The 144,179-nt window shown below is 41.6% G+C and overlaps 2 protein-coding genes and 1 non-coding gene across 4 annotated transcripts; 1 reads left to right on the top strand and 2 right to left on the bottom strand.

The window, feature by feature from the left end:
* Nucleotides 1-50,584: 50,584 nt before the first annotated feature.
* exoc5 (exocyst complex component 5) lies at nt 50,585-101,384 on the bottom strand. The gene is made up of 18 exons (XM_078406636.1): nt 101,164-101,384; nt 94,606-94,700; nt 94,018-94,165; nt 85,681-85,875; nt 82,747-82,811; nt 82,336-82,364; nt 81,424-81,533; nt 79,214-79,258; nt 78,770-78,910; nt 74,331-74,413; nt 66,278-66,487; nt 62,086-62,233; nt 61,772-61,880; nt 59,457-59,577; nt 57,852-57,938; nt 56,401-56,509; nt 54,061-54,276; nt 50,585-51,960 (listed from the first exon to the last, which is right to left on the bottom strand). Exons 1-18 carry the CDS (start codon nt 101,188-101,190, stop codon nt 51,772-51,774), a joined length of 2,127 nt encoding a protein of 708 aa, XP_078262762.1. The 5' UTR covers nt 101,191-101,384; the 3' UTR covers nt 50,585-51,771.
* Nucleotides 90,841-91,147, bottom strand: LOC144597742 (small nucleolar RNA U85). Its single transcript, XR_013547787.1, has one exon. It is a non-coding gene; the product is annotated as a small nucleolar RNA U85 (small nucleolar RNA).
* Nucleotides 101,385-101,508: 124 nt separating the features above from the next.
* On the top strand, nt 101,509-123,116 carry ap5m1 (adaptor related protein complex 5 subunit mu 1). Of its 2 annotated transcripts, none has more exons than XM_078407176.1 (8): nt 101,509-101,678; nt 107,526-108,189; nt 109,342-109,569; nt 110,778-110,914; nt 115,572-115,657; nt 116,778-116,905; nt 120,038-120,134; nt 122,835-123,116. In XM_078407176.1, the coding sequence occupies exons 1-8, from the start codon at nt 101,611-101,613 to the stop codon at nt 122,915-122,917; spliced, it is 1,491 nt and encodes a 496-aa protein (XP_078263302.1). In that variant the 5' UTR covers nt 101,509-101,610; the 3' UTR covers nt 122,918-123,116. The 2 variants fall into 2 exon arrangements, with proteins under 2 accessions (XP_078263302.1, XP_078263303.1); XM_078407177.1 differs by lacking the exon at nt 122,835-123,116 and adding an exon at nt 119,660-119,777 and having other exon boundaries at nt 120,038-120,139.
* The last annotated feature ends 21,063 nt before the right edge of the window (nt 123,117-144,179 follow it).

Below are 144,179 nucleotides of genomic sequence, written 5' to 3'. Positions count from 1 at the left end.
AATGTTTATCCCGAATGACCCATGACCTGGGCATGTGCAGTTGTAATACCGAACTTGCTTTATAGGGTGACCAGATTGCATGCAATACCCCAAATGTGGCCTAACCAAAGTCGTCTTTAGCTGCATCATGACCATTTGTTACTAATATGATTTAATACTAATAGTGGCACTCTTTAGTATGCAAAACATATCTTGTACCTAGCAGATACTCTCCATTGATACTTGCCACTCAAATATTGCCACTCAAATATTCCCTGAACCCATGGTGTAGTGTGCTCTTGGCATTGCTGACTTGCATTCATTCTCCTGGCTTCTTGTAATAACTAGCCCGATCCCCATCCAGCCTTCACTTCACACCCCTAAATCCCAAACCTCATGTTTCACTAAGATGCCTCCATTTCCTCAGTCCATGAGTAAAAGCAGGGAAGATATTCCTCATTTATTTTTAGACCAGAGATGAGTCGAGTGTATAATCCGCTGTGTCCATGTAGCTAGGCTGATAGACACGATAGTGAATTTTGCACATCTGTCAGTCTGAAAAACAAAAGGAAGCAGTAGGTGGGCACAAACACGGAGCTGTCAGCAGCTGAAGCAAAATGGACGGTTCGATGACGTGAATGAAACAGTACAAGACATAACTTTGAGGGGTGTTTAATGGAATCTTTACCTAGTTGCACAAATGAAATATTAAAGTGAGGCAGCAAAACCATGGAGACCGCTGAAACAATCTTTAATGAAATCTTTTCCCCACTTCACTCAGTCCTCTCTGATTATACGCACATTCAATTCTACACGCACAAATAGAAGATTCTCAGCTATGCAGAGAACAGCACCAAAGCAAATTTTGGCGGATGTTTGTGTCATCCTGGAGGTAGTGTAATTATTCAGAATTGTACCAAAGTAAAAGGATTAGAAGGGCAGAGTAAATTGACCATGTCCCTAGGTTACGGGGAAGACTGCAGATTCTGGGGGCAAAGAATACGATTGTTTTATTCCTTCACTGAGCCACTGATAGGAATTTTTCTTCCTCAGATACAAACACCATATGCATCACAGCCAGATCAATGGCAAGAGCATCACATTGCGTCATGTTGTATGTCATTCCACAGTCCCTCCCTGCAACATACTGCTCACGCCATCCCAAACACTCAAAGTGCAAATAAAACTGTGCAAATATTACTCAGCAAAATTACACTGCCTGAACTTTACTTCAAATATCAGAGAAAACGCAGCACCCCACAAATCCAAGCACTATTTGTGAACAATTAACTTAGAAGTCGCCTTACCCCAGACCAGAAGAGAGAAGACTTTGAAAGTTCAGTCTAGAGGCCTTTACATTCGGTTGTTTGTGTGGTGTAGAAGCCTGCTTTTGTTATATTTGCTGCATGCATCAAATTGCTTTTTAACAACTGCTAGCAGGAGATGCAGTTAGGTGAAAAAGTGCTACACAAAACAAAAATCAATCACTACCGAAAGGGAGACTATTCTCCTTTAAGAGTAAGTTAGTGGAATCGTTGAAGACCGTTGTCTTTATCTCCAGGAAGATTAATAAAAGGTAAAATCAACTGCTCTGCATTGCTGCTGCCAGGATCTGCAGCACAAGCATTGTGGGCTGAAAGGCCTGTTCCTATGCTGTACTGTTCTACATTGTTAAATGTTCCACAAGATGGACAATCTGATAATTATATCTGCTAATTCATTCCAAAGAAGGGTTCTGACCCAAAACGTCGCCTGTCTCTGTCTTTCAGTGATGCTGCCTGACCAGCTGAGTTACTGGACTTGAGAAACATCAAATTAGATCAAAATAAGTGAAGGATGTCATTAAGTTGGAAGGTTCATCAGGATGTTGACACAAGCCACTGCAGATGCTGGAATCTTCATCTTCAATCTGAAGAAAGGACCCGACCCGAAACATAACTGACCCATGTCCTCCAGAGATGCTGCCTGACCCACTGAGATATTCCAGCACTTTGCGTTTTTGTATTGTTTCTGATAATTAAATAAATCAGTAATAACTAAAATGCTTTGTTTGTGTACAAAAACTGGTGTACTCTTATTATCACTGGATCGAGTGCAGCCCTGCAGTGCTGCTGCAAGTTGGTGCCCAGATGCTGTCACCGTGGATGATGGCAGCAATGAAAGATGCCTGTGCTCTTTGCCCAGGTGATTTTGAAGCAGGCAAATAAATTGAGACATGTGCAACGTGGCTTCCATGGGAGGAGTTGTCAGTGCTGCATTCAGGAATGTGCACCCCTCTACACTCATCCCAGTGGGGGATGAGAAATATTGGATTTTATTTTCTGCCCTGCCCCAAATAAAAATTAGGAAGACAGAAAGCTGGAACGAGGCCCTCGTTTAGTCCCGGTGACTCACACAGAGTCAGCGGCACAAGTGTTTGGAACTGCCGTCTCTCTGCATTGGCTGCCATTCACTTCTGTGGGAAAAGGACCGCTTAATGCCACGATTGTTTCTGCTCAAATTAACAGGACATGAATAACAACAAAACAACGAATGCCCCGCTACGTGTTTGAACTCTTAGCTGGTCGCTAATACAGCAGTCACCTCTGAGTCTTTCGCTGTCTGGAGAGAAGGGGGAGAGGGGGGGGGGGGGGAGGGGGGGGGAGGGGGAGCGAGAGAGAGAGCGAGAGAGAGAGCGAGAGCGAGAGCGAGAGCAAGAGCGAGAGCGAGAGAGAGAGAGAGAGAGAGAGAGAGAGAGAGAGAGAGAGAGAGAGAGAGAGAGAGAGAGAGAGAGAGATGTAGCATGCCATCGTTTGTTCAACGTATCCCTCAGCGGCTTAGGTCTGAGCCTTACATCTGTTTGTGTAAACATGGGGTTGGCGCTCTGGTGACAGCTGATGGCAGGATCTCTCGCTGGCCTTTACGTGATTCAGACTCCAAAGAAGATTAATGAAATAGACACTGATCGGCATCCTGGTTGAATATTCATCCCCCCCCCCCTCCATCCCCCCTCCCTCCACCTAAAAAGTGTCAACTCCATCAAGTTAACTAAAATGAATAAATGCCGCAAAAGCACATTCTTTCCTCGTAGGTTTGGGCACAACCTTCTCAAGCACTTCTTTCAGAACACTTCTTTCTCTGCGTTTACAATTATTTTTGGATTGCTATTGTGCTCTGCAGAAGGAGATGGGCAAACATGGGCCAATTAGATGAACTTAACAGGGGTATCTTGGTCGGCATGCACAGATTGGGCCGAGTGGTCCATTTCCATGCAATACCGCTCTGGGACTATGACTCTATTCCAATTGATTGACTAATTGGAAGATACAGCATGGAACCAGGCCTTACATCCCACTGATAGATACAAAACGCTGGAGTAACTCAGCAGGACAGGCAGCATCTCTGGAGAGAAGGAATGGGTGACGTTTCGGGTCGAGACCCTTCTTCAGACTGAAAGTCACAGGAATGGGAAACGAGAGATATAGACGATGATGTGGAAAGATATGCAAAAAAGTAACAATGATAAAGGAAACAGGCCATTGTTAGCTGGTGAGAATGAAAGCTGGTGTGATGGACTCAGCCCACACGGCCCACACCGGCCATTGACCACCTGTTCACACTAATTCTGTTATCTACTCTCTATACATGGGGAGCAATTTACAGGAGCCAATTAAACTGTACAAACCTGTTTGTCTTTGGGATGTGTGTGGAAACCGGATCATCTGGAGGAAACCCACGTGGTCACAGGGAGAATGTGTAAACTCCACTCAGACAGCACCTAGAGGAAACTCTTGCAGTCACAGGGAGAACATACAAACTCTGTCATCTTAAAGAAAATAACATTAAATCTAGGTATTTCAGGCTCCTGTACCTTTCCCCGATGGTAGTGAGATGAGAGTGTGGCCCGGGTGGTGTGGGTCTTTGATGATATTAGCTGCCTTTTTGAGGCTGCTCCTCGTGTTGATCCTCTGGATGGTAGGGAACTCAGTGCCTGCGATGGACCAGGCAACATCTAACTCCTTCCACACTGCAAGGATGGCTTAGTAGTCTATTGGTTAGTGCTGCTGCCCCGCAACTCTAGAGACCCGAGTTCAATCCTGACTTGAGTGCTCTCTATGTGGAGTTTTCTTCCTACAATCACCTAGTGCTTTGATTTCTTCCCACATCTTAAATGTGTGCCTGTAAGGTAAATGGTTCAATGGTTCATTGGTGCTTTTATTGTCACGTGTACGAAGTGCAAACGCACAGTGAAATTCTTTTCTCACAAACAGTCAAGCAGAGTATTGCCAAACCTAAGCACATTTCCGATTAGCAAGTGTACAGAAATAGTACGCTGCGGATTACTTCAATGTAGGTGAATGGTGTCTCATGTATTTTGATACAGTGAAAATGTTATGTTTTGCATGCTATCCAGTCATTTCATGTCAAACAGTACAATCAAGCCATACACAAGTACAAAATGTAGTGCAAAGACAGAAATACCAGAGTGAATATAGGCTTAGAGCATTTAGCGTTACACTTACAGAGAAAAAGTGCAAGGTTGTATTGAAGTAGGTTGGAGGATCAGAAGTCTGATAATGGAGGGGAAGAAGCTGTCCCCATGTCTGGTGGAAAAGCACATTTTCAAGCTTTTGTATCTTCCGCCTGATGGAAGCAGGGACAAGAGGAAATGACCTGGGTGAAAAAGGTCCTTGATTGGGCTGTGTGCTTTTCCAAGTCAGCGTGAAGTGTCGATGGAGTTGATGGTGGGGAAGCTGGCCGGAAGCATTAAAGATCATGGTATATAAATGATCAGACTGAGTAGAAACTCAGCCTCTGTTTGTAGATACAGATACTGTCTCTCTTTCTTCCTCTTCTGCTGCCCAAACTCTGCTCTCTGAGGATGCTACTCATACCAGTCTTTGTCTCAGCAGCCTGGCTTCCATCCTGTCCTCGGGTGCTGTCCACATGGAGTTTTCACGTTCTCCTTGTGGCCATGTGGGTTTGGTCTGGATGCTCCAGTTTCCTTCCATATTCCATTTGTGGTGTTGGCGGATGCAGCCGCGGGAGGCCCTACATCAGCTGGGTAAGCGAGAGCTTCGAGTGTAGTCTGTGGCAGCTGGAAGGAGCGGCGGTGGAAGGAGTTGATGGCATATCACTGGGACTGGATGACCTTTACTTCAGATCCGTCAGGACACCTGACCTTAAAGTGAAAAAAAAGGAATTGCATATCTCCTGTGGCCAAGCAGAGATTTGGAAGTTGCAAGATGGCGCGGGTGTGCACAATAACCTTCAATGAGGCGGGTCTCCGCATTGCTGTTCCAGAAGAGAATCTATTGCACTCATATATAGCATGTTTGGACCGGACAGCATGCAGAACAAGCACAGGTAACCCTTAAATACAAAAGCAAATTAAAATCCATTTGATTAGCATTTGTTTAAAGGGCTCGCAAAAATGAATGAACAACATTCTTCAATCAATGTAAGAATGTACATAAACCCCAAAAGGCAAACCCCAAAAGTTTCTAGTTGTTTATACATCGTTGGCCACTTCAGCAGAAAATATTGTGTGGAAGTTCTCAAACATCTTGCAATGAATAGTAAAGTTACTGCATGCAAAAAAACAAAATGTTGTATTTCACTGTTTCTCTGCACACATGACAATAAATGAACAAATTAACTAGGATATGGGATTGGTAGGGTGTTGATGGGAACAAGGAGTGTATAAAATAGTGCAAACGAGTGCTCATGATCACTCAGTGTCGATGGGCCAAAGGGCCTGTTCCCGTGCTGTTTGACTATTGCTCCATCCTGATGTGATTTGGAAGCCGTCCATATTCAGACTGATTGCAAACGAGCTGTCTGCCACCCACAGGTAAGCAGATAGCTGTACATACACCAAGGATTTGCTGCAATGTTTCTGCGAGACTGAATCAACACTGACTCTCCCCAATCACCACTTGTATTCTCATTTTGTTTACAACCATTTCCTGAAGGTTAAGAAATGGCCTTTTAAATATGAAAGAAAATTAAAATCCATTTGAAAAATCAGCATTTGTTAAATGGGCTAGGAAAAATAAATGCACAATAACCTTCAATCCGACCTCCAGTTTAAATTCCATTTGGAATATTTTGGAGAACCAAGAACCATGTAAGGATGTACAAAACCCTCAGGGGCGGCACAGTGGTACGAGTGGTAGAGCTACTACCTCACAGCCAGAGACCCAGGTTTGATACTGACCTTGGGTGCTGTCTGTGTGTGGAGTTTGCAAGTTCCCCCTGTGACCCATGTGGGTTTCCTCCGGATGCTCTGGTTTCCTGATACATCCCAAAGATATCCGTGTTTGTGGGTAAACTGGGCTCTGTAAATTGCCCCTAATGTGCAGGGTGGATGAGAAAGTGGGATAACATAGAACTAGTATGAAAGGTCTATGGTCAGTATGGACTTGGTGGGCTGAAGGGCCTGTTTCCATGCTGCATCTTTAAACTAATTTTCCTGTTATTGTGCTATACCCTCAACTATGTCAATGATAAGTGAATACCAAAATCAATTAAATGAAGCATACTTAGGCTGATTAATCCATTATCCAAGAGCAAAATTAAACATCTTATATAGTGAGAGAATCCTGCCAGGAATAGTGAAATGGAAATGGAGCCACATTTATATATTAAAGCTCATCATCGTTATAATTAGGATTCCGTGTCTTAAATTATGTGCTAATTATTTTTAATTGTAAAATATCATGGGAGGATTATGTGCAACCACCTCTAACCTTGGACACTGCAATGTCAGACAATATGTAACATCTGTGACTCCTCCCTTAATGAGTTTGAACTGTTTCATGCAGCTTCTGCTGGAGACAGGCTCCACCAGTCAAAATAACCCATAATCGAGCAAAATAATACTGAACAAAAATAGCTCTGAACTGGACAGAAATGGGAGTTGTGATTGTTTGGCTATTTTCCTCTAATACATCTTGTATTCCTATGATGCTCTAATGGGTGGAATAGTCCTATTTGTACAGTAGAAGCACGGCAGTCTTTGTTGGTTAATCGTACTTGCACGTGCATCAACTTATGTTCGTATCAACCTTCCTTCAAATTCCCCAGCCTCCCAAGGTGGTCGGTGCCATGAGAAAGAAGAGGTTGGACAAACTTGAATTGTTTTCTCTGGAGCGTCAGAGGCTAAGTATCAGCTCAGCGCAAGATGTACTTGATCAGATTTTCAGCAGTATTTTACAAAATTGTCCTTTACATGGTTTTCATGCTGGCTGAACGTAGGAATAAATAAAATTTGGCATCTCTCACACCTCTTCTGCTTTTGACAATAAATAATATAGCTTACAATTATGTAAGTGCATTCTGAAGAAGGGTCTCGGCCCAAAACGTCACCCATTCCTTCTCTCCAGAGATGCTGCCTATCCTGATGAGTTACTCCAGCTTTTTGTGTCTATCTTCGGTTTAAACCAACATCTGCAATTCCTTCCTACAAGTATTTCTACTGTTCATTATGTGATTTGATCTTGATTTTATATTTAATGCCTAACTCAAATCTTGGGCCAGGTCTTCCTCCACTCCAAGTTCATAGACTGTTTGCCCTCGTCTGGAATGGATAGACGACATTTCGGGTCGGGATCCTTCTTCGCACACTCCTGTCATCCACCTGGAAGAAACCCACAGTCACAGTGAGAACATGCAAACTCCGCACAGACAGCACCCGAGGTCAGGATCGAAGCTGTTCCTCTGGCGCTGTGAGGCAGCAGCTCTGCCAGCTGCGCCACTGTTCTTATTGTATAGATTGGAAACAGAGTGCAATATTCCACAATGACGTTGCAACCAAGGTATGTACAACTGATGTCCACACCCCCAAACCCCTTCAGTTAAAAACAAAAATTCCAACCCATTTGAAATATTGCTCAAACTTCCATTATCTTTTGAAACATTCAGTGCAAATTTACAGGTACAAAATTGAAGGTGCACCGAAATTGAAGTCTTTCTAAACTTCTCAGTCTCCTATCTTTAAGAATATATGATTTTATTTTCGTGATCCAAAGCAAATGTCCCTATGTTTCTCCACTGCATTGAGTCTGATACTTCATTTGGAGTAGGTGACTGGAGTGGGATCAATATTCTGCTTGTTGATCCATTCAACAAAGAAGGAAAAACTCAGCTGCTGCAGCTCAAAAGATATCCTGGTGATCCCCAATTATTTCCTTGTAACTTTAATGCATGTTTTTATGGTCAGTGTAACATTCTGCCAACCTACAAACAATTCCTATCTTGACCATCCATTTCCCCAACAGAAAGGCTTATACAACACATGTTTGAAAAATAGATGGTTTAAAATTTCATTTGTTGCCAATCGCAGCAAATGTTTGCAAGCCATTCACACTTTACTTCTGAGCAAGGCTCATGACCCCATCTGTCCATTCCCTCCAAAGATGCTGACTGACTCGCCGAGTTCCTCCACAACTTTGTGTTTTGTTTAAGATTCCAGCATTTGAAGTCTCTTGCGTTTCCAAACTTTACGTGTAGGAAAGAACTGCAGATGCTGGTTTAAATCGAAGATAGACACTAAATGCTGGAGCAACTCAGCGGGACTCCAGCATTTTGTGTCTATCTCCAAACTTTATTTCTGGTTATTGATCCTTTTTAATGAACGGAGTTGGGCAGCAGTGAAGTTTGATGCCTTTCACTATATTGGATGTGTGACTTTTTTTGCATTCACCTGGCTAAATCCTCACTTTTGACGGAGCACTGATTGCAGGGGCGATAGGTTAAGCCCACCCCATTGAAAGTGACTCTGGTTTTCCAACGATTAAAATGAGAATGAGTGGGAAATGGGAAAAGTCAGTAACTGCACACAGTGGAATCAAGGGATACAACTAGTGGAATCAAAGGATATGGGGAGAAGGCAGGCACGGGTTACTGATTGTGGATGATCAGCCATGATCACAATGAATGGCGGTGTTGGCTTGAAGGGCCGAATGACCTCCTCCTGCACCTATTTTATATGTTTCTATGTTTCACATTATCTCCTTTTTATGCAGTTGTTTCAAGTGATGCACTGATGCTTTTCAAAATTTCACCCGCCACTCAATGGATATTTCAGTTGGGGTCTGTCCACAAGAATGAGAAACAACAATATTGATGGACCTCAGTAGGGAGTGGTAATCTGGAACAGGAATTAAAGCAGTGAACTGCCAACGAGAGCTCGACTTCCCATCTGATCATGCTTAATCTGACCTGCTCTACCTGACACTGGGTGTCGAAAGGGATTCTAAGTGCTCTTTAAATCAGTTTCCAACTGTTTTGCTGTACATCACATCAGTATTAAGCAGTTATCCTTAAACGCAATGAAAAGGCATGCAATTTAGATATGTTTTATCCAGCGAGCCTTATCCATGACTCAGATTACCATATTACCTTTACTAAGTGGGATGCCAAACAATATGCAAATAAAACCATACAGGGGTTTGCAAGATTAGAAAGGGATTGTGTACACTCTAAGTCATGATTGTCAATCAGTGGCCAGCATTAAGGAATACAATTATAAGTCTTAAAAGCGACACTTCCCTCTAGCTCTCACTGATTAAGGTTTAGAATATTTACCCAAAACAAACCCAAGACTGCCTCCAGCCTGCTGTTGTGTGCAACTACACGTGTAATCAAATGCAGTCCTTATGAATGCAAAACGGGTACAACCATACAACACACCACAACACAGCCCAGAAAAAAAGCCCTTCGGCCCACAATGTTCGTGCCGATCACGATGCCAAGTTAACTAATCTTCTCTGCCTACACGTGATCAATATCCCTCCATTCCCTGCAATAACCACGTGCCTATCCGAAAGCCTCTTAAATGCCATATCTGCCTCGTATGTGCCTTCACTACCAACCCTGGCAGCGCCTTCCAGGCCCACCACTCTCTATATTTAAAAAAAAACCTTTAAACTTTGCCCTCCATTCCCTACATATCCATGTACTTAATATTTTGCTCAGTTGTTTTGCTACTGTGCTGCTGACTCTACATAGACAGTTCTTGGGATGGTGGAGAAGTTTCCTACATACTTGTAGCATAGGGGTGGGATATGAATAACTCGGGGCTTCATTAAGTCTTGTTACATTGAATTCCATCGTCATCCTTCCATTTGTCCAAGGCGAAATGGTCAAAGTAGCTTAAGCAGAAACAATTTTTCTGTAGAGTTCTTTCATAGTCATTTCATAAAGTTGATTTGCTCCTATTGTTCCTGTACCCAAAAAGACAAGGATCACTAGTCTTAATGACTAGAGGCCTGTCGCACTTACCTCTGTAGTCATGAAGACCGTTGAAAGATGTGCTGGTCCAGCTGAAAAACATCACAAACCCCCTGCTGGACCCTCTGCAGTTTGCATATGGGGCGAATAGATCGGTGGACGACGCAGTCAATCTAGGCCTGCACTTCATCCTCCAGCACCTAGACTGCAAGAGGACCTATGCCAGGATTCTGCTTGTGGACTTTAACTCTGCTTTTAACACCATTGTGCCAGAGCTACTACACCACAGACTCTCCCAGCTGACTGTGCCTGTACCCCTCTGTCAGTGGATCATCAACTTCCTGACGGACATGAAGCAGCATGTGAGGCTGCGAAAGCACATCTCGGACCGCAGACCCTCAGCATAGAAGCTCTGCAAGACTGCGTACTCTCCCCTCTCCTTTACTCTCTCTACACCAACGACTGCACCTCCACAGACGCCTCTGTCAAGCTCCTCAAGTTTGCGGATGACACTACCCTGATTGGACTGATCCAGGATGGGGAGGAATCTGCCTACAGAGGGGAAGTGACAGAGCTGGCGTCCTGGTGCCATCACAACAACCTGGAGCTCAATGCTCTCAAGACTAATTGTAGACTTTCGAAGAGATCCCCCTCCCCTCCCCCCACTCACCATCAACAACACCATAGTCACATCTGTGGAGTCATTTACGTTCCTTGGAACCATCATCTCCAGGGACCTTAAATGGGGGGCCACCATCATATAACCATATAACCATATAACAACTACAGCACGGAAACAGGCCCGTTCGGCCCTTCCAGTCCACGCCGACCACACTCCACAGTCAAAAAGGCCCAACAGAGGATGTACTTCCTGCCACAGGCAATGATGGTCCAATTCTAGACTGCTATCATTGAGTCCGTCCTCACCTTCTCCATCATGGTCTGGTTTGGCTCAGCCACCAAGCACGACATCCGAAGGCTGCAACGGATCGTTCGCACAGTTGAGAAGGTTGTTGGTTGTATTGACGAACTGTACACTGCAAGGGCCAGGAAGCGAGTGGGCAAGATAATTTCTGGCCCATCTCACCCTGGCCACAAACTCTTCGAAGCACTTCCCTCTGGAAGGCGACTCCGGACTGTCAAAGTAGCCACAGCCAGACATAAAAACAGCTTTTTTCCACGAGTGATAGTTCTACTCAATAACCAAAGTCTGTAGTCTCTTTTTTGCTCTGGTTTATTTAGACCATAGTGTTGTATCCTTATTGTTTTTATGTGGTTATGCTTTATTCTTAATTGGTAACTGTGTGTTTGTGTTGTCATTTGTGAGCGGAGCACCAAGGCACATTCCTTGTATATGCATACTTGGCCAATAAACTTATTCATTCATTCATTCAAGTAATTGAGCTGAACAAAGAATTACTTTCTATCATTTCAAACTTTAGCAACAACAGGGTGGTTGCGAGAGAAAATCAAAATCAAAAAAATAATTGCCTGCTTTGAAAATCTGAAAACAAAACAGAAAATGCTGGAAACACTCAGCAGGTGAGGCAGCTTCAGAGAGAAGAGGAGCAAATTATTCACGTTTCAGATCCAAGAATGTGTAGGAAGGAACTGCAGGTGCTGGTTGTACACTGAAGATAGACACAGAATGCTGGAGCAACTCAGCAGGACAGGCAGACTGAAGAAGGGTCTCGACCTAAAACGTCACCCATTCCTTATTTCCAGAGATGCTGCCTGTCCCGCTGAGTTACTCCAACATTTTGTGTCTATCTTCAGATCCAAGAATGTTGGTCAGAATTGGAGTTAAAAACAAGTTAACTTTCACTGGGAGAGGACGATGTGGAGGGATGGGTGGGACACTGGTGATATCCCAAATAGGGTTTGATGGGTAAAGTTGCAAGAACATTAAGCATATTTGCTGTTAAATGAGTTGCCAATGTATCTGCAGGTCAGATGACACTCACTGTTCCTTGGTTTTGTCTTGTAGGAAGTGATGGCATTCAAGCCCTGACACAGCTACCAAATGTCTGTCTCATCCTCCAGTTTAGAGAATTGTCTCAACTGTCTTTAGACAGCATTGTCTAAAGATTGAATGATAGGTAGAGGCTTGCTTGTTTTTTAATTAAATGTTGGTAGATCCTGACAATTTTACATGCTGGCACATGTATGGGTATCCACATGTATGGGTAACAAAATTCACTAAGTTAAAACACTGCTAAATTTTAAATAAACCTCAGTGGTGGCTTCAGTGATACGAAGACAGAGGGTTACTTTCTTAAATAAGCATTGTGGAAATCATATGAATACTTATAATCATTGACTCATCTATACTTCACGCTGGCTCAGAAAAGCAGCCAATATAATCAAAGGCTTGCCCCACCCTGGTTATTCTTTCTTCTCCCTGTTCCTGTCAGGCAGAAGATACAGGAGCTTGAAAGTGTGCACCACCAGGCACATGAACAGCTCCTTCCCCTCTGTTATCAGGCTTCTGAACAGTCTTTCCATAAGCAAGGGTACAGTCCGAGTCACCTCTACACCATTGCGGACAATGGACTTTGTTTATGGAACTGGTGCACTACAATGGAAGGTAGACACAAAATGCTGGAGTAACTCAGCGGGTCAGGCAGCATCTCAGGAGAGAAGGAATGGGTAACGTTTCGGTCGACCCTTCTTCAGACTGATCTACACTACAATGGTGCACTACAATGCTGAGAACTATGTCCTGCATTCTGTAATGTCCCCTTCTCTCTACCTATTGGACTTGAGTTTAACTTGATTCTACTTATGTATAGTATAAACTGATCTGTTTGAATAGTATGCAAAGCAAAGCTTTTCGCCGTACCTCGGTACACGTAACAATAATAAAATTAAACCTAAACTACATATATTATTGATATCCCATCAACGTGCTTTATAAAGTTTTAACCAAATATGAGAGGCAGGCAAGAGTCCCTTCCAAAAATAAACATGTTGAGAACTAATCATCCGTGCCTTTCTAATGACTAACTTAATTACTTTGGACAAATAAAATAAATTAAATTAAAAAACAAATACACTGTAATGGATTACAAAAAATAAGAACCAGGTATTTCCATTAATCACATCATGGAGACAGACTTGCCCTGATTGTACATTGATTTAGCTTTAAAAAAATACCCAATTGGTGCATTGCAATTTATATAACATTTTATTTTAAGTATGGAAATTCAGAAGATAAGCGTTGATGATAAGTTTTTGAAAACCAGCCATCACCTTCCATTTAATTTTCTGTTTCATTGTGAAATGAAGTTTGACTTTGGGCAAAAAAATATTAATATTAATCAGAGAACCTCAAAGCCAAATTTTTCCATTTAGAGGGCAGTCCGCATCTGGAATGAGCTGCCAGAGGAAATTATAGAAGAGGATACAATTATGACTTTTAAAATAAATTTGGACTGATAAATGGATAGGAAGGGTTTAGAGGGATATTTGCCCAATACAGGCACATGGGGCATGGGCAAGGTGGGCCGAAGGGCCTATTTCCACACTGAATAACTGTATAACTCTATATTCTTTCCCCTCTTGCCTTAAGTCTATGCTCTCTAGTTTTTGAATACTCTACCCTGGGTAAAAGACTGAAACACAGGAACATTGTTAAGAAATATAATATCAAGCCACACAAGCAGACATTAGGCCAGAAGACAAAGGTTTGCTTTACCCCCAGAGATGTGTTGAGGGATGTCTAGCACGGACGGAGATTATTCAAGAGGTGTCTCCACACCATGGAATGTTGATATGGCAATGCTAATGTGGTTTTGTATATCAAATGTATACAAATAGTAAATGTAATCAACTGCCCTTCTATCCAGAACACCTGGAGATAAATAAGGCAAACAAGACAATCTTATCAAATGGTGGGCCTTACTTGTGGTTTAAAATAAATTGAATTTGAATGTAGAAATGCAGAATTTGGAGATATAATTAATCAGAATCAACAAAAAACAAAACATGCTGTCTGACCTGCTGAGTTCATCCTGCACTTTGTGTTTTGTTCAAGATTCCAGCATCTGCAGTTCCTGGTGTATCCGCAAGAAACCAGATGCACCATTCATTCATGTTCTCAAAGGTATTTTCAGTGGCTTCTTGCAATTGGAAAGCTGCAGTGATGTAACTGCGTAGTTTCACGGATGACTGCTTAATGCGGACCAGTACACAAGAAGTTCAAACCTCAGAAAAAATTATCACTTCAATTTGTTTCGTTAACAGAGACACGAGAGACTGCAGATGCTAGAACCTTGAGCAAAACACTAAGTGCTATAGAAACCTAATCGGGTCAGGTAGCATCTGTGGAGGCATCTGTACATTCCCTCTTCAGATGCTGCCAGAGTTTCTTTAGCTCTTTGTTTTTTTGTTCCTTTCCTGTTGTTGGATCAAGTTTAACCTGAATTCAATGTGACTGCCTAACAATGCAGTTCTTTGACCAAGGGCTCGAGTGGAGGACCATACATTTGTAAGAAAGAAAATATCCTCAGATTGCCTGTTGTAGAATTTTACTCTTATCAATTTCAAAATAGCAATCAATTTTGAACTGTCGCTGTTGGAGATAGGTTTGTAAAGAGCAAACAAAACTAAACTCTCAGATGAAAATTGAGCTCAGATTTAAAGTGGTGGGCGGGTGGTAGTTCTGATCCAAATAAACCCAATTGTATATAGTTGGGATAGGAAGCCTTGAATAGCATTCCCAAAGCATGAACAAAGTCTGATTAAAATGCAACGGGTTCCCCCTGTGATTCCAGGCGACTGCGGTAACACGGTCTTTGAGTAATTTTCGCCAAATACCTGCAAAAGGCCCATTTCCATTATATACATTTCACACTGCACAGAACGCACAAGGTATGCTGAGAATGTTAATTTGCAAAATTTTGAAAATACCAAACTAATGAGAAGATTACAGCGGGATTCTTTGTTACATTAAAAAGACATTTAGCATTCCAGAAAGCTCCATAAGAATAAATGAACGCTGACCCATACAGCAGGTTCTCAATGCTTGCAGCTTAAAATTCAATAGCCACTTTGTTGAGGCATCCAAAATTTAAAGTTAATTAATAAGCTTGCTTCTGGTTTCCATAGATTCCTTTCAAATGCAAGAGCCGTAATAGACGAACAGTAACTTATGCAAAGTTCTCATTAAGCAACCCCTTTACTAGTGACAGCGTCTGAAAAGGTCGACAAAACGCAAATGCTGCGACTACCATTTATATTATCCTTTTGCCAATTTTATTATGGCCTTTCAATTTCTAGACCTGTAATAATTGTTCGACTGCAAGAGAGATAATGAGTTCTAGGCTCTAAGGCTTAGGTTTAGGTTTATTATTGTCACGTGTATCAAGGTACATTGAAAGGTTTTGTTTTGCATGCTACTCAATCAATACTATGCATAAATACAATCAAGGCAAACACAATTCAATAGGTAGAGCAAAAAGAGAGATAAAGAGTGCAAAATATATTTCTCAGCCTTGTAGTGGCAACTGCTCCAAAGACAAAGTCTAATGTCCACAATGTGGTATAGGAGCATTGGGCAGTATCCTAGCTTGTGAATGGACTATCAGAGGATAGTCCATTCAGAGGGGTAGAAACTGTTCCCGAGTCTGGTGGTACAAGCTTTCAAGCTTCTGCCCAACAGGGGCAGGAAGAGGAAGGACTGACTGGATTGAGAAAGGTCTTTGATTATGTTGACTGTTTTTCCGAGATAGCATGAAATATAGTTAGAGTCAATGGTGGGGGGCTCAGTTTGTGTGATGGACTGGGATACATGTACAACTCTCTACAAAGCTAAGTAATGATAAAGTAAGATATACAGGTACATTATAGAAACATAGAAAATAGGTGTAGGAGGAGGCCATTTGGCCCTTCAAGCCAGATTGTGATCATGGCTGATCATCCACAATCAGTAACCTGTGCCTGCCTTCTCCCCATATCCCTAGATTCCACTAGACCCTAGAGCTCTATCCAACTCACTTTTAAATTCATCCAGTGAATTAGCCTCCACTGCCTTCTGTGGCAGAGAATTCCACAAATTCACAAATCTCCGGGTGAAAAAGTTTCTCACCCCAGTTTTAAATGGCCTCCCCTTATTCTTAGACTGTCGCCCCTGGTTCTGGACTCCTCCAACATTGGGAACATTTTTCCTGCATCCAGCTTGTCCAGTCCTTTGATAATTTTATATGTCTCAGTATCTCAAGCCCAGTCTTTCCAATCTTTCCTCACATGACAGTCCCGGAATCCCTGGGATTTACCTCGTGAACCGACGCTGCATTGCCTCAATAGCAAGGATGTCATTCCTCAAATTAGGAGAGAAAAACTGCACACAATACTCCAGATGTCGTCTCACCAGGGCCCAATGGCACTGCAGAAGGACCTCTTTACTCCTCTACTCAAATCCTCTCATTATGAGGCCCAACACGCCATTAGCTTTCTTCACTGCCTGCTGTACCTACACACTTACTTTCAGTGACTAGTGTACAAGGACACTCAGGTCTCGTTGCACTTCCCCTTTACCTAATCTGGCACCATGGAGATAATAATCTGCCTCCTTGTTTTTGCCAACAAAGTGAATAACCTCACATTTATCTACATTATACTGCATCTGACATGCACCTGGCCACTCACTTAACCTGTCCAAATCACCCTGCAACCTCCTAACATCCTCTTCGCAGTTCACATTGCCACACAGCTTTGTCTCATCTGCAAACTTGCTAGTGTTACTTCTAATTCCATCATCTAAATCATTAATATATATTGTAAATAGTTGCGGCCCCAGCACCAAGCCTTGCGGCACTCCACGCGCCACTGCCTGCCATTCTGAAAACGACCCGTTTATTCCTACTCTTTGCTTCCTGTCTGTCAACCAATTCTCTAACGATGTCAATACCCTACCCCCAATACCCAGTGCTCTAATTTTGCCCACTAATCTCCTGTGTGGGACCTTATCAAAGGCTTTCTGAAAGTCCAAATACACTAAATCCACTGGCTCTCCTTCTTCCATTTTACTTGTCACATCCTCAAAAAATCCCAGAAGATTAGTCAAGCAGGATTTCCCCTTCATAAATCCATGTTGACTTGGACCAATCCTTTTACTGCTATCCAAATGCGCCGTTATTATCTCTTAAAAAATTGATTCCAGCCACTTCCCCACCACTGAAGGTCCAGCTAACTGGTCTATAATTCCCCGTTTTCTCTCTCGCTCCTTTCTTGAAAAGTGGGATAACATTAATTACCCTCTAATCAACAGGAACTGATCCTGAATCTATAGAATATAAGAAAATAACTGCAGATGCTGGTACAAATCGAAGCTATTTATTCACAAAATGCTGGAGTAACTCAGCAGGTCAGGTAGCATCTCAGGAGAGAAGGAATGGGTGACGTTTCGCATCGAGACCCTTCTTCAGACTGATGTCAGGGGGGTGGGACAAAGGAATCTTTGAATCTATAGAACATTTGAAAATGATCACCAATGCCAATGCGATTTCTAGAGCCACTTCCTTGAATACCTTGGGATGCAGACCATCAGGCCCTGGGGATTTATCAGCCTTCAGTCCCAACAGTCTACCCAATACTATTTCCCACCTAATGCAAATTTGTTTCAGTTCCTCGGTCTTCCTAGATCCTCCGTCGTCTAGTACATCTGGGAGATTGTTTGTGTCTTCCTTAGTGAAGACAGATCCGAAATACATGTTCAACTCTTCTGCCACTTCCTTGTTCCCCATAATAATTTCACCTGTTTCCGTCTTCAAGGGACCCACATTTGGCTTTACTAATCCCTTTTCTCTTAACATACCTAAAGAAGCTTTTACTATCCTTCTTTATATTCCTGGCCAGTTTACCCTCGTACTTCATCTTTTCAGCCCGTATTGCCCTTTTTGTTACCTTCTGTTGTCCTTTGAAAGTTACCCACTCCTCTGGCTTCCCGCTACTCTTTGCTATGTTATATATCTTTTCTTTTAGTTTTATTCCATCTCTAACTTCCCTTGTCAACCACGGTTGCCTCTTGCTCCCCTTAGAATCTTTCTTCCTCTTTGGAATGAAATGATCCTGCATCTTCTGGATTATGCCCAGAAATTCCTGCCATTGCTGTTCCACCATCATTCCTGCTAGGATCCTTTTCCAGTCGACCTTGGCCAGCTCCTTGCTCATGCCTTCATAGTCCCCTTTGTTCCACTGCAACACTGACACTTCTGATATAACCTTCTCCCTCTTAAATTGCAGATTAAAGCTAATCATATTATGGTCATTACCTCCTAACGGTTCCTTTACCAAAGCCAATACATTTTATAAGTAATAAATATATAGCCTTTTTAATATATACACCAAATGCACATAATAGAATATACAGAGTTTTGGCTGAATTTATGTAAAATGGAATTAAAGACTGTGTGCCTTTGTGCACCACTGATGATATAAGGTGTATAATATCAAAAACAATCAGGTAAAGAGGGAGAGGTTTTGATTGATTGAAAGATACAGCATGGAACCAGGGCCTTCGACCCACCAAGTCCACACCGACATCGATCACCCGTTCAAACTAGATCTACGCCATCCCACTTTGGCACCCATGCCCTACATTGTAGAGGCATTTAACCTACAAAACTAAAGAACGTTTGGGATGTGGGAGGAAGCTGAAGCATTGGGTGGAAACCCAGGCATCACAGGGAGAATGGGCAAATTTCACGCAGGCAGCACCGAGGTCAGGATCGAAACTGAGTCCCTGGCACTATGAAGCAGCAGCTCTACTCTGCCACCCAAATAATGCTCCTAATATCAAAGTTTTGTCTTCAACTTTGTATAGTAATAAATATTTTCACTGAAAAATATATTCGCAACCAAAAGTACACAAGAAGTAGGAAAACAATAATCTATCAAACCTTTTGATCTTGACCGGCCATTGATTAAGATCAAATGTGATCTTTTATCTCGGTGCCATTTTTCAGTAGTATCACGTCAACCCTTGGTTCTTTTAATTCCCAGCGGGTCAGGCAGCTTCTGTGGAGGGAATGGACAGATGGCATTTCGGGTTGGGATCCTTCTTCAGACTTTCAAGAATATCTCCGCCGTGCTGACGGGAATTTTGTGAGGCCCTCTCTCACTGCTCCCCCTCTGTGACCCCAACTGTCCATTCCCTCTACAGATGCTGCCTGACCTGTTGAGTTCCTCCAGTGCTTTATGCTTTGATCAAGTTTCCAGCAACTGCAACCTCTTGCGTCTCCGCCTTAATTAAAATGCTGTGAGGCAAATGTGAACCTGCGCAGTCAGGCCATAAATGACCAGACCCTTCAGCACTAGGCTATCTGAGGGCACAATTGTCACCTTGAGGTAAATCATTAACTTTGTGATGAAAAGAAAATTGCAGAAATATAGAGATAATGATAGAGTACTCATGGTCAATGAGCGTTCTAGATTAAACCAAGAATTATATGGCTTTTTGGAGATCACTACCCTAATTACTAACCCCAAGGTTAGCTCAACCAGTAACAAGAAACCTCAGACTTCCTCCCACATCCCATGAACTTATGGAGGTATAAAATTATGAGGGTAAAAGATAGTGTGAATGCACAGAGTCTTTGTCACCGGGTAGAGAACATATGTTTAACATATGTTTAAGTGAGAGGGGAAAAGAACCTGAAGGGCAACTTTATCATATGTATGGGTAGATGGAATGAGCTGCCAGAGTAGGTAGTTGAGGCAGGTGCTCTAACTGCATTTAAAAGACATTTAGACCGGTACCAAGAGGTTCCTCAGAACCACACAGGAACATCAGACACAACTATCACCCAACATTAATGTGACAGCAGCTTCTGAGTATCATATGATGATGGCAGTGAAATTGGATCAGCAAAAACTTGGAAATCAAGTCAGCAGGTCTGAAGAAGGGTCTCGACCCGAGACATCACCTATTCCGTTTTTTTCAGAGATGCGGCCTGACCTGTCGAGTTACTCCAGCATTTTGTGTCTATCTTCAGCTGATTGGACATTTTGACTCGAGTCCACCGTTACGTAGCTGCTCGGGATGAACCATGACAAGGACCCTGGTTTCATTCTCCTGTCCCTCTCTGCAAATCTACACCCTGCAAAGAGGTGGGCAACCATTTCCTCTCCATAGCACCTATCCCGAGGGCAGGGTGCATCAGTGGTAAGGCTCCAATGGTTGGGGAAGGATCTAACTCGGTGGGCCCCTCTCACCGCCAACCAAGCAGGTTCTTGGTGCTTGTTGGTGAGCTGCTAAGTTCTGGCGATGAGGCTTTTTGCCAGACAAACCGGGCAGTCTGCGTAAGGAACCATGCCACAGGATCCATTAAGTTCTTGTCCCACAGTGCCTGCAGAATGTGCCATGCTGACCACTGCCCAATGGACTTGTGGTCAAAGGTGTTCATCTGGAAGACTTTCCAAGTGGCGAGGCAATATCCAGTTGACTGGCACATTGCACAGTATCGATGCTGGGCCGATCCTTCACAACACCAGGTATGGGTAGAAGGTAATGACACTTGGTGTCCACTAATTTACAGGCTGTTCCGAGGGACACACTCAGAGACAGACATCAAGTGCTGCTGCTGGAAGACCATCTATTCAGTGAAAGATAATCCTTAGGCTGCTCAAAGATTGTTGGTCTCCCAGCACAGTGGGATATTCATCTAGGAATACTGCCGACCTGCCCATTCCACACTGCAGGAGTATGTGTTGAGGGTTGTACTAAAACCAGTCTAGGGTCCATCCATTGCTGGACATTAGAGGCAGAGTCCGGTGGGGACATCCCTCAAACAAACGAAGGAAAATCACCCCCTGGATGTCACATAAGTAGCAAGGATGCTCTGTGTAAAGAAAAAGGGTGGTGCTAACACTACTGGGTGTAACACCTGCAATATCGAATGTTGTGGTGTACTAAGAATGTATGAAGAGTTTTGCGTGGTTTTCTTTTGTATATATTTATAATTATTATTTTTATTAAATTTATTAAGCAGACTCATGGTCCATTAGAATACACATACAGTACACAGTATATACATATAAAATTAAATTAAATTAGAAAAGGCAAGAATACCAATGTTTCCACATAGGTGACAGGTATCTCACGGCACTGAAACCAGGATTTACCAGCAGCACAATGATGGAATTCTGAGAACCATTCAATCGGCATATAAATTTAAACATGAGATTCCTCAACAGGGCATGAAACGTATTGACTCCTGCACTACAAAACAGTTCACTTGCACTGCACCACCTTGGCTTTCTAAGCAATATGCGCATGCAGTCATTATAGGCAACCTTAAGTTTATGGATGCTTGACTTATTAAACTTTATCCACAAAGGAGCAGTGTAAAGAGGAGTACAGTATGCTCTAAACAGGTTTATCTTGGCATTTCCTGAGCACCAGTGGAATTTCAACCACATGTTAGCTTGTGCATACAACATGCGGCGCTGTCTATACATGTCCTCATCATCAGACATTTGATCTGTGATTACATGTCCCAGATACTTAGCTTTACAGCAGACAGATAGAACCTGCCCAGACAGGTAAAATGATGGGAAGACTAGATCTTTGTCCCCTTTTACTTTACAAATCATGACAACGCTCTTTTTAGCATTGTATTTCACGTCAAATTGGACACCATACTCAGAGCATATATTCAACATCTGCTGAAACCCAGCACTGCTAGGAGAAAAAACCGCCAGATCATCGGCATACATAAGATGGTTTACCAGGGTGTTACCAATCATACATCCTGTTTTACAGCCTCTAAGCTGTTCAGATAAATCATTCATGTACACATTAAAGAGGGCTGGTGAGAGTAGCCCCCCCCCTGGCGAACCCCATTACCAACACCAAATGTTACAGAGACTGCATTACCCCATTTGACCTGCATGCTCTGGTTGGCGTACCAATATGCCAGGACCCTAATTATACTGTTAGGCACTCCTCTTTGACTTATGATGGTTGACTCGATCAAAAGCTTTAGAGGCATCAATAAAACCAATTAACACAGAGGAATTCTGCCTTCTATACATTTCAACCATTTCCTTCAGGGCATAGATACATAAATCAGTACCATGCTTAGCCTTGAAGCCAAACTGGCTGTCTGTATAATCACAAATAAAGGTTGTTTTTGAAATATAAAAAGTCATTCTGACTTGAGCTTAATGGACAACAAATGTCCTGCGTTCATAACTACACAACTATCTCAACTCTCAATTTTGACAGGACAATGTAGAAATAGAATTTGGAAGGAACAGGACAGAATTTGTTGGGCAGCAAGAGTGGCGCAGCTGGTGGAGCCATTGTTTCACAGTGTCAGAGACCTGGGCTCGATCCTAACATCGGATGCTGCCGATGTGGAATTTGCACTCTCTCCCTACAGCGGTGCGAGTTTCCTCTGGGTGCTCCGTTTTACGCCTGTATCGCAAAGATGTGTGGGTTTGTAGGTTAATTTGTGTCTGTAAATTGCCCCTAGTGTGTATGGAGTCGATGCGAAAATTGGATAACTTCAAATAGTGCGATTGGATAATCGATGGTCGGTGTGGTCTCAGTGAGCTGAAGGCCCTGTATGCTGTATCTCTAAACTAAAATGAAGGACAAAAGACCACAAAGTGCTGGAGTAACTCAAAAGATCAGGCAGTACCATGGAGAACATGGATAGCTGACATTTCCAGTCGACAAGAAGAAAGCTCGAAGAGGGGAGAGGCAGGACAAAGTACAGTGTGTGTAGGGGTGGGGTGGGGGGGGGGGGGTGGGGGGAGCTGATAAGCAGATGGTTGGAACAAAGGCCATAGATAAAAGCAGAATGTGTGAGACGGCATTGAAGAGTTGCGAATTGTGAAGCCAGAGGAAGCAAAGTAGCAGGGGTGGGGGGAGAAATAGGGGAGAGTCCAGATGGGGCACAGAGGAGAAAGGGGAGGAGTGTGGGGGAGAAAGGGGGGAGAGTGTGGGGAGGGAGGGTGTTAGTATGAGGTCACATAAAATTGGAAAATCCAAGTCTGTCTAACCTCTCCTTGTAGCTAATACCCTCTAATCCAGGTGGTGTTCTGGCACTCTCTCTAAAGAATGGGAAAGTGCCAGAATGCTGGAACTCTCTCTGTAATGGGGTGACCAGAATTGCATGCAATACTCCAAATGTGGCCTAACCAAAGTCCTATAAAGATACAACATGACATCCCGACCTTTATACTTAATCTCCTGACCGATGAAGGCAAGCACACTCTACCCCCTTCTGTACCACTCTATATACTTATGTTGCCACTTTCAGGGAGTTATGGACTTGGAGCCAAAGATCCCACTGTAAATCAATGCTGTACCATCATGACACAATGCAATTTACTTCTTAGGATTTAACGACTGTGAATTTTCTTAATTTCTAGACTAAATAACATTCATGGACTAAATATAGAGTCCTGCATGAACAATGGGTTCTTTTGAAAAAGAAACAAATATTCCAAGTTTGATCAATGACCAATGACTGTTACAGAAAAACAATTCCTTTATAATTTTACTACATTAATTTTTGGGTTTTAGTAGAATCTAGTCACATTTCCCGCCTGCAACAGAATGTCAGAAGTCTAAGAAATCAATAAGTATCAACAACAGATATGTGCCTTGTTTACTCAAGCACATTATAATTCCACATTTGTCATTCCAAACACAAGTCATCACGATACTGGTTTCTTTACACAAAAACAGATTTCATTTTATGTACTTTACAGGCAAGGCTATCTGAGTAATATCCACCATCAAACTAAAAGCAAACCAACATAATTATCAAATGACACACAATCAATAGAGGAATCCACCCCAGTGACTACAGAATAGCTTGAAAATTGCTGTTTTCTGTTGTATAAAGAATGTCAACAGTCAAAGGCAAATAAGACAATTCCCCGCCATTTCCCATGAAGGACACACTGTATAGAGGATGAACTAAAGTGAAAAGTAAGCACAAGTTATATTGTGTTTACATTTAGGTCACACAGATAGGATTGTTTTTCCAAAATCAAAAGCGCAATAATTTCTTCTCGGTGTTCATGGAAATGCACAGCCGTGTTATCTACAATTACAGATGCCTTGTCTGAAAGCCCTGCGGAACCATAGTAATTATCTAATTATTTATAGAAATTACACTGGATATTGATATTTGAGGTCCCGATTTTGATTTTTTTTTTCCATAATGATTTTACTGACAAATGTTGCCAGGAGGTATTTGTATATCTTTGCTGATTCAGGAGGTGGGGGGAGGGGGTGGGGGAGGGGGTGGGGGGAAGGGAGAGATAGGAATTTTCTTGATGACCCCAAAGGACCTACATTCATAAATCTCAGCCCCATTTGTGTGCTGAGAACACAGATGCATTTCTCACTATGGTACCAAGGAGTACAGATACCCACACACCAATAGCCTCTACTGATGGGATGCCTGTCTCACCAGACCAACACAGAGCATCACAAAGTACTGGAGTAATTCAACGGGTCAGGTAGTATCTATGTGGGAAATGTACAGGCAATGTTTTGAGATGAGGCCCTTCTTCAGATTGACTACGTCATCTATCCATGACCTCCAGAGATGTAGCCTGACCTGGTGAGTTACTTCAGCACTTCGTGTTCTACATAAGATTTCAGCATCTCTAGATAGCATTGTATCCAGTTCATTGACACATATGTGCTACCTAAATTAAGTCCTCTCCACTCTACTCCTGTACATTTTACTCTTGCACACTCTATTCCCTGCACACTTACCAGAAAATTATTTCCACCTTTTCTTACTTCTGGGTAGCACACACAGTAACTAGGAAACATCATGTTGATGTAAAATAGCCATGAGTCTGGTCTGCCGTAGAAATTTGCACAAGACTCAAGAGTGTTTAATTGTCATATGAACCGACAATGGAACAATGCGCATTCTTACTCGCAGGAGCTCAACAGGTCCATTAATAGAATAACACATAAAGTAGTAGAGCTGCACTGTGCAGAACCAGGCCCTTTGGCCCACTTTACTGGGCTAATGTCATTTGCCGCCATTTTGCCCATAACCCTCTAAACTCTGTCCTGACCTTCCATCTAGCTCATTGGAGACGTTCAAACTATATTTAATTGGACTTTACTGGATTTTATCTTGCACTAAACGGTACACCTTTTATCTTGTATCTGTAACTGTGGCTGGCTTGATTGTAATCGTATATAGTCTATTCGCTAACTGGATAGCACGCAACATCAACAAATTTCACTGTACCGCGGTACACATGACAATAATAAACTCAACTAAACTACATCGATCACTAGAAACTATGGAGACTATGAAATCGCTCATCAGAGTCTGCAAATGACAGATTGAAAAAGATTTTTCCTTCAATTCTGTATAGCACAGGATAGCACAGGAAAGATTTTTCCTTCAATTCTGTATAGCACGGTACAGCACAGGAACAGGCCCTTCTGCCCACAATGATCAAGCTGAGCATAATGCCAGGAAAAACTCTCTCATCTGTCTTCACATGATCCATATCCCTCCATTTCTAGCATAGCCATGTTGTATCTGCCTCCACCACCACGCCTGGCAGCACATTCCAGACACCCACCATTCTTTGTGACTGATTGCATCATAGAGATCTAAAATACAATCTTAAAGGTGTGTCTTAACATTGCTCTCTGCACCGAATGTTCCCATGTAAATACAATACGGTGAATATAAATTGTTCCACTTGCTGAAGACTATTTGCAACTATTTCCTGTAAGTGATCTGTGGTCATTTATTATTACCCATCTTCAGCGATGATATGGACACTTGATGAAATTGCAAAATTGCCTACCGTATTTGGTATCAGTTAAGTTCAGAAAATTATATAGAGCCTGATTGTGAAGATCAGTTTGGCTGACTGGGAGGAACATTCGGCATTAAATGGCATTATCCTTCGCCCTTGATATTTTTCAAGTTAGTGGAGAATAACCATGCTGACATATCACACATGCATACTTGCATTCGTCTGGAATTAAACTGAAGACAGTGAAAAATGTCAGTTCTAGGATCGACCAGAATCCATTCCTGCTGAAATAGATCTTGACAATCTGCTCGAACTGAGAGTTTTCAACAGAAGTAGATGAGCTGCCTTTTAAAGATGATAGAAATCAAATGAAAAGTGGTCCCAGGAGTATTTTCCCATTGCCATCAAAGTACATTCTTGTCATTTATTTCAGTTTGAATTACTTCATTTTATAACTGTCCAGCTTTTCAATTGATTGGAATCAGCTGTCAGCCTGTATCGACAGTAAATAAATCAAATTCTCCACATAAAAATTCACGCAGTTCAAAAACACTAACTTTGATCCAAAATTCACTTTGCTGGAATGGCTCATTAGGGCAGGCAGCATTTGTGGAGGAAATGGACAGACAATGTTTTGGGTTTGGACCATTCTTCATATATGAGTGAAGAGTTCACAGCGTTCAATAGTTCACAGTTAACAGTGAATGCAGAGCCCTGAGGAATGTTGTTGAACAGAATGATGTAGGACTGCAGTACATAGTTCCTTGAAAGTGCCTTCACAGATAGATAGGGTGGTCAAGAAGGCTTTTGGTACATTTGCCTTCATTAGTCAGAATATTGAGTATAGAAATTGGGATGTTATGTTACAGTTGTACAAGATGTTGGTGAGACTGCATTTGGAGTGTTATGTTCAGTTTTGGTCACCCTGCTATAGGAAGAATGTTGGTAAGCTGGAAAGAGTGCAAAGAAGATTTATGAGGATGTTGCTAGAACATTAGGGCCTGAGCTGGAGGGAAAGGTTGGGCAGTCTAGGACTTTATTCCTTGGAATGCAGGAGGCTGAGGGATGATCTTATAGAGTTGGATAAGATCACGAGGGGAATAGATAGAGTGAATGCACAGTCTTTTTCCAAGGCTAGAGGAATCAAGAACCAGAGGACAAAGGTTTAGGGTGAGGGGAGAAAGATTTAATATGAACCTGAGGGGCAACTTTTTCATACAGAGGGTGGTGGGTCTATGGAATGAGTTGCCAGAGGAGGTAGTTGTGGCAAGTACTATAACAACATCTAAAAGACAATTGGACAAGTACATGGGGCCAAAATGGCGGCGCTGCCCTAGCAGCTGCGGCTCACCTGCGGTCCATTTGTCTTTGTGTTTTTGTTGTTTTTTTTGTCTTAATTGTAGTGGTGATGTCGTGTTTTTGTGTTTGTGTACTATGTGTGTATGTGGGGGGGAGGGGGGGAACTGTAACATTGTAAATATGTGTCCCTTCCGAATGGAGACCCGACCTTTGTTTTCTGGGTGGTGTCTCCGTTCCTGCTGCGGCCTACCATCGGCCCAACTCCTGGAGCTGTCGGCCTCCAGGGCTCTGGTTCGCAGAGCCCGCAGATCGGACTTACCATCACCGGAGCCGGCCGTCCTCGGAGGCTGTGGGAGCAGCTGCGACTCGCCTTAGGCTCGGGGCGGGTGGATGCCGACATCGGGAGCTCCGGCAGCGGCAGCGGGTTCGCCCGCCCCGGATCGCGGGGCTTGGGTCGAGGACATTTCACCGTCCGGCGCGGCCTAAGATATGCCGCGGGATATTTCTCTGCTGGGCGGGGGCTTCAATGTCGGGAGCCACGTCCGCCCCGACGTCCAGCAACAGCAGCAGCGTGTTCGCCCGCCTGGATCGGACTTATCATCGGCGGAGCCGGCCGTCTTCGGAGGCTGCGGGAGCGGCTGCGACTCGCCTTGGGCTTGGCCCGCTGTGGACCGTCCGGTGCGGCCTGCAACCACAACAACCTGACTGCGGGCGAGGACAGCAGGAGAAGGGAAAGACATTGTGGCCTTCCATCACAGTGAGGAGAGGACTGGAGGAGACTCACTGTGATGGATGTTTCTTTGATGGATGTTTCTTTTTTTGTGTGTTTTTGGGGTTGGGTAATTTGAATGCCTATTCAATGCTTTTATTGTTGGACTGTGTTTTTGGGGGTTTTGGGGTTGTGTAATTTGAATGCCTATTTAATGCTTTTATTGTTGGACTGTGTTTTGGGGTTGTGTAATTTGAATGCCTATTTAATGCTTTTATTGTTGGACTGTGTTTTGGGGTTTTTTTGGGGTTGTGTAATTTTAATGCTTATTTAATGCTTTTATTGTTGGACTGTGGGTGACTGAATTTCGTCCAATATTGGATGACAAATAAAGCTATCTTGAATCTTGAATCTTGAATCTTGATAGGAAAGGTTTAGAGGGATATGGGCCAAACATGGGAAGGTGGGACTAGAGTAGATGGGGCATCTTGGTCTTCATGGACAAATTGGACTGAAGGGCTGTTTCCATACTGTATGGCTCTATGACTCCATGAGTCCTGATCAGAAACATCACCTGGCCACTCCATCCACCGCTGCTGCATGAACAACTGACTTCCTCTAGCACTTTGATTTTTGCTCAAGATTATAGCATCTGCAGTTCATTGTCTCTCCATTAATTAAATTTTATGTTAGACGGTGTGAATTTCCCTTCAATGGAACTGATAGAAAGACATAGATCAGTCTAGCACATGAATGGTCATCCTATAATACCTGTGCCAAACATGATACCAAGACACACTAATTTCCTACACACTAATTTCATCTGCCTGAGCATGATCCCTACCTCTCCATTTCCCTAAATGTGCCTATCTGAAAGTCTCTGAAGCGCCACGGTCATATCCGCCTCCACCTCCACCCCTGGCTGTGTGTTCCAAGCCCCCACCAACCTCTGAGTAAGAAAACATGCCCCACATTTCTCCGTTACACTTTGTCCAGCTCACCTTAAAGCTATGCCCTCTGGTCTGACATTCCCACCAATGGGAAAATGTACCGACTGTCTATCCTATCCGACATGACATTCTGCAATTCCACATGGCATTTTCAATAGCAGTATTGCATTTGTAATTATTTGGGGGCAAGTTAAAACATATTTAAGTCAGAATTTAGGAAGAGAAGAAAGTATAAAATGGTCTACTGTGCTGCTTGAATATGAGATGACAAATGAGATTTTACTGTCAGTGAATCACTCTTCCACAAGATATTTTATATCACTCTTCGATGAGCAACTCAGTAAAGAAATAGTAAATTAACAAGTTTTCATGAACTATCGTAAAACAAATATTAAAAATGTGTTGAATCAGCTTACATAATAAACTAGAATTACAGATGAATAACATCCATGGCCTTCAAAAGTTTCCTTTATACATTTATTCCCTTGGAATTTTAATATCAAAAATCCATGGATTTATTTTGAATTTTAAAATTTGTTTGTGATAATTAACTTTGTCCTTAATCCATCTATGTGGTGGCTCCCGAGGGTCGGGCCATACCACTCACGACCCCTCGGCACGGGAATGTCAAAAGTTGTCTCCCCGTGTTTCAGCACTTTGAAAGGGCCCTCATAAGGTCTCCGCCGCGACGCCCATCGAGCACCGCTTCAGAGACCTTATGAGGGCCCTTTCAAAGTGCTGAAACACGGGGAGACATCTTTTGTGTTGGACATGGGGGGCCGACCGGAGGCCGTGTCAATTAATCGCCTTAAACCAGCGCACTTGGACATTGACCAGCCGGTGCGGATTGCACAGCCTCGGCCGCGCGGGCGCCCCCCTTTGCAAGTGCCTCCAACACCGCACCCGCCGATCCCCTCATCTCGACCAGTATTTGTACCCCCTTCTCCGCCCCCGTTTGTCCCTCCAGCTGTGCCCCCGCCAGACCCCCCGTCGGACGGGTACCGTACACGGTTCGGTCGACTAGTGCGACTGCCGGTGCGTTTCGTGCCTCTGGTTCTGGGGGGGGGGGTCCTGTGGCGGCTCCCGAGGGTCGGGCCATACCACTCACGACCCCTCGGCACGGGAATGGGTCGATCCAAGGAGGCGGACTTCGGCCGGGAGTATAAAGGTCAGGGACCGCATTACTCTCCTCCCCTTTTGTTCCTGCTAGCTACAGTAAACTCACTTTCTCTAGCACCTGACTACTTGTCATTATTTCGGCCTACTTGGCACACTACATCTATTTCATTCTCTGTGAAATGTTAAAAAAGTTAGCTAAAAATTAGTGGCAAATTTCCCCTTTAATTTCTGGAATACTTTAATTCGATTGGGTGCAGACAACCTCATAACACGATTATTGCCAGATGCCATGGACTCCCTGCAGCGAGCATCAAAGCACCAAAACTCAAAAACTGCTGTGACTCACCCTAATCCATTCTGAGGTTCCCACCTGCTTTGAGAAGATCATGAAATACAAGGGACCAACAAAAAACAAGGGAGTGTGCCTTAATGACTACCGTCCAGTGACACTAACATCACCATCTTGAAGTGCTACAGGAGACAGATCATGGCTTGCATTAACTCCAGCCGTCCAGATTGCAGTTTGCCTACCGTTGAAATAGGTCCAAAGCAGACACTATCTCTCTGGCCCTAAACTCATCTCTGGAAAACCTAAACAACAAGGACTCCGACATCAGACTCCTACTTATTGACTATAACTCCACCTTCGACATCCTATTCCCAACCAAACTCATCTCTAAACTCCTGGACCTTGGAATCACAACGCCTTGGCCACTGGATCCTTACTTTCTGACCCATAGACCATAACCAGAGAGTATAGGTGAAAAAACAAGCTCCGCAATAATTCTCAACACCAGTGTCCTGCAAGGATGATGCTTTCTCACCCTGTTACTATATGCACTCACAATAGCCTAATTCTGCAGCCAAATTCTACTCTAACTCCACTTTACAAGTTTGCAGATGACACCACCGTAGGGGGGCAGGTCTCAAATAATGATGAGATGGAGTACAAGAGGGAGATCAAAAGTTTAGTAACATGGTGTCAGGACAATGTTCCTCAATGTCAGCAAGACAAAGGAGCTAGTACTTGACTTCAGGAAGCATGTTGGTGTACATGACCCAGACTGCATCAATGATGTTGAAGTGGAAATGGCTGAGAGCTCCAATCATGATCCACTGAGGAGGTTTAGCCTGTCTCCAACAAATGTTATAACTTCTACAGATACACCATAGAAAGCATCCAATCATGATGCACCACAGTTTGGTTTTGGCAACAGCTCCGCTCAAAACTACAAAAAATTGCAGAGTTGTGGATGTAGCCCACTCCATCACACTGATCAGACTCCCCACCATCGACTTCATCTACACTTTACGCTGCCCAGGAACAGCAGCCAACAAGGACCTTTTCACCCAAGTAATTCCCTCTTCTTCCATTCCCCTTGGGCAGAAAATGCAGAAACATGAAAGCACATACCACCAGATTCAGGAACTGCTTCTTTCCTGGTGTTATCTGATTACAACGGTCCTTCCATAAACTAGGCTGTACTTCTGACCTTCCAACCTACCTCATTATGGACTTTTTCTCTGTAACTTTAACACTATAATGCTGTAAAACTATATTGTGCACTCTGGTATTTTTCTCTTTATTGTACTGTTGTATGGTTTGATTGTACTCATGTAGAGTATGATTTGACTGGACTGCCCACAAACAATAATAAACCAATCAATGCTCTGGGCTGACGTTCTTAAAGCTTACAGCATGTATTTTAGATGTGCAGCAGTTCATATGCATATTGTACCCAGACAAGTCATTAAGTATTTAATCACAGCAGACTTTTGTTTGATTTCACTGACCAAAGCCCTCTCCAATCAATGCTTCTATATATTCAGCACCTTACCTCGCTTTTCTTAAATCAACAGATTATCTTTTAATAGAAAATTTCAGCTGCATTGAGCCACATAATTAAACTGAAATTTCATAATTGTGTCATCATAAATTGTACTTTGGTGATTATCTTTCAAGTTAAACTGCAATTAAGACGACACTCAAATTGGGATCTAGAGCCCAAAGAGAAGAGTGTTCTTTTAGCCGTGTCAATGAGTTATGTATTGAAAAACAGAAAATGCTGGAAATATTCAGCTGATCAGACAACACGCGGCAAAGGAAACAGTGTTAACATTCTATGGTTGATGATCGTACATTTGGGACTAGAATAGTGGTTTAAATTGCGGAAAATGAGGTGTAGAAGTAATAGGAACCAAAAGGCAACTTTTTCGCATGGAGGTTTGTGGGTATATGGAATTAGCTGCCAGGGGAAAAAGTTCAACAACAATTAAAAGACATTTCAGCCCAATTCGTCCATTCTGACCAAGATGCCCCATCCAAATTAGTCCCATTCACTCATGTTTGGCCTGTACCCCTCTCCCTCTTTCCTAACTAAACATAGCACAAAAAGTAAGGAAATTTGTGTTTGGTAGATTATTTCTTTGTTGTAACAATGCTTCTTGGCAATAAATCTTATACGTTGGAAAGCCTGTTTATTTCCTTTTTAAATGGTGCCACATTTGTAAGGAACATGCATTTGTGGGATGAGCAGCAGAGCTGAGTATGTGGGTTGCGCCCATGAAAAATCTGCCAAATCTTCTCTGCCAATGCCAAGCAGCTTATTCTGCCATTGACTCTTGTTCGGTGATGTTTGGTGGATTGGATGATTGAAGTCTGAAGAAACAAGACATATTGGCAATTTAACAATTTATTCATTTAATAAACAGGAGCCTCAGTAGCGTGTGGAAGAACCATACACAGCCACAACAGCCTGGCACCTCCTCCTCATGCTGGTCACACACTGTTGTGGGATGGCATCCCATTCTTCAACCAGCATTTGTCGCAGGTCAGCCAACGTGGTTGTGTTGGTCACTCTGGCACGAACAGCACGCCCAAGCTGATCCCACAAGTGTTCAATGAGGTTGAGGTCAGGACTGCTGGCAGGCCATTCCATCCTCTCCACTCCCAAATTCTGGAGGTAGTCTCTGAGAAACCCTGCTCTGTGGGGGCGAGCATTGTCATCTTGGAGGATAGAGTTCGGTCCCAGACTGTGGAGATATGGGATTGCCACTGGTTGCAGAATCTCATCTCGATATCTCTCTGCATTGAGATTGCCTCCAATGATGACAAGCCTCGTTTTTCCAGTGAGGGAGATGCCGCCCCACACCATCACACTGCCTCCACCAAAAGATGTTATTCTATCGGTGCAGCAATCAGCATAGCGTTCTCCGCGTCTTCTCCACACTTTGACCCTATGATCCAACTGCCGTAGGCAGAATCTGGACTCATCGCTGAACATAACGTTCCTCCACATGTTCAGGTTCCAGTGCACGTGTTGCCGACACCAGCGCAAACGGGCCTGACGGTGAAGGGCAATCATGGCAGGCCTCCTGGCAGCCCTATGCGACCGGAGATCGGCTGCGTGCAGTCTGTTCCGAATTGTCTGGGCAGAGAGCCTTCGGCCATATCGTCCTGCAAACCTTGACTGGAAATCTGTAGAAGACAGCCTACGGTTCCTAAGTGCTGACAGGGTGAGGAAACGGTCTTCTTCGGGTGTCGTCTTCTTGGGACGCCCACTTCGCGGCCTGTCTCTGACATCCCCCGTTATATGGAACTTGGCCTTCACTTTGGAGATGGTACTAGGGCTCACTCCAAATAATGCCGCAACTTGGTTTTGCGGAACACCAGCTTGAAGTTGCCCTATCCAGATCAGTCAAACGTGGCATGCCGATTCTTGGAGCAGACACCTACTGATCACTGTAGCAGGGCCCATGCTCACAGATGCTGCCAATCAGGTGCAATCAGGCACCTGATTGTCAGCACCTGGGGTAACAGAAGCTCAAAACAAGAGTCAATAGCAACAGCAGAATAAGCTGTTTGGCATTGGCAGAGAAGATTTGGCAAATTTTTCATGGGCGCAACCCATATACTCAGCTCTGCTGCTCATCCCACAAATGCATGTTCCTTACAAATGTGGCACCATTTAAAATGGAAATAAACAGGCTTTCCAACAGTATAAGATTTATTGCCAAGAAGCATTGTTACAACAAAGAAATAATCTACCAAACACAAATTTCCTTACTTTTTGTGCTATGTTTATGTACCTGTCTAACCATCTTTTAAAGGAGAGGTGAGAGCAGATGGAGCAAACGTTGATGGTGCCAGTTGTGAGAGGGGGTAACATCTAGTTAAGCACAATAAATAGAAGAAGATGAATGAGGATGGAAAAGAGGGAAAGAACATGTTAACAGCAGTGATGGAAATCTGAAATCAAAGACAAAGCTGGAAACATCTAGAACGTTAGACATCTATTGAGTAAGAAAAATAGAGTTAACAATGCAGGTTAATGACAATTTGTCAACATTTGGCATGGTTGAATGCAACAATACAACCATAAAACATGTAAATAATGTTGAGCTCCCAGTCAGAAAGTGAGGGACTGTTCATTGAACTTATGATCGATTATGTTTGAACTGTGTAAGATGTCACAGCAGAGACATCAGACTGGGACTGGTATGGAGAATTCATAAATTTAGGTTTAGGTTTATTATTGTCAAAGTGAAAAGCTTTGTTTTGCATGTTATCCAATTAGATCAGATAAGACTGTACATAAATGCAATCAAGTCAAACTCAAGGACAATAGACCACAGGGCAAAGATACAAAGTGTAGAATATAGTTTTCAATTTGTAAAGCATCACTTCTATAGACAAAGTTCTATGTCCACAATGGGGTAGAAGTGAATCGGACAATACCTTATCTTATGGAAGGACTATTCAGAAACTTGATACAGAGGGGAAGAAGTTGTTCATGAGTCTGATGGTGCTCGCTTTCAAGCTTCTGTAACTCTTGCCTGACAGGAGCAGATGGATGAAGGAGTGACCGTGGTGTGACAAGACTATAGCAATCTCATATTTTGAGTGGATCTTTTGGATACTTTATCAACTGATGCTGAATTTTTGCTTTAACAATATACACAATGGAAGAAAATTCATGATCGATGCAATGGTACTTTTCACCTATTTCACCCAATTCCTCAGTCTGCATTTACTGTTCACCTTTACTTTGTCACAATTGTGTTGTCTGAGAACAGGGATGAACCGAGAATAATCTCTTCCTGCCTATCAAACCTCCCGGTTGAGAGAAAAAAAACCTAGAGTGGGGAACCCAAACACATTTTTTGCAAACCTTTGTTGAAAATATCTGTCACAATATGGCAAAATCGTGAATGTTATCCACAAATGTGTTTACAGTGATGTTAATCCTAACCACCTGCGTAAATATGACCAGCAACAGTTATAAGGCATCAGTGATTTTGTTCCAGAATCCTTGTCTTTCATGTGAACAGCTGTTTCACTGAGTACTTTGCCTACATATAAAAGTCAAGCCAGCTCTTTTTTGGCCTTGATATGCGATATTAGTTACAACTAAATCAATACTTTAAAAATAAAGCAATACTGCTAGTTATTTACGCCTAATCAGATTGTGAAAATAGCTCAGAGCATACTGGAAACAAAGAATACTGAAGTAAATATTGAAAATGCACAGCAAGCCAGTCAGCATCTGTCAACGAGAGGAAAGATGTGGCCTTTTATAGAACCCAGAAGATAAGATAAGATGTAACCACCCCCACTCCACACCCTCCATTCCCCTCCCCAGTGTCCCACCTGGGCTCCTATCTATTTCTTCCCTTCCACCTATATTCCTTCCTCTAGCTTCACAATTCTCAACTCTTCTATCCTTTTGTCTCACACTTTATCTTTTCATCCTTGGCCTTTGTCCAACTATCTGCCTATCAAATAACCCTCCTCAGCTATGTCAGCCTATTACCTGCCAGGCTTTATCCTGCCACTCCTCTTTTTCAGCTTTCTTTCCACCCCTACAATCAGTCTGAAGGGTCCCAACCTGAAAGATCACCTGAGATGCTGCCTGACCTGTTTGCCTGAGATGCTGCCTGACCTGTTGAGCTGTTCCAGTACTCTGTCTTCTTCTCAGCATTGCCTCATGCTGCCTCAGAAAAGCAGCCAACATATTCAAAGTTTTGTCCCACCCTGGTCATTCCTTCGTCTCTCCACAAAAACTTGAAAACTCACACCACCAGACTCAGGAATAGTATCCTCACCTCTATAGGCTTCTGAATAGTTCTTCCATAAGCTGGGGTTGTGCTCAATTCACCTTGACCCCACTGAGGACATTGGACTTTGTCTAAGGAACAGATGAGCTACAATGCTGAGAATTATATTCTACACTCGATATCTTCCCCATTGCTTTATCCATTGCACTTGAGTTTGAACCAATTGTCCCTATGTATGGTATATCGGATCTGTTTAGATAGCACGCAAAATAAAGCTTTTCACTGTACTTTTAGGAGGAGCCAGCGCTGCCCTCGCAGCTGCGGATTGCCTGCAGTCCGTCTGTCTTTTGTGTTTTTTGTTGTTTTTGTATGAATTGTAGTTTTAATATGGTGTAGTGTTTGTATGTTATGTGGGAGGGGGGGGTGGGAGGGAACGGAAACTGTAACATTGTCTCTCCCGAACGGAGACGCGACCTTTGTTTCTGTGTCGTGTCTCCGTTCCCGCTGCGGCCTACCATCGGCCATGCACCTGGGACCACCTGGGGCTCTGGTTCGCAGAGCCCACGGCCCGGACTCAGCACCTGCGGCGCTGGCCGCCTTCGGATGCTGCGGGAGCGGCTGCGACTCGTCTCCGGAGGCTCCTGCGCGGGCCACCTGGACGTCGGAAACCCGCAGGCCCCTGGGTGGGGGCCGACATCGGGACCTCCGGCAGCGGCAGCGACAACGTCTTCGCCCGCCCCGAATCGTGGGGCTTGGGTCGGCCCGCCACGGACCTTTCACCGTCCGGCGCGGCCTGAAATAGGCCGCGGGTTTTTCTCCGCCCGGCGGGGTCTTCAATGTCGGGAGCCCCGACCGCCCCGACATGGCATCTTCAACAGCCTGACCGCGGGAGAAGACGGCAGGGGAAGAGAAAAGACATTCTGGCCTTCCATCATAGCGAGGAGGTGACTGGAGGAGACTCACTGTGATGGATGTTTCTTTTGTTTGGTGTTAGTTTATGATTGTATGTGTTATTGCATTTTTATTGATTATTCTTATTGGTCTTATTGTTGAACTGCGGGTAATGTTTCATTTCACTACACATTTATGTGTATGTGACAAATAAACGACTATTGACTATTGATTGACTACTTCAGCACCTGTGATAATAATAAACCTAAACCTAAAGTAAAGTTGTAAGAAGGGGGATAGACACAAAAAGCTGGAGTAACTCAGCGGGACAGGCAGTATCTCTGGAGAGAAGGAATGGCTGATGTTTCGGGTCGAGACCCTTCTTATCAAATTGATAAATTGTTTCAAAATTGTCAAAATAACACAAACAGAACGTTGAATAGTTCAAAGCATGAAGAAAGTGTTATCTTTTTCTCAAATTCAGAATACAGTGTACTGTGTTTGCTTCGAAAGATCACAGGGTTATGTTTTGCCTTGGCAAATGACTGGAAGCAATCCAGTATATATCACAGACAATGGTAAAGGGCTGCAAATTTTCCGCTAAATGTGGAAAATTTATTCTATTGATCAGTTAACTGAGAACAAAGAACTAAGATCATCACTAATCAGATGGAAAGGTGAGGAGCACATTTTAAAAATAAGCATACATTCTTAATCGCAAAATGGGCAGAATTCATGATATTTTTCTGTTTAAAAGCAAGTGAAAAATGCTTTTTAAAAATTACATTTTAAAAGGTGAGAGTGTAGAGGATTGCGGGTTAGCCTACAAAAGGCTTTCATTGGCAGATTATTACACAGCCTTGTTCTGTGTGTCATTGGAGCTCAAATGAGCTGCAATAGGTTTTGAAAGATGGATACTGTATCTCCTCAGACTTACCAGACCAATGATAAGTGAGTCATCTAGTCAGTTGTGAATCAGTGAGGACTAGGTAGAAGTAGCTAAATTGGGATCTAAATAAACCATTAATCTTCTCCCTGTTGTAAATTAATTGAATGACTAAATAAATACAAACTGCAAGCAGATGTAATCTGACTAATGGGAACCACTATAAAACAATACAAGGCAATTATACTTTTTGAATGTAGCAAAAAGGTTTGGAGCAAGACAGTGTAACAGTGAGGTAAGTTCTAATTGCACCTCAATCAAAACATTTGTTTTTAAGAGTTATAATTCCTAGCACTAAATTTAGCATCGAAATTGACTGTTGGGTGTTGTTTTCTTCTTTGCTATTTAGAACTCTACAGTGGCACAGCTGGTAGAGCTGCTGCCCCACAGCGCCAGAGATCCATGTTTAATCCTGATCTTGAGAACTGAGTGCGTGGAGTTTGCACATTCTCGCTGTGACCACGTGGGTTCCTTCCACATGCTTGTTTCCTCCCACATCCCAAATATTTGCTGCTTAATTTGCCTCTGTAAATTGCCCTTGGCTTGTATGGAGTGGATGAGAAAGAGGAATAGCTAATGTGAACGAGTGATCAATGGTCAGCGTGGACTCGGTGGGTCAAAGGGCTTGTCTACACACCGGCATCTCTAAACTAAACTAAAATATTTTATTCAAGTCCTTTACTGATGTTTTTACAGTTTTGTTTCTATGCAGAGAATGTCAAAAAATCAGGATGTGAAATATGTGTGATCACTATCAGCGTATTAGTATTGCGGATAATATGTGCACGCTTATTATAAGAAATGTGACTAATTTAATATCTGGCACAACACAAAAGAACATTACTTTGGACACAGTGGGAAGCTTAATACCCAAAAGACGTGCTCATGACTGTTAGCACCAAAAATCTCAGCTTTCTGTTTATATTAATAAACTAGCAAAATAACCCACAAACAGAACGTTGAATAGATCAAAGCAGGAAGTGTTATCTTTTTCTGAAATTCAGAAATTGTTTGTTATGTTTACTTTAAAAGATCACAGGGCTATGTTTTGCCTTGGCAAATGACTGGAGGCAATCCAGTCTATATGACAGGCAACTATAAAGGTATGCAAACTCCATTTCGTTTCCATTGAAAATAAACGGCTGTGGATGGCTCGATTGTAATCACGTATTGTCTTTCCGCTGACTGATTAGCACGCAATAAAAGCTTTTCACTGTACCTTGGTCCAAGTGACAATAAACTAAACTGAACTGAACTTCTTGCTCTTCAGACTTAGTAGCGCAAATGTTGTTGAATATAACACTACTTTTTGAACAGGTAATGGGGGAGGGGTTGGAGTGGCTTGTGCTGGTTAATCCAACCTATACAGAGCTAAGAACATAGAATAGTACAGCACAGGAACAGGCCCTTCAGCACATGGAGCTACTCCAATAATTAATCAAGTGGTAAAGTTCAACAGTGACGATTTAATGGCTTTCGGCATTTGATTTAGTCACTCTCCACAGCCCAGTTTGTTGTCAATCAAAACCCTTTGATGTTTTTTTCCAGTTTCCAGGTAATAGAACATCCCTGTATTTCTATTTGAATAACTTAGAGACACAAGAAACTGCAGTTGCAGGAAACTTGAAACAAAACACAAAGTGCTGGAGGAAGTTAATGTTTTGGTATTGAATAATTTAAACTTCTTTCAGCAGAAAGGATTTAGACAATTGTGGCATTCTTTGGAGATTAAGCAAATTGTTCTCTGCAAAATATACTCCAACGTCAGGATTTTCTATGCAAATTACTTGAAACGAGCGCCATTCGTTGCATTCTGTGGAATCGGTTGGTTGGTTTATTATTGTCACGTGTACAGAGATACAGTGAAAACCCTTGTCTGCATGCTATCTGGTCAAATCATACTATACATGAGCGCTATTAAGCCATGCACAAATACAAAAGGTAATGCAAAGAGGTATTAATCCCCCTTGTAGTATAATTTTCCTCCTTGAACTAGATGGTTCTCCAAAAAAATTGATTTGCTGTGACTTATACAACTCAATCTCAAGTACATAAATTAATGCGTGAACAATGATAGCAACTTTATTGAACAAATTAAAAGAAATACTACAAATCAGTATTTTCCTGTCGCTTATTAACAATCTGACTTCTTTATATTCTTAATAATACAGTACCAGAAACAGGCACTTTGGTCCACTATGTCCAAGCTGAGCATGATGCCAAGATAAACTAATCTCCTCTGCCTGCACCTGATCCATATTCCTCCATTGCTTGCTATCCTGTCTATACCCTATGTATATTTTGGCTTTAAAAGCTGTTTTGTTTCTTCAAGGATAAAATTGCATACCCAACTACAAACTAAACCAAGAGTCAACAGCTCTACAACATGGAAACGGGTCCTTCAGCCTACATTGTCCATACTGGCCTAGTCATTTGCCTGCATTTGGCCCAGAGCTCTCTAAACCCTTTCTATCCATAAATCTTTCGACAGTTGTAAATGTATCTGCATCTCTGAGGTCAACCTGGAGCTGGATGGACACTGAACCTTCAAGACACATCCACATGCAGATGTGCTGTATTCCTGCTCCACCCAAGCCGCAAAAACCAGAGATATGACTCAACTACCCACAATAACCTATTAATCTCAGCCTCATCTTATTGCAGATATTCCCTTTATCGTATTCATCTCTGCTTTCACTCCAACTAAAATCACACTTTCCTTCAACGTTTCAATCAAAAAAGACAAATTGAGAAATATGCTTACAAAGCCACAAGACATGATAAATTGAGTCATACAGCATGAAAACAGGCCCTTCGACCCAACTCATCCAAGATGACCAAGATACCCCATCTATGCTAGTCCCAATGCTTGCATTTGACCATATGCCTTTTTAACCTTTCCAATCTATGTACCTGTCTGTTAAATGTTGTTATAGTAACTGCCTCATCTACTTCCTCTGGCAACTCATTTCATACACCCACCACATCTGAATGAAAAACTTGTTCTTGCAGTGCAATCTAAAAGAATACTCCAAAATCCTCCTATTCTTGTACGCAACTGTTTCTTAACCTCACTCTCAACACATCACCTAATTCAGGGAATTGAGTATGGAAGTAAATACATTATTTTACAGTTGTACAAGTCATTGGTGAGGCTGTACTTGGGAGTATTGTTGTTTTAAATCTGTTTCATTAGATAATTCTGGCATAAATCAAAGTGTATGCAAATCGTTGTTAAAAAATACTGGAATCTCCTTTGATAATTGTCAGTGCCAAATTTAATACAGCCATTAAATTTTACATCTCACGATTTTACCATCAGTTAAGACCAACTCTTCAGGCATAATTACTTACAGTTTTGGGAAGGTTAAAAAGTTACATTTAAAACTATTTTATTTTAGAAACTCAAAATGGGTATTCCATATTTCCAAAGGATGCAATGCTTATTTTTCAACCTATAATATAATTCACATCACAGCTTCAGGAAATACTATGGATGCCATCTCGAGTACTAACAAAGACTGAAATCTATATACTAAAACTCACGTTCGTTTGTTTGTTCTTGAACTACAGCCAAAACAGTATACGAATGCGCGACAATTTTAGGCCCACCTTACTCACCGTCGTCCCTTTGGTGCTAATGGAAGATTTCATTGAAATCGATGTTATTCACATTTTAAAGTTTAAATCTATCTCCTAGGGAGGGAGGGGGTGGAGGGAGGATAAGGGGAGTTGAGGGGAATGGAGTGGGGGGGGGGGGGGGGGAGGAGAGGGTGTTGCACCAATGCAGGAAAGGTTTGGGCTCAACAGGTCCACTTGGTCTAGTAGCTTTTAAACTTGGATATTTATTACAGTAATTGAAAATAAGTCTCTCACCATGACTGCCATTTACATTTTAAAAAAAATATTCAAGAAATTTCAACTGAAATTATTTGTTGATGATAGACAATAGACAATAGGTGCAGGAGTAGGCCATTCAGCCCTTCGAGCCAGCACCGCCATTCAATGCGATCATGGCTGATCACTCTCAATCAGTACCCCGTTCCTGCCTTCTCCCCATACCCCCTCACTCCGCTATCCTTAAGAGCTCTATCCAGCTCTCTCTTGAAAGCATCCAACGAACTGGCCTCCACTGCCTTCTGAGGCAGAGAATTCCACACCTTCACCACTCTCTGACTGAAAAAGTTCTTCCTCATCTCCGTTCTAAATGGCCTACCCCTTATGATAGCTGCTGCCAGTTCAGAACACACTTATGAAAGCATGCCATCTACGGCTCAAAAATGAAATTACAATTTTGGCAGTGGATGTTTGGAAAAAACAAACTGAATTTGGTGTTCTGCATAAGTCTGCTACCAAATTTAGGGCCCTGCAGATGAAGAAAAAGTATGGAGATACACGCAACTGCAGATGCTGGAATATTGAACAAAACACAAGGTGCTACAGGAACTCAATGGGTCAGGCAGCATCTTTGGAGGGAATGGACAGGCGATATTTAGGGAGGGGACCCTTCTTCTGTAAGGTTGGTCTAGCTAACATTGTTGATTTCAACTATTAATCAGTAATGCTTACTCACATTTTTCATATGAATATAAACATGCTGCATGAATAATCAGCGTACATAAAATATGCACAAATAGCTTTATGCGTATTATAAAATGGATTTCATTCATGAATGTGGCCTACATTAGGTAGTATTCATTGTACACACTTCATTGCTTCATTTGAAACCAGAAAATAATTGGAAAGGCTGTAGAAAATGGATGACCTTGAATCATTGAGATACAGCTTAGAAATAGGCCCTTTGAGTGCACGCTGACCATCAAGCACCCATTCAATCAGTTATGTTATCTCTCTGAGGTTGAGGGGAGACCTGATAGATATAACATTATGAGAGGCATAGATAGGATAGACAGCCAGAACCTTTCTCCCAAGGTGAACATTTTAAAGACTAGAGAGCATTGCTTTAGTTTAAAGTTTAGGGCAAAGTTTAAAGGAGATGTTTGGGGCAAGTGTTTTTTACACCGAGAGTGGTGGGTGCAGAATGCACTACCAGTGGTGGTGGTGGAGGCAGATTAGATAATGCCATTTAAGAGACTTTCAGATAGGCACATGAATATGCAGGGAATGGAGGGATATGGATTACATGGGTGGCACAGTGCGCAGTGCCAAAGACCCGTTTGGTCCTGACCTCGAGTGCTGTGTGTGGTTTGCACATTCTCCCTGCGACCGCGTGGGTTTCCTCTGGGTGCTTGGGTTTCCTCCCACATCCCAAAGACGTGCGGCTAGGTACAAGTTTAATTGGCCTCTGTAAATTGGTCCTCGTGTGTAGGGAGTGGATGAGAAAGTGGGATAACATAGAACTAGTGTGAACAGGTGAATGATGGTCGGCGTGCACTCAGTGGGCCAAAGGGCCTGTTCCCATGCTAGAATAAACTAAACTGAATGTACAGACAAAGGAGACTGGTTTAACCTGGCATCATGTATGCTATCGACATTGTGGGCTGAAGGACTTGTTGCTGTGCCACTGTCCTGTGTTCTATGTAATGTAAAACTAACCTGAAACTGATTACTTTACCTCAAGAGAAATTCAATAAAAAGTCATTAGTCTGTACATTGCACATTAACTTGCCTAACTACACTCAATTTGCTTTTCTAAAGCTCATGGTGCACAATTAAGTAAACGTACTTCAGAAATGTGACAGATCTATGTGGCTCCAGAATGTCATACCCAATCTGCATACTTTACACCTTCCAGCACAAAGGTGCCAGTTTGTATTTAAAAACAAAAGCACATTTTTGGTCATTCGTCTTTGCCAGCAATACAAATGTTTTAGTACAAATACAGCGGCTTGATAGAATTATACAGAGCAACAAATTATTTAGATTTCTTGTATATTGCATTTTTGACTGAACCAAATAAAACCTTTTACAATAATAAGTGAGCATTTCTAAAGGAAGCAGTGGCTCCTGCAAAATAAGTGTAAGATATAATTGACCAGCAAACATGCTGGGTTTTATTTGAAGTTAGGGTGTCTAAATCTGTAGTAAAGACCAAAGAGACAAAGGATCTGCTCATATGGGAAAGGTGCTGCATGTAAAGTGACCGTGATCCTCAAGTCAAATGTAATTCCAACACAACCTGGGTAGGAATCTGGATGAGAACACAAGCCATTGTTATCTCCTGGCCTTAAAGAGAGAGTTGTTCAACCACAAAATTGTGGAACACAGATTTATTTGGCTAAGACAAAGACAGAGCAGAACAAATCTTCTGGGGTGCCAGTTTTTAGATGAAAAGCAAACTATAGACTCAAAAAAGGATACAAGAGCTTATGGAATGACAGTTTAGGCCTGTTAATACAGCCGGAGCTTTGATGTGTTACGTTATAACTGGCCTACTTATCCTTTATCTGGAGTGAAGCAGAGGCATGAATAGCCGCTACATTGCAATGGAAGCCAACATCCTTCTCCTATCTACTATGCCTTGTGTCATAGGATACAAGCTAAATCGCAAATTGCTAACCGAGCATCTTAGCAAATCTCTTCGAATCCATTACAGGGGCCCTTTCAGTGAGAATCTATTGTGAATTCTCCAAACGGAGAGATCCACAGGACAGAACTAAGCAACTGTTCTATAATCCAGTTGTTTAGAAGTATTGCTGGGTTAGCTAATGAAGGAATTTTGATGTGCAACCTTTTCCAGTGCCTTATAATCATCGGTCAAATCACAGCACAGTGAATAGGTAGAAATGCATTTTGAATGGTTATTTAAAATTTAGACATTTGGTACAAGACATTAACGACAATGCAACTGTGTGTGTAAAAAAAATAAAAAATCATCTCCTTGGTCTCATTGCTCACCTCAGTCTGTTAATAATCAATTACTTTCCATTCAAAGTAGGGTTTTGCTTTTTTATTTGCCGTAAAAACCCACTGATTAAAATCAAAATAAATGGATAGACAATAACTTCAAATCTAGGTTCCCTCAAAATAGAGGCCCACAACTGTTGGATCTTTGGTTACATTTAATTTAGGTTATGTTTATTATTGTCTAGTGCACGAAGCAGTGTTGCATGTTTCCCCATCAAATCAGACAATATACATGAATACAAACAAATCAAACTCAAATATAATATAGATCAAAGGAAAAGATACAGACTGCAGAACATAGTTCTCAGGTTGATGGGGAACAGTTTCATAGTAAAAGTTCAATATTTACAACGAGGTAGAGCAACATTTGGACTGTAGCTAATTAAGAAGTAGGTGCATGACATCTCTACTTTCTTAGAAGTTTAAAGAGATCTGGTATGTCTCTGAATACCTTATAACAAACTTTTACAGATGTATTCTAGAAAGTATCCTGACCGGATGCATCTTGACCGTATACAATTCCAAAGCACAGGAACACAAGATGCTGCAGAGTGTTGGATTGGATTCAGCCCGGTTCACTGCAGACACAGCCCTCCCAACTATTGAAAAGGTCTACATGAGGCTCGCCTCAAGAAGCCTTATTTCACTGCTACCATCGGACAAAAGGTACAGCAGCCTGCTGTCCCACACCACCAGGTTCAGAAACAGCTACTTTCCTACAACTAACAGGTTATTCAACTGACCAATGCAACCTTAATCCTAACTTGACAACGGAACATTACGGCCAACTCTTGGACTATCATGGACTTGTTTTTTTCCTAATTATGTCTTTGAACAAATGTCTTTTTTTGCAGACTTCTTAATTTAATTTTTTTTTTGTATTATACATGTATAATTTGTTTTTGTGTTTGACTGAATCCATATTCAAGATAGCTTTATTTGTCACCCAAATTGGACGAAATTCAGTCACCCACAGTCCAACAATAAAAGCATTAAAATAGGCAGATTACACAATAAAGCATTAAAATAGGCAAATTACACAACCCCAAAAACACACAAAAAAAGAAACATCCATCAAAGAAACATCCATCACAGTGAGTCTCCTCCAGTCCTCTCCTCACTGTGATGGAAGGCCACAATGTCTTTTCCCTTCTCCTGCCGTCTTCTCCCGCGGTCAGGTTGTTGTGGTTGCAGGCCGCGCCGGACGGTCCGCAGCGGGCCGACCCAAGCCTCGCGATCCGGGGCGGGCGAACACGCTGCCGCTGTTGCTGCACGTCGGGGTGGTCGTGGCTCCCGACATTGAAGTCCCCGCCCAGCAGAGAAAAATCCCGCGGCCTATTTTAAGCCGCGCCGGACGGTGAAATGTCCGCGACCCAAGCCCCGCGATCCGGGGCGGGCGAACACGCTGCCGCTGCCGGAGCTCCCGATGTCGGCATCCAAGCGGCCCGAGCCTAAGGCGAGTTGCAGCCGCTCCCGCAGCCTCCGAAGATGGCCGGCTCCGCTGATGGTCAGTCCGATCCGCAGGCTCTGCGAACCAGAGCCCTGGAGGCCGCCAGCTCCAGGAGTTGGGCCGATGGTAGGCCGCAGCAGGAACGGAGACCCAACCCAGAAAACAAAGGTCGGGTCTCCGTTCGGAAGGGACACATATTTACAATTTTAGTTCCCCCCTCCCCCCCCACACCCACACATAGTACACAAACACAAAAACACGACATCACATCGACAATTAAGACACAAAAAAAACAACAAAACACAAAGACAAATGGACCGCAGGTAAGCCGCAGCTGCTATGGCAGAGCCGCCATTTTGGGTCCCACCCTGCTGGTCATGCTACTGAAAGCAAGATGTTTAATTGTACCTGTACCTCACTGTTCTCGTGCATATGACAATAAACTTGAACTTGAAAAGATAGCAATAGTAAACAGAACATGCCACTCGAAGAACTTCCAGTGGCACGGCTTGTAGAGCCGCTGCCTCACAGTGCTAGAGACACAGGTTTGATATTGACCTCGGGTGCTGTCTGCATGAAGTCTGCTCATTCTTGTTGTGACTGCGCGGTTTCTGCAGGGTGCTCCAGTTTCCTCCTACGTCCCAAAGACATGTAGGTTTGTCAGTGAATCGGTGCCCTTTACAAAATTGCCCCCAAATGTATAGGAAGTGGATGAGAAAATAGGATAACATAGCACTAGCGTGAAAGGGTGATCGATGGTTGGCGTGGACATGGACCAAATAGCCTGTTTCCATGCTGCATTGCAAAAATTAATCTTTGCCTTTCTAAAATAATTAATGTACAGTAGTTTACAGTAATTAGCTATTAAATTAATTTTATAGCGATAGTATTTGAAGAATTTTCTATTACAAATTGAGATAACAATAGCAACAACTCAAAAATATCAGAGACCCATGACAATGCCATGTAGATAGATACTGGGAAACACTACTTGTGCCCTAGACAACCAAAAGTACAAGATGTGGCTTCAATTGGAGTCAGATCCACAGGCAGCATCTGTGGAGGGAATGGACAGGCGACATATTCAGGTTAAGGTACACCCGACTCACTGCAGTCCATCTGCAAGGCTGTGAATCAAGCAGATGGCACATCTTCGGTGATCAATCACTCTACAGCTATTAAAAAGGGTGCTAGCAGGGAAAAATGGTGTTCATCAGAGAAAGAGCAGATAGATAGTTCTGGAGAACCCTGATGGTTGCTTGCTCTGATTCAGTCCTGACAAAAGATAAAGCAAAGGTTTTTTTCTGGGGACATTGGGACTTGTTCCAGGCGATCTGGAAGCTCTCTAGGTTAAAACACAAAGTGCTGGGGGAACTCAGTGGGTCAAGTGGCATCTATGGAGGGAATGGATAGATGACTTTTTGGGTCAGGACCCTTCTTCAGGCTGCTGAAATCATTGGAGTATTGATAACAAGCAACTTCAACTATCCAGGTATAGACTAGAACAGCGATGACTTGAGCTGCCAAAAGATAAAGTTTCTGATTCCAGTGTTCTGGAAGACTTTTTTTGATCATTACTTTTCAAGCCCACTGAGAAAAAAGTGGCATAACTGGACCTGGTTCTGGAAGATACGCTGGTTCCAATGGCGAAATATATAGGAAACAGCAATATATGATGGATCAGCCATAGGAAATATAAACCATTCTAAGATTAATTGGTTTGGGGCTACCTTCAACAGCATAAGAATAGATTTGACCCAGGAAAACTGGACAGTAATTAAATGTAGGAAGATCTTTTAAGGTGAAGATACTATTTTGTTTACAATCCAAGGATATTCCAAAACAGCAGGGCTCGAGGGCCTGAGCATTATGGAGAGGTTGGGCAGAATAAACTTTAATCCTTGGAGTTTAGGAGGTTTAGAGGTAATCTTATAGAGGTGTATAAAATCACGAGGGGAATAGATAGGGGTGAATGCACAGAGTCTTTTTACACCAGGCCAAGGGTATCAAGAACTATAGGCTTAAGGTGAGAAGGAAAAGATTTAATCGAAACCCGAGGGCAACTTTGTCCACACAGAGGGTAGTGGGTATAGAACGAGCTGCCTGAGGCAGGTACAATAATATGTAAAATACATTTGCACAGGTACATGGATAGAAAAAGGTTAAGGGATATGGGCCAAATGTGGGCAATTGGACTAGGTTAGATGGGGTATCTTGGATGGAATGGATGTATTGGGCTGTATGGCCTCTTTCTATGCTGTCAGACTGTGATAGAAAAAGAAAGGAAAATTAAAGCCCAGAATCCATGGATGAACCAAATGATAGAGTAAATGGAGCTAAAAGATTGAGTATCCAACAGAAGTCTGTCTTTTAACAAAGTGACAACCAGGCTGATTACAGAAAGTTAAGAGAGGAAGTAAATAAAGTGGGAGTCCATGACAGAAAACCCAAACAGAACAGGGCAGCACAGTGGTAAAGTTGCTGCCTTACAGCGTCAAAGACCGGGGTTCGATCCTGACTATGGGTGCTGTCAGTATGGAGTTTGTATGTTGTTCCCGCCACTGCAAGGGTTTTCCCCAGGTGCTCCGGTTTCTTCCCAAACTCCAAAGCCATATACATCTGTAGATTAATTTGGCTTTGGTAAAAATTGTAAATTGTCCCTAAAGTATCGGATAATGTTCGTGTACAGGGATCGCTGGTTTGCAGACTCGGTGGGCCAAAGGGCCTGTTTCCGTGCTGTATCTCTAAACTAAACTGGAAAAGGGTTGCAATATGTTATTTATGAAAGACTAAAGAGGACATCTGTTCATGGAGGCAGAAAGCACAGCTGAGATACCATGAAGTCTTAACAGGAAATTGTTGCAGCTGAAGTCTCAAAGAAAGATGTAACTGGGGACACAACGAACTGGATGCTGGAATCTTGAGTAAAACACAAAGTGCTGGTGGAACTCAGCGGATCAGGCAGCATCTGTGGAGAACATTAAGGTGACATTTTGGATCGGGACCCTTCTATAGATCTATGGTTGTGGATGGGCTGCATTTAAGTGAGAAAGGACTACTATGGACCGGAAAATTCGATATGTTACCACAATGAGCACAAACTTGACAGCCATTGTTACTACAATGACCACAAACTCGAGTCATTGTTACTACAATGACCACAAACTCTATGGTGGGAAAAGTTTGAAATATAAAAATCAGGAATGTTATTAGAAATGTGGATTTGGTAAAGACAAATTGTGACTAGCGATCCAACTTTTTGATCAAGTTACAGAGGATCAATGAAACATAGAACATAGGTGCAGGAGTAGGCCATTCGAGTCAGCTTTTTCCCCATATTGCTTGATTCCCTTAGACCTAAGAGCTAAATCTAACTCTCTTGAAAACATCCAGTAAATTGGCCCCCACTGCCTTCTGTGGTGGAGAATTCCACAGATTCACAACTTTCTGGGTGAAAAAGTTTTTCCTCATCTCAGTCCCAAATGGCCTACCCCTTATTCTTAAACTGTGACCCCTGGTTCTCGACTCCCCCAACACCGGGAACATTTTTTCTGCATCTACCCTGTCCAATCCTCTAAGAATTTTATATGTTTCTATAAGATTCCCTCATCCTAAATTCCAGCGAATACAAGCCCAGTTGACCCATTCTTTCATCATACGTCAGTCCCGCCATCCCGGGAATTAACCTGGTGAACCTTCGCTGCACTTCCTCAATGGCAATAATGTCCTTCCTCAAATTAGGAGATCAAAATTGCACACAATACTCCAGGTGCGGTCTCACCAGGGCCCTGTACAACTGCAGTAGGACCTCCTTGCTCCTAAACTCAAATCCTCTCGCAATGAAAACCAACGTGCCATTGGTTTTCTTCACTGCCTGCTGTACCTGCATGCTTACTTTCAGTGAATGATGTACAAGCACACCCAGGGCACCTCCCCTTCTCCTAATCTGACACCATTCAGATAATAATCTGCCTTCCTGTTCTTGCCACCAAAGTAGATAACCACACATTTATCCACATTATACTGCAAGGTTCTGCCCACTCACCCAACCTATCCAAGTAACCCTACAGCCTCATAGTATCCTCCTCGCAGCTCACACCGCCACCCAGCTTTGTATCATTGGCAAACTTAGAGATGTTACATTTAACTCCCTTGTCTAAATCGTTAATATATATTGTAAACAACTGGGGTCCCAGCACAGAGCCTTGTGGCACCTCACTGGGAAACACATATAATGTAGCATTCTGTAGTTCTGAGATTCTCGTTCTCCAGATACAATTTTATGGATTACTGACAATGGCAGAGAAATAAAGAAAAATGCTTCCCCACACTATATACAAGGTCTTTGGCAGTTTAATGAAGAAGCAATATTTACATTTTTATCACCAGTGAAAGAAATCTGCAGTTTTTCCATCACTTACTGTTTCTAACTTTTTGTTCTTAAATACTTCAAAGCATGCAGGCACATAAAATAATGACAATATAAACCTTCAGATATAAACAAAATCCGTATTAGAGAATGTTCAGAAGAAACATTACAAAATATGAAAGTTACCAACCAGTTCTGTTTGCAGTCAATGCCAGCACACGGACAATCAAAATCTATTCAATGAACATTGAAATGATTTACAACTCGCATTTTGTTGAAATTACTCGAGTTTATTTATTATGGCAAATGCGATTAAAACTGACCAACACTGAAAACCAAATTCATTCCCTCCTACAACTTGCAGTCCAGACTTTCAAAATTCTCATTTCATCTTTCTCCTTCAGTAATCATGCATTTATTGCCACAGTGCAGAACAGTAACCTCGGATGGCAAAGGGAATATATATTTACCAGAGCACTACCGGCAGAGCTCATTAATAGCTAAAATTTGCTGCGTTAACTTACATCTGAATGGCTGCATTACATCTTCCTCAACCACACATATCACTCTCAGTCCAAGAAAATATCCCATGAAATTGTGACCACATTTCAAATGCAGAGGCAGCTGTTGTAGCTGATTAATCAAAGACCTGTATAAACAAGTATAGCATTAACATAGTGCTACCTCTGCGTACAGCAAGAGGATGTAAATCCATCCTACCTGGATAAAACATTATACATTTCTTAAACAAGTGTTTATTAAACTGAAGGTAGAACTTAATATTCAGTGCTTCAACAACCTCCCTGATTTAATTTATAAACATAAATGCATCAACATATGCAAAACTTGAGTTACATTAGTGGCTTCTGAGAGGTTCAGCTCAGGATAAGTTACTGTTAGAGCATAAATTGTGCAAAAATATTACTTGTATTTAGCTTGAATTAACGTAGCCTCTTTTTCCAAATGAAACAGTTCAATAATGGCTGTTCTTTAGTGAAGTCACCTGTTTACCATCAATTACATTTGTAAATGGCTATGTAACAGGGGTTGTGTTTAATACCCTGTGTTTAAAGCTTCCGAAGATCCAAACAGCCTAAGCACAAAACTCTCGGTCAAGCTCTGACACAATATTCCGATTTCACAATGTCAAGGATTTCAGCTGAAGTGACGACCAAGGCGCGCTGATCTGTAGTCGGACCGTAACTGCACAAAGGCATGAAGGATGTTCTTGTCAAGATTAGTTAGTTGCTCTCCAGAACAAACCTGCTTAAGGTTGTCAGGTGCTACGACCAGAAGATTACAGAGTGCATGGAGCGTGTCAAAAAGTTGTAACACCAAGGGGATCTGAGAAGAAAAACAGAAAAAAGTTCAATTATGAAATAAACAGCAGCAGCAATTCTATGGTATCAAAGTACATTTTTTTGCAAGAGGGTGGGGGGATTCTTGAACACGAAGAATGCACAAGGCAAGAAGCAAATTTGGATCGCAGCATTTAGAAGCCTATTTCTCCAACGCCCACCAACAAAAAACAACTATTTTTTAGAATATTTTTATTTGGAAATAATCTGGAAAGGATAATTGTGACTGAGAAGTATTGAGCAGGATAATGTAAAACAAAAACTAGTGGTATGCAGAATTACTTAAACACTCATGAATTTTAACTCATGGACTTTATTTAACTCATGAACTTTAACTCATTAAATTGTCACACTAAATTGGAGGATATATGGTTATACCATAAAACTTGGATAATCCTGCATCTAAGTAATTTAAAATTGATAGATTGAAAGATGCAGCATAAAAACAGGCTAATCTGCCCACCAAGTCCACACTCACTAGTTCCATGTTTCCCACTTTCGTGTCCACTCCCTACTCACTCAGGGCAATTTACACAGGCCAACTAGCCTACAAACACAGGATTGGCAGAAAACCAGATCACCTACAGGAAACCCACACGGACACACAGAGAACTTGCAAACTTCGCACAGCCAGCACCCGAGATCAGGACTGAACTGGGTGTTTGGTGACGTGAGGCAGCAGTTTTCTCAGCTATGCCACTGTGCCACCTTTCCCAGCGTTTGGTGCACTCGTCAGTACACCTAGTCCTCAGTACCTGCAGGCCGAAAATCTACAGGTCTTGGTATCTGTGAGGTTAGTTATGTATTACTATATGTGGGGGTTAAATGCATGGGCTCAAGAACACTGGAGGTTTGGAGCATGGGGGGGGGGGGGGGGGGGGGAGATGGGTTGGTGTGTGCTGCCAGAGCCAGGGGCTCAAGTGCCTGTATGTTTTGGCATGTACTGCCTGGTTAGTTTCGATATGTACTGCCTGAAACCTTTACTATACCACTATGTAGAATTTAAAAAAATGTGAAAGTGCAGGGAGACAATTGGTGTAATATCCATTGGTCCAGACATTCATTTCCCTACATTATAATGGATACAAACATATTATAATTATGATAAAGTGCAGCATTAAGAATTCTTGTGATCCAATAAATAAAGTTATCAAATGATATTATTTGTTCTCAATATATGTCTCTTAACATATTTGCAATCTCAGACCATCTGTGATACAAACACAGAAGTGCACCAAGTCATTTATTAAAAATGAGTCAGGTCTGGCTGATCTCAGTTCTGAATGTGGATTTGCTGAATACATCAGCATGGTTCCTCTGACTATTCTATTTCATTGCATTTCGTCATGATTCCTAATATGGAAGCAAATAGATTTTTGGATGAAAGATTTTTAAGAAAATCAAAATTGGGTATATTGTTAAGTATTTGGAATGAGCTACCAGAGGAAGGAGACGAGGAAGATGCATTTAACAAAGATTTGGACATAACAGCATTTAAGAAAGATTTGGACATGTACATGGATAGGAAAGGTTTGGAGGGATAGGGGCCAAAGGCAGGCAAATGGGACTGGCTTAGATGGGTCATCTTGGTCGGTATGGACAGGTTGGGCTCAAGGGCCGTTTTCACGCTGTATGACCTTTTAATTAACCAAAGACATGCAATTCTTCAGGTTAATTGGCCACTGAAAATTATTCCAAGTGTGTAGGGTGTGTGAACAGGTGATCGATGGTCAGCGTGGACCCAGTAAGCCGAAGTGCCTGTTTCCATGCTGTATCTTTCAATTAATACAAAAATCAATTGAACAAACATGTGTGAATTACTAGATATGTTACGACTCTCCAAGATAAAACATTAAGGTGGCACTCGCTGCTGAATTTCAATTTTAGTACAGTGGTGGGTAGATGGAGATTATGCCAAAAGTAATTGAAAAGAACTGGATAAGAAATATTTAAGAAAACCCTTTCCCATTGTGTGCAATTTGGGAATTCATTTAGAGAAAATAAATTATATAATCAAGACAGCAAAATAAAAAACAATATGAAGTCTCATTAATTTAGCCAGTGGCTAATAGAGGGTATACAACACCTTAAACTCTTTGGCACACTTCCGATATTCAGCAACGTCACAGATAGCCAGCATGCCACCCATTGAACTATAAGTATACTGCTGGAGGTGCTCATGAATTAAGCGATGGAAACGAACTCCAAACTCTGTTAGAACAGTGTCCACATTCTTCCCATCCATTGAATTTCGATTTTTCTCTACTTGCTTTCCAACATAGTCACAGACTTTGACACAGGCCTGCTCAAAAAGGTTGCATAAATCAAGATATTAATATTAAAGCAAAACTGCAAATGCCAGAAATAGAGGTAAAAACAGAAAATGTTGGAAATGCTCACCATGATCTGAAACATTGCATTTGCTGCCTGATATTCTGAGGGTTTCCAGCATTTTGTCAAATTATACTTAGGTCATATTATGGCAATGTTCTATTATGCAATTAAGCATTATATTCAACACTAACCACAGTTGTTCCACTACATATATCACAAAGCATTTGCTTTGTGACAATTGCAATGTTGGTGAATAACAGAATGTTGGTGATAACTTTTGATTTGCTATAATTTTTATTTTTAGTTCAAGAAAATTGACTGCTAATAAGCAAGATTCAGTTTATAAAACAAAAGTGATACACATTTTATGTTCAAATATTTCAGAGAATTAGCACACAGCATTCATCACAAAAGTAACCAAGACACTGAGCTGCTTTTCAATTGGCCTACAAATGAGATACTAACTCAGTTCCTAAAACAGCTGCTCCTTTTAGCAACAAATGAATGGATACTCCAGAAAAAAATGTTATTTGTGCCATATGATCAGTGAAAACCATGCAGACTCTGAAGAGAACTTGGATTGTTTTCAATGGAATGTTAGAGGCTGAGAGAAACCTGCTAGATATAAATAAAATTATGAGAGGCATGGATAGGATAGTCAGAACCTTTTTACCAGTATGGAAATATCAAAGACCACAGAAGTCCAGATCACAGAGAATAAGGTCCCTCGCTTTTAATATATCTGAACTCAATAAACATCAATTAGATCAAAATAAGTAATGAATGCCATTATTGAAAAGGGTACCGAAGAGATTCAGCAGAATGTTGCCTAGACTTGCAGGCTTGAGTAATAATGAGGCTGGATAAGCTGGGACTTTTTTCTTTGGTGTGTAGGAGTTTGAGGGGTGATCTTATTGAGGTGTACAAGATCATGAAGGACATAGATAAAGTGAACATTCACAGTCTTCTCCCTCCAAGGCAGGCAATTCTAAAACTAGAAGGCAAAGGCCTAAGGTGAGAGGGGAGAGATTTAAGAGGGACCTCAGAGGCAACCTTTTTACCAGAGGGTAGTTCATGGTTGGAATGAGCTGCCAGAGGAAGCAGTAGAAACAGATACAATTACAACCTTAAAATGATATCTGGACAAATGTATGGATAGGACGAGTATGGAGAGACATGGGCCAAATGGAACTAGCCCAATATGACAACTTGGTCAACATTAACTAGATGGACTGAAGGGCCTGTTTCCTTGCTATATAGTTCTATTACCCTAAGTGTATTGGGATCCAACATTCAAAATCTTTGTGTTTCTATGGATCATGTAATAGAATTCACCCATCGGCTAGGATCATTCCTCTGGAAAATGAACTTCAATGATCCTTTCAACAGGTTTCCATGCTGTCGATCAATGTTGGATTTGGGCTCCAATGGCAGAAATCAGAGCATCGCCCCAAATCGACAACCCAGCTAATAATGCTTGCCACATTATTCTCCAAATATCCTATAACAGCAGGCAATACAAGGGATAAAAGGACAGCTGCTTCATCCATTGTTCCCAGAGTTGAGTGACAAAGTGACTGCCATCGTGGGATTTATCCAAAAATTCCATTCATTTTCGACAACTACATCAGATATTAATCATTCCAGATATCGTAAAGTCTGCACATCTAGTAGTCTTCTTGAACCCACTATACAACAAATTGACATTGATTGAATCCTGCGGTGTATAAAATGGTCATCAGTATTTTAATAAAATAAAATGATTCAAAGTAATTCACAGAATGCAAAGTTTTTTTCGAATCCTTTGGAGATGTAACATTGCAATTTATTTTCTCACCATAAAAGTTAGAAAATGTAGTTAAATTAAAAAAGGCTTAAAAGCATTTCGCAATATAAATGCAGACTGAAGGCAGCAGCCAAGGAGACGATAGATGACAGATCAATAACTCAGCATTAAACCTTTTAGCACAATCATGTTGTGTAGTAATTTGGAAGATTTTTTTCGGTATAACATTTTATAGGCGCAATATCTTTCAGACATGAATTTCTGCAAAATGCTCTCAAAAATGTGCAGTGGTGTGTAGGTACATACATTGGTATACTGAATTAATACGTTGTTTTCATCCTCTGGTTTGAAGTCTGTCTTCTTCTGTTCAACAGACAGAATGTGCTTCGTATGTCCAATCATGCAATTCAAAGTCCTTCACAAAATAAAGTGGACATTTTAATAATAAGATAGAGCTGTTCCTTGGCTAGCGCAGAAGTAAACTACATTACACCGTACAAAGACGGTGCATGATAGTATTACTGATGAAGTGTTCATTTTAATGATAGTTATACTAAATTAACTTTAAATAAAATGCATATTTTATTTTTTTTAAATCAAAAATCTCCTCCATCTGTGTAATTACTGAACAGATTGGGGCAGCATAGTGGCACAGCTGCTGCCTCACAGCTCCAAAAACCCAGGTTTAATCCTGACCACAGATGCTGTCTGTGTGGAGTTTGCACAATGTCCCTGTAACCAAATGGCTTTTCCCCCAAAGATGTTTTGGTTTGTAGTGTATTTGGCCTCTAAAATTTCCCCCAAATGTATAGGGAGTGGATATGAAAGTGGGATAAGATAGAGCTAGTGTGAATGGGTGAGCAGTGGTCGGCATGGACTCTGTGGATCGAAGGGCCTGTTTCCACTATCATTCAATAAATAAGGGACATGGATAGGACAATTGAAATAGTAGCAGGGAAAAGTAGCTCTTTATTTAAATAAACAAGTTAAAAAAATTGTGAATTAGACTGCATTACCCAAAAATTGTGACATTGAGCAGTTTTCAATATTAACTTTCAAATTTGTCTAGAAAACGTTCAGTTATGGCGAAAACAAGAGAAAAGATGTAATTATCTTGGTAGCTATTTTCAAGAGCTGGCACAGACGAGATGCACCAAACATCCTTCCGTGCTATGCAATTTTGTGACTCTGCAGATCTTAAACTGAGATCGTAGGAGATTATCGCTGTACTACAAAAATGTCAAATAAAAATTCAAAATAATTTATTCACATAAAAAGAACCAATTACAAAAATGATTAGAAAATGCTAGAAGAATTCAGCTTTCACATAATGTATCACAATAACATTAAAATAGGTTAACCACTGTATGTGTCCTCACACATGCAAAATACAGAGCCATTTAATCAATTCTTATTCACAGTAATAATGCGAGACTTTTCAAATGGAAAGTTTAGAATAAAGGTCTATATTCAACTCCATTCACATTATAATATGATAATGTTTGCTATTTCCAGTCAGCTAAAGTTTACAATCTTCCATTCATTTGAATAAGTGGCAAAATTGAATTTTCACAAAATAAATATCTTATTTTTCTCAGGACCAAGCGGCTTAAAGGTAACCATTTATAGAAAGGGCTATATTTAAAATATGTTCAACAGATGATTAACTGAAGAATAATGAGATGCTGTGTAAAATATGAAAAACTGAATTTAATGAGATGCTATAAATAGGTACATTGTGATGAATTCCCATCTACCTGTCAATGCCTGTATCTAGTTTAACTTCCATCTGTTCGATCACCTCTTTCTTCTTCTGTAAGCACTCAGTAAGCTTTGGAGAAGAACTGAAGACACAAGCAACAGAAAAAAACAAACATCAACTTATTTTGTTGGCAATAATTCAAATGAACACGGCTGAAAGATCTGTTCCTGGGCTGTACAGTTCTATGATCCTTTTGAGTAAATGTAAGAGTCTGTTGAGACTTTATGAAGTAAATTTTCTGAAATCTTGAAGTCAGTTGCAAATAATTGCATTCAACATGGGTATTTAGAATACTATTTGACAATTTACCACAATTAGATTGACATTCATATTATATATATTTTTTAGAAAGATCAGACTTGTTGAATTACATGTAGTTAACATGGCTCCAGTGCTTTTTTTGGGTGATGGTACGGTGTACCAGAATCTCTAAAAAGTTAAAAGCTAGATTTAATTTTTTTTAAAAAAATTTAATATCACAAAAGGATTACTCAAGTCTGAAAAATAGAATGTACTAGACGGGCGTGGACCCGTTGGGTCCAAACCTCTCCTGTGGGTTCGGCAACCCCCATTGGGTCCAAACCTCTCCTGTGGGCCCGGCAATCCTCCATTCAAACCTTTCCTGCGGGCCCGGCAACCCTCCCCCAACTGACGAACCGTGGACCCGTTGACGGCCGGGGAGTCATCCCCAGGGCCAGGGGCGGGCGAGGGGGGAGAGGAAAGGGGAGAGGGAGCCACTCACCCAGGCCCCGGGCGGCCATTGCAGCGTCCAGAGGGACCCCATAACCCCTTGGGTGCAAACCTCTCCAGCAGCGGCAGCTCGACGGTGACGGCCATTGCTTTGAGCGGGAAGAAGCCCCAGCGGACAACCAGCGTGCTTTGAGCGCATGTGCAGATCCGGCAGCCATTTTACGCAAGTATTAGATTAACGGACCCTAACTGCGCAGGCGCGGACACGTTGGGTTCCCATTGTGACGTCGAACACGGAGGTATTACTACGCAGGCACGGCTGACGGGCAGGGTAAGTGGAAAAGGGATTTATTAAAGTTTAGAAAGAGATTTTTAAAGTTTAAAAAGTGAATAACTTAAAAAATATAACAATCATTTGAACCGCAGGCCAATGGTGAGTAACGTGGGCCTAAAATTGTTGCGCTATAGTGTACCGTTTTGGCTGTATTTCGGATACAGACAATCAAACAAACAGACAAACATACAAGATGAGAGTTTATATATATATATAGATTCATTAAATTAGGCGGTCAGGCCCTTAAATAGCTTAAGCAGCTTTTTGGACAAGGTTCCATCATAAACACCAACAGCAAGCAAAACGGCACTATTTTGTCTGCAAAGTCCCGGTTTTCTTAATTGGATTCATTTTGCTGTTAATTCCACATTGCTAAAAATCTTAACTTTGGCTTCATTTTGTTTCAAAGTGTGTCCCAAATTGCTTCAAAGTTAATTCACTTGCACATAAAAATTGAATGCAGCAAGCTCATAACTGTACAAACATGCCACATTGATTATTCAAGGCACAACGGCTTATAAGTTAAGATATTTCATTTTGAATAAGAAAAATGAGCAATAACCTCAACCCACTCACCTTATTAGTGGCATGAGATGGTCATTAAATTGCTTGTCAAACAAATGAAAAATAGTATTTGCCTGTTGGACAACATCTAAAAAGTAAAGGTTTGAAGTCTTGGAATCTGTAGATGGGATTGCTAAGGAAAGACAGAAAATTTGTCGATCATGATGGAGAACCAACAACCATTTGTCAATCATGATGGAGAACCAATAACCAGAACTGAACAAATTAAATTTCCAGTTTACAAAAGTAAACTCATCTGTTAACTACATACAAAAAAATAAAGTGATAAATAATACTGGCAACTAAACACATCAGTTTCATTTCAATTCACAATAACAAGACGAGAGGCCATAGATTTAAGGCCAAAGGAGCAAAATTTAAAAGGTAATGTGTGGGGCACCACCAGACTTAGAAACAGTTTATTTCCCGCTGTTATCAGGTTTCGGCAAGGCTGCGTACTCTCCCCTCTCCTTTACTCTCTCTACACCAACAACTGCACCTCCACAGACTCCTCAGTCAAGCTCCTCCAGTTTGCGGATGACACTATCCCGATTGGACTGATCCAGGATGGGGAGGTATCTGCCTACAGAGGGGAAGTGACACAGCTGGCATCCTGGTGCCATCGCAACAACCTGGAGCTCAATGCTCTCAAGACAGTAGAACAAATTGTAGACTTTCGAAGAGATCCCCCTCCCCCCACTCACTATCAACAACACCATAGTCACATCTGTGGAGTCATTTAAGTTCCTTGGAACCATCATCTCCAGGGACCTTAAATGGGGGGTCACCATCCACTCCACAGTCAAAAAGGCCCAAAAGAGGATGTACTTCCTGCGGCAACTGAAGAAACACAATCTGCCACAGGCAATGATGGTCCAATTCTAGACTGCTATCATTGAGTCCATCCTCACCTTCTCCATCATGGTCTGGTTTGGCTCAGCCACCAAGCACAACATCCGGAGGCTGCAACGGATCGTTCGCACAGCTGAGAAGGTTGTTGGCTGCAACCTTCCCCCCATTGACGAACTGTACACTGCAAGGGCCAGGAAGCGAGCGGACAAGATCATCTCTGACCCCTCTCACCCTGACCAGAAACTCTTCGAAGCACTTCCCTCTGGAAGGCGACTCCGGACTGTCAAAGCAGCCACAGCCAGACATAAAAATAGCTTTTTTCCACGAGTGATAGTTTTACTCAATAACCAAAGTCTGTAGTCTCTTTTTTGCTCTGGTTTATTTTCACCCACATGTTTAGACCGTAATGTTGTATCCTTATTGTTTTGATGTGGTTATGCTTTATTCTTAATTGTTAATTGTATGTTTGTGTTGTCATTTGTATATTCCTTGTATATGCATACTTGGCCAATAAACATATTCATTAATTCATTCATTAATTGGAATAGTCTATGATTAAAGAGTTGTGAGTATAGGGACCAAACTGCCAGAAGATGTAATTGATTTATTCACAAAATGCTGGAGTAACTCAGCAGGTCAGGCAGCATCTCGGGAGAGAAGGAATGGGTGACGTTTCGGGTCGAGACCCTTCTTCAGAAGATGTAATTGAAGCAGGTACAACAACAACATCATAATTTAAGACATTTGGACAGGTAGGTACATGAATAAGAACGGTTTATGTGCCAAATGCGGGCAAATGGGAATAGCTTAGATGGGGCATCTCAGTCGGCATGGATGGGTTGATCGGAGGGGCTTGTTTCCATGTCGTATGATTCTATGCTCTAATATTAAGTTTAAACACAACTACAAATAACTACAAATTAGAATCCATATTAAGCATTGGGATATTTTCTGGAGGATAACAAAATGAGATGTTTCTTTACATGTTGGAATAGTTAGTGGTTGGTGAGAGAGGATTTAATAGAATAAAAATCAGCAAATAAGGCAGTTAGATGATGGAAGAGTGAAGCTTGGAATCGAAGCAGGCAGATAACAAGAAAGGTTGAGCAACTTGAAAAGTGTGAAAAAAGAGAAAAACCTAGCAAGAAATTTGAGGGGGAAAGTAAGGTACTAATGGAAGCCATTTGGTTGGTTCTATTTGAATGCTGTACAAGGAAGAAAAACCAGGAGAGAAATGTGAATATTAAATGTTGAGGAATTTGGCAGAGAATAGGTTAAAAATGCAATGGGAATTGTGTGATTAAGAGTGATTGTTATTGAAGTGACACTATCTTTGAAAGGCGATTGTACAAACCCAAGGAAAGTGAAGTATTTAAGATGATTAAAAAATATTATACGATATTTAATGGAAAAGTGACATTGAATTGATGCACTGAGAATCATCCATATAGTGAATAATCTACAAATAAAATTACCTGCAAGTCCAATCTCTAGCGCATAATCAATATGTTCAACACACAAATACTCCACTAGAATAGTAAATATTCGAAAAGCATTCTTTGGTAAATCAGAAGGGTCAGATAACTAGAAATACAAAAAAGAGTAACAAGTGAGTAGGTAGTGGTTAATTCAAACATTATATTCTCCCAGCATAAATAAAAGTTTGCTTAAAAATAATTTCTGGAAAGAGTCTCCAGAGTGGAATGCATCATCAAGAGCATTGAGAATCCACAACATGACTTACTCGGAGAAAACCAATTCACAATTCAAATCGCAAAATCGTTCTCACCCTATGACACCTTTCAAAGGCCTGTCTGGTCTCCTGCAAAAGATTGACAACCACCTCCTGTGACAGGAAAGTCTCACCATGTGTGTCAATACTTGGTCCAAGTGGTAGGTTGGTACGTTGGCGAATTCGCTCTTTTAGATCCTGAATACTACAAAAAAAAATTTTAAAACATCTTATAAACAAAGCCCACAATTGAACTATGCCAAGGTTTATGAGCTATACTTATTTAAATAAAATTAAACATAAAAGTATCCAATTGAAAAAAATACACAAATTTACCAAGAACATATTTATTTGGTAAGATTTCAAAGACACAAGGAACTGCAAATGCTGGAATCTCGACTGAAACACAAAGTGCTGGAGCACCTCAGCGGGTCAGCCAGCATGACTAGGCAAAGTTTTGACATTATGCTATTTGAAGAAGGGTCAGAACCCAAAACACTCCATTCCCTCCACAAATATTGCTTGACCAACTAAGTTACTCCAGCACGTTGTGTTTTATTCAAGATTCTAGCATCAGCAGTTCCTTGCATCTCTATTATATTTTATTGATACCAATCCTGACTAATACTTTGGAAAGATTTGAAAGAGTGTATTATAGCAGGAATTATTCCTATTAGGAGAATCACACAGGTTATTGATATCTGGTCTTTTGAGGTTCAAAAGCAACATGCTTAACCCTTTTCCAAAATGTTGCTCTTATCCTACATAGGACTTGGACTTTCTCAACACTCTCCAGTATAAACTGACCTGTTTATAAATAATGTTTTGAAAATTATTTTTTATTTAGAAGAAAAAAGGGAGAATGATTCTTCACAGGATATAATATCTGAGAAAATGTTACTGTGCAGTGGCTGTTACCCACTGCAGCAGTTGATGAAACAAAAATGTTGTCACTCAATTAGACATTAGCAAATGCCAATCAACTTTTATTTGACAAGGTCCCACATAGGAGATTAGTGGGCAAAATTAGAGCACATAGTATTGGGGGTAGGGTACTGACATGGATAGAAAATTGGTTGACAGACAGAAAGCAAAGAGTGGGGATAAATGGGTCCCTTTCAGAATGGCTGGCAGTGACTAGTGAGGTACAAGGCTCGGTGCTAGGACCGCAGCTATTTACAATATACATTAATGACTTGGATGAAGGGATTAAAAGTACCATTAGCAAATTTGCAGATGATACAAAGTGGGTGGTACTGATTGAGAATGATCAGCCATGATCACATTGAATGGTAGTGCTGGCTCGAAGGGCCGAATGGCCTACTCCTGCACCTATTGTCTATTGAATAAAAAACTGAAACCACTTGCAGAAGCTAATAAAGTGACCCAGAAGGGACAAATTGTTTTCATCATCTACTCTGCTATATTACTTCAAATTAACCAGCTGTTGATGATTTTGTCCCACCTCCACCTCTCTACCAGCTTTCTTCCGCCTATTACAATCAATCAGCCTTAAGCAGGGTCCCAACCGGAAATGTTACCTACCCATTTCTCTAACAGATGCTACATGACTTGCTGAATTACTCCAGCACTGTGTGTTTTGCTCAAGACTCCAGCACGTGCAGTTCCTTGTGTCTCCAACCTTTTCATGTGTTCAATTTCGATGAAGCTGAGGATTTCTAGAAGCCTCAAATGCTCAGTGTCTGCTTCTTTTGTGACACCAAATGTATTAGAAGGAGCAAGGACTCTTGGTGGTCGATGGCCTTAAAAGTGAACTGGTTCTCTCTCTAAAGATGCTACAGATGTTCTTAGAAAGTTTCAAGATTAGAGTGCATTAACTGTTTTGAATAACTTTTGTATTTCTGGTCTGGAGGTTTTGGAACCTGTCAAGTCTTTCAAAGAATGGCACCCTTAAACTAAACATAAAGTGCAGGAGTAACTCAGCTCGCCTGGCAGCAGTTGTTGAGGTAATGGACAGATGACATTTTGGGTCAGGACCCTTCTTCAGACTGAATGTAGTGGGGAAGGAAAACTGGAAAAGGGAGATGGGGAAGGATAAAACCTGGCTGGCACCAGGCAGGCAGCCTGGCAGGTTAGAGATGAGAGGGCTGATGGGGTGGAAAAAGGCTATTGCCAATGGCTAGAGGACGAGTCAAATTATTTGTGAACCAAGTTTATGTTTGTGGCTGGAAAAGAAATAGATGTTTAAGGCTCAAGAGGAAATATTCATTTTGCTCGATATAAATGCTGTTTGGATCTTAGTGATGTACTAACAATGCAAATTATTTTGCTCTGTGTATGTATGCCCAGTAATTGAGGAAAAATTGATGAAGCAAAAGAATTAAAGGCATCGCCATGCTGCAGAGAATTTGGAAACACTTTCAAGTAGCATTTCAGATCCTATTTGTAGCCTTCAATATGACTACAATTTAAAAAAAATTATTGATCTCCTAAACATTCTTTATGCCAACCTCAACCCAAAGTAAATAAATGAGGCAAAGAACATTTTAAAAATATCTACAGCGGTATTCTCCATTTTTATCATTAACAATTACTTAGGTGCAATCAATCTACTAATTTATTTATATCTAATAAATTAGTCAAGAGGCAAAAGTGTGTTATTGGCCAATGTCCCGAAAAGAAACAATAAACTTCTTACTTGCAACAGGTTGTAAACACAGTATTCAATAAATATAATAAACAAACAAAAATGGTTCAATAAATAAAAATCCCAATATAGTGCAAAAACAAAACAAGCTCAATTTGCCTGTCAAAGTGGAGTAACAAATACATTTTAAACATCTAAGTAAATTAAAATTATAGAAGTAAACATAAGATAATAGCCTTTTTAAAAAGTAACTTAAATTGTGAATGCGTTCAAAATAGCTTCAGACTATTAGCAGGAGTTTTTAATTGTACTATTGTGGCGGGCCGAGCCACTTTGGTCTCGAACTGTCGTTCGTCGAGCTCGAGCACTCACGTGGACCTGGCGTGATCCGGGCCAACCAATGAACACCGACCTGGGTGGTCTGCTGGCGTTATGTGGCGGACGACGGAGTTTGTCCTTCACCTCACAATCAACACGTTAACACACACCTTGCCCTCTTGTACTAATTGTTGAGCTGTATCGTTTAAATATTAAACTGAGTGTTTATACAACACGTGAACCTCTACACTATCAAGATATTGCCTTGAGGGAAGTTGTCGAAAACATTTCCTATACTTTTCAAAAATACACCACTTCAATACTCCTAAAAGTTTGTGTGTCGTTCAAATTGTTGTTCTGACAATATTGTTTTAAAAGAAATTACAAAAGTTAAATGACCAGTTCTGATAAAATACGGATAGTTTCGAAGGTAGACACAAAATGCTGGAGTAACTCAGTGGGACAGGCAGCATCTCTGGAGAGAAGGAATGAGCGACATTTTGGGTCGAGACCCTTCTTCAGACTAACGTCAGGGGGAGGGAGATAGATAAGGAAATGTGAAGCTGTGAAAACAGGGCAAAGGGAATGGAAAATGTAGAATAGATCATTGTTAGCTAGGAGAAGGTAACAACAAAGCAAACAGAGATAAAATGTTGTCGGAGACAGCAAGACTGGTCGGAGAACTGGGAAGAGGGAGGGATGGAGAGAGAGGGAAAGCAAGGGTTACTTGAAGTTAGATAAGTCAATGTTCATACCGCTGGGGTGTAAACTGCCCAAGTGTCCCAAAAACAACAAACATTTTTTGGGATGATTCATTGCTTCCACTAAAAGACCCAGATTAAACATATTAAAGAAACTGTTTCAAACACAAAATGTTGCTTGGACTTCATAAACTGATAACATTTGACGGAGGTCACATGCTACCACATCTTGTTTCAATACATTTGAATACTTCGAATTTTATGAAGTTTTCTAAAATTTATTTATTCCAAACCACAGCAGTTTAAGATCATTTGTGTCTTGGAAGTCCTAACAAATTTCATTTGGGAGCAAATCAAAGTTTACTTCAGGAAGAAAGTATTAAGATATGGTTTGTGTTATGGACTATCAAGTGAAGGTTAGTCACAGCTTTAATGAACACTGCCCATCTCATTACAACTTTAAAATGCAAGTCATCCCACATTCAACACCTAATTACAGCAAAGATCCTTATGTCATCATGCTTTTGATCTGTTATTCATCTATAAATTATATACCGACCGTAACAGATGGAAAATGGAACGGTATAAAAAATGTAGTTTCATTTTCAAGTAATCCACTCACCCTCCAGAGCCATAAGCCCGTTTCTGATGGTTTTTGGAATCATAATAACGCTGTAATACCATACTACTTCTATTCTTCAAGTAGCCAGTCTCAAGTTCTATATAATTTTCCAAATAGGAAATGAAAATGCCTTTGATTATCTTAGCCAGAAATGTTTGTTTATCAGTGCCAAGATCGAACTCTGCTAATTTGCTCGCTAGACTTGTGGTCCTGAAGGAAAAGAGACAAAACAGTAAAGGTGACATTCATTAGTTGCTCCCAATGGTACTTAACTTAAACAAAACACAAAATGCTGGAGGAACTCAGTGGGTCATGCAGCATCTATGGTGGGAATGGAGATAAAGTTGAATGCAGATTGCCCACAGCAGCACTGCAGGCACAGAGACTCAGACAACACACAAGAACATAAATTACACAGAAATTATCCAAGACAGATAAAAAGAAAAGTCTGCAAAAAAACAAGAAATTACTACAAAAATACATGATTAGAAAATAAAATCCATGGTAATGCCAGAGGTGGTCAGTAGAGTTCCTTTGCTGAAGTAGGATTAAGATTGGGCAGGTTGGTTCAAAACCCTGATGGTTATAAGAAAGGAGATGCACTTGAACCTGGTGGTGTGGGACTTTAGGATCCATACCTCCTGCCTGATGGTAGCAGAGGGAAGAAGGCATGGGCCAGATGGTGGGAATCCTTGAGGATCATGTAGATAGTTTTGATGCAGCCTCGTGCATCTCTGTGCATCGGAATTGGCATGCCAGGCCCTTATGCAACTAGTGTAAGCATTTTCTACAGTACATCTGTAAAGTTTGTTAGAGTATTCAGTGACGTGCCATGTCTCTTTATACTTCTAAGAAATTAGACGCGCTGGTGTACCTTCTTCATGATTACATCTATGTGTTGGACCCAGGACAAGTCATCCGATACGTTAACAGCCAGGGATTTGAAGCTACTAACTCTCTCAACTACCAACCCGCTAATAAAAACTGGCATATATCCCGACTTTCCCTTTCAATAATTAGTCAACAACTAGTTCTTTGTAAAAAGACACAAAATGCTGGAGTAACTCAGCAGGTCAGATAGCCAATGAAAGTGAAAGAAATACCACATAAAATGTGTGAATCAGAAAGTAGCTTGCTACTTGATTGTTCTGAAATATTTAACAGCTTGAAATGCACTCATCACTCGGAATTGAAAAGTAGTAAAGTGCTAACATGTCACCGCAGTACAAGAAGTATTGAGTAAAGTATGTGCAAGTCAGACCAATCATTGTGTGAAACAATGTTGAAATCAATTATTTTGCTGTTGATTCCTTTCTCAAGCTTACAATTAAAGGGGAAAATAAGCTTATATTTATGCAGTGCATTTCATGAACTCAGGAAGCCATAAAGCACAACCACTACTTGACTACTTCTGAAGTGCATTCACTGTTGTAATGTATGAAATTAAACATTTGGAATGCCAAAGGTGGCGGGGAGACCTGATAAACCTTATAGACCTGTCAAAGACGAGAGAGGGCATAGCTTTAAGGTTATAGAGGCAAAATTTATATGAAATGTGTGGGGAAAGTTTTGTTTTCAGACAGAGGGTGGTGGGCGCCTGTAATGCATTGCCAGGGATTCACACATTTTACCTGGGATTTCTTTTGCTTTCATTAGTGATGGTGAGGGCAGATACCATTGAGACTTGGAATTAAGTGGCATTTAAGAGGCTTTAAAATGTGTAAGTACAGTGGAGGAATGGAAGGATATGGATTACATGCAGGCAATTAAAATTAGCTTATCTTAGCATCATGTTTGACATACATATAGCAGGCCAAAGGGCCTGTTCTTGTGCTGTTCTATGCATTGAATGTTCACACAACAAGACCTCACAAATATTAATGTGATAATGAACAGGTAATCTATTTACCTCCTCCTACTAGATAATCAAACCCACCGACAAGGGAGGTGCCGTGGTAGTCTGGCGCGCTGACCTCTACCGGGCTGAAGCCAGGCGACAACTCTCAGACACCACCTCCTACTTAATCTTGGACTATGATCCCACAGACGAGCACCTGACCTTAATATCACACACCATTTCCGATTTTATTATTTCCAGCTCTCTGCCCTCAAAAGCCTCCAAACTTATCTTTCCCCAGCCCCGCACGGCCCAATTTTATCTTCTCCTCAAAATTCACAAACAGAACTGCCCTGACAGACCCATTGTTAATTCTTGTTCATGTCCCACTGAATTAATTTCCACATATCTTGACTCCGTCCTATCCCCCCCCCCAGGTCCAATCCCTCTCTACCAATGTCCAAGACACCTAACACGCACTTTGTTTCTTCAATTACTTCTGTTTTCCAAGCCCCCACTCCTTGTTCTCTACTATGGATGTCTAGTCACTCTACACCTCCATCCCCAACCAGGAAGGTCTTAAAGCCCTCCGTTTCTTCCCCGACCGCACAATCAGCCAATTTCCGTCTACTAACACTCTCCTCTGCCGAGCAGAGCTGGTCCTTACCCTTAACAATTTCTCCTTCGACTCCTCCTACTTCCTCCAAATCCAAGGAATAGCTATGGGCACTCGCATGGGCCCCAGCTATGCCTGCCTCTTTGTAGGGTACGTCAAACAATCACTGTTCCAGGCGTACACTGGCCCTATCCCCGAACTTTACCTCCGCTACATTGACAACTACATCGGTGCTGCCTTCTGCACATGCAGAACTCACTGACTTCATCAACTTCATGACTAATTTCCATCCTGCACTCAAATTCACTTGGACCATCTCCGACATCTTCCTGCTGTTTCTAGATCTCACCATCTCCATCACAGGAAACAGACTATTGACTGACATCTATTGCAAATCCACTGACTCCATCGCAATCTAGACGACACTTCTTCCCAGCCTGCTTCCTGCAAAGACTCTATCCCCGACTCCCAATTCCTCTGTCTACGCCGCATCTGCGCCCAGGATGAGGTTTTCCATACCAGGTCATCGGAGATGTCCTCATTCTTTAGGGAAAGGGGGTTCCCCTCTTCCATTATAGATGAGGCTCTCACTTGGGTCTCATCGATATCCCGCAGCTCCACTCTTGCTCCCCCACCCCCCATTGGTAACAAGGACAGAGTCCCCCTTGTCCTCACCTTCCACCCCATCAGCCGTCACATACAGCATAGAATCCTCCGACATTTTCACCACCTCCAACGGAATCCCACTACTGGCAACATCTTCCCATTTCCACCCCTTTCTGCTTTCCGCAGAGACCGTTCCCTCCACAACTACCTGGTCAACTCGTCCCTTACCACCCAAAACACCCCCACCCCAGATACTTTTCTCTGCAACCGCAGGAGATGCAACACCTGTCCCTTTACCTTGCCTCTCGACTCCATCCAAGGACCCCAACAGTCTTTTCAGGTGAGGCAGAGGTTCACTTGCCCCTTCTCCAACCTCATCTGCTGTATCCGCTATTCCAGGTGTTAACTACTGGATATCGGCAAGACCAAGCGCAGGCTCGGCGATTGTTTCGCTGAACACCTCTGCTCAGTCCGCCTTAACCTACCTGATCTCACAGTTGCTCAGCACTTTAACTCCCCCTCCCATTCCCAATCTGACCTTTCTGTCCTGGGCCTCCTCCATTGTCAGAGGCCCAGCGCAAATTGGAGGAACAGCACCTCATATTTCGCTTGGGTAGCCTTACACCCCAGCAGTATGAACATTGACCTCTAACTTCAAGTAACCCTTGCTTTCCCTCTCTCTCCATCCCGTTCCCCTTCCCAGTTCTCCTACCAATCTTACTGTCTCCGACTACATTCCATCTCTGTACCTGACATCTGTCTGAAGAAAGATCTTGACCCGAAACGTCACCCATTCCTTCTCTCCAGAGATGCTGCCTGCCCCACTGAGTTACACCAGCATTTTGTGTCAACCTTCGATTTAAACCCGCATCTGCAGTCCTTTCCTACACATAATCTATTTTAGTGATACTGAATAAAGACTAAATCACCTCAGCTTCCACTTTATATATATATATACTCTGTTGGTATGTTATCAAATAACAAGAATTTGTTCAACATTGATAAATGTTATCAAATAACAAGAATTTCGCTCAACACCTTCGCTCAGTCCGCCTTAACTAACCTGATCTCCCAGTGGCTGAGCTCTTCAACTCCCCCTCCCAATCCCAGTCTGACCTTTCTGTCATGGGCCTCCTCCAGTGCCAGTGAGGGCCACCAGAAATTGGAGGAACAGCACCTCATATTTCGCTTGGCAAGCTTGTAGCCCAGCGGTATGAACATTGACTTCTCCAACTTTAGATAGTTCCTCTGTCCCTCTCTTTCCCCCCCCCCCCCTCCCTCTTCCCAGTTCTCCCACTGTCTTCCTGTCTTCACCTATATCCTTTCTTTGTCCCGCCCCCCGACATCAGTCTGAAGAAGGGTCTCGACCCGAAACGTCACCCATTCCCTCTCTCCTAGATGCTGCCTGACCTGCTGAGTTACTCCAGCATTTTGTGATACCTTCAAATAACAAGAACCTCATCTCACTCACATGTGAGGCTTTATGAAGTTAATCACCAGCACATTTCTTCCAACTTTTCAAATAATTGTCAGGAATCTTTTGCTTATTCATCTTAATCCTCTTTTTCATGTTGTGCTCATCTGATCCAATAATTACTTTTGATAACAGTTATTGATTCCTAGTTTTTGCGACTGTATTCAATGAGGTTCAGACACTACTTTAAAAAAAATATATCAAGGGTTTTTCAGACAGACCACTAACCCATTTGGGACATTCTCTCAAAGGAAAAATGTCTACCAGTCAAATCACAATCAGATAGATAATTAGTATTAGTATAGAAAGCTGGTTACAAATAATTTTTGAATGTGGGGGGATCAATAGAGATAATTAGGTAATTTTCTACAGTGCAGCATGGTGTGTTATTGCAGGACAAAGAAAAATGTGAATTGGCCTCAATTAAACACCAAAAAATTAGCATTGATAACTATCATTGTTGAACGATACAGCATGGATACACCACCGATCTCCCATTCACACAAATTTTACAGTGCATTCAGGAAGTATTCAGACCCCTTCACTTTTTCCACATTTTGTTATGTTCCAGCCTTATTTTAAAATGGATTAAATTCATTTTATTTATCATCAATCTACACAATACCCCATAATAAAAAAGCAAAAACAGGTGTTTAGAAATTTTTGTTGTAATTAAAAAGAAATAACTGAAATATCACATTTACATAAGTATTCAGACCCTTTACTCAGTACTTTGTTGAGGCACTTCTTGGGTATGACGCTACAAGCTTGGCACACCTGTATTTGGGTAATTTCTCTCATTCTTCTCTGCAGATCCTCTCAAACTCTGTCAGGTTGGATGGGGAGCGTCAATGCACAGCTATTTTCAGGTCCCTCCAGAGATGTTCGAACGAGTTCAAGTCCGGGCACTGGCAGGGCCTCTCAAGGACATTCACAGATTTGTCATGAAGCCACTCCTGCGTTGTCTTGGCTGTGTGCTTAGGGTTGCTGTCCTGTTGGAAGGTGAACCTCCGCCCCAGTCTGAGGAGCAGATTTTCATCACGGATCTCTCTGTACTTTGCTCCATTCATCTTTCCCTCGATCCTGACTAGTCTCCCAGTTCCTGCTGCTGAAAAACATCCCCACAGCATGATGCTGCCACCAGCATGCTTCACCGTAGGTATGGTAATGGCCAGGTGATAAGCGGTGCCTGGTTTCCTACAGACGTGACGCTTGGCATTCAAGCCAAATAGTTCAATCTTGGTTTCATCAGACCAGAGAATCTTGTTTTGCATGGTCTGAGAGTCCTTTAGGTGCCTTTTGGCAAACTCCAAGCAGGCTGTTATGTGCCTTTTACTGAGGAGTGGCTTCCGTCTGGTCACTCTACCATAAAGGCCTGATTGATAGAGTGCTGCAGATATAGTTGTCCTTCTGGAAGATTCTCCCATCTTCACAGAGGAATTCTGGAGCTCTGTCGGAGTGACCATCGGGTTCTTGGTCACCTCCCTGACCAAGGCCCTTCTCCCCCGATTGCTCAGTTTGGCCGGGTGGCCACCTCTATGAAGAGTCCTGGTGGTTCCAAAGTTCTTCCATTTAAGAATGACGGAGGCCACTGTGCTCTTCGGGACCTGCAATACTGCAGGAATTGTTTTATACCCATCCCCAGATCTGGTCCTTGACATAATCCTGTCTCGGAGGTCTATGGACAATTCCTTTGTCTTCATGGCTTGGTTTTTGCTCTGGCATGCAATGTTAACTGTGGGACCTGATATACAGGTGTGGGCCTTTCCAAATCACGTCCAATCAATTTTATTTACCACTGGTGGACTCGAATCAAGTTGTAGAAACATCTCAAGGGTAATCATTGGAAACAGGATGAACCCAAGCTCAATTTTCAGTGTCATAGCAAAGGGTCTGAATGTGATATTTCAGTTATTTCTTTTTAAATACTGCAAAAATTTCTAATCAGCTGCTTTCGCTTCTTCATTCTGGGGTATTGTGTGTAGATTGATGATAAAAAATGAATTTAATCCATTTTAAAATAAGGCTGTAACGTAAATGTGGAAAACATGAAGGGGTCTGAATACTTTCTGAATGCACTGTATATCACCCCACTTTCTCATCCATGCAATACACACAAGGGACAATGTACAAAGGACAATTTACATAGAACAGTACTAGAACAGGCCCACAATGTTTGCGCCCATCATGATGCCAAATTAAACTGATTTCTTCTGCGTGTACATGATCCATATGCCTCTATGTCTTGCACTTACTTCCATGTGCCTTTCCAAAACCCTCTTAAACACCAACAATAGGGTGGCCAACCTATATACTCGCACATCTTTGGAATGTGGAATGAAACCAAAGCACCCGAAGAAACGCACGCGGTCCCAGGAAGAATGAGCGAACTCCACACAGACAGCACCCGAGGTCAGGATAAAACCCAGGTCTCTGGCACTGTGAAACGGCCCACTACCAGCTGCAACGGCCCTCTACCAGCTATCAACCCAACAAAAAATATTACAATAATACATTTTGAAAAACATTTAAGTGTCATACAGATCAATTCAGTTTTCAAAAATTACAATTTGAAGATAGGATTGATTTCCACAAAGCAGCTTTAGAAAATTATGCAGATTGCAGGAATAAACAAGTGTCATTTCATTTAAATGGGTAATCTCAGATTTCAATCAATATCATGCATCATAACAAGGGTAAAAATTACATTTAAAATCAAAATGAGGGCAGGACAATTTTCAGAATGTCAGCAAGATTCTTGCCTAAAGATAATTAACATACATGCAAGGATTAATATCTCACATTCTCCATATCCCATTTTAATGAGTCAAAGAAGCAATAATGTTAACATGTTTAAAACAATGTTTGATACTTAAGAATGTAATTTGAAAGTAGTCCATACATTCTGTCTCCAGAACAATATTAAAGTATGGGTTTATTAAATGGAAAAGCCGAACGGAATACTGTGTTTAGTTTTGGTTACCCTGCCATAGGAAAGACATCATTAAGCTGGAAAGAGTGTAAAGATGATTTACGATTATGTTGCCAAGATTCAAAGGGCTGAGCTATAGGAAGAGGTTGGGCAGGCTAGGACTTTATTCCTCAGAATTTAGGAGTGGGTAGGGCCTTATAAGGGTGGAAAAATCACGAAGGGCATACGTAAGATGAACGTACGGTCTTTTTCTCCCAAGGAAGGGGGTTTCAAAATCTAGAAGGCATAACTTTAAGTTAAGAAGGGAAAGATATGTAGAGGACCAGAGGTAACGTCTTCACCACAGGATGGTGCAGATATGGAATGAGCTGCCAGAGGTAGTAGTTGAGACAGGTACAATAATATTTAAAAGACATCTGGATGGACATTTAGACAAGAGATAAGAGGGATACGGACCATAAGCGTGCAGATGGGACAACCTTAGATGGACATCTTGGTCAGCATGGACAAGTTGCGCCGAAAGTCCTGTTACTGTGGTCTATTAGTCTATGACTCAAAAATGACTAAACATTGCCAGTAACATCTTACCTTGTGTACAGATCATACAGGTTCTTTAAATACTGTTCTGCGTCAGACTTTTTACTCTCTTCTAATCTATCTCGGATAAAACTCTAAAAAGATATGAAAAGAAAAATTGTTTCCAACATGACAGGATTTAAAAATTGACAGTCTAGTGCCGGTGAAAATTAGCACATGGTGTCAGCACCAAATAAGCTCAATTATATCACTGGTACCAAAACTAAAGAGTAATTCTAGGAACTGAGAAAATCTTATGAAGCTTGAGTGAAGAATTAGTTTAAAAACGACTGTTGATGCCGACACATTTGCACAGCAAAAAGATTTTGAACAGTTAATAACTAGCAAGAAAAACAACAAATTATTGTTAAACTGCCAATTTATTTGAATTATTCTTGATGACATGAGGAAAAGATACTTAAGAACAAAAGCCTTTTTTTTTTAAACTACTCTCTTTGGTTCTTAACAGAGTGAAGTACAGCCTTATTGCAATGTTGTCATTCTAATGCAATGAGCTTCTAAACCCACCCCATTCCAATTTCCCCAACAGCTGCAGGAGATGTAACACTGTCCCTGTACCTCCTCGCTCACATCCGCCTAGGGACCCCAGCAGTCCTGCTAGGTGAGAGAGGTTACATGCACCTCCTCTGCTGGCTTCCTTTGCCTCGGCGAGACCAAGCATAGACTCGGCCACAGTTTCATTGAACACTCGCGCCCAGCCCATCAAGCCCTGCAGGATCTTATGGTTGTTAAACATTTTAGCTCCCCTTCCCTTTCCCAAACTGACCTTTCTGTCCTAGGCCTCCTCCATTGCCAGAGTGAAGCCACATGCAAACGAGAAGAACAGCACCTCATATCTACCCTCTTGGGTAGATTACATTGGAGAATTTGAACTTTGAATTCTCCGATGTTAGGTAACAAACCTATCAACAAGCCCCTCCCTTCTTTCCCAAATTCTATGTGTCCCACGATTTCTCCCCTTCCACCTATATTCCTTCTTTTGGCTTCCCAATTCACACCACTTGTCTTCATCTCTGGCCATTCATTAGCCATTTTCCTATCATAGAAACATAGAAAATAGGTGCAGGAGTAGGCCATTCGGCCCTTCGAGCCTGCACCGCCATTCAATATGATCATGGCTGATCATCCAGCTCAGTAGCCTGTACCTGCCTTCTCTCCATACCCCCTGATCCCTTCAGCCACAAGGGCCACATCTAACTCCCTCTTAAATATAGCCAATGAACTGGCCTCAACTACCTTCTGTGGCAGAGAATTCCACAGACTCACCACTCTCTGTGTGAAGAAATGTTTTCTCATCTCGGTCCTAAAAGACCCCCCTTATCCTTAAGCTGTGACCCCTGGTTCTGGACTCCCCCGACATCGGGAACAATCTTCCCGCATCTAGCCTCTCCAACCCCTTAAGAATTTTATATGTTTCTATAAGATCCCCCCTCAGTCTTCTAAATTCCAGCGAGTACAAGCCGTCTATCCAGTCTTTCCTCATATGAAAGTCCCGCCATCCCAGGGATCAATCAGGTGAACCTTCTCTGTACTCCCTCTAAGGCAAGAATGTCTTTCCTCAGGTTAGGAGACCAAAACTGCACACAATACTCCAGGTGCGGTCTCACCAATGCCCTGTACAACTGCAGCAGAACCTCCCTGCTCCTAAACTCAAGTCCTCTTGCTATGAATGCCAACATACCATTCGCTTTCTTCACTGCCTGCTGCACCTGCATGCTTGCTTTCAATGACTGGTGCACCATGACACCCAGGTCACGATGCATCTCCCCTTCTCCCAATCGGTCACCATTCAGGTAATACTCTGCTTTCCTGTTCTTGCCGCCAAAGTGGATAACCTCACATTTATCCACATTATATTGCATCTGCCATGCATTTGCCCACTCGCCTAATCTATCCAAGTCACTCTGCAGCCTCCTAGCATCCTCCTCGCAGCTAACACTGCCACCCAGCTTCGTGTCATCCGCAAACTTAGGGATGTTGCATTCAATTCCCTCGTCCAAATCATTAATATACATTGTAAATAACTGGGGTCCCAGCACTGAGCCTTGCGGTACCCCACTAGTCACTGCCTGCCATTCCGAAAAGGACCCGTTTATTCCTACTCTTTGCTTCCTGTCCGCCAACCAATTTTCTATCCACCTCAACACTGAACCCTCAATACCGTGTGCTTTAAGTTTGTACACCAATCTCCTATGTGGGACCTTGTCGAAGGCCTTCTGAAAGTCCAGATATAACACATCGACTGGTTCTCCCTTATCCACTCTACTAGTTACATCCTCGAAAAATTCTATAAGATTCGTCAGACATGATTTGCCTTTGGTAAATCCATGCTGACTTGGTCCGATGATTTCACCACTTTCCAAATGTGATGCTATCGCATCTTTAATAACTGACTCTAGCATTTTCCCCACTACCGATGTTAGGCTAACTGGTCTATAATTCCCCGTTTTCTCTCTTCCTCCCTTTTTAAAAAGTGGGGTTACATTAGCTACCCTCCAGTCCTCAGGAACTACTCCAGAATCTAAAGAGTTTTGAAAAATTATCACTAATGCATCCACTATTTCTGAGGCTACTTCCTTAAGCACTCTGGGATGCAGCCTATCTGGCCCTGGGGATTTATCTGCCTTTAATCCATTTAATTTACCTAACACCACTTCCCGACTAACCTGGATTTCCCTCAGTTCCTCCATCTCATTAGACCCCCGGTCCCCCGCTATTTCCGGCAGACGGTTTATGTCTTCCTTAGTGAAGACAGAACCAAAGTATTTGTTCAATTGGTCTGCCATCTCCTAGTTCCCATGATCAATTCACCTGTTTCCGACTGCAAGGGACCTACATTTGTCTTAATCATTATTCCCCTCACCTTACTCACCTACCACTCACCAGGTTTTGTCCCAACCCTCCTCACTTCCAGGTTATCCCTCCCACCAATCAGCCTCAAGAGGGGTTCACAACTCAAAATATCACCTATCCATGTTCTCTAGAGTAGCTGTGTGACCCATTGAGTTATTCCAGCACTTGTCTTTTTTCTTCCAGTCCCATATTTGTTTCAATATCAAGCCTCCCCGTTTACATCTAACATCTCCCCCCCTCCCCCACTCATTTAATTTCATTTTCTGCCAAAGCCTGCAACCTCGACCGTTTGACACCCGTAGCTTTGGTTATTGAATGGGTCTGCAGGACAGCATCCTACTTTGGTTTCTTTGTAAGGTTGTGTTGTACACTTGGTTGATGTTCTACAAATACTAATCACATTGGGAACACAGCAACTTTGAAAATCGTCCTTATTCCAAATTCCTTTGCGGTTGTGCCCATTTCCAATTCTAGATCTTCTGATATTCAGTGTATGTAGGACTCTCAATTCCTTAATATCTTTCCTGATCTCCTTTAACAACAAAGCCTTTAGTGATACAGTGTGGGAACAGGCCCTTCAGCCCAACTTGCCCAACAGATCCCAGCTACAGTGCATTCAGAAAGTATTCAAACCCCTTCACTTTTTCCACATTTTGTTACATTACAGCCTTATTTTAAAATTGATTACATTCTTTTTTGTTATCATCAATCGACATACAATACCCCATAATTTAAAAAAACAAAAACAGGTGTTTAGAAAATTTTGCAAAGTAACTAAAAAGAAATAACTGAAATATCACATTTATAGCGATTTCTGGCACACCTGCATTTGTGTAATTTCTCCCATTCTTCTCTACAGATCCTCTCAAGCTCTGTCAGGTTGGATGGGGAGCGTCGATGCACAGCTATTTTTCAGGTCCCTCCAGAGATGTTCGATCTGGTTCAAGTCCGGGCTCTGGCTGGGGCACTCAAGGACATTCAGACTTTTCACAAAGCCACTCCTGCGTTGCCTTGGCTGTGTGCTTAGGGTCATTGTCCTGTTGGAAGGTGAACCTCCACCCCAGTCTGAGGTCCAGAACGCTCTGGAGCAGCTTTTCATCAAGGATCTCTTTGCTCCGTTCATCGTTCCCTTAATCCTGACTAGTCTCCCAGTTCCTGCCACTGAAAGACATCCCCACAGCATGATGCTGCCACACCATGCTTCACCGTAGGTATGGTATTGGCCAGGTGATGAGCGGTGCCTGGTTTCCTCCAGACGTGACGCTTGGCATTCACGCCAATGAGTTCAATCTTGGTTTCGTCAGACCACAGAATCTTGTTTATCATGGTCTGAGAGTCCTTTAGGTGCTTTTTGGCAAACTCCAAACGGGCTGTCATGTACCTTTTACTGAGGAGTGGCTTCCGTCTGGCTGATTAGATTGTATCATTGGCAATACCATCAATATATTATTTCCTGTATTGTAACAGCTTTTAGTTCATTGTCAGGTTAATACATTTTAGTAACTAAACCTGTTCATGCAGCTCGGATTTTATGTTTCAAATTATTTTAAATGTGTACCATAAGAGTGAAATATTACCTGAAGTCTAATCTCAAAAATGTTTTGAATAAGTTTGGCCAACACATTCTCTGGGCTGCTGAAGACGTCTCGAACTTCTTTGTTTACTCGTTGGCACAACAAGGCTGTATCTTCAAATAAATCATTCCTGAAATACGAACCCTTCAAATGGAACATTTTAATTATATTTCAAATAATGGAATCTATTGGATTAAGACATTGCAGAGGAAAAACCAGCAGAAAAATATATATTTCACATATCATATTCTCAGACATTGCATTTTTATTAAACAAAGCATCATTAATGAGCATTTGCATAATGGGGCCATAAAACAAAGTAACATATAACTTTTTAGAGATGCCACAATGGCAGAACGTTACAAAAAGTTGTCTGCATTAAAAAATGTAATAGGAAATAAAACTTCACAAAAGATAAACTAGAGAAAGATGGATTACAGCAATTACCTCCTGACATTGTTTTATGTACACATCCACACAGTGAGAATAACCCTGAAAGAGAGAAAATATGTTCAACATTTCATTATAAATTTTTAGAATGACAAAACACAAACATTAGTTTAAATTGGAACTCTATTCCTCTGATGGAAATACACAATTGTTGGGGGCCTTATCTGGAACGGTTTCTCAAATGATTATCTTATTCATAGACTGTAAGTATAATCAGGAAATATTCAAATGAGATAATATTCTCATTTTAGTAGATGCTGTTGTCGAAGTTATAGCATTTTTATATTTCATATTTGCAGCATCCACAGCATTTCATCCTTTTGAAAATGAGTAGAGGTATGAGAGAGATAGGAGTAAACAAGTGCATTAGGCAACCATCACCTATTTGTTTCAATATTGTGTACTTCAAGTGAAAAGAATTAAAACATGTAAGAAAGACACTGAAGTACATAATTCACTGTTCTGGTCCCGCAATACAACAAAGGATATATTAGCACTCCCTGACTTGGATAATAGGCAACTTACGTAAACTAGCACTTACGTAAACAATTCACAATAGATGGTCCTGTTTCCTGAATGACCTGTGGTATTGCAACAGGAGGATGATGCAGGATTCCAGTCTGCTTCATGGATGGAAAAGCTCGCTACTCTTCTAATTTTGGCCGGGTAACACTGGGATGACAAGTGACAATGAGGAAGGCAGTGGAGAACAACTCCCGGCCGAGCCACCGACATCTTCCTCAAGGTGCACGCGCGAATCCTTCTACACCAGCTGCAGCACCGTCCGGTTGACACAGCTATTGTTGCGGCTCACGTTGTAGCTTCTGGCTGACAACAGTTTATTTAGGCTGCCGCCACCAACAGGGCACACTCGGTCACCATGGGGCTCTTGCCCCTCTCACCAGCTGCGCTTCTTCCTGTAAGCCATTATTTTGTCCGCTCCCCCCTCCACTGCCATCTCTTCATACCTCCTCCTCCTGTCGCTTTGTCCACTCCACTGCTCCCCCCTCTCATCTCCACCTTGAAAGATGTAAGAGACCGGGGGGGGGGGGGGGGGAGGAAGTAAAAGGAGGTAGCGACGGTGGAGGGAGGAGCACCAGAGGCAGCAACGATGGAGGGGGGAGCAGACAAAGCGACAGCCAACAAGAAGCAGCAACTGATGAGAAGGGAGGGAGCCCCATGGTGACCAAGCACGTCTTGTCGGTGGCAACGACCTGAAGGTGCTGTCGGCCAGAGGCTACAACTCGAGCTATAACAACAGCTGCATCAATCAGATGTTACAGCAGCTAAAGAAGAAGGGCTCGCTGGTACTGGACCAGTGTCAGTCTGAAGAAGGGTTCCAACCAGAAAAGTTCCCGATCCATGTTCTGCAGAGATGCTGCCTGACCTACTGAGCTCCTCCAGCACTGTGTTGTTTTGTGTAATAACTAGCATGTGTAATTCTCTGTTTCTACCTTGTTTTAAGGTGACTCCAACTTGCGTAAAATCCGACTTACACAAGGGTTTACGTAAAGTAATCCTTATGCAAATCGGGGAGTATCTGTAGTAATAAATTAATTATTGAAGATAGACAAAATGCTGGAGTATCTCTGGAGAGAAGGAATGGGTGACGTTTCGGGTCAAGACCCTTCTTCAGATTAATTATTGAGTTGAGAGGATTGTCATATCAAGAGAGGCCAAACAGGATGGGTCTGTATTCTTTAGAGGAATAGACAATAGGTGCAGGAGGAGGCCATTCGGCCCTTTGAGCCAGCACCGCGCTAAAGGGAGCATGATGGAATATTTATCAAAATGTTTTTACATAAGAGAGATTCTTTTAAGCCTTTGCCAAGCAAATCAATCGATCCATAGTTCAAAGGGAGTATAAGAAAATAACTGCAGATGCCGGTACAAATTGATTTATTCACAAAATGCTGGAGTAACTCAGCAGGTCAGGCAGCATCTCAGGAGAGAAGGAATGGGTGACGTTTCGGGTCGAGACCCTTCTTCAGACAAAGGGAGCGTGCATGAGGAAGGGGGAGACGGGTGGACCAATTGAAGATCTGAATGTACTAAACCAAGTATGATCTTAATTAAGTTTATTAAACAACAAAAGCAGTATCTTGGAATCCTGTATTTTAGCAATTTCAATACATTTATCAATTTCATCGTCAAAGTTTTATCCGTTAGCACAGCAGGTTTAGCAGTGCAAAAAAATCTTAAAATACCTTAAAATGGAGTAAAACTGCTGCGACTTCATGCATCCTGGAAATTTCATTTTTCCGCTGGGCATTTGTGAACTCCTGAATCAACTGTAATTCCAAGTCATGATATTTACCTGGTAATAACACAATCAGTGTCATACAGTAAGGAGACAGCTTCTTTGCTTCAACACATGCGATGATCAACTACACATTAATTTTTTTTAAATTCTGCTTACATTCCAATCAACTCATGCCCAGATTCTCCCATTGCCCTGCACTTTCTGTGGCCAAGTACCAATCAACCTGGACGTGGGAGGAAACCAAAGAACTTGGAGGAAAGCCACAGAGTCACAGGAAGATGATGCACACTCCACCCGAGGTCAGGATTGAACCCACATTGCTGGAGCTGAGCTCTAACAGCTGTGTCTCAGGGTTGTCAAAATGACTCAGACCATTTGTTGCATAATCACATGACAGGGGTGAAATGGGTGAGAGGCAACAATGGGGAAAATGTCAGCTGTTGGTGGCACCTGAGTTATTGGCAACATAAATCTTTCCACGTGTCATTTGTGAGAATTATCTGAAAATCATCAAATTAAGGTGTTACTCATACTCAAAATTTTAGGATAGAACCCTCAAGATCTATATGTAACTTAATTTTAAGTCGGCAATTTTTCTGTTACATTCAAAATATGAAACTCCCACCAACATAAGTGGAGCACAAAGAACTTTTGGAAATTTAATCAATTTTGCAGCTCCTGGGCATTCCCGACTTCACATAAGCCTGTCAGTGCAGCAGTTAACCATCAAAAGCTAACTGTCTGCAGAATGTTTTATGAAGACCATTAGAATATCAGCATCCAAACTGTTTTTGAAAATGTGGCTTTATGGGAGCTTTCCTGCTAATGTAATCTCACCGAATTAATAAGAACTCACTTGCGATTTTTGACTTCACCTCGGCAAATCTATGGAAACAAAAAAATAAATATCCTTGCAAATTACCTGCTGCCATATTTTAATGTTTATTGAATGTCAATTATGAGAACATTTTCAACAGTCTTTTGAACATTTTTTATGTATTGATAAACTTTAAGAATAAGCAGCAAATAGAATTTCACATGCTTAATCGGAATGTTTGAAACATGTCAAGCTCTCAATGGTTCAACAATCAAATCCTTTGAGAGCCCTGAAAGTTGCTTGCAAGGGACATGGAAGATAAAACAACAATTAACTTGTAAGGTTTTTCAGATAACTTGCTTTATTAGAGTTCAAATAATTTAGTCACTTACTGTTTAAGACACTGTTGAAAATTATAGACTATCTTGCTAATTTGAATGTTGACCTTACCTATCAAAAGGCAATTCTTGAGCAATGAGATGCAACTTCTGAATAATATCAGCTGCTTCCTTAATCTGTAACAATAACATTTATATTAAATTAATATGAATAACTGGCTCATTAAATTGAAAGTGCATTATGTTTGAAATGCAGAATAGAATAGTGAGAAAAAAATCTATTTTATCTAGAAATATAAGTTGAATATGCTGGAATCTTGAGCATAAAACAGTGCTGGAGGAACTCAGCCGGTCAGGCAGCATCTGTGGAAGAAATGGATAGGCTACGCTTCTGGTCGGAACCCTTCTTCAGACTAAGTTTCTCCAGTATTTTGTTTTTGCTCGAGCTATTTTATCTATTATACAACAGAAAAGATTTGAATAAAACCAAAAGCTTGGAAGATAACCTAAACATTTTGGTACAAAGCTAATGCAGAATCCTATTATTACTCTTCACACTGACCTGTTTAGTATTCCATAATCGTAACACCATCAAAACATACTATCATGTACCAATGTAGATTAATTATGCATATTTTGATGGTGCTAATGTACAACTGGGAGGCAGATTACTGAACCAATGTAGTTTGATGAATCATCAGCACTATATGGTTTCTCAATGCTGTACATCAGTCTTTATTTTTAAGATGATAATGGTCCTACATTATTTCAATCAACCAAGTGACTTCAAAATGCTGTTTTTGAAGTTTGCAAAGAACTATGACAAACATTCAATTTGAATAGTAATTGCTGTTGTTGTTAAATTAACCTCTTTTAAGTAGACTGCATCCACCTAAACTCTGTTACCTCTTGCCGATGCTCACCCCACTAATAGCCTTAAGCTTCTGAGCAAACAGAACCAATGAATATTCCCAGGAAGGATTACTAAAAAAAATCATAATCCAACTAAGTGTAACAAAACTCCTAATTGAATCATATGTTTGGGACAAGGTTTACACAGCTGAAACAACTCAAATTTTTGATAATTGATATGATCTCATTAGATTTTTAAGTTTAAGGATGGAGTGAAACACTTCCCAAATCCTAAGTAGGTAGAGTGATAAAGGCGGCATATGGTATGTTTGCCTTCATTGCTAGGGGCATTGGGTATATCAGTCAGGAATTCATGATGCAGCTCTCTTGGACTATGGTTAGGTCGCATTTGGAGTACTCCTTGCAGTTCTGGTTGGCCCATTGCAGAAGAGATGTGGAGGCTTTGAGAGGGTGCAGAGGGAGTTTACCAGAATGCTGCCTGGATCAGAGGGTTTCAGCTACAGGGAGATGTTTGATAGATTTGCACTGTTTCCTCTGGAACATCGCAGGTTGAGGAAACACGATAGAAGTATATAAAATTATGAGAAGCATAGATAGGATAGACAGTTAGAACCTTTTTCCAAGGTTGAAAATGTCCAACACTGAGAGGCATAGCTATAAGGTGAGAGTGGGAACGTTTAATGGAGATGTGCCGGGCAAGTGTTTTTTTTTTACACAGAGAGTGGCGAGTGCCTGGAACACATTGCCAGGGGTGGCGGTGGAGCCATATACGATAGTGCCACTTATGAGGCTTTTAGATAGGCACATAGAAGTGCATGAAATAGAGGGACATGAATCATGTACAGTCAGATGAGATCAATTTAACTTCGCACCATGTTCGACACAAACATTGTGGGCCGAAGGGCCCTTCACGTGCTGTAGTCTGTAGTTAAAGTGCAGCGGGTTCCAGCAAGAAAAATTGGGTGGGGAAGGGGTGGAGAGCATGTTCACCTGGGGGAAGTTAATGATGCACTAAAAGGTGATAAGGAATGTTGTAACAAGGACTGTAATTCGACAACAGGATATAAAGAGATCGCTGTTTGGGTGAAAAATTGAGTTAAATATGGTGACGTTCAAGGTCAAATGCTTCAGTAAGAATGAAAAGGCAGATTATCTAGAGAGCGAGAGTCTGTAAATAAGTGGACCTCAGGGGAACCAATAACCGACTGATCCTATTTTCTTGTCTTCTCAAGAGCTAAAATTCTTCACCCACCGACCCACCAAACAGCTCTTCCTGCCCTTTTCTTTCACCTTCTCAGCCACCATCTCACGTACATGCCTGTCTCCTAAATCCAACCCCGCCTCCATCCCGACTTGCCCCCATATGCCTGTCATTCTTTACCACTCCTCAGTCCCGCCCAGCCAGCCCCCACCCTTACCTCTACTCTATATAATGGCTATCTTCCCCCTTCCATTCTCAGTACTGATTTAGGACCTCAATCCGAACAGCCACAGATGCTTACGCCTTAGTCATTTCTGCTCAACCTGCTGAATTCCTCCAGCAACTTACTTTTTGCTCCAGATTCCAATATCTGCAGTCTCTATTAATTGATTGAAAGATACAGCATAGGAACGCCAACCATCGTTCACCTGTTTATACTAGTTCTATGTAAACCTATATGGGGAACTGGCACAGAATAGATAAAGCCACACGCCAGGAACAATTTACACGCCAGGGACAATTTAGAGGCAAATTAACAATCAAATCCGCACATCCTCGGGATGTGGGAAAAAGCTGGCGCACACGGAAGAAACCTACGCTGCAAAGAACATGCAAACTGTACACAAAGTCACAAAGTCAGGATTGAATCCAGATCTGTGGTGTTATGAGACTGCCGTTCTACCAGCTGTGCCACCCTCATATTCACCAAAATTCTTTACTTAATTAGCAAAATTGGAAAGTAAAATTAAAATATATTACCCTCATCACTTTCTGATATTTTTGTATTCAAATGCTTTATCAGAACATTGCAGGTTACCATTTTTAACACTTACATTTCTGAACAATAAAAATGTTACACTCTTTGTCGAGTTTGCATTCAAGGTGGTTCAAAGCCTGTGGAAAGACACAGTAACAGCTTGTAAGCAGCATTGCTTACTACCTTGAGCCACTTATCTTGCTGACAGGCATTACCTTTTCTGGATTAATAAAAATATCAGACTTCAACTCTCCATCCAGGAACTCATTAAAGTACTTCATCAGTTTTTGTGCTTCGACAGCCCGTTGCCTTGGAGTATTTACTCCCTCCAGTTGGTCTCCAAGGTGACAAACCTTTGTGGCGACATAGCTGATATGTTCATCCAGCTCCTGAAAATGTTGGAAAGCAATCTAGAGGCAAAAAGAACGAAGCATTCTCCAGTTACCACTGCAAAAAGTAGATGTACTAAATATCTCACCTTAATATTGAGATTCATTATTCAGTGAGAAAGAAATAGCTTTTTTTTTTTAAACAGCATAAACTGTATCATATTTCTCCATTTAAAAATAATAAAATATTCCATTCTATTATTTCTCCAGGGCTATTTTGGTTGACAGAGATTGCACCGCTGCAGTTTGTTGGTTAATAATTTCACGTTTTGAAGATTTTTTTTAACGTTTTTATCCCGACTTTATCCACTTATCCCTAAAACGTACAAGTACATTAAAAAGTGTATTTTGTGACCTTGCCACTTAGTGTTTTTCCCCCAAAGTCTTTCAACATGAAGACCGATGGCAAATGCAGGAAGTTAGATAATAGCCAGTAATAAGGAGGTGGATGATAATTGCCATTTTAAAGTACTGTAACAAATCCTCTTCTCTCGCTGCAAAACATTTTCTATCTCCATTCACCTGAAGGTTCATTGCACATAAATGGGAAGATGACAGACATACATCTGTTCTCATTTATATTTCATGGACAAATTTACGATTTCACACGGTCCACATCTGAAACGTGGAACTCTTTACTAAAGAGAAAAAAAACATTGCGACAGGTACTGCTTTTAGGAGCAACATGCTAGTTGGATAGTCTGCAGCCACTATAATGTCTTGTGCCTCTTACCTTCTTCCACAGTCCACATCTAGATGATGAAGAATGGAAATAAATGAGTGGAAATCATCTTTTTACAGCTGTTTAAGCATTGAGCCACAAGGAGCCCCAAGACTTTAGACAAGTCATTTCCCCAACTGGTTTATGCATCAGATAACTGGTCCAAAACGCCGCAGCGAGACTTCTGACGGGTACCCGTAAAAGGGACCACATCACGCCGATTCTGGCCTCTCTCCACTGGCTCCCTCTACGGTACAGAATCAACTTCAAGCTCCTCCTATTCACATATAAAGCCCTAAATGGACATTCCCCCCCCTACATCAAAAATCTTCTAACCCACCTCTCTAACTCCAGGTCCCTCAGGTCGGCCGACTTGGGGCTACTCACTATCCCGCGGTCTAGGCTTAAGCTCAGGGGTGACCGCGCTTTTGCGGTTGCAGCTCCTAGACTGTGGAACAGCATCCCTCTCCCCATCAGAACTGCCCCCTCCATCGACTCCTTTAAGTCCAGGCTCAAAACCTATTTCTACTCCCTAACGTTTGAGGCTCATTGAGGAGGCGCTGTGAACTGTTTTGTATGTGCTGTTATGTTTGCGTGCTACTGTATGTTTCATTTTTTCCTTAGTACCTAATCAGATGTACAGCACTTTGGTCAACGTGGGTTGTTTTTAAATGTGCTATACAAATAAAATTGACTTGACTTGACCTTCCATTACAGAAAAAAATGGAAATAGAATATCAGGCAGCATCTGCGGAGTGAGAGAGCGGAAGATTTTCAGCGTCTGAAGATTTTTGCTTTTTGGTTTGAGCTGGAAACTTTGAGAAGGCAATTTCCTGTATCTACCTCGTCAGCTTTACAAGAATCACAGTAACATGTTAAATGTTCTCTGAAAATTGCCTCACAAGTCACAAGTTGCATCAACCCTCCACAAGAATAAAACGAGGAGGAATACCCGACATTTACTCTGACATCAGATTTGGGTCAACAAAAGCTCAGAGCACAGTTGATCACACAAAGTCTTTACAAAGATCTTAGGTAATTACACCACAGACTTGTCAAGAAATAATATGCTGGAGTCTTACTCACAGAATTCTACCTTTCAGCCAATGTTCCACACTTTTCTACCACAATATCCTGTCCCACAGAGAGAAATGAATGACGGAACAATGTTATACAATGGTCTAAATATTAACTTCAGGTCTCTTGAGATTAGATCAAACAGGTCGGAAAACATCTTATTGATAACCATATGCTCTTCTCCCTCAATGGATGAACTAGTACTTCCCCATATTAAACATCGCTTAAATCACAGCAAGGAAAGCTCCTCAAAATAAAGAAGCAGCTTAATAAATAAACTATCCATAACACTCACATAGTTTTAATCATTATCCTTGGAAATTATAGATTGTATGTCTTGTCAAGATTTCCCTTCCATTCAAAAACAACAAATTATGAAACCTGAAGGTGAATTTTCTTAAATCAGAACATCGAGGTTTTGGTGATCTATTAAGCTGCAAATTGTTTTAAGCAACAACTAGTCAACAACTTTACGATTTAAAATTATTTCATGCATCTATATAACGTGTACATGTCTGAAAGTCTGCTGCTTCATTTGTAGAGAAAACTTTGCTGGTAAATCTTTACATTTTAAAAGGCAACTCACCACTTTCAGTAGGAAAATAACTGCAGATGCTGGTACAAATCGAAGGTATCACGAAATGCTGGAGTAACTCAGCGGGTCAGGCATCATCTCTGGAGAGAAGGAATGGGTGATGTTTCGGGTCGAGACCCTTCTTCAAACTGATGTCGGGGGGGCGGGACAAAGAAAGGATATAGGTGGAGACAGGAAGACAGTGGGAGAACTGGGAAGGGGGAGGGGAAGATAGGGACAGAGGAGCTATCTAAAGTTAGAGAAGTCAATGTTCATATCGCTGGGCTGCAAGCTGCCCAAGCGAAATATGAGGTGCTGTTCCTCCAATTTGCAGTGGGCTTCACTGTGGCACTGGAGGAGGCCCATGACAGAAAGGTCAGACTGGGAGTGGGAGTTGAAGTGCTGAGCCACCGGGAGATCAGGTTGGTTAAGGCGGACTGAGCGAAGGTGTTGAGCGAAACGATCGCCGAGCCTGCGTTTGGTCTCGTCGATGTAGAGAAGTTGAAATCTGGAACAGCGGATACAATAGATGAGGTTGGAGGAGGTGCAGGTGAACCTCTGCCTCACCTGGAAAGAATGTTTGGGTCCTTGGATGAAGTCGAGGGGGAGATAAAGGGACAAGTGTTGCATCTCCTGCAGTTGCAGGGGAAAGTGCCTGGGGAGGGGGTGATTTGAGGAGGAAGGGAGGAGTGGACCAGGGAGTTACGGAGGGAACGGTCTCTGCAGAAAGCAGAAAGGGGAGGAGATGGGAAGATACCAGCACTTTCAGTGGTAGAAAACTTATTTTAGAGATACAGCATGGAAACAGGCCCTTCGGCCCTCCAAGTCCACATGGACCATGACCACCTGTTCACACTAGTGTAGATTATTATTGCCACATGTACTGAGGTACTGTAAAAAGCTTTTGTTGCATTCTATCCGGTCAAAGACTATATATGATTAGAAACATAGAAAATAGGTGCAGGAGTAGGCCATTCGGCCCTTCGAGCCTGCACCGCCATTCAATATGATCATGGCTGATCATCCAACTGAGTATCCCGTACCTGCCTTCTCTCCATACCCCCTGATCCCTTCAGCCACAAGGGCCACATCTAACTCCCTCTTAAATATAGCCAATGAACTGGCCTCAACTACCTTCTGTGGCAGAGAATTCCACAGATTCACCACTCTGTGTGAAAAAAAAACGTTCTCATCTCGGTCCTAAAAGACTTCCCCCTTATCCTTAAACTGTGACCCCTTGTTCTGGACTTCCACAACGTCGGGAACAATCTTCCTGCATCTAGCCTGTCCAACCCCTTAAGAATTTTGTAAGTTTCTATAAGATCCCCCCTCAATCTTCTAAATTCCAGCGAGTATAAGCCGAGTCTATCCAGTCTTTCTTCATATGAAAGTCCTGCCATCCCAGGAATCAATCTGATGAACCTTCTCTGTACTCCCTCTATGGCAAGAATGTCTTTCCTCAGATTAGGAGACCAAAACTGTACGCAATACTTCAGGTGTGGTCTCACCAATGCCCTGTACAACTGCTGCAGAACCTCCCTGCTCCTATACTCAAATCAAGTTACAATCAAGCCGTCCATAACTTACAGATAAAGGATAAAGGTAACATTTAATAAGTTCAAAAGTGATAGGAAAGGAATTAGTCCATGAGGCCCATCGTCTACTCCGCCATTCAATCATGGCTGATCTATCTCTCCCTCCTAACCCCATTCTCCTGCTTTCTCCCCATAACCCGATACACATACTAATCAGGAATCTACCTATGTCCACCTTAAATATAGCCACTGACTTGGCCTCCACAACCTTCTGTGGTGAAGAATTCCACAGATTCACCACCATCTGACCAAATAAATTCCTCCTTATCTCTTTCCGAAAATAACGTTCTTTAATTCTGAGGGTGTGCCTTCTAATCCTAGACTCTCCCACTGGTGAAAACATCCTCTCCATAACATGCTATCCAGCCCTTTCACTATTCAGTACATTTCAATGAGGTCCCCCATTATCCTTCTAAACTCCAGCGAGTACAGGCCCAGTGCCATCAAATGTTCATCATATGCTAACCCACTTATTCATGGGATCATTCTTGTAAATAAGGGGAAAACAACGGGAACGGGACAAGGGGCAGGCGACCTGTCGGTAGAGAGAGCTCCGTACAGCCCCTGTCCCACTCGATGCCTACATTGAGTATAATGTTTTGGGGGGTGGGGGTGGAGAGGAAAACGGGACAAGGGACAGGTACACTATTGGGGTGACGTAGAGGGAACACCATACTGCCCTGTCCCCTACTCTCCCCTCTCCCGTCCCTACCCATTCCCAACCCCTCACCTCCTCTCCTGTCCCTTCCCATTCCCCTCTCCCATCCCTTCCCTCTCGTCCCATCCACTCCTCCTTTTCTCACTCCTCGTCCCATCTCCTCCTGTCCTGTCCCATCCCCTCCTCTCCAGTCTCTCCTCTCCATGTCCTCCCTTCGCGTCCCATCCTGTCCCCTCTCCTCCAGCCCCACCCCGACCTTTCCCTTCCCACCCCTCCTGCATCATCCTTTCATCTCCTGGACCGTCCCCTCCCCTCTCCTCACTTCCTGTACTGCCCCTGATGCCTGCACTACCCCCCAAAGTGCCATCAGATTACCAAAGATGTGCGATCATTCTCCTTGGCCTGCCCGACCTTCGATCTCTGAACCCCCCCCTCTCCCTCCCTCCCGAATGTTCGTGCCCGGCATGTGAGGAGGTGCCCCTCCTCTGGACGACCCCTTCCTTCTGTCGCCGGGCACAAGGGCACAACACCCTCACTGTGGGTCCGGCCTTACAGCGGGAGCGATGGTCTCCTGCACAACCGCCAAGATTACGGACCCTTCACTGCCCAGATCAAAGGTCGGGATCGATGGCCGCAAGGTCACACTCGCCTTTAACTCATCATGTGGCTTCCTCCTGTCCTCCCTCTCCCCTCAAAACCCCCCCGCCATCCTCGCTCCCCTCGCCACTCAAAAAGACAGAGGGACGATTCCATGTTGCAGCTCTCCGCAGACCCATTGGGAGTGCACGATGGCGGATCGGAATCTGTCTCCCTCTCCCCTTCCTCTCTCCCGTTCTCCCTCCCTTTCACGCCCTCCTCCCTTTGTCCCTCACCCAATCACACCCCTCCTCTTTGCACTCCCAAACTCCCCCCCCCCCCAGGAGGGGAATTGACGAGGGGAGGGGGAGGTGAGGGGAGGGGTAGTGAGGGGAGGGGGAGTGAGGGGAGGGGGAGTGAGGGGAGGGGGAGTGAGGGGAGGGGGAGTGAGGGGAGGGGGAGTGAGGGGAGGGGGAGTGAGGGGAGGGGGAGTGAGGGGAGGGGGAGTGAGGGGAGGGGGAGTGAGGGGAGGGGGAGTGAGGGGAGGGGGAGTGAGGGGAGGGGGAGTGAGGGGAGGGGAGGGGGAGTGAGGGGAGGTGGAGTGAGGGGAGGTGGAGTGAGGGGAGGGGAAGTGAGGGGAGGTGGAGTGAGGGGAGGGGAAGTGAGGGGAGGGGAAGTGAGGGGAGGGGAAGTGAGGGGAGGGGAAGTGAGAAGGGAAGTGAGGGGAGGGGGAAGGGAAGTGAGGGGAGGGGAAGGGAAGTGAGGGGAGGGGGAAGGGAAGTGAGGGGTGAGGGGAGGGGAAGTCAGGGGAGGGGGAAGGGAAGTGAGGGGAGGGGAAGGGAAGTGAGGGGAGGGGAAGGGAAGTGAGGGGAGGGGGAAGGGAAGTGAGGGGAGGGGGAAGGGAAGTGAGGGGAGGGGGAAGGGAAGTGAGGGGAGGGGGAGGGCAAGTGAGAGGGGAAGTGAGGGGAGTGGGAGGGAGAGGGGAGTGGGAGGGCGAGGGGAGTGCGAGGGGAGGCGATGCGGAGTGGAAATGGAGGGGAGTGGAGGGGGAAGGGAAGTGAGGGGAATGGAAATGGAGGGGAGTGGAAATGGAGGGGAAAGGAATTTGAGGGGGAAGGGGACGGAAAGGGAGGGGGAACCTCACCTTTCATCAGTAGGTTAAGGGTCTGCTCCTGGAGAGAGCCGTCAATGTATTTAAAGTGATATAAGACTCCGTTAATGCAAGCTGAACTCCAATAAAGTTTGATTAAAGATAGTTCAACGGTCTCCTATGAAGGAGATGGGGGGGGGGGGGTCAGGACCGCACTTTGACTGGTGAGAGGACCGTTCAGCTGTCTGATCACATCTGGGAAAGAACTGTCCCTGAATCTCGAGGCACCTGTCTTTATCGCTTGCCTGTTGAGAGAGAGGGGAGAAGAGGGAGTGGCAGGGGTGAGGTTGGTCCTTGAAGAACCTCTGGAATCTAATCCTGCATTCCAAATAATGTGCTGCTTCACTTCCTGAAGTCAATCACAATCTCCTTTGTTTTGCTGACATTGAGAGAGAGGTTGTTGTCTGTTTTATCATTTATGAAATACCCCCCAGCAATGTTATCTGAAGCCTAGTCAAGTACTGCTTGCACAATGTCAAATTTTGACCTTACTATCGACTCTCTCCTTCCCTGCAGGGTACTTAATTTGTCAGGATGCTTGCCCTTTCTCTCATATCTTGCCCAAACCCAGGCTGATAAATCACAATAGTGCAAATGACATGTTACAAAGACTAAAATTACTGGATTCGATGTCACCACAAACTCTTGTCATTAACTCCATCTTTCCATAAAAATGGTTCAAGACAAAGTAGTCAATTTGCAATATCTATACCCATATTTTTGAGCATTTAACTTAACCTAAAAAAAAATAACATTTGCATCAATGTTCGCTTATGTTTAGAGATACAACATGAAAGTTTACACTAGTTCTGTTTTCTTATTTTCTCATCCACTCCCTACACACTCCAGGGACAATTTACAGAAACCAATTAATCTACAAACCGCGCGTCTTTTGGACGCGAGATTAAACCCGAGCACACGGGCACAAGGAGAAAGTGCAAACTCCACAAGCACAGCACTTGAGGTCAGGATCAAACCTGGGTTACCAGCACGGTGAGGCAGCACAGCTGCGCCACTATGCCACCAAAAGTCATGAAGTTACCCTGGCCTGTTTTACTGCATTACAGGTTGAACAGTGATTTTCCAGCACCCTCTATTTCAGAGGCTTTCTGGATCATCCATTTTTCCAGACCAACAGAGGTCGTGTGATAATAAAACAACAATACAACCTTGGCCCGCTAATGACACCCCTCCCATGGCTCTAAAGCACCATGCAGTGCCAGGAACTTAAAAAAACCAAAAGTAATATGTAAACTGAATGTGAATGGAATGACCTGCCTTCCCATCCCCGGCTCTCACCATCTCCCCAGCCATTTAGAGCTCCAGCTTCCTACCCCACACCGTACTCAAAATGCGCATCAGCAAGCCTCTCTCACCTGATGCTGTCTCTTGCTGTTGGCGGTGGCTTTACCCGCTTCCCGCTCGACCACTGCCGCCTGCTTCTCCCATCGCTCAGTTCAGTTGGCATCTTTCGCACCCCCCTCCTCCACCCCCTCTTCCCGCAGAGTTGCTGACATACTCCACCTTATAAGGTGGAAGGGAGCCGCACAGTAACCGCGTAAAACAGTAGTTTTAAAGTGAAACAACACAAAGTGTTGGAGTAACTCAGCTGACTGAATTACTCCAGCACTTTGTGTCCTTTTGTCTATTAACCATCATCTGCAGTCATCGGCAATAACAGACACCACTCCCACTGCTATGGTCCATTATAGCGAGAGTTTACTGTAAATGGACCATAGCTTGGCTACATGTTGAGCATGACATTGTGGGCCAAAGACCACATTACTGTTCTGTACAGTTCTATGTATTGACCTGATTGCTCTTCTGTAATTCCTGAACCTTCTTAGCAAACTCTTTTGCTTCTTTCTGGCACTGTTGTTCCAGTTTCTCCACCCTCCTTTGGATGCGTTCATCCAGCATCTTCAGTTCCTCAATGTGGTCCACAAATTCTTCCAAAAGCCTGTGGTATAAGATTATGTTGATTCAACATTTTTCATCAGAGGTTTACATAAAACAAAGTAAGGCTTTCTGTAAAAACTCATTGTTTCTAATATGTACCAATACCATTACATCATTTGGTTTCCCACATGACTACCTGCATTTTTTTCCCTTACTATTTTATATGCAAAATGCAAATCATTAAATGGTTCAAATAATTTCTGAAAAATTTAAGATTTCCCAAGAACCTGAGGGGCAATATGCAATGAGCTGCAAGAGACAGTGGTTGAGGCTTGTACAATAAAAACACTGAAGCTCAATTAGCAAGACATTTAATAATTTTAACAAATTGTCTGCCAGTTCAGTTGTTTAGGTTGTAGAATTTTATCCGTGTCAGTGGCCCAGAACACCAATGTCTCACACTTGGAATGCTAAACTAAAAGACCTGTTAAAATCCTACACCTTTTTGGATCAAAGGCTTCTGCTCCACCTCTGGAACCTCCACCTGGTGTCCTCCACGCTAGGCGCTCAATGTATTCATCAACATCAAAGGGTTCCTGAGAACAAAATAAACATCTGTATTACAACAGCCAGCAGAGATGCACACTTGAATTGACAAACATTGATAGTCCACTGTTACAAAGTCTGGCACAATTAAGATATATTAACAGGCATGCCCAACAAGCCCAAGGAAAATAAAAAGGATTTTTTCAATTTGAGGACTGATACATTATCTAAAAAAATAGATAAAATAAATTGATTTATGTTGCATTGATACAAAAATATATATCCGTAAGGATCATCTGGGCATAATTTGCAATCTCCGAGCACTTTAAAACATTGTAAACCCACCAAGGCACCTCCCAAATTATGACAACAAAAACTGAAAATTAGAATGATCCTAGTTGTTTGTCCTTCGCTATTACAAACAAAATAATTTACTGAATGAGGCTAATTGCTCAGTTCTTATGAATGTATGGAGAGAGAGGTTAACAAATATGTGCAGCATCCAATTATTTTCAGCAGAATTGTTAAATATACAGAAAATTTATTAATAATGTAAAGAATAATTGGTCAGAAACAATGATGCCATTTTTAGGTGACACACTTTGATCCTGTATCATTGTAAGTGAATCAATGCCAGCAGACTATTAGCACAAATCTAAGAAAGTTAAGTCAGCTATTCTAGTAAGTGTGGTACAGGTGCAAATAGGATCCTGATCATTATTTCAATACAAAATATGCAAAAGTGTCTTGTGATTTAAAAAAAAAGACGCATTCCGTACATCAAATTTTATGTTTATAAATTTCAAACAATTTCAAAAGACAGTTTGAATGAACTTTACATGCGACTATCCAAGACACAGCTAAACCCAGCCTTCCTTTTCTTTTTTGATAATTATAAAGGACTTATTCCTATTTCTATTCAAATTTGCTAATTCTGCCCATCTATCCAACGTCAATGTTGCAGCAATAGTTAATGTATGCAATGCAGTTTATGTACAAACAGATTACATATGTGGCAGTTAGTCTGGCTAACTTGATTATCCTGTATCTGTACATTGTGGACAACTTGATTGTAATATAGTACGTCTTTCTGCTGACTGGATTGCACACAACAATAAAGCTTTTCACTGTACTTCAGTACACATGACAATAAACTAAACTAATTCTGAGGTAGACACAAAATGGTGGCGTAACTCAGCGGGTCAGGCAGCATCTCTGGAGAGAAGGAATGGGTGATGTTTTGGGTCGAGAACCTTCTTCAGACTGATGAAGAAGGGTCTCGACCCAAAACGTCACCCGTTCCTTCTCTCCAGAGATGCTGGCTGACCCGCTGAGTTACTCCAGCATTTTGTGTCAACCTTCGATTTAAACCAGCACCTGTAGTTTTCTTTCCTAAACTAATTCTGAGAATCATCTCATCCAACCCGAGTTCATTTTACCAGCTTGAATGCGAGTAATTTGGAGAAATAATAAAGGACTTAAATGGAATTGTGCCAGTGAAATTTGTTTTGGGCAAGGCAAACAGAAGTCAAATCTTCCTATTACAGTATGGAACAGGGAGCAGTGGAGAATGGTTATGTTACTAAAGCAGTAATCCAGGGACACATTGAAATTCCTTTTGGGCAGATGGGATAATTACGAATTATTTGAATGTGTAAAACAAAATGACAACCAATAATTGTCATCACAAAGCTACTGGTTTGCTTTAAAAAACACTGATGCTCCAGGGAGCCTGTGCTCTCTGTGATTCCATGCCTCAGAACTGGCCAACCAGCTATTCAGTTCAAGGAGAATTAAATGCTGACCTGGCCGATAAAGTCCAAATTCACAAGACAGCATTTATTATCAAGCTTTATCCTGAGAAGTAGATGAACAGCCACATTCTTAAACCATTGCAGTCGTTTGCTTGCTGCTGAAATAACTTGGAGTCATTTTAAAATTATAACTTTACCTACATGTTGAATTGCCACTGGTGAATTGATGCAATAGATCTTAACATTAAATCAGACTGATAAACCTCAAAAGGAGATTAGTGGGTCTATTTTGCCCCCATTGACTTCTTGAAAGAGCTATCCATTGGTCCCACTGCCCTGCTCGTTCCCTATAGCCCAGTAAATTTGCCCTTGATTAAATTGTGTTTCAAAAATGACAGAAACCACATACTCATTAGATTCTCCTGACCACATTTCCAAAAGTAGTTTCCACCTAATCAACTCCCCCCCTCCAACTAGGTACAAAGGTTGGCCATGGCTAATTCTTTTTGAATTTCCCTAACCAAAGATAAATACACAATCTGCACCAAATGTATCCCCAATGGCTTCTAAAATTAGAAAATCACTTCATGAACCTTCACAAGACATGACTCCACTTGTTGAAAGTCAAAATGTACCACGATGACACTCAAAGAAAATGCAACACCCTGATTTCATGAGTACTTTGCACTGTTACTACTGATCTTATTCACTACCGACAATAGCAAATCTCTGCTCCAGGTGATAAAAAATGAAAGATTGTTACTGTAGACTAGAGTGGTCACATTACAAATATTTAAGTCAATTTTATAGATCTACATGGCATTTTTAAAACCACATATGGCCTGCTCAGCATAATTACTTTAAGGTTTACAACCTATATTTAAGGATCTAAATGAAATTCAAAAAACATACATCATTAAATAAAAGTTAGCATTCTTGCCAATCTGGATGCACGCGCTGCTGACATGCAATTGTATTGGATAATTATGAAAAATCAAAAATTTAAAATTGTTTGCAAAATCGTAATGCTTCTTGTTTTGATTAAATATCACCATCTCTGGCAATGCCTTTGTTAATTGCTCATCATGAGCAGTTGATGAAATTGTTTCCTGAAAGTGCAGTCAAAGTGGTACTCCCAAAAAGCTTGGTATTTCTTCGTTACACGCAAGTGACTTCCTAGATCATTTCAGAAGACAGCAATGCACCTTCATGTATGAATTAATTATAGGCCTAACATTGGGTGGATCTCAATGATCAACAGTAATTTCAGTGACACCATTGCTGACTTATGTTAGACATTTAATAATAATAACCTCTCCTGATTATTAGTCCTGGCTTCTGGTTCATTGATCTAATTATTCAATTGTGTTAGCACACCCCTTAATCATTACAAATACATTAAATAGCAAGGTTTCATTTTTTGGTCAAATAGTAAGTCATAATGAACCTGCAGTAATGAGCACATTACAATAAACAAAAGCGGATTCAAAGATCGTCCCCAACAATGAGATGTATTGAATACAACTAGCTTGGCAGTCAATGTGCAACTTTAGCAGACTGTTTCAGCTCAAAAGCTAGCAGGTTTAGCTAAAAATCATTTACCTTTACCAAATGTGCAGCAGCTAAAAATCAAGCCCTATTTCTACATGAATGAAAGGGAAAAGGTTGTCCTTTATTCAACTTGAACTGCAGGTCAGGATCAGGTCAATGGTCCAGAATTTCCAATTAGAAATTCTGTTTGCCTTTGAGTAATTACCGTTATAATTAAGGAAATTTGGCCGCATATTCTGGTGTATTTATATGCAGACTTAAACACAAAAATTCCTTTCAGTTCTGCTTTGCTTCTGCACAAGGTGCACTTAAGCATAAAAAGCAGCAATTATTGAACTGACAAGAGCTTCGGTAGTTCCTTTTATATATTACAAAAGCTTGTTCCTGCTGCACGTTTCACACAAACCTTAAAGGCAGAAATAGTACAGTTACTGCTCTTGGACTAAGAATTCACTTGCACACTCAACTTATCACTACCACAGATAATATCAAAACTGTATATTGCTAAATAAATATTTCAGAACATTTCTGCCATGTCATCTTCTGGCAGTGTATAGTCCAATCTTGACTTGTGACTGTAACTAGTTTATTGTAAAAATGTCCTTCACGATAGTATCAGTGTTTCCTGGAAATTTTTCAGCAACAATAAGGTGAAAATTATATTTGGCAGATCTGTGAAATGCTCCAGAGATCAGTGATCTCCCCACTACCCATACAACCTGGGGGAAATGACATGAGGAACACCTGCGAAAGGTCAAAATAATAATGCCTAATTAAAAGCGAGAAGCTCAAAGGCAATGATAACCTTGCACTAGATCAGTTAGAGACAAACAAATTAGACAGATCACTGAATGACTTGGCAGGACAAACAAAAATATTGGAAATAGGTCAGGTTAGGCAATATTTTTCATGAGAGGTACAGAGGTTCATCAAATATGGGCAAGCAGCCTGATTATAGAACATTTGAAAATTAATGACCAACAATATGTACCCTGCCCATGTCAATCACAGGACAATTTGCTTTTCAAATCTGAAAAGAACATCAACAATATTGCCAGCACATTCGCTCTACAAGACTGATCCTCACAGCATGAATTCTATATAAACTACTGTTTCCAAATCCATAACACGATATGCAAAAAGGAGCATCAACTCTAAATTCATCCACTCTGTCCCTTTCAGTCCATCTATTCCCAAAAGCACCATCCACACCATTGTAATCTAGATTTAGGCACATCGATAGTTTCCTCTGCAGCCTTGCATCTTCTAATATTTTAACTATAGACGATCCAAACAAAGTATGTTGCTTCTTCCATGCCCAAAGACGTTCTGGTAGATCATCACTGCTGTGATGATGAAACATAGAATAGCACAGCAAAGGCACAGGCCCTTCAACCCACAAAGTCTGTGCCAAACAGACTGCAGAGTTAAACTTATCTCATCTGCCTACACATGATCCATATCCTGTCTATTCTCTACATATGCATGTGCCAATTTAAAATCCTCTTCAATCCCACTCCTATCTATATCTGCCCCCACCACCATTCCTAGCAGTGTAATCAAGCCCCCACCATGTAAAAAAACATGCCCCACACATCTCCTTTTAAACTTTACCTCTCTCATCCAGAAGCTATGCCCTATAGTATTTGATATTTCCATCCTGGGAAAAAGGTTCTGATGGTCCGTCCTATATACGACTCTCATAATTTATTTTCTTCTATCAGCCTCAATACTCCAGAGGAAACAATCTAAATATGTCCAATTTCTCCTTGTAGCTCCAATCCAGGCATCATTTTGTTAAATCTCTTCTGTACCATCTCTAAAGCCTCCATTCTTCCTGTAATGGGGCAATGAATCCCCCAATGTTTCATCCTGAAGTTGTCACTCATGTGGAGTGCTGCAGTTCTCCAAATCTAATAATCAACTCACCCCTCCCCATAACCCCAAATCTATTTGTTTGAAAAGGCTCCATTTTCCCAGCTGTGCTTTCAAAAACACATTGGCCCCAACTCTAGAAATCCTATCAAAGCCCACCTTGCTCATATTAAAAGTTACCCTTTCACCATTCTTATTAGAACACTCCTTTATTTAACCATAGAACCTATTTATTTAAAGGCAACTTTTGAGTGGGTTGAGACATTTATCCATCTTAAAACAGTGCATCACTGATGCTAAGTTTCATGTTAAAGGTAAGAAAAAAGGAACAGAAAGAATTGAAAATTTACAGCTTTCATTGGAATGAAAGCAAACATGCGAGGATTTTTCATTATTTGGTAAATCACAAGAGATTTCTATTTCTATAAGATATGCTGAAGTACAATAGCTATTTAGAGGTAAAATTAATTGGATCACTCCAGGGACACACATCAATGCTGAGAACTATACACTCTCTATCATTCTCTTCATTCTACCTTTAGTATGTCTTTGGCTTGATTGCATTCATGTAGAGTATCTGATTTGATGGGGTAGCATGCAAACAAAAGCTTTTCATTGTACCTCAGTACACCTAAACTGAGTCAATTGGCACGATGGACCAAATAGCATCCTATGCATTTATTTCTATATGGGTAACAATAAATTTTATCAATCCACAGTCCTTTAGACTGCAATTAGTCTTTAAAAACAACTTTAACTCTGCTCAAGACAGGATTTTTTTGCAATCACTCCTTTGCAATCCAAATGATTTTGTTGAATTAATCTTAACATACTGTGGATCATGGTTAGTTCGCAGTTCTACTGAAAGGATAGCCATCCAAAATGTTGACTGCTTCTTTCTCAGTTGATATTGTATTGTTCTGGTCTTTATACAAAAAAAAATTCAGTAGCCCCAAAATTCCATTGTGACTGATCACGTCATTTATAACTCTCTTCCAGCATTGGTGTTTAACAACTAAGGCTGTCTGTTCAAAATATTTATGGTCTTTATTGCGGAGATTTCCAGCGACCCTACTATTTCATTGTTATGTGATTAATCATTTATAATGTACCCCGGCATTGATGTTTGGTCTTTACTAGATTACCAGCAACCCAAATATTTCATCATTGTTTGATTAATCACTTCGTTTATAGCTCACTCCAGTACTGATGTTTAATGACTGCCAGACCTCTCCGTGCCCCCTGTACTAGCGTAGTCACCATTCCCGTTTACCCACAGCCCCGGCCCCGAGCGACATCCACTGGGCGAGACCCGAACCGTAGGCGGCCCCACCTCGAACAGCTCTGCCGTGGTAGCCATGACTCCACAGTTGCTCCTTGTCCGTCCACCGAGCCGCCTACATAATGAAGTAATCCTGGAACGGCCTGCAAGAGACGCTGCCAACTCCCGAAAGGGGAAGCCAGAGACTCTGGGTCGGCCACTGACGATTCCCCCTCAGCAACCACGCCGCCGCCACCCCTCCATCTTCCCGCTTCACCGGAAGTCACTGAAGCCGTGCCGGGCGGGGGGCACGGCAGAGAGCGCATGCGCACACCGAGGCCGCGGGGCAACGTCGCGCGTGCGCACACCGAGGCCGCGGAACGACAGCGCGCCTGCGCGCCCTTTGATCCGCCGCCCCAGCGTGAGGGGTTTCACCAACCAGCGCTTGGTCGCCGCTCCTCGCCTTTTACCCGCACGTCCTCCATCTGTTCTCACAACAACTGAGTTTGAGGAAAAGAAATGAGTGTCCGAGCATTTTGGCTGTTGGGGCTGGAGAGGGGAGAAGCGCCAACTGTCAAGTTCTCCAGGTAATGACACACTGTAGCACAAAAACAGTGAAGGGACCCGACCAGAAATGCCACCGATACATGTTCTGCTGAGATGCTGCCGGTCCTGCTGAGTTTTTCCAGTACTTTGTATCCTTTCGTGTACTAACCAGCATCTGCAGTTCACTGTTTTTATAGGAACAGGCCCGTTGGCCTATAATGTATATGCCGAACATGATGCCAAGATGAACTGATCTCCCTGCCCATGATCCATATCCCCCCCTAGCGCCAAACAGCACAGCCGTTTGAATTTGATGGTAGGAATAGAAAATAGGAACTGGCGGAGTGCAGAATTTTCTTCCTACAACTGACTAAAAAGCAGGCAACTCGCATTGATACAGAATGATTTAAATGTTGACTTTCTTGGATGTTAAGGATATAGAGAGGACGTATGATACACGCAGGTGAATTCAATTATACAATGCTGAAAAGGGAAGTAAAAGGGGAAATAAGACCCAAACAGAATGTGAGAATGGCAATTAACGTAAAAGGGAAACAAAAGTCGCGTGTGGTTTCCCTTGGATTAGCTCTTCCGCACCAGCTAACATGCAGACTGGACAGAGCAAGTTCTTGATCCGAAAGGCCAAGATGATTAGAGTGATTAGGGGGTGGAAACAGGCCCCTTGGCCCAACATACCCACACTGTCCCAGCATGTCCCAGCTACACTAATCCCACCTGCCTGCCTGTCCAAATCCCTCCAAACCTGTCCTATCCATGTGCTTGTAAAACTGTTTCTTAAACGTTGGGATAGTCACAACCTCAAATGCCTCTGCCAGCTTGTTCCATACACCCACCACCCTTTGTGTGAAAAATGTACTCCTCAGATTCCTATTAAATCTTTTCCCCTTCACCCTAAACTTATGTCCTCTGGTCCTCAATCCACCTTCTCTGGGCAAGAGACATCTACCCGATCTGTTCCTCTCATTATGTTATACGCCTCTACAAGATCATCCTGCATCCTCTTGGACTCCAGGGAATAGAGTCCCAGCCTACTCAACCTCTCCCTATATCTCAGATCCTCAAGTCCTGGCAATATCCTCGTAATTCCAGAACCAGGGGCCACAGTCATCCAGAACCAGGGGCTACAGAGTTGTGAATTTGTGGAATTCTCTGCCGCAAAGGGCAGTGGAAGCCAAATCACTGGATGGATTTAAGAGTTAGATAGAGCTCTAGGGGCTAGTGGAATCAAAGGATATGGGGAGAAGGCAGGCACGGGTTATTGATTGGGGATGATCAGCCATGATCATAATGAATGGCGATGCTGGCTCGAAGGGCCGAATGGCCTCCTGTACCTATTTTCTATGTTTTCTATGTAAATGTTATCTGTACCTTTCCAGTTTGACAACATCTTTCCTATAACATTGTTCCCAGAACTGAACACAATACTCCAAATGCGGTCTCACCGATGTCAAATACAACTGTAACATGACCTCCTAACTTCTTTACTCTGACTGATGAAGGCCAATGTGCCAAAAGCCTTTTTGACCACCTGATCTGCCTGCAACTCGACCTTCAAGGAACTATGCATCTGCACTCCTTGATTCCTCTGCTCTACAACACCCCCCAGAGCCCTGCCATGTACTGTGTAGTTCCTGCCCATGTTAGACGTCCCAAATTGCAACACCTCACATTTTTCTGTGTTAAATTCCATCAACCATTCCTCAGCCCACATGGCCAATCGATCAAGATCCTTCTGCAATTTTTCACAACCATCTTCACTATCTGCAAAACCACCCACTTTTGTATCATCAACAAACTTGCTAATCTTGCTATGTATGTTCTCATCCAAATCATTGATATAGATGACGCCCTGGAAATCGTAAATGCATTGGTGATCATTTTCGAGAGACTGGATTAGTTCCTGTGGACTGGAGGGTAGCTAATATAACCCCACTTTTTAAGAAAGGAGGGAGAGAGAAAACAGGGAATTATAGACCAGTGAGCCTGACATCGGTAGTGGGGAAGATGCTTCAGTTGATTATTGAAGATGTAGTAGCAGTGCATTTGGAAGGCAGTGACAGGATCGGTCAAAGTCAGCATGGATTTATGAAGGGGGAAATCATGCTTGACTAATCTGGAATGTTTTGAGGATGTAACAAGTAGAATGGATAAGGGAGAGGCAGTGGATGTGGTATATCTGGACTTTCAAAAAGCCTTTGACAAGGTCCCACACAAGAGATTAGTGTGCAAAATTAGAGCACATGGTATTGGGGAAAGGGTATTGACATGGATAGAGAACTGGTTGGCAGACAGGAAGCAAAGAGTAGGAATTAACGGGCCTTTTTCAGAATGGTAGGCAGTGACTAGTGGGGTGCTGAATGGCTCAGTGCTAGGACCCCAGTTATTTACAATATCTATTAACGATTTAGACGAAGGAATTAAATGTAACATCTCCAAGTTTGCAGATGACACAAAGCTGGGTGGCAGTGTGAGCTTTGAGGAGGATGTTGAGGCTGCTGGGTGATTTGGATAGGTTGGGTGAGTGGGCAGATGCATGGAAGATGCAGTATAATGTGGATAAATGTGAGATTAACAAGAACAAGGCGTCAATTTATTTGAATGGTGTCAGATTAGGAAAAGGGGAGGTGCAAGGAGACCTGGGTGTGCTTGTACATTAGTTACTGCAAGTAAGCATGCAGGTACAGCAGGCAGTGAAGAAAGCAAATGACATGTTGGCCTTCCTAGCGAGAGGATTTGAGTATAGGAGCAAGGAGGTCCTACTGCAGTTGTACAGGGCCCCAGTGAGACTGCACCTGGAGTATTGTATGCAGTTTTGATCTCCTAATTTGAGGGAGTGCAGCGTAGGCTCACCAGGTTAATTCCCAGGATTGTGGAACTGACATATGATGAAAGAAAGGATCGACTGGGCTTGTATTCACTGGAATTTAGAAGGATGGGAGGGGATCTTATAGAAACGTATAAAATTCTTAAGGGATTGGACAGGCTAGATGCAGGAAAAATGGTCCCCATGTTGGGGGAGTCCGGAACCAGGGGTCACAGTTTAAGAATAAGGGGTCGGCCTTTTAGGACTGAGATGAGGAAAACCTTTTTCACCCAGAGTTGTGAATCTGTGGAATTCTCTGCCACAGAGAGTTGGATATAGCTGTTAGAGCTAACGGAAACAAGGGACATGGGGAAAAAGCAGGAACAGGGTACTGATTCTGGATGATCAGCCATGATCATGTTGAATACTGGTGCTGGCCCGGAGGGCCAAATGGCCTACTCCGGCACCTACTTTGTATGACAAACGGGCCCAGCACCGAACCCTGAGGCGCACCACAATTCACAGGACAGATTGGAGAACATACTTTACCGCATAGGTATGCACGCGCTCATACCTTTTTGTGGACCTGTTTCCTTCCAGCTTTCTTCATTACCACCCATCTCTGTCTCCTTTCTCCTAATACCTATCTCTAAACCCCTGCATATTTCCCTCTCTGTTTCTCTCATGCAATTCTGCTCACCATATATTTTTAAAAAAGGAAGTGAAAGACCGGGAGAATGCAGTGGAGGGCCCCGATTAGAATGATTTTACATGCAAGGTTTAGAACATAGAACTGTACAGCACAGGAACAAGACGTGTGGCCCGCAATGTCTGTGCCAAACATAAAGTCAAGTTAAACTAATATCATCTGACTACACATGATCCATTTCCCTTCATTCCCAGCATATCCATGTGCGTGTCTAAAAGCCTCTTAAACATCACTCTTATCTGTCTCGGCCACCAGCCCTGGCAGAGTGTTCCAGGCATTCACACACTCTGTGTCCAAAAGAAAATTGCCCTGCACATCTCCTTTAAACTTAGCCCCTAAAACCTGAAAGCTATGGCCTCTAGTCTTTGACATTTCAACCCTGAGGAAAAGGTTCTGACCATCTAGCCTATCTACACAAATTTGAGGTTGTACTCACCGAGGCAAAGGAGATTGAGGAGGGATTGAATGGAGGCAAGCAGTATAACCAATTGTTTAGATAATGTAGGCAAAGAGCAACTGCTCGCCTTAGCTGATGGTACAAGGGCAAGGGAACATATTTAAGGAGTTGTACAAAAGATCCAGGTGATCTGAGGTTTAACTTTTTACACACTGCAGTTGTAGGGACTCACTGCCTGCAAGTGAGGGAAAAAAAACAAGCAATAAAAAAGGAAGACACAAGATGCTGGCTGAACATGACATCATCATTAGTCATGGGCAAGGTGCCGGAAAACTGGAGATTAGCTAATGTTGTGCCTTTAATTAAGAACGCCCGCAAGGAAAAGCCTGTGGTAGGTAGATTACTGCGGGAGTATCCTGCAGGATGAGATATATATGCGTTTAGATAAACGGGCTGATTTGGTTTAGTCAGCATGGTTTTGTACAGGGGAGATCATGTCATATAAATCTGAGTTATTTGAAGAAGTAACCAAAAAGGTTGATGAGGGCAAAGCCGTAGACGTTATCTGTATGGACTTCAGCAAGACATTTGATAAGGTTAGTCATGGTAGGCTGCTCGAGAAGATTAGATTGCATGGGATCCAAAGAGAGTTAGCCCAGTGAATAGAGAATTAACTTAATGGAAGGAAACCGAGGGTAATGATGGAAGGTTGTTTTTTGGACCGAAGGCCAGTGACTAATGGTGTGCCTCAGACATTTGGGCAGGTACATAGATAGGATTTGCTGCCTTACAGCGAATGCAGCGCCGGAGACTCAGGTTCGATCCTGACTACGGGCGCCGTCTGTACGGAGTTTGTACGTTCTCCCCGTGACCTGCGTGGGTTTTCTCCGAGATCTTCGGTTTCCTCCCACACTCCAAAGACGTGCAGGTTTGTAGGTGAATTGGCTTGGTAAATGTAAAAATTGTCCCTAGTGGGTGTAGGATAGTGTTAGTGTGCGGGGATCGATGGGCGGCGCGGACCCAGTGGGCCGAAGGGCCTGTTTCTGCGCTGTATCTCTAAATCTAAATCTGAAAGGTTTAGAGAGTTCTGAGCCAAACGCCGGGCAACTGGGACTAATGTAGATGGGACACCATGGTCGAGTTGGGCTGAAGAACTTGTTTCCATGCTCTATGACTATCACTCTACAAAGTACTGGAGTAACTCAGCGGGTCAGGCAGAATCTCTGTAGATCATGGGTAGGTACCCTTTTGGGACAGTGGATGAACAAAGCTGGAAGCGAGAACAGGCAGGACAAATCCTGGCAAGTGATAGATGGATAGAAGTGAGGGGAATTTTTGAAAGGCAGATGGTTAGACAAAGACCAGAGATTAAAAGACAAAAGGTGTGAGATAAGGATAGAAGAGGGTGCAAATTGTTAAACCACAGAAGGGAATATAGTTAGAAGGGAAGAAATGGGTGAGTCCAGGGGAGCAGAAGGAGGGGGGGGGAATCTGGGTGGGGGAATCTGGGTGGGGGATTTGTAGGTTCACATGGAAGAAGAGAGGGGTAGGTACTTAAGGGAAATAAGTTTGCATGACCATGGGGATGGAGTGAGTAAATGAGTGACTAAATTGGTCCACAGAGAATTATCCTGAACAATTGCTCAAATGGCCACCTCCTCATTTGTGTGAGTGAAATCTGGGCATTTTCATTAGATTCCAACCACCATTATTACTGGTGTTAAAGGGCCTGTTCAATTGATGTTAAAAACAGTAAAATTTCTGCCTTCAGGATGAAAGTAGATAAAAATAAAAATAAGATGTAAATTATATTCTTAATTGATAAGCAAACTATATTGCACATATATAGCAAAAACACATTTTGTATTATTGTTGTATTTTATTTGTATCTTATTCATTATTAGATTAGAAGTAATCATTCAGTGGTATTATTAAAAGAAAGCATGCTTTTTTTATAGACAATATCCAACAGTTGAAAAAAGAGCAAGAATTTTCAATGGGAAAAGCTATACAGAAGTGCCGGAGGACAGAATCTTTCTTAGTGCACTGTTATGTGAACTTGGTATGACTGACCTGGACAAGAACTTTGTGGAACACAGAGATAGCTGTTGCAAAATAAATAAAACATCCGTTTATGAAATTACCTTTGGAGATGGCATTCTTTGGCCCATCCTTGTAATGACACAAAATGCAGTCCTGTTTGCTTGCCTTCCTTTAGTCGAACAAACTCTGAGTCCCCACCCACCATTGATAAATCTCTGTGGGATTTCTGCTGCGTTTGCATTGCTCACGGGGTTGATGGCCTTTCTAAATTTGTCACAAAGAAATGAATCAGAAATGGCTACCAAGTTGGCTCAGCTCCCTGCCATGCTAATGCATGCCTGTCCACTGGGCACTCCAACGGACACTGATTTTGGATTGATGCAAACCCTCTCTGGGAGCCATGGTCCTCAGAATTCAGTCTCGTTGGTGCCGACACAGAAACAACCAGCTTGGAAGCCTGGTTCATACAAGGGGAAGCCTCAGGTTAATGTCTCCATCACTGAACAAATTCGGTCAATGCAGTACGGCAAGAAAGACGTGATTGATGTATGGCAAGAGTATGGAACCGTAACATGCAAGGTTAGTACGGTATATGTACATACTCTGTTTAGACATCACACCCCCAACACAAACAAAGAAGGTGTGTTGGTTTTTCTAAAAAGTTTACAATTTTAACACTGAAGTTGTATGTCTATGGATTATTACTTTTATTTGTTTTTGATATTCTTATTGCTGTAAATTTCTCACTTCGCTGAAGCCTAATTAAATGATAAGGCATATCATTGAGATTTGGGTTTATGTTTACTTTTTATGAACAATACTGATTGTATTGGTGGCACAGTGACGCAGCTGGTAGAGCTGCTGCCTCGCACTGTAAATTGCCCTAGATGTGCAGAGAGTGGGTGAGAAAATGGGATAACATAGAACTAGTATGAATGGTGATCCATGGTCGGCATAAACCCGGTGGGCTGATGAGCCTGTTTTCGTGCTGTATCTCTCAAACTAAAATCTTATAATGTACAAGGGGACATCCAATTGGTAGACAAAAAAACAGATGCTGGAGGAACTCAGCGAGCCAGGCAGCATCTGTGGAGGGAATGGACAGGTGAGAAGGGTCCCAGCCCGAAATGTCTTCTGTCCATTTCCTCCACAGATGCTGCCTGACCCGCTAATTCCTCCAGCACTTTGAGTTTTCCCTCAAGATTCCAAAACCGGCATCAAACTGTTGGGGATCATTTGCGTCACGCGTAATATGAGAAAATTCTGCTTAGCAACAGCATTTTACTTCAGAGTATCAATATGATAGATTCAAGTCCCACCACAGGACATGAGCCTATAACCAAAGATGGCACAAATGAACTGCTGTATTTTCAGAGATACTATCTTTCTGAGATGCAAAATGAAGTCCTTTTTATCAAGTGAATGTAAAAGATTCAATGGTTTATTATGAAGACAGACAGACGGAGATGTACTTCAGGCCAAAATTGATTTCTTGACCAAAACCAGTGAATGAACTGAAGATTTATGCAAAGCTGTGCGCCTGCTTATAACAGTAGCAGTTGCACTTAGTAGCCGAAGCACTATTATCAATTCATTTGTCTTGTGAGCGTACAGCTTAGTAGACCTTGCAGCAGACTGTCTGGTATTTATGCTTTCATTATTTAATAATAACTTGTTTCTCATTTTGTTAAATAGTTCTATTCCTAACTTGCTGCATTTGTTCCAATTTAGTGTGATCTGGAAGGAATAATGCCTACTGTTACTGTGAGCTTAAATTTGCCCATCAATGGATCTCCTCTCCAGGATATTTTGGTGCATCCTTGCGTTAGTGCTGTTGACTCCACGATCCTTACTTTTAATAGCATTGATGATATGGATGATTCATTGTTCAATGGACCATACAAGTTTCCCTTCACACCACCATTGGATGTGTTTAAGCTCTGCTGCTATACCTCCCAAGTTAGTATACATTTTACTTATTAAACTCCAAACAAGTGTATGTGAATTTTGATTCAAATTATGCATTTTCTTGTTAAAAGATTTGTGTAACTAAACACACATTTTCATTAAAATTGTTTTTAGTTTGCTTTGTGTTGTTTACTAGTTTTGATTTATAATCTTGGTGTCAGACCTGACTTAGCACTTGCACTCACTGTTAAATCGGTGTCATTGGCTGCCAGTTGTGTTAGTTGTGAAAAGGAGTGCCTTATAATCCGAGCTCTTGGCTTTTGGATGCATTGGTATACAAAAACCAATCTGCTTGTGCACATAACTTTGCTCAAACATTTAAAAGTGTAGAAATACTCTTGTGCTCTAAGGCCCTCAACCAACTGATCAATATATTATTGCCAATTATGAATCCTCAGTCTCTGTGCTTACTGTATTTTGGTCAGTGCCCTTTTGTTTAGCCATTTGCATATTTTGATTGTGGACTTGTTTTAACTCTCCTTTTTTGCAGAATAAGAAGTGTGTATATGTAGGATTATCGATTTGAACTGAAAAATGGACGTGCTATAGTTAGAATAGCCAGGCAGGATTGGTTTCTGTCAAACCTGGTTTGTGTCCAAGACATAATCCTTTCCGCTTCATCTTGCCCTAGTCCCTAATTCTAAATTGGAGCTTAAATCAGGGCTACTTGGACTTCATTGAATTGATAGATTTTCTCTTCAAAAAAAATATTGATTTTCAATCACATGAAGCTGAAAATAAATAGATTCTGCAATTGAATTTCCAAGTCACGATGTTGACCCAGAATTTGTGACATGCCCATCAGCTCCTTTAGATAATTCCACTTTTCAATATAGTCATGGTTGATCTGATCTAGCGCCCTATCCCGCCCCCGGTGATCAGGCGATCATTAGATTTAGATTCTCCCAAAGGGCAAAGAACCTCTCCATATCCAATCAAGTTGCCTCTCGCTCGTTTGGACTCCAGTGGATACAAGCCAAGCCTGTCAGATAGACTGAAATGCTTTTAAAAGTTATTGATTACACTAATAGCTTTTTGTCTTAAGGTTTACCCCATAGTGGAATTGTTTGAAATTAGATCATCTTTTTATTTATAAGACATATATCAACACCAAGTAAAGCAGAAGAGATCAGATATGAATGAAGTGGGTTGGTAAAATTAGAGGCTTGAATAGTTGAATACTCTTGCCTTGTTTGCAGGCGCCAATCCCTCCAATTCTTGGTTTCTATCAAATGGAAGAGGAGCAGCAATTAAAGATTGCAGTAAATCTGAAACTCCACGAAAGTGTCAAAAATGGATTTGAGTATTGTGAAGCCCACATTCCTTTCTACAACAGGTAATGGAGGGAGTAACTTAATTAAAATTTTAATGAATTAAAATCGTTGAAAACATTAGCGACGCAGTGGTGCTGGTTTCCGACGGACACGGTGATGGACGCACCACACATCTCTGTCCTCCATACAGCTGGCAAGCTCCTCTTTTGGCTCCATCAACGTCTTCAGCGTTGTCTTGTTTGATCGTCCGGGGTTCCGTCTTCCATGGGTGGGTTCCCACAGCCCAATGACTTAAGAGAAGCTTAAAGGCAGCACAGTGGTGCACCTGGTAGACCTGCTGCCTCATAGCGCCAGAGATATGGGTTCGATCCTGGCCTTAATTGCTCCTTGTATAGCGTTTGCCCGTTCTCCCTCTGATTGTATTAATTTCCTCCTGGTGCTCTGGTTTCCTCCCACATACCAAAGGTTTGTTGGTTAATTGGCCTCTGTAAATTGCCCCCAGTGTGCAGGGAATGGATACAAAAGTGGGATAACAAAGAGCCAGTGTAAACGGGTGATCGATGTGGACCATTAGGCCGAAAGGCCTGTTTCCAAGCGACATCTCTAACGTACGTTAATGCTATGCCAATGAATGTTTAGTTCGGAAATTGAAAACACTATAACTTGCAAAATTGAGGCATGGGGCAAGTAGTCAAATGATGTATTAAATTACCAGTTCAGTGTGAATCGTATTATTTCATTGGTTTGCTTTCAGTACTTTTAATTAGTGTCAGAGGTTGGCAAACTGGTGATGGATGAAATGCTTTTAAATGGGATAGTGTGTGGTGAGTGAATTAAATTCTGTGCTGCGGAGAGTTTGGAAGGCTAAGCAAGAATACTTTGCAAAAGAGGACCATCTTCTCAAGTGGCAGATGTAGAAAAATATATATTTGCTCTTGAAATCTATTACAGAAACTAGAATATAATTGCAGTTGAATAGATATTAATTGTTCCTTAATGACATTCTGAAATTTCAACTACGACTTAATTTTTTTTTCATCTGTGGCACAATATAAGTCCCTGAATCTGTTTTCTTAGCAAGTTGCCTTTGATCAGTGTGAATTTACCTCTCTGGGCACTCTATACAGACTGATCCCGTGGACTGTTTGTTAAAGGGATTTTCTTTGGTAATTTAAATAGGTAGTTACAGCTACTGCAAACAAACCTGACATTTAGAGATACCAGTTACATTTGTAATATTGGTTCACATTCAAACCGTTAAAACAGTTTTAATAACTATCTTTACATTTCAATATTGATTCTATTAGAGCTAAATTATTTGGAGGACTTTTCAACCGTGACAATTGAATTCTCTTAATCTATTGTCCTCTGTGCAGTGTGATCATAGATTCATTTTGTACACACGATTTAAAGAAAATACCACTACTGTTAATGATGTGAATGTTATGATAACTATACATTTGAGAAGTTACATTCCAAAAACATTACATTGTCAGTCCTACAAGGCATTTACATTTAGTTTTGGTTCAGAGATACAGTGTGGAATCTGGCCCTTCGGCTCAAGGCCACGCTGACAAGCGATCACTCATTCATACTAGTTCTATGATATCCCATATTCTCATCCACTCCTTACATAGTAGGAGCAATATTACAGTGGTCAGTTAACCTACAAACTCGCACGTTTTTGGGAAGTGGAAGGAAACCGGAGCACCTAGAGGAAACCCACGTGGTCACAGGCAGAATATGCAAACTTCACACAGACAATCTCCCAAAATCAGGATTGAGTAAACTGTTCAGTTTAGTTTATTGACACATGTACGGAGGTACAGTGAAAAGCTTTTGTCGTGTGCTATCCAGTCAGCAGAAAGACAATGCATGATTACAGTCGAGCCATTTACAGTGTATAGATACATGATAAGGGAACAATGTTTAGTGCAAGGCAAAGCCAGCAAAGTCCAATCAACGAAAGTCCGAGGGTCAACAAAGAGGTAGATAGTAGTTCATCACTGCTCACTGGTCGTGGTAGGATGATTCAGTTGCCTGATAACAGCTGCTAAGAAACTGTCCCTGAATCTGGAGGAGTGCATTTTCACACTTCTCTACCTTTTGCCCAATGTGAGAGGAGGGGAGAAGAGGGGGTGGCTAGGATGTGACATCCCTGATTATGCTGCTGGCCTTGCCTATAGAAGGGAGGTTGGTCAAATTGACTATTGTGCGATGGTCTGGACTGCGTCCACAATTCGCTGCAATTTCTTGCTGTCTTGGATGGAGCTGTTCCCAAACCAGGCTGTGATGCATCCTGATAAAATGCTTTCTATGGTGCATCTGTAGGAGTGGTGAGTGTTGTAGGGAACATGCTGAACTTCCTAAGCCTTCTAAGGAAGTTGGTGTGCTTTCTTAGTCATTGCTTCAATATGGGTGGTCCAAGAGAAGTTTTTGGTGATATTGACTCCTAGGAATTTGAAGTTTTTAACTGTCTCTACTTCGGCACCTTCAATGCAAACAGAGGTTTGTGTACCGCTTCACTTCCTGAAGTCGATCGCTATCTCTTTGTCTTTCTGACTTTGAGAGAAAGGTTGTTGTCTCAGCACCAGGACACTAGGTTCTCTATCTCCTTCTTATACTCCGTCTCATCATTATTTGATATCCGGTCCACAATGGTGGTGTCATCTGCAAATTTGAAAATTGAATTAGATTTGTACATGGCTGCACAGTTGTGGGTGTACAAGGAGTAAAGGGGGCTGAGCATGGATCCTTGCAGAGCACCAGTGTTGAGGATTATCATAGAGGATGATTTGTCCCCTATCCTCACTGTTGGGGTTTGTTGGAGAGGTGAGTGCTGACACCAAGACCCGCGAGTTTGGTGATAAGCTTGGATGGTATAAAGGTTTTAAAGGCAGAGCTGTAGCTGTCGTAGGTGTCTCGTCCAGGTGTTCTAGGGATGAGTGTAGGGCTAGGGCGATGGCATCATCTGTGGACCTGTTGTGGCGGTAGGTGAAATGCAGTGGGTTAAGGCCGCTGGGTAGACTGGATTTAATGTGTTCCATAACTAACCTCTCAAAACATTTCATGATGGGTGGATGTCAAGGCCATTGGTTGGTAAACGTTTAGGCAAGAGGTCTTGTTTTCTTCGAACCAAGACCGATGTCGGGTGCTGTGAGGCGCAGCTCTACCAGCTGCCCCACTGTGCCTCCTCTAAATTCAGGACCATATTTACAAAAATATAACAACAGCTCTTTCTCAGTCCCTACGTTTTCTTACCTGGTGATTGCAGTAATTGCATTAATTTTAATATTTGAAGCCCTTCAATCTATATTTTGAGTGTTTTTTGTCATTCAAAGTATGACTTCATATTTTGTTATCATGAAGTCTTTGTGATACATTACTGATATAAATTACACACAGCATAAATACTTATGCAGCAATGTGTCATTTCACCCACAGCACATGAGCATTAGAAAAAAAATAACGGACCATAAAAACGTTGCTGGTGGTTTTGGGCTTTATTTAACTTGTTTGTTTCAATTGTGTTCATGTGCACAATTCTGTCAGATTTGCCAAGTGTCATACTACCTAGGGCTTCTCTGGATATTTAAAAAGGTATCAAAGGTAAGAGTTGGACCATTAAAAGGGAAGACTGGAGAATTACTAATGGGGTACAAGGAAGTTTAAGAAGTTAAATCAATTCTTTCCACCAATGTTCACTGTGGAGCGAACTGCAAATATCTCAAGGGTCACGACCCAAAGCATCATCTGTCCATTCCCTCCACAAATGCTGAATTTCTCCAGCATTTTGTGTTTTGCTCAAGGTTTCAGCATTTGCAGTTCTTTATGTTCCTCAAAGACATCTGATGAGTATTAGTTTCAAATAATATGGAAGAACTTGTAACAATTCCTCAAAAGTCAGGATTATTTAATTGTCACCTGTACCAGCATCAGAACAATGATATTCTTACTTGATGTATCGTGACAGGCCCATAAATGCAATGTTCTTTGATTTTGTACTTTTGAACATTTGCACCTTTGAACCATGGTCTGGTTACCAAGTGATACTAATTATTAATGTATTGTATTATTGGCAAATGCAGTTTGTATTTATCATTGGAGGTTCTAAAGAGATTCACTAGGCTTATTCCTGAAATGTGAGAGTTGCCCTATCGTGAGCAGCTAAAGAAATTGGATCTGTATTCTGTGGTGTTTGGAGGAATGAGGGTGATCTTATTGAAACATGCATGATCCTGAACATAATGTTGATGTGCAGATGTTTCCATGAAAGGGAGAATCTTGAATGAAGGGCCCAGTCGCAAGATAAAGGAGTGACCATTTAAAGCCAACTTGCACAGGAATTTCTTCTTTCAGAGGGTGGCGAATCTCTGGAATTTTCAACCCCTGTTGCTTGTGGAAGCTAGGTTATGGGAATATTAAAAGAGGTGGTCGGTGTACTTTTGAAAGATCAGGAATTTTCAGCTGTGGGGAACCAGCACAGAAGGGGGAATGAGGCCTGAGACAATTCATCCATGATCATATTGAAAGGCAGGGCAGGCTTGACGGGCCGGGTGGCCTTCTCGTCTTGTTTTCTTGGGTTTTGTTGCTAAATGTAAATAGATGAATCCTAAAGGAAGTCAAACAAAATTCCCAAAGTTTGAAATGAAGAAAAAATATATGATCTCCATGTATTTTAAGTTGTATCTGTTCATCCTAGTCTCCATTTCTTGACAGGGGTCCAATTGTACACACTGAATGTAAGGTGAGCCACGGGCAGCTGGAGGTGGCACGAGAGAAAAGCTTACTGGTTTGGATCATTGGTTAGTGTGCAAACTGTTCTATTTCACTTAGACTTGATTCAAAATAAACTACATTTCTTTAATAACTTATCTAACCAGAGTTATTTCCAACAAGAATTAGTCTTCGTAGTAGGTAAATGAACCTTGCATTTAATCGTGTATGTTAGTTCTCTTTTTAAGTAAAGGGGTTGGGATCAATGTCACTCTGCTTTTCATAGTTGGCATTGCAAAGAGAAACTAAACTTAATCTATTCAACTGCTTCATTATGGATACAAGCATTGTATTTATTCGTAAAACATCCAATCCTTGCTCCAATTCCATGCCCGTTAGCTTGCTTCAGCAAGTAAATTGATTTGCACACATGTTGGCAGTCAGACTTCTTTTTATAAATAATTGCAAACACCATATCAATTTGATAAACCTAAATTATTTTGCTTTTTGTATTGGATTATTCAACTGGAAAAACCTGACCAGAGAGTGAAAATTACAAAAAATGCAGATGCCAAAAATCTGGAACACAAAGCGGGAATGCTGGAAACATTCAGCAGGTAGTACAAATTCAGCACATGTCGAAAGAGAAACAGGTCTAATGTGTCAGCTCAATTTTATTTTTGAGTGTTTCTATCTCCACAGATATTGCCTGTCCTGCTTTCAACCATTTTCAGTTTTTGTTAATTTATTGGTATTTGCTATTGGTTTATTATTGTCATGAGATACAGTGAAAAGCTTTTGTTTAAGTGCTATCCAATTAAATCATGTAATTAATACATGAATCCAATCAAGCCATACACAAGTACAATAGGAAGAGCAAAGAGAAAAATGCCAGAGTGCAGAATAATGATACTGCGTTATAGTTTTAACGGCTCCAGAAAAAAATTATATTACTCATTTTTAATTTTGATCTTGCAGACAAACAAATCTTATGGAAAATTGAAGCTTCTATGGCTATTAGAGTTGTTGCCCAGAATTGACACCATATTATATTTTTCAAATCAATTATATCACATTCAAATAGAAATTATAAGAAAGGACTCATGGCGAATCCTTAAGAATACATGCCCAAATAATAATATACAAAATATGGAAAGCTTTATTGAATGCAATTGATGTTGTTTGGACTTTGTTTTACTCTGTGTTAAGGTCAGAAATTCCCAAAGTCGTTGGAAGTGTCACTAACTGGCACAGTAATGTTCCCTGGGATTGGTGCCACAAACCACTCTGTGCAGCCGAACGATCCATTCTGCACTGGACTCACAGCGTATGTTAAGGTGGGTAAACATGAACCTTTCCATTTTCAGCTTTGTTTATTTAGAGCTTCCAGAGAAAGAAATGGAAATGTGTAAATTAGCAAGGAATGCACTGATATTGCTTTGATTCCTGCATCACTTTCGCAAGCTATACTTCAGTCAAAAGTTTTGATTTCTGATTGATTTTTTAAAAAATTCTGATACTATTAGTCTATCTAAGGCAATCTACAAAATTATGAGTAATTAAATATTAATTATCTATCTCAGTAAACTTTGACCTAGTATAGCTAATTAATATTTAATTATTCATAGTTTTGTAGATTGCTTTAGGTAGACTAATAGCATCAGAAATAGAGACGTCTGTAACTCAAATAGCATGTTGAATACTCAACACAATCATTCAATTATCTTTGACGTCCACATTTTATATCCTGATTGTTGTTCTCCGCCTTTGCTCAATCTAAGGAATGATAAAGAAGGATGTGTAAAAACTGAAAAATAATAAATAAATTATTTGAAATGCTACATTTGTGATATTTTGAATTTTTTTAAAGGTACTCCAACCTTTAAAAAAACGAAGAAATTAGATGATCAAATAATACAGCAAGCATTTTTGAGGTCTTAAAGTTCAAAGTAGAGCTCAAATATAATGAAAACAGAAAATGTTGAAAATAATCAGCGGGTCAGTCACAATCTGTGGGGAAATAGGAATAGAACTAGTGTTTAAGAACCAAAACCTTTCATTTGAACTGGGAAAGAAAGAAAAAAAAATAGTTTTCAACATCAGAGAGTATGGGAAGGAAGCTACTGAACACAACTTTGCCGTCTCTGCAGTGAAAACTAACTTGACAGAATAGGGAAAGAAAGAAAATGAGGGGTCCCAGTCCTGAAATAAAAACTCACTAATGCTGAATGGCCTCTATTTTCTGCTTTTACTTCAGATTACCAGCATCTCTGTTTTTTATTTTGAACAAGATAGACTGCAGTATTCTTTGTTAGGACTTCAGACTACTGAGTTTAAACGTATATGTTTCCTTCTCGGAAGGTGCTTTTTTGTTTTAAAAGCCTCCATATTTCAAAATTTAACGGTTTTTGAAGATAAATTATAAATTCAGTGCAGGGGATAATGCAACATAATGGAAAAAGAATTGTTGGTGAGGCATCTTAAAACATGTAAGTCTAAAACTAATGGAGGAATTGCCTTACCTAACTTCTTATTTTATTACTGGGCGGTTAATATTAAAAATATAACCTGCTGGTTGGATGACACTGATCAACAACCAGATTGGTTAAAGATGGAGAAAGAGGATTGTTTACCATTTGACATTGGTGCGATCCTCTTAGCTCCAATAAATTTAAATAAAAAAACATATGGAGGTAATCCGATTATACACAGTGTTATCCGTACCTGGAAACAATTAAAACTTACTTTAAAACTGAGTAAATTATCTGCTTTCCTCCCTATTGCGAATAATCCTTCTTTTAAACCGTCTGTTTTAGATAGAGGATTTGCTCAATGGAAAAGTTATGGAATTAAAAGGGTGGGAGACCTTTATCATAAGGGAACTTTTCTTTCTTTTCAGGATTTACAGCAGAAGTACGGATTACATGTTAATAATGATTTTAGATATTTACAACTTAGAGATTATGTAAAATTACACATGCAAGAATATAAATTTAGAGGTCCAGAAACTCTTGATGTATGCCTGAATCGACATTATAATTCAAATAAATTAATATCCTTTATTTATAATACTCTCTTAGATACTGACATTCCGTCATCAGAATCATATAGATGAGCATGGGAGGACGAACTGAACCAACTTATAATGCAAGATATATGGGATGAAAGTTTACAACATATACACCAATGTTCATTAAATACTAGACATTCCTTAATACAATTTAAAATAATACATAGATTACATTATTCGAAGACGAAATTAAATAGGATTTTTTCTAGTATCTCTCCTATTTGTGATAAATGTCAATTTCAAGAAGCTAATTTAACTCATGTTTTCGTAACTTGTATAAAAATGCAAAATTTCTGGTTGGATATTTTTTAAATAGTTTCTAAAGTTATCGATAACCAATTGGATATGGATCCAAAATTAATTATATTAGGATTATCAGAACATACTACAAACTTTACAACAAGTCGGGTACATTTTCTTGATTACAGTTTAATAACTGCGAAAAAATTAATACTTAAATTTTGGAAAAAACCAATAACCCTCACAATTAAAATGTGGACTACGGAAATGACAGAGACCCTGCATTTGGAAAAAATAAGATTTGCCTTAATTGACAAACCTGATTTATTTTTTAAAATATGGTCTCCATTTATTGAATTTTTAGAAAAGTAAATGGGTTTGACACAGGACTAAAATTAAAAATTTAAATTAAAAGTTGAAACTTGAGTTTAGGGTTGGATGTACAACTGTGGTTATTGTCTCCCGGATCTACCCCCTTTAATTTTTACAGTTATACCTTTTTTTAAATTTTTATTATTCTCTCTTCCCAATAGTTTATAAGTTTTTTTTTCTTTCTTCTTTATTTTTTATTTTCTCTCTTTAAAAATTTAAAAATTGAAGCTATGTAAGAACTTTGTAACAAATTTGTCTTTTATTTCTATCTGTACATATGCTTTTCAAAAATAAAATATTTTAAATTTTTTTTTAAAAAACATGGTTAGTTTTAAACAAACCCAAATGCTGAAGTAACTCAACTAGAACGTCTTCACCCAAAACGTCGTCTGTCCATTTCTCTCCACAGATGCTGCCTGACCCAATGAATTGCCCCAGAAGTTGGTTTGAAATCAGGAATATGTTTCATCTCAGTAGATGAATCAGCTGATTTCCTGAAGGATACCAAGAAGAGCATTATAGCCTCCGTAAGACTTTAAATGCTTTATATCTAACTCATCTACCAACATGAAACTTAGATGAGTTAATTCTTTCCATTCTAATGATGGAATCATTTGATCCATTACAGAAGACTATTTACATGAGAAAATCATTGCAACTATTTTAGGGGACGTGGAAAGCAAACTAAATATTGGGAATATTCAGGTTTTTCAGTGTCGAGATAATAAAACGTTCTGAAACTGCTAATTAATCTTTCAATTTTTTTATTTTTTTATTATCCACCCAGCTCTACTTTCGCATCCCAGATTATACCCTGAGCGGTTGCTATGTGGACCAACATTCAGTGCAAGTATACTCTTCAGCAAAACCTAAAATTATCACCTGTAAGCTTGAGTAATGTTCTTTTTATAATAATAATAATAATAATAATGCATTACATTTATATAGCGCTTTTCTAAACATTCAAAGACGCTTTACAGGGTTTACTAAAACATAGAAAATAAAATAAATAGATAAATAAGTAAATGAACAGAAAAGGAAAAAGAAGGTGAGGTGACGGTCAGTGATTGAAGGCAGTGCTGAACAGGTGAGACTTCAGTGATGTTTTGAATGTGGTGAGTGAGGAGGAGTCTCTGACAGTTTGGGGTAGTGAGTTCCAGAGTGTGGGAGCAGCGATGGAGAAAGCCCTGTCCCCCCAGGATCTGAGTTTGGTCCGGATGGGGGGGGACAGGAGGTTAGCAGCAGCAGAGCGGAGGTTACGGGTTGGAGTGTGTCTGTGAAGGAGGTCAGTCAGGTAGGATGGGGCCAGGTTATGGAGGGCTTTGTAGGTCATGAGGAGGATTTTGTACTGGATTCTCTGGGGGATGGGGAGCCAGTGGAGCTTGTAAAGGACGGGGGTGATATGGTCACGGGTCGGGGAGTGGGTGAGTAGACGGGCAGCGGAGTTCTGGATGTATTGGAGTTTATTGATGATTTTTGAGGGTGAACCATAGAGGAGGCTGTTGCAGTAGTCCAGACGGGAGGTGATGAAGGCGTGGATGAGGGTTTCTGCAGCTGTGGAGGAGAGGGATGGACGGAGACGGGCGATGTTTTTGAGGTGGAAGAAGGCTGTCTTGGTGATGTGTTTGATATGTTTGTCGAAGGAGAGGGTTTGATCAAAGATGATTCCAAGATTCCGGATGTGAGGGGAGGTGGATACTGGGAAACCATCAATATTGAGGGTGAAGTTGTGGGTGGATTTGGTGAGCGTTTTTGGACCAATGATGATGATTTCAGATTTGTTGCAGTTGAGTTTGAGGAAATTGAATTGAAGCCAAGATTTTATTTCAGTGATGCAGTTTGTCAGGGTAGGGTGTGTGGTGGTGGAGATTGACTTGGTGGAGATGAGGAGCTGGATATCATCGGCATAGCAGTGGAACTTGAGACCATGACGGCGGATTAATTGACCAAGGGGGAACAGGTACAGGATGAAGAGGAGGGGGCTGAGAACTGAACCTTGGGGGACACCTTGGGGGAGGGGAGCGGTGGGGGATTTGCAGTTATTAATGGAGATGAACTGGTGCCTGTCGGAGAGGTATGATTTGATCCAGGATAGAGCTGTGCCGGTGATGTTAAAGGTGGTTTCAAGTCGGGTGAGGAGGATGGAGTGATTTATGGTGTCAAAGGCGGCGCTGAGGTCGAGTACGATGAGAATGTTGAGGTTGCCAGCGTCAGAGGAGAGGAAAAGGTCGTTGGTGATTTTGAGGAGTGCAGTTTCAGTACTGTGGTTGGAGCGGAATCCAGATTGGACTGTTTCATACAGGTTATTGATAGAGAGGTGATGTTTGAGTTGAGAAGCTACAGCGAGTTCCAAAACTTTGGACAGAAAGGGTAGGTTGGAGATTGGCCTGAAGTTGTTTGGGGTGTCAGGGTTGAGTCCAGGTTTTTTCAGAATAGGGGTGACAGCAGCGATTTTGAGGGATGGCGGGACGATGCCAGTGGACAGGGAGGAGTTTATTGTTGCAGTGATAAGTGGAGAGAGAGCAGGAAGGCAGGCCTTGACAAAGCTGGAGGGGATGGGGTCCAGAGAGCAGGTGGCAGTTTTCATTCCTGTGAAGAGGTCTGGGTGGTGGTGGAGAATTATGGGCTGATAGTTTGGATTTTCTTTTAACCAAAGTGGATATATCCTGCAGCTGTCAGTCTTGCCTGCAGTAATCTGAAAGGCAACACTGTGAAGGACAAAATACATTGACTGAGCCATTCACCATCTCACAATGTATTTCTACCGTGTCTTTCAATTACCTGATTTAAACCATCACATCTATGTGTCTTTACTATTACCTAATCATTTTAGAATTATTAATCTTCACACTCCCCTCTCATCCCGATGTTAAACCTTTCCGAAACCTATCTAGTTCGTCAGTGTCTTAGTTCAGATATAGCATGGAAACTGGCCTTTCGGCCCACTGAATCTATGCTAACTAGTGAACACACTAGTCCTGTTATTCCACTTTCTCATACAGTCCCTACACACTAGGGGCAATTTACAGAGGCCAATTAACTTACAAACCCACACTTCTTTCGTATGTGGGAGAAAATGCATTATTTTACCACGTGTATTGAGATTACAGTGAAAAGCTTTGTGTGCTATCTGATCATCTCATATTCTACACGACTACAATCTAGCGATACACAAGTATAACGGGCAGTGCAAAGGGAGCAATAACCAGAGTGCAGTGCTACCGCTTAAAGAAAGAACAGATTGAAAAAAGTGCATAGACCATAATGAGGTAGATTGGGAGATCGGGACTGTAACCTTTGTTTATGGAAGGACCATTAAATAGATTGATAATCGTGGGGAAGAAGCTATTCCTGAATCTGGTGCATTAAAGCTTTAATATCTTTCTATGCAATGGGAGGAGGGAAGGAATGGGTGTAAATATTATGTTAGCAATTGACTCATTGCAAATTCAGAAATTCTATTTTTTGTATTATTTCAAAGTTGTCATTTTTCTATAGATCAACAATTACTTTTGCTGGATGTTTACTGTTGCTACTGAACACCATACACACTCCACTAACTGATTAATTATTTAACTTTTTAGCAAAGGAGCTGCTTTCTTCTGAGTATTACATCTGGAACTCTGAAGGTGATGCACCCATAGCCAACAGATCCTTGCCATCCTGATGCAATTTGGAGTAAACACATGGACAAAAGATTCAAAATGTACATTCAGTTTTATTATAGATGTTTAATACATCAGTGGGTAGTGGTTTAATTGTGCTCCAGAACCTGATCTGTTTTAAAGTGTACAAAATGGGGAAACTACCAGTGATGAAGTTTGTTTGTCATATATATTGTAAATATTTTGATTAATAAAATATGGAAAACAGATTCTGAGAGAGCGATACAGTTTATTACAAACCTGATGAGCTATGAATCTTTGAGATTTCACTGATACGTATCTCCCAAAAACATTAACCCCTTGCTGAGATATAGTTCTGAATGATTCTCCAGCATTTTGAATGAGTGACCAAGATTAATGCACTAATATTGACAGAGTATTAATCATTTACTAGACCAAGTGGACCCGTTGGGCCCAAACCTCTCCTGCATTGGCGCAGCACCCTCTCTCCCCTCCCCCTCCCACACCTCCCTTCCCCTCCCCCCACTTCCCCTCCTCCCGACTCCATCCCCCTCAACCAACCCTTATCCTTCCCCCTTCCCTCCACCCCCCGTCTCCCCTCCCTTCCCCCCTCCTTCCCTAGGAGATAGATTTAAACTTTAACATGTGAATAACTTTAAAAATGTAACATCGATTTCAATGAAACTTCTTCCATTAGCACCAAAGGGACGACAATGAGTATGGTGGGCCTAAAATTGTTGCACTATCATGTACCGTTTTGGCTGTAGTTCAGGAACAAACAAACAAACAAACAAACAAACGAGAGTTTTAGTATATAGATGCCATGTCCTCAATTCATATCTATGATAAATTTGTCAGAAGAGCAAGGGAAGGAAATAATACTGGATTTTATTTTCTCCTGGCCATACCACATAATTGTGTTACAATCATCACAGAACAGACTCTTCGGCTCACCAAGCCCACACTGACCATCTGTCACCTGTTCATACTAGTTCTATGTTATCCCACTCTCTACAGACTAGGGGGCAGTTTTAGTGGCCAATTAATCTACAAACCCACATATTTTGGATGAGGGAGGAAACGTACGTGGTCACCGAGACAAAATGCAAACTCTACACCGACAACTGGCAGGTGGATACAGACGAAGGGGGTGGGGTTGAATGGCAGATGGTTGGACAAAGGCCAGAGATGAAAAGACAAAAAGTGTGAGATAAAGAGATAAGGATAGAAGTGGTGCAAATTGTGAATAGGAGGAAAGCGTGCAATGTATGTGCATCCAGGTGGGGCGCAGGGAAGAAAGTAAGAAAAAAGAGGGAGGAAGGGAGGCTGTAGATTAATTATCTAAAATTAGAGAATTCCATTTTGGGTAAATAAAGAACTGAATGTGTGATCTTTACATTCAATTCATCAGTTCGCATTTGAATGATGCGGTCCCAACGAAACCATCATCAGTATCCCCCCTAGAGGAGTAAGCCATTTGGAAGATCGTCCATCTCCACCTTTTCCGCCTTCCGCAGAGACCGCTCCCTCCGCACTCCCTGGTTAACTCATCCCGTTCCACCCAAACCAGCCCCTCCCCAGGTACCTTCCCCTGAAACTGCAGGAGATGCAACACCTGTCCCTATGCCTCTTCCCTCGACTTTCTCCAGGGACCCAACGGTCCTTTCAGGTTAGGCGGAGGTTCACTTGCACCTCCTGCAATCTCATCTACTGTATCCATTGTTCAAGGTGTGGACTCTTATACATTGGTGAGACCAAACGTGGACTGGGCGATCATTTTGCTGAACACCTTCGCTCAGTCTGCCTGGGCCTACCTGATCTCCCGGTTGCCAAACATTTTAATTCCCCTTCCCATTCCAACACAGACCTTCCTGTCCTGTGCCGCCCCCATTGTCAGAGTGAGGCCAAATGCAAATTGAACGAACAGCACCTCATATTTTGCTTGGGTAGCTTACAACCCAGCGATATGAATATCGATTTCTCTAATTTCAAGTAACCCTCGCATCCCCTCTCTGTCCCTCCACCACTTAAGTTGTTGTGCTAGTTTGAAAGTCGTTGTGTTGAGTCTCATTGTAACTCATTTTCACCTAGACCACGGTTAAAAAAAGCCTGTTTCCTTTATCATCATTACTTTTTTAAATATCTCTCTATATCACCATCTATATCTCTCGTTTCCCTTTCCCCTGACACTCAGTCTGAAGAAGGGTCTCGACCTGAAACATCACCTATTCCTTTTCTCCAGAGATGTTGTCTGACCCACTGAGTTAATCCAGCTTTTTGTATCTATCTTTGGAAGATAGGATATTTGGAAGGTGGAAAGGGAGGTAGATAAAACATTTCCAATGCACTAATCTTAAACAAAAATTTATTTCAGAACTCAGCACTTCATGTTGTATAGTTCACTTAGTTTAGAGATGCAACATGGAAACAGGAAACAGGCCCTTTGGCCCTCTGAGTCCACCCCGCCATTGATCACCTGTTCATACTGGTTCTATATTACCCCAGTTTCACATCCACTCCCTACACAATAGAGGCAATTTACAGAGGGCAATTTACAGAGGCCTATGAACCTACCAACCCATACATCTTTGGGGTGTGGGAGGAAATCAAAGAACCTGAAAGGAACCCATGGGGTTATCATATCATATCATATCATATATATACAGCCGGAAACAGGCCTTTTCGGCCCTCCAAGTCCGTGCCGCCCAGTGATCCCCGTACATTAACACTATCCTACACCCACTAGGGACAATTTTTACATTTACCCAGTCAATTAACCTACATACCTGTACGTCTTTGGAGTTACAGGGAGAATATGAAAATTCCACACAGATAGCACTCGAGGTCAGGATCGAACCAGGGTTTCTGGCGCTGGGAGGCAGCACATCTACTAGCAATGCAGCCCCTTAGATATAAAATTATAGGCCAGCAGCATTGAACCGTCATTGGTCTTTACTTCCTTACAGTTCTGTTCATAAACTCACATCACCTCACTGACTTAACTGAGAAAAAAAGTGTTTCTGCTGATCTCAAACCTAAATGAACAACATGCCACACTTCCCCAGTTTAATTATACTCTAATGACTTGTTTTGCTTCAAGCACTTGATAATCAACTGACAAAACGTGCCAACAGCGAGAGTTCCCCAATGCCAGAAATGCAGTAACATTGTAAAGTCTCCTTGAGCATCTGTCGAGAGCGCTATTCAACGATGATAGATCTGATATACTGCCTTCTCCCAAGCTGAAGAGAGCCGACTTAAAAATAAATCTTGCAGAGTTAATTTGTACTTAGTGGCATTTTTCCAAAATAAATTCACCAAATTGGTCAACAATTTTTCCTCGTCTGACATAACAAACCAATGAATGTAAAACATTAGGAATGTTGGTACAAGTCAGTATTCCAGAGTCAGTCATTATATTCAACCTTTGCTATTTTTCCTCATCACAGCTGCCAGTGACGTGTCCATATCATTGCCAAAGCCAAACAGGCCACAATATAATTCTCCCAATTATTTTTATCAATTTCTTGAAACCTTTACATTATGTACTATCAAGATTTTTTAAAACTGAAGTACATGAAATATATGCGGTTTAGTGACACAACATGCCCACTGAGTCTATGCCAATCATCGACCACCCATACACACTAGTTCAACGTTATCGCACTTTTAGACCCCCTACACATTCAGGGCAATTTATGGAGGCCTGTTAACCTACAAACCTGCAAATTTTTGTGATATGGGAGGAAATCAGAGCACCTAAAGAAAACCTACACAGTCAGAGGGAGAACATGCAAGCTACACACATGGAGGTCAGAATCAAACTCGAGTCTCTGTCACTGTGAGGCAGCAGCTCTACCAGCTGCGCCACTGTTCCACCCGAAATATATGTACATTATTGCAAAAAAAAGTTTTCCCAAAAAGGTGGTTGTTCTCCTATACCAAATAGTTCCTGTTGTCTGCCAATTTACGCGCTTAGCAACAAAGACATCTATTTTTATCATATGTGATTAAGTTGAGGACATCAGCTTTCAAACAACTTTTAATCGATTTTTCTTGTGTGTGATCAAGCATATCTTCAAAATCTCTTGGAAATGTATTCTGCATCTTCATTTCAGGATAAATATGTACAGTAACACATCTAGCATAAATCAGTTAAAATATCAGAATATAAGAATTTTGAGTGAGTCTGTAGTTAACAACTATTGGACATAAAGATATTAGACAAATATGATCTCAACTAAAATTGTGTTCAAAAAACGTTTCTACGTGTTTGTTCATGCTTTTATTTTGGGGGAACAAGTGTGAACAAACAGCATTGCCGAGACCATCTGCAGGTTCAGCGTTCCCTCCACCAGACCTCTGCGGACAAAGGAAACCCATGCTTTTTTACCTTTTGTAGTCAGCTGATCCCAGCTGAGTTGTTTTTGGTCATGTCTGGAAATCTACCACTTCAGAAAGATTTTTTTTAAAAGAGAGTCTGTTTCCAGTTTGGTAGGTGACCTGTTTTGTGTTTTCAGAGTGTCTGGGAACTCCTTAGTGTAATTAGTGACCTTTGAACTCTGAAGCTAATCCCAGGCTGTTTTGTATTCCTTACTCATCTTTAAGGCTGGTCTTCTCTCTTTTTTCAGTATCCGTGGCCACAATTAAAGAAGAAACAGCTGCATTTCAAAGGGATTCCGATTCTCGGAGCTTAATCGTGATTGACAACCCATTCTTATTCCGGGCAATAAGAAAACTCTGGGAGTTCTTTCTTCTGCTGCAACTTCAATCATTTTCAAAAATTATCTCATTTGGATTTCATTCTATTCCTTTTATAATGATTCTGCCATACAATTTTACAAAGTTGAAAGATGCTTAGTATTTGCAGTGTATATCAAATGCATTCATCCCGAGGTTGGTGCCAGATCTATATTGTGGATGGAGAGAGAAAGCTAAAATCCATTTAGTTTCACAACACAGTTATAAAACATTGTGCAAATCCTGCTCACGGTCATCTGTCACAACACTTTTATCTGCATACATAAAAGCAGCTTGCAGTGTGCTGGTCTGTGAGGTAAAATGTCCAGGAAGTGTGCAAGTAAAAAGCTACTGTTTTAAGTATTTTCACGGCTTTTAGTAAAGGAGACAGTGTTTTCAAAGATACTTTGTCATGTTGAGAAGTTGTAAGAAGATTAGTAAATGAAGTCTAGTGTATAGCTTTGTTTCCTCAACTGCACCTTTGCAATATTTATTCTTAAAGGTGCCAGCTTTTGGATGTCCACTTGTCTTCAATTGTTACTTTTATAAAAACTAAATAAACTGAAGCTACTTTTTTAAAAAAGTTAACAAGATGGCCAATATTCACAGTTCCCCTTACACATAAATGTGGGGCTTAATCTTTCTGAGGTAGTCAAACATCTGTAACTAAAGTAATCCTCTGAGTGCAGACAGTGAAAATCTAACCCGCTGCAGAGACCACAGCAGCCAGATTAAATCCTGCCTTTGGTTTGCATTCAGGCGTGGATGTTGGTAGGAATTGCCGGACAGTCTCTGCGGCAGGGGCGCTGGAGGTTTCTCCAGCCACGGAGTTCTAGGATCAATTGCAGGATCCCTGTCTCCATTCCAACTAACTTAATGCCATGAAGTTGGAAAAAGTGCAGAAGAGATTCACCAGGATGTTACCTAGGCTTGCGGGGTTGAGTTATAGGGAAAGGTAGGAAAGGCTAGAACTTTGCTTTTTGGAGCCTAGAAGGCTGAGGGGTGAATTTATTGAGGTGTACAAGATCACGAGGGGCAAGGATAAACTGCTCACAGTCTTTTTCCCAGGGTAGAGGATTCTAAAACTCATTGGCTTAAGGAAAGAGGGGAGAGATTTAAGAGGGACCTCAGGACAACTTTTTTACTCAAAGTAAAAGTTCAGGGTCCGCATCTGGAATTGTGGAAACAGATGCAAGTACAATTTTTTTAATACATTTTGAGAGATATATGGATAGGAAGTGGTTAGAGGGCTATCGAACAGGAAGGATTTAGAGGTCTATGAGACAAATGCGACTAGCCCAGTATACCAACTTGGTCGGCATAAACAAAGTGGGCTGAAGGGTCTGTTTTCCTTACTGTACAGCTCTATGACTGGAGCTCTATGACTCCAGTAAGTTTTTTTTCATTTTGTGATCTAAGACAACCGCAAATAAAGACACTTACAGGGACACCACCATATTTAACGGGTCGAACTCCAACTAAATTAATGTTGAAATAATTTCACAAGAGATAAGGATAGGTAATGATGGCTGTAAACTTCAGCAGAGAATGATTTCATTTCACGATGTTAGAGGAATATGAATAATAAGCACAACGATACTGTTCACAGTTCTGATTACAATGACCAATACTTAAGACAAAAATCAAAGTGCAGGAAGAACTCAGCAAGTCAAGCAGTATCTGTGGAGGGAAATGGACAGACGATGTCTTTCGGGTCGGGACCCTTCTTCAGACTCAAGTGCTCGGGTTGGTCTGAAATAGGGTCCTGACCCGAAACATCGCCTGTCTGAAGGAACATTCCCTCCACAGAAGCTGCCTGCCCCCTCGCTCAAATTCCAGCATCTGCAGTCTCTTGTGCATTAATACTGAAAAATAAAAGATGTAATTATAAACTTAGTAATTTCCTTTTATATCATGATAACTATCGTGCCCTTGGAACTTGTAATTTTGGTTTGATTAAAACTCAAACCTTAATTTGTTATTTATGTTTAATATATTGCAGTTCTGATTTTGAAATTACAACAGACATGCATAAATATTTGGTAAGATGTATGTTATATTATCAAAAAACGTGCACATTTAAAACTATCTCCCAATAGCGGATGTGTTTTCAAAAATGATGCTAATCTAAACCACAAAACATAGAATAGTGTAGAACACTGCCGACATGATGCCCGACTAATCCTTATCTGCCTACACATAATCCATATCCCTACATTCCCTGCATATCCATGTATTTATCCAAAAGTCTCTTAAACACCACTATCATGTCTGCCCACACCACCATCCCTAGCAGCTCATTCTTCATCTATAAATCAAATGTGCAGGGCAAGTTTTTTACCCCTCTGGGTTTTATACCCCTCACGTTAAAGCTATTTAAAAAAATATTTCCATTCTGGGAAATAGGATCTGACTGTCTACCCTTAAACACTATTACATTTTAATTAAGACTGAAATTGCACTTTTTTTAAAACGGTATATTAATCCATTATTTCAGTTTGCCAAAACCTCCTTACAACCCAAATTACAGTCATAACTGACTTCATTGAGAAACTTCACTAATCTATCATAACTACTGTGACAATTGGTTACTACACCTCTCCTCGCAACCTCCAGCTCCTCACATCTCCATCCATGAACAAGTCAGCCAGCTACGTCAAGGACATAACTCATTGCTCAACAGAAATCGATGACTTGTCCTAGCGTGTTTTATTGTCATATGTCCCAATAACCAAACATTGAAATTCTTACTTGCAGAAGCACAACAGATATGTGAACAGAGTACTCTGTAAACACCATAATAAACAACAAAAAGTTCAGTATATAAAAAACACAATAACAGTGTTAATATTTCTGAATATTTACTATGCATTATTGCCAATAAAAATATTATCAAAGTTCTACATGAATATTCAAAGATTATTTTAAACCTCCAATGTTATGTTCTTCATGTTATTTTCACCAGGCTTCTGAACGGTTATTCCATAAGCTAGTAGCATACTGTCCTATTTACCTCTAACCCATTACAAACATTGGATTTTATCTCTGGAACTGATGTGCTATAATGCTGAGAATTATATCCTACACTCCATATCTTCTACTTTGCTTTACCTATTGTACCTGTGTTTGACTTGATTGTATTTATGTTTAGTATTATCTGATCTGTTTGGATAGCTTTCAAAATAAAGCTATTCACTGTACTTCGTTCGGTACATGTGACAACAATATATTCCTAAACCTAAAACTTTTTTAACTAGCCTAATTTATTGCTGTTATTACTTCAATTTTACTATGCATATACATAAATTCTACAATGTACCTCAAAATAAAGATCTAAAATTAATTGAAAGGCACTCTGTAATATTAACCAAGTCTTGATGTCGATTTTAAAGTGACTTTACAAAGTTAAAATACATCCAGTCAAAATGCAGATGAAGCAAATCGCAATCATTCCATATTGGCAAATAAGATGTATTTGAAAGGGCAAGACAGTTAACAAAGATGTTGAAAAAAACAATTAACATTGTTCAGATTTCAGGCATTGCCTGGGATTACATCTTAAATGCCTCCAAATCAGATTTGCAGTAACTGAAAGTGAAACCCATACTTCCTTTGCCGAAGTTTGCAAAACTATCCAGTTCCAGGCAACATCCAGTTGTATTATCAGATTAGAATACATAGCAGGCATTGTCCTCTCTTCCTAAGACCAAAAAAAAGCTAAATGCTGACTGAATTCTGAACCTCTTAACCTGGCTCAAGTCTGTTGCTCCCTGTTATGCAAATACCTTAAAATCCCCCTGTTTAGTTCAGTGGAAATAATTTTTTGAATGACAGGTTTACTTTGTGTGGATTCAATTGGAGATTAATCCCCCTTTGATCTAGGGTATTTTGCTAAACTACCAGTTACCTCTTCTTACAGAGTGCAACTGAGATTAGGGAGCTCATCGGAATGCTATCAGGGTGTAAGTTTATTTTCAATAACCTCTGAGAGCAAGGGGGCGAGGAAAGCAATCTATTTGCAGGACTTGATGCTGTGCCACACTGCCAATGGAGTCAGCAAACTGATTATATTTATTTTAACACCAAGGCTGCTTTTTCATCTTGGCAAAATAAGGAGATTTTTGTTAACCTTACACATCCTCGTTGATCGGGCCGATATGTAAATACTGAAATCATCTTGGTGAAGAAAAATTCAACCGAAAACATGAAACTCTCTTATACACGTCAGAAGAACAGTTGATTAACTGTTATGTTAACAGGAAAGTAGCATAGTGAAGATATGGAAATTTTAGAGTTGACTAATCAAAGCGCTGTTTGTTGAGAGTGTTATTGTACAATAGAAAGGTCCCTACCTAAAACGTCACATATCTATGTTTCCAGAAATGCTGCATGACCTGCTAAGTTACACCAGCACTTTGTGTTTTTGTTTATAAACCAACATCTGCAGTTCCTTGTATCTGCATTTCCATCAGTGTCATTTTCCATTTGACAATGACAGGACAAGCATTTTCCTTTATTCCACTTTTATAATTTTCCCCAGAGACTTTCCATAAGAACCACTCTGCCAATTCAGTGTTAAATAAATCATGGTCATGATTGTTATATCATGAGAGCCATGAATTCTTTGTTGCAATTGATAATACAAGTGTATGCCTTGACATTTTGCCTAACAAATCCACATTACTGCATCAGCGAAATACATGAAAGACTTAGTTTGTAAAAAAAAGTACCCTGGGAAGAAATTCCACTAAATATTTCCTTTTAACGATATGAAATTGACCCATTTTAACTTCAAGTAAGTATTATATTGCTTTTGCTTGCATGCTATTTAGTCAAAGAAAATACTTTGGATACAATCAAGTTGTTCACAGTGCATAGGTAAAGGGTAAAGGGTACAACATCTTGTGCAAGGTTATACATTGAAGTCCGATTAAAAATAGTTCAAAGGTCTTGAATGAGTAGATGAGAGGTCAGGATCGCACTCTAGCTGATGAGAGGACTGTTCAGTTGCCTGATACTGTCCCTGAATCTGGAGGTGTACCTCTTCTGTACCTCTTGCCTTATGAGAGAGTGGAGTTTACTTTACTTTAGACTTTATAGATGTTACCTTACGTTATGTTGCATTACATTACGTTATGTAACGTTATAGAAGCATAGAAACATAGAAAATAGGTGCAGGAGTAGGCCATTCGGCCCTTCGAGCCTGCACCGCCATTCAATATGATCATGGCTGATCATCCAACTCAATATCCCGTACCTGCCTTCTCTCCATACCCCCTGATCCCTTTAGCCACAAGAGCCACATCTAACTCCCTCTTAAATATAGCCAATGAACTGGCCTCAACTACCTTCTGTGGCAGACAGAAGTTATGTTACATTACATGACGTTACGTTACATTACATTACTTTATGTTACATCACATTATGTTACGTTACATTACGTTAGGTTACTCTACGCTAGGTTACGTTACGTTATGTTATCCCACTTTATCATCCGCTCCCTCCACACTCTGACACAATTTTACAGCGGCCAATTAACCTCCAAACCTGCACGTCTTTGAAATATAGGAAGAAATTGCAGCACCCGGAGGAAACAGTGAGAATGTACAAACTCCAAACCGACAGCACCTGATGTCAGGGTTGAACCCATGTCTGTGGCATTGTGAATCGGCAGCTCCACCAGCTGTGGCACCGTGCTGCCCGCATCTTGGGGTCCTGGTGCCTGATTCGCAACGACTCTGACGTGGTACAGAGGTAATTAGGAAAGATTGCAGAATGTCATCCGATGCACATCTGAAATGTTAACTCTGTTTTTATCCCCACAGATGCCGTGCGACCTGCTATAGAGCCAGTTTCTGTTGCTAGAGAAATTAAAACATTTTGCACTAATATTTCTGAAAAGGGACTCACTTTAAATTAATATTCAACATTTACGAGAATGCTACCGGGACACGAGGGCTGGACCTATAGGGAGAGGTTGGGCAGGTTAAGAAGAAGCGGAGAAAAGCTGGAAGAGAGGTCAGGGCAATACAAAGCCTGATTTGCTTGGCAGATAGTAGGACAGAGGTCAGAGACGAAAAGACAAAAAGTGTGCAATAAGGATAGAAGAGGAAGGAGTTTTGGTGAATGGGACAGGGGAAGGAGGAAGCAGAGAAATGTGAGGTACTGTTCCTCCAGTTTATTGCAGCTTTACTCAGACAATGGAGGAGTGGCGGGACAGAAAGGTCAGTATGGGAATGGGACCCATTATTTCAGCCTGCACCTGACCCACAGAACTCATCTCAAAATTCCTCAATTCCATCCTATTGCTCCTTGCCCTGTCCCTTCCAACCTACATCTGAGACATCTCACACCCCCTTCAATTCTTTAATATCTTTCAATTCTTCGGCCCCATTGCCTCATCTTTACATTGAATGTCGGGTCCATCTACACCTCTACCACCCCACCAGGAAGGTCCCCAGGACCACCGGTTCTTCCTTGAACAGGGACCCAATCAATTCCCCTCTACCAACACCCTCCTCTGCCTGGCAGAACTCCCCCTCACCCTCAACAACTTCTCTTTTGACTCTTTTCACTTTCTTCAAGTTAAAGGTGTAGTCATGGGCATTCGCATGGGTCCCAGCTATGCCTGCCTTTTTGTTGGTTACATCAAACATTCCTGTTCCAATGTACACTAGCACCACCCCTTTCTCCGCTACATCAAAGGCTGATTCAGGCCAGCGTTTGCATCCAACACATCATTCTGCGATATTTCCACCACCTTCAATGGGATCCCACCACCAGTCAAGTCTTTCCATCCCCACTCCTTTCGCCTTTCTGCAGAGACCGCTACTTCCACAATTCCTTGGTACACATATTCTTTCTCACCCAAACCACCCCATGTAACTCCTATCCCTATACTTCCTCCTTCGCCTCCATCCAGGGACCGCAGCAGTCCTTCCAGGTGAGACAGAGGTTCCCAACCCCATCTACTGCATTTGGCATTCCCGATGTAGCCAGCTTTATATCAGCGTGATCAAACGTAGACGAGGCGACCATTTCACTACATTCTTGCAAGCGGTCTGCCACGGCCTCTCGATTGCAAACCATATTAACACTGCTTTCCATTCCCATACTGACCTTCCTGTCCTGGGCCTCCTCCTTTGCCAGAGTGAGACCACACTTAAACTGGAGAAACAGCACCTCATATTCCGCATGGACAGCTTACAACCTAACGGTATGAACATTAAATGCTCCAATTTTAGGTAACTAAATAACCCTCTCCCTTCTTTCACCATATAACCAGGCAAATAATTCCATATGAAACCTCTGCCCTTTGCAACAGGTGGTATAAGTTTGACAGTGACTTCCTTATGAATTAAAATTGGCGAAGTTTTGAAGATATATTCTGGATTACATCATAAGAACTGTTCAAGAACAAGCTCACTGGCAGATTTGTGTATCTCCTTGTTTACAATAATGCCTCTCTAAATACAGCTGCAAAATCTAGTTAATTCCTTGCAGAACAGAATTGAGAATTACTTTCTATTTATAAATGCAAAGGGCAGCCGGATGTGACAAGTAGCTTGGGCTATGAGTTTGGCAGTCAGCCTGCTTCTGACAGATAGTTCTGCGTTAGTCCAGTCTGCCCTCTGGTGGCTTGTTGGTTCGTTAGCAGAATGTTTTGAAACCTCCTCTAAAATTCACTTCCTCTAAAATCAAAATTGTGATTTTGTCTGCAGTGGTGCCATTTTGACATTGATCTTTCTAATCCAGTTTCTAATTTCTAGTTTCAATATCAAAAAGTATTGGATAGGATAATGTACTTTAACAAAAACACATCAACTAAAATAAGCAGGAGATGCAGGAGAGTGCAGAAGCTGGAATCTTGAGCAAAACACAAAATGCTGGAGGAACTCAGTGAGTCAGGCAGCATCTGTGGAAGGTAACGGACAGAAAGGACAGACAATATTTCAGGTTGGGACCCTTTCTCAGACTGCTTGGAGGAGGGGGGCGGGGAGAAAGCTGGAAAAGAGAAGTAGGAGCAAGACAAAGCCTGGCGAGTGATAAGTGATAGATAGACAAAAAGCTGGAGTAGCTCAGCGGGACAGGCAGTATCCCTGGAGAGAAGGAATGGGTAACGTGCCAGGTCGAGACCCCAAAAGGTGGATTCAGGTGACAAGTGTTTGATTGGTCGTTCGGTGGAGCAAATGACAAAGGCAAAGGTGAAAAGGAGACAAAAGGGTGTCAGATTAGGAGAGGAGATGAGTGAAATATAAAGCCAGAAGGGGAAATATGGCTGCAGGAGGTCATAGGGGTGGGGAATGATGGGGAGTAAATGGGGAATATGGGACTCAGAAATGAAAAATGGCCATATGGAGAAGGGGAAAGGAGCATGATAATAAGCAGCTACCAACATCAACTAAAATTTGTAAATACTTTAAACTTAAAATATTTGATGTCCGAGTAAATAGAGCAGTGTCATGCGATGATTAGGAGGTATATTGAGGATTTAATGGAAAAATCATTAATGATGGATCAATTAAAGGCTTTTGCAGGCCTTTACCGTGCAATCTTATTTTATTGTGACTTTGGTTACACCATTGACTTTGTTTTTTTGCACTAGTATTACAGTCATTAATTTATCCTATTTTTTATTACTATATATTGCATTTATGAACTGTTAAACTGCAGCAAGTAAGAATTTTGTCGTCCCATTGTGCATACAACAATTAACCACTCTTGATGCTTGACTCAACTGTAGGAATTGTGCTGAGAGTTTTTATTAGACAATAGACAATCTGGCCCCTCAAGCCAGCACCACCATTCAATGTGATCATGGCTGATCATTCTCAATTAGTACCCCGTTCCTGCTTTCTCCCCATACCCCCTGACTCCGCTATCCTGAACAGCTCGATCTAGCTCTCTCTTGAATGCATTCAGAGAATTGGCCTCCACTGCCTTCTGAGGCAGAGAATTCCACAGATTCACAACTCTCTGACTGAAAAAGTTTTTCCTCATCTCCGTTCTAAATGGCCTACCCCTTATTCTTAAACTGTGGCCCCTGGTTCTGGACTCCCCCAACATTGGGAACATGTTTCCTGCCTCTAACGTGTCCAACCTCTTAATAATCTTATATGTTTCGATAAGATCCCCTCTCATCCTTCTAAATTCCAGTGACTTCTAGACATCATTTTATACTCCTATCTCTTATTTGCAATTGTGATAATCATCACTGTTCGATCACGAACTGACACTGCAGCAAACATTGCCATCAAAATATGCTCTTCGCCTGATGTACTCCGTTTCATGTATGAAGCAGCACTTCTAGAGAATTACCAAGTTGCATATTTTGTGTGATATTTTCATTTCCAATGGTCCACTCGGTCAGGTTTCTTGCTTCTGAGATAAGTGATGGATTTGAGTCAATATTCTTTTCTAGCCTTACCCGTCCGTACAAAATGGTTCATTCATCTTGCTGGAATCTGAAGCCAGGTGCATATTATCTGGCAGTGGGGAATTGAAGGTTTAGTTGTGCTCTGTAAAGCCATCCATTGGTTGAGGCAGGATATTTATTTCCTGGTGTTTTTCCCCACCCAGGTGGCCCAGTTACAATATTGTATCAGACCCTGTCTCAGGTGAGGACTGCTTGGATTACAGGAATCACAACACAGCTTCACTGCAACTTGAATTTCCAGGCCTTGGAATCAAAAGTTAATTCCTGAGAACAGCTCAACAATCATCTCTGGTACAAAATAGATGTGTTAAAATAGGTAGAAACACTTGAATTATCAGCAAATTTATTCACAAGGAACTGCAGATGTTGGTTTACAAAAATTAACAAGTGCTGGAGTAACTCGGTGGCCAGGCATCATCTGTGGTTTATAAGTAGATTTAATATCAATGACTGCATCAACATTAGATTAAAAAGCCTGATGATATGTAGATTTTAAGAGGCATTTAGACAGGCGCAAGAATAATTTAGCATCATGTTCAGCATGGACATTTTGGGCTGAATGGTCTGTTTCTGTGCTGTACAGTTCTATGTTCTATGTTAATTAAAGCCATTTGCAGACTTTTACCATGTGATCTTCCTTGAACTGTGTCTTTGGTTGCGTTACAGATTTCGGTTTTTGCCCGATTATGGTGACCTAGTATTATGGTTATTAGTTTAATTATTATATATTATCTGCATGTTATTGATTTTTTTTCAGGCCTGTTAAGCTGCAGCAAGGAGAATTTCATTCTTCCATTGTTGGTACATATGACCATTAAACACCCTTAACTCTTCTCACAACTGCAGGAAGTGTGGTGAGAGTATTTATTGTATGGATTGTAAGAGTCAAGAGTCAAGATTCTTTTATTGTCATATGTCCCGAAAAGGAACAAGAAAGTAGAAGCATTGATGAGCTTTCTTTATGATTGCATCAATGTGCTGGGTCCAGGACAGATGTTCAGAGATATACACGCCCCCAAGGATTTTACTTTCCCCATCACCATCCCATTGATGAAGACCGGTTTGAGGATTTTCGGCCTTTCTCCTCTAAAGTCAACAATCAGTTGCTTAGTTTTACTGACTTTGAGAACAAGGTTGTTGTTCTGGCACCATTCAGTCAGTCGATCAATCTCCCCCCTACACTGACCGCCATCACCTGTAATTCGTCCAACAACTGTGGTGTTGTCAGCAAATAGATGGGTTAAAACAGACAGAAACACTTAACCTGTATGCAAATATAATACCAATGGCTGTATCAACACAGATTAAAAATGCTACAATGATGCCATGTAGATTACAGAGGGTCTGAAGAAGGGTCTCGACCCGAAACGTCACCCATTCCTTCTCTCCAGAGATGATGCCTGTCCCGCTGAGTTACTCCAGCTTTTTGTGTCTATCTTCGGTTTAAACCAGCATCTGCAGTTCCTTCTTACACAGATTATAGAAGCTTTTGGAAGGCATAGGAACAGGCAGGGAATCAAGGGATAGAAACCACATACAGGCAGAGGGGGTTAGTTAAAATACTGTGCTATACTGTTCTAAGTGCTTCCTTGTATCTCTTGTTTTTCTTTCTGCATCTGATTTGACATTTAATTCTGATGCTGCAATTCTTCACTCTGATCGATTGAGGAGATCCACAGTCAAGTGTCTTATTCCCTCAGGTCCTAAGCATCTTCTCTGACATTATCAATTTGTAGTTTCAACAAGCGAAGGGTTATAATATTCAATTGTCATATTTAGTGGCAACAGAACAATTACATTCTTGGTCTGGAAAAATATCAAATTGAAACCTACCTAAATGAAAGCCAAATTAATGATGTTCAATGACACTGGTCTGTCCATTCTGCACAGTATGAGACAATTTTATATTTGTGTGCAATCACTTTCCCCAGCTTGGGTGTGTTAGATTTTACAATGTAACTTCACCAGAAGAGCAAATCTGTAATTTTTTATTCTACAATCCTAGACATATGGATCATCCCAGAGACACAGAGGTTCCACTTTTATTAAATACTTATAACAGCACTAAACCTCTGTTTAAAGCTGCCAACACTGTACACCTTTCCCTGATGCTTTTCAACTGCATCAATGGCATGATGGTGCAGCGGGTAGAGCTGTTGCCTCACAGTGCCAGACACCCTGGACGCTGACTTTGGGTGCAGTCTGTGTAGAGTTTGCATGTTCTCCCTTTGGCCGCGCGGGTTTCCTCTGTGTACCTGGTTTCCTCCCACATACCAAAGAAGTGCGGGTTTATAAGTTAATTGGCTTCAGTAAAATTGCTCCCAGCATGTCGGGAGTGGATGTGAAAGTGGGATAGCATAGAACTAGTGTGAATGGGTGATGCATTGTCAGCGTGAACGCTTGTTTCATTCTGTATCTTTAAACTGAACTAAACAGCGCAGAATTGTACCTCTGTTACAAGTATTTAATAACCCGTTTGGTAAATTACGTACTGCCTTTTTTCTCTTCTTAATTCTTTTGGAAACATGTTTCCCATCAATACTGCCTGACTGCTGGGACGATCGAGTGGAACTGAGACCTAAACCAATCATTCATCACCTGGCGAGACCTTGGTGACTTTCTGCCTCCCAGACTTCCTGGACGGCAAGCTCACAGTGAAATATTAACCAAACAAACCCCTTTTTATTAGAGGCTTGAACTTTGGTTGAAAACAATATGTTCTAAGTTCGCAGTGTAGTTTCATGAAATCCCTGTGCCGTACACGTACATTTCAAATATAGTTTCATGAGATGCATAGGGTAGGCAGCAGGTGCGTCATATCCATTTCTGGGCAAGATAGGGGAGGTTTGTTTGCAGTGTAACTAAAGATCTAAGTGCAGGTTACAGGTGCCACTTCTGAATTGCTCCAGTTACCTCCTCGTAAGATCACTGGCCGAACCTGAATGGAATTGAAGGAGACGAGAAATAAAACCCATGAATCCAAATTAATTTCCATTAAAAAAAGCTGTGCACACGAGAGTCCTGCAGATTGTCTTATTGAGTTTCCCCTCAGGGAAACCGCAACTGAGTTGGAGTGGTGATGACAAATGCTTTCAGCACACTGGATGTGGCAACTGCAAGAATTAATCATCCCCATTGAACTTCAAGTCCTTTGCAGTTCAATAGGAGGCATAGGCAATAGGGTGGCATGCTGGCGCGGCTGGTAGAGCTGCTGCCTCACAGCACCAGAGACCCGGGTTCGATCCTGAGCTTAGGTGCTGTCTGTGTAGAGGTTGCACATTCTCCCTGTGACTGTGTGGGATTCCTCCGGGTGTTCTGGTTTTCTCCCACATTCCAAAGCTGTGTAGATTAATTGACATCTGTAAAAAAAAATGCAACTAGTGTGTAGGGAGTGGTTTGGAAAGTGGAATAACATAGTACTAGTGTGAATGGATGATCGATGGTCAGCATGAACGGTGGACCAAAAGCCCTGTTTCCATTTGTATCTTTCAATCAATCAATCAAAGCCCTTGTCTTCCTTGCTTTGTTAATGGTCTTACCTTTGCTTGTTGATATCTTGTTTTGCACTACAGAATGCCACAGATGATGCTTGGAAATTATTCTTGTACTTGATCCCATTAGTAAACACTTTACGCACTTTGCCACGTGTACGTAAAGTGAACATTTAACAAAGTAAGGAAGCAGGTATATAGGACAGGGGTGCTTTAACAGTCATTTCATCTAATAAATGATAGACCCACAAGGAAGCTTACTACCACATCTACCTCTCAAATTGCTACAATAACAAAAAATGCCCTACTATCATTTGGTAACAAGACTGTATTTGTATATTTATACAGTACTAGCAGATTAAGTACAATCAAAAAAGATGAATACTTTCACACTGCGTTCAGTTCTGGGCAATTGTGTTCAGTTCTGGGCACCTTATTAGAGGAAAGATGTTGTCAAGCTGGGAAGGGTACAGAGAAGATTTACGAAGATGTTGCCAGGACTAGAGTGTCTGAGCTATAGGGAGAGGTTGAATAGGCTGGGACTCTATTCCTTGGAGCGCAGGAGGATGAGGGATGATATAAAAAGGTCTTGTATAAGGTCTTGAGAGGAATAGATCGGGTAGATGCACAGAGTCTCTTGCTCAGAGTAGGTGAATCAAGGACTAAACTCTAGTCACTAGAGGGCATAGGTTTAAGGTGAAGGGGAAAAGCTTTAAAAGGAATCTGAGGAGTAACTTTTTCACACAAAGGCTGGTGGGTATATGGAAAATGCTGCCACAGGAGGTAATTGAGGCAGGAACTACCCCAACATTTAAGAAACAGTTTGACAAGTACATGGATAGGATAGGTTTGGAAGGATATGGACCAAATGCGGGCAGGTGGGACTAGTGTAGCTGGGACATGTTGGCTGGTGTGGGTAAGTTGGGCCGAAGGGCCTGTTTCCACACTGTATCACTCTATGGCTATGACTCTATAATGAGCAAATGTTTTACAAGAAATGCCGATTGAAAAATAAACCTTCATTTAATATAATTCCACATTAGCCATTCATGGATCTTTACCACTTGGAAGTTGAGGCAGACACAATAACAACACTTATTAATTCAGTCTGTGGAAGGATCCTGACCCGAAACATCACTTATCCATGCCCTCCACAGATGTTGCCTGATCAGCTGAGTTACTCCAGCACTTCGTGTTCTCTGCAAGATTCTGACATCGGCAGTTCTTTGTGTCAACATTCAAAAGACACTTGGACAGGTAGATGGACAGGAAAGGTTTAGAGGGATATGGGCCAAAGGCGGGCAAATAGAACTGGCTTAGATGGTCGGCATGAATGAGTTGGGCCAAAGGGCCTGTTTCTGTGCTGGATGATTCGATACTATTCTCCAGCATCACCATCACAATTCCTTGAAAGCCACTTTTTTTGCATGCATGGATAGATAAGAATTCTAAAGGATTCTGATCATTTTTTATTACAGAAGGGATATTTAGTGGTAAGTTTACAACTTTGTGACCCCCATCATTTCAGCCCCACATACCCCTGCACCCCACCATAACCATCACAAAAAGTAATTTAAAAACTATTAAGAATAAACAAATGGAGAAACAAGGGACTGCAGATGGTGGAATCTTGAGCAAAACTCAAAGTGCTGGCAGAACCCAGGTGGTCAGGAAGTATTTGTGGTGGAAATGCACAGATGATGTTTCCGGTCTGGACTGAAGGAGAAACAGCTAACATTTACCAAAATAGGAAGCACATCTCTAAAGAAAGGAATGTAAAATTATGTGGAGTTACTTGAGATAGAGAATTATTTAGGATTACATCTACTATCTGTAATCATACTTCATCAGACTTCAAAGTTATACCTTCCCTTTATCCTTTACCTGCCCACTGTGGGCGGCATGATTACAATGATTTTCGTCTTTTCTTTGACTGGATAGTATGCAATCAACAGCGTTTCATTGTACCTCGGTACAATAATAGACTAATCTAAAGTGAACTAAATGTGGAAGGTGGTGTGTTAAGTTCATTTAAAATAGAATTCAGTCATGTGAGGGATAGTCCAGTTGGAACACTAACCTCAGCAACTATGATCTTCTGTGGACTGTGTATTTAGTTGCACTATGGACTTTGGTTTTGTACTGTTATGATCTGGTTACTTGAATTTATAAGTCAATATGATAGAGCTGCTGACTCACAGAGCCAGAGACCCAGGTTTGATCCTGACCTCGGGTGCTGGTTAATTGGACTCTATAAATTGCCCCTGGTGTGTGGATCCGAAAGTGGGAAAACATAGAACTAATGTGAATGGGTGACAAAGGTCAATGGGTCTTGGTGGGCCAAATGACATGTTTACCTGCTGCATCTATCAATCAATCTTATGCAGCTTTCAAATATTAACCATCTCACAGGTTACTGGTGAGTTTGAGGAAGACACTGAGACTAGAATCACACAGTGACTGAAAGAGAGTTATACTTGATGGGCAAAGAGAAATGGCATAAAGTGATTACATGCCAGGAAGCCTATTATTCACCAACGACGAACTGCTGCAGTTGCTGGACTCAAGTGGTGTGGAAGAGAAGATCACAGACTTGAAATTCCCAGAATATCAGTGGGAATATTGGGAAATGTTGCACCTATTTTCTTTATACCTGTTATATTCCTCCAACATCGCTGATATATGGAGTTTGTACGTTCTCCCTGTGACCGTGTGGGTTTTCCCCAGGTGCTACGGTTTCCTTCCACACTGCAAAGATGTACAGGTTTGTAGGTTAATTGACTTTGGTAAAATTGTAAATTGTCCCTAGTGCGTAGGATAGTGCTAGTGTGTGGGGTGATCGCTGGTCAGTGTGGACTCGGTGGGCCGAAGGGCCTGTTTCCGTGTTGTATCATTAAAGTCAATTGTCAACAGAAGTTGTTTTTCCTGGTGTGGTCTTGGTATATACGAGGAAGTTTTATTATGCGACTTTGGAATCTTAGACCAGCATGGGAACATGCCAGGACACTAGAGTGGGAATTCTCCACGCACCACGATCAGAACGGTGCCAAGACACTTGAGAGGGAATTATCTTGACACCAAAATGGAAACAGTGTCAGAACCCTTGGGCGGGACTTCACCTCAGCCGGGATAGGAAAGGTGCCAGGACCCTCACATGGGGAATTCCCTTGGGATCGGAATGGTGCCAGGACACTCAAGTGGGACTTCCCCTCGGACTGGGATAGGAACAGTGTCAGGACCCTTGGGTTCTCCAGACCAGCCACCACAAGTCCTCCATGGGCAGAAGGCCGTGAGACTCTGTGCTACCTGTCACCACTCAGTCTCACTGGAGACAAGAATGGACAGAAGGTGCAAGATTTTATTAATCCTTTTCCCTGTATCATATATTAGCTGCCTCATTGATTCTTTTTCACTGTATTTCACTATAATAAAAATAGTTATTCATAGCCTTGAAGTGTTCCTACTCCAATCATTGATCCTCAAATCTGCTTGTTCTGTCATTGTCACACACTTAAAGTATGAGAAATAAATAGAAGCTTAAACATTAAAATCACTCTCATTTCATGAACATGAGAGAGAACAAAATCAAAATATAACATTTAATATACAATTTATTATATTAAATATATAATCTTA

The sequence above is a fragment of the Rhinoraja longicauda genome, chromosome 10, assembly GCF_053455715.1.
Source record: "Rhinoraja longicauda isolate Sanriku21f chromosome 10, sRhiLon1.1, whole genome shotgun sequence".
In the NCBI taxonomy this organism is placed as follows: domain Eukaryota; kingdom Metazoa; phylum Chordata; class Chondrichthyes; order Rajiformes; family Arhynchobatidae; genus Rhinoraja; species Rhinoraja longicauda.
The sequence above is the reverse complement of the archived record's forward strand: the minus strand, read 5'-3'. Positions and strand labels throughout refer to the sequence as shown.

Excerpts from the sequence above, each read along its gene's own strand:
- exoc5 (XM_078406636.1), bottom strand. The coding sequence starts at position 101,190 with ATGGCTACCACGGCAGAGCTGTTCGAG. Across the intron at positions 94,166-94,605 it reads GAAGCCTTTGATCCAAAAAG|GCTTTTGGAAGAATTTGTGG; the intron begins GTGTAGGATTTT and ends CTTATACCACAG. Across the intron at positions 78,911-79,213 it reads ACATAAAACAATGTCAGGAG|GGTTCGTATTTCAGGAATGA; the intron begins GTAATTGCTGTA and ends TTCCATTTGAAG.
- ap5m1 (XM_078407176.1), top strand. The coding sequence starts at position 101,611 with ATGAGTGTCCGAGCATTTTGGCTGTTGGGGCTGGAGAGGGGAGAAGCG. Across the intron at positions 110,915-115,571 it reads CACATTCCTTTCTACAACAG|GGGTCCAATTGTACACACTG; the intron begins GTAATGGAGGGA and ends ATTTCTTGACAG. Across the intron at positions 115,658-116,777 it reads CTTACTGGTTTGGATCATTG|GTCAGAAATTCCCAAAGTCG; the intron begins GTTAGTGTGCAA and ends CTCTGTGTTAAG.